Source organism: Trachurus trachurus, assembly GCF_905171665.1.
Source record: "Trachurus trachurus genome assembly, chromosome: 14".
Taxonomy (NCBI): domain Eukaryota; kingdom Metazoa; phylum Chordata; class Actinopteri; order Carangiformes; family Carangidae; genus Trachurus; species Trachurus trachurus.
The window spans coordinates 31,561,238-31,705,032 of NC_139903.1; the positions used below are offsets into that span (position 1 = coordinate 31,561,238).

The 143,795-nt window shown below is 43.7% G+C and overlaps 5 protein-coding genes across 5 annotated transcripts in view; all 5 read left to right on the plus strand.

Annotated features, from left to right (window-relative positions):
- Positions 1 to 607, plus strand: part of LOC310997276 (odorant receptor 131-2-like) — a gene marked incomplete at both ends in the record, with an annotated part of 936 nt that extends 329 nt beyond the window's left edge. The window contains one exon of the mRNA XM_083986952.1: positions 1 to 607. This exon is cut by the window's left edge and continues 329 nt beyond it. Within this exon, the coding sequence (XP_083843078.1) occupies positions 1 to 607 (607 nt within the window).
- Positions 608 to 6,205: 5,598 nt separating this feature from the next.
- LOC310997277 (uncharacterized protein) lies at positions 6,206 to 106,480 on the plus strand (the record flags this gene model as incomplete). Its single annotated transcript, XM_083986953.1, has 3 exons — positions 6,206 to 6,322; positions 102,010 to 102,602; positions 106,466 to 106,480. Exons 1-3 carry the CDS (start codon positions 6,280 to 6,282, stop codon positions 106,478 to 106,480), a joined length of 651 nt encoding a protein of 216 aa, XP_083843079.1. The 5' UTR covers positions 6,206 to 6,279.
- On the plus strand, positions 37,916 to 38,827 carry LOC310997278 (odorant receptor 131-2-like; the record flags this gene model as incomplete). Its single annotated transcript, XM_083986954.1, has 1 exon — positions 37,916 to 38,827. The coding sequence occupies one exon, from the start codon at positions 37,916 to 37,918 to the stop codon at positions 38,825 to 38,827; it is 912 nt and encodes a 303-aa protein (XP_083843080.1).
- LOC310997279 (odorant receptor 131-2-like) lies at positions 42,830 to 48,049 on the plus strand (the record flags this gene model as incomplete). The annotated part of the gene is made up of 3 exons (XM_083986955.1): positions 42,830 to 42,859; positions 45,038 to 45,212; positions 47,148 to 48,049. The coding sequence occupies 3 exons, from the start codon at positions 42,830 to 42,832 to the stop codon at positions 48,047 to 48,049; spliced, it is 1,107 nt and encodes a 368-aa protein (XP_083843081.1).
- Positions 59,629 to 60,540, plus strand: LOC310997280 (odorant receptor 131-2-like; the record flags this gene model as incomplete). The annotated part of the gene is made up of 1 exon (XM_083986956.1): positions 59,629 to 60,540. One exon carries the CDS (start codon positions 59,629 to 59,631, stop codon positions 60,538 to 60,540), a length of 912 nt encoding a protein of 303 aa, XP_083843082.1.
- Positions 106,481 to 143,795: the final 37,315 nt, after the last annotated feature.

Consider the following 143,795-nt stretch of genomic DNA (forward strand, 5'->3'; position numbering starts at 1 on the left):
TGCAACCATTATCACCACCAAAAACACAGGAGTGGCCATCATTGTGGTTTGGACCTTCAGTTCACTTAGTATTTTTATTCGTGTTTTTTTGCTGTTGAATTTTCCATTTGAGGAGCTAGAGACTCTGCAGATGAAGTACTTTTGTGGCAAAGAAAGCATGTTGCTTGATCCAATGTCTGATCTTTACGACAGAGGCTTCACTTACTTTTTATTTATTCTAGGTGTTGTGGCAGTCATTTACTCCTATGTTGGTGTGGTGGTAGCAGCCAGGTCAGCCTCTACAGACAAAGCTTCAGCCAGAAAGGCTCGGAACACACTGCTGCTGCATCTGGTGCAGCTGGGCCTCAGTCTCTCATCAACTATACAAAACCCCTTAATTATAGCTATGTCAAAGGTCCTAGACAAATTAAGTACTCTGCGCATACAAATTGTCCTTTATGTGTGTATTATAATCTTCCCAAAATGTCTGAGTGCTTTAATCTATGGCATCAGAGATAAGACAATCAGACCTGTCCTCATGTATCATCTCTGCTGTCAGTGGAAACCCTCACCTTCTCTGTCAGAAGCCTCAACCAAGGCAAAAATTCGCATACGTATCACTTCATAGATAAATACTGACATCTACAAAAGCTGGATTTGCTGCATGCTACTCATCACCAGGATTCTAAGCACTTAATCAGGATAGGTATGATCAACAGTTATAGAAATGCATTTGCTGAGAAACTTAACTTGACATGACTTAACATGCAGGACATAATGTTAATGTGAGATGAAGGTGTGTATGTCACGTATTTGAAAATGAAAAAGTTGAATATACACTATTATAATTGAGATTGAGAGATTGAGATTGAGTACTTTATTGTCAGAATCACCTCTGAAATTTATTGTGTGTCCGAGACACTTGTTCTTCATGACAAAGAAACATAAATACAGTGTAGCACCCAACAAACATCAAACAACACAGAACACCACATCAAACAATGAGAGAGAAAAAATACAGCAGAATATAACACAAGACAAACATCAGACATGTGACGAGCTATACGTAGCATCAAAGTGGCTGCAGTGCCTCCAAGTCCCTACACTAAGCTATTTAGGCCCTACCAAGCCCAGCTGATTCAACATTTTAACTGATTGAGCAAAAAAAGAGTTCCTCAGTCTATTTAATCTAGCCATAGGGACTCTATATCTCCTGGTGGATGGCAGCAACTGATATTCTACAAATAAAACATGTATCCGGACGGACAAAATAATGTGTGCCAGGGGCAGCATTTGTCTAGTGTATGCAGCTCTAAAAATTGGCTCAAGTGGTTGTCCTACAATTTTTGAGCAGATGCTTAGCAGTCTCCCCAGTCGAGCTTTAAGTTGCACTGAGAGACAACTATACCATGCACTGACTACTGCATAACACTAAGAACAATAGATTGGAAAAACAATAACAGAATAGGCTTACTGGTACCGAAAAGAGTCTCCTAAGAAAATAAATATGTTGCTGTATTTTACTACAAATATAATCAATGTGTGCGCTCCATGATAGAGCAGCTTCCACATAGATGCCTAAATATTTGTAGGAAAAGACTTGTTTGATGTTTGTGTTATTGATAGTAACAGGTGTAGGATATGAGTTCTCTGGAAGACCAAAGATGATAATAACTTGAACAAACTACAATGTCTACAATTTCTGACTAAAACTGCAGGACAAAATGATTTACTACCTAAAGCATGTTTCTAGGTAGTAAAAAGGGTTAGGGTTATCAGTACAGCCTGTTGGTTTTCAGCTATTACAAACTGTACCAATGAAGATGTATGAACATGTATGTATGACTATGATGTACCTAAAAGCTTCTGTGTAACCTTACATAATTCATAATTTTTAATATACGTTTTAATTTAATTTTTTCACCATAGTTGTTTGAAAATTGTTCTATGTAATCATTGTCAGCACTGTTTTAGATACCAAATGTGGTTATTTACATGTAGGTAAAAGACTAACCAAGGGGGCAGAAAGGCTTTCCAAACCATGGTTGATAATGTGAACGTGTCTATTCAATCAAATATATCAAACATCAAATAGACCCTAATGTAATGTGTTGTTACATATGGAGTGCCGTTTGAAATAGATACCAAAGCTGCTCATGCTGAAAATAACAGCAACATTTTGTCACATTTAGCGTCAATCCATGTTTTAAAAAGTGATGTGAATTTCTGAAAGTCACTTTTTAGCACATTTAATACAATATTTGTTAAAGGGATAGTTCATCCAAAATTCAAATTTCACTCATTATCAACTCACCCTCATGTCGACTAAGGGCTGGGAGAATTTTCAGAGTCCTCCGTGCCCTCCTCTTGTATTGAAGCCCCGACATGAGAAATTGTTCCGCCGGTCATTGCAAATCTTGCATGATTTGCACTGACACAGGAAGAGCAGTGAACTGAGACACTGGGAGCTTCCACTACAAACAACCTTAAAATATAGACTAATTTAATTTTTTTGGAACAATTTCTCATGTCGGGGCTTCAATACAAGAGGGACATTACAGACAAGCAATATGGAGGCATTTGGCTGTTTTTTGGTGTGTCTTTTTGGACGAAGAAAAGTGAGCACCATTCACAACCATTATATGGACAAATACTGCTGCGCGTAACTCCGAGAAGGCACGGAGGACTCCCAGCCCTTCGTCGACATGAGGGTGAGTAGATAATGAGTGAAATTTGAATTTTGGGTGAACTATCTCTTTAACTTTGAAATTTATTGAATAGTTAAATCTAAATATTAAATGTTACACCTAAATGTTAAATGTATAAATATAAATACAAAATCTAAATCTAAATATTAAATCTTTAAATCTAAATGTAAATCTAAATCTGAATCTAAATATTAAATCTAAATCTAAATGTCAAATGTTCGGCTAAATATTTAGGAAATATGCAACTCACCTGCCGCTTTGGACACGCCCCTTGAGTAGCCCCAGCTAATAGGGCCCCAACCACACCACTGACCCAGGATCAGTGAACAGCGACAACAACAGGTAAATGCCATGTGAGCCAACTGCGTTTCATGACCCGTTTAGTTCTGCAGTGAGAGCAGGCACCAGAACAACCATGGCCATGCAACAGACGTGTAAGGCACGATAATACATCAGATACTGCGGTGCGCGCCACTGACGCCCAGAGCGTTGAGGCGCAGCCGCAAATGCACACATAGGCAAGCCCACACCTGAGGGACTGTCCCCAAACCCAATGTCATCATCATGACGTGAGCGAAGAGCAGGCAGGGGCACGGCAATGTCGTCAATGCGAGGAGGGAACGGAGCAAGTGGGGGCTCAGCAATAGCCGAGGGGGTGTTGTGTGTATTTAAGTGTCATCAATATTGGAAGGAATCTTAAGCTCCCTGCAGGCACTGACGAAGTTGGTTCCTCGATCAGAACGGATGAGTTTCACTGGGCCCCTGATGGCAAGGAAACGCCTAAGGGCGTTACTGAAGCTTGACGTATCAAGAGACTTGATGAGTTCTTTTTTTTTTGCCTTTATTTGATAGATCAGTAGAGATAGACAGGAAAGGCGGAGGCAGAGAGAGGGGGAATGACATGCAGGAAAGGTCTGCCCGACGCGGGACTCGATGAGTTCTATGTGGACAGCTCTTACGCTCATGCAGGTGAATAACACCGCCCACCGTTAGCTCTGAGCGAGGCCACCGCTGGTCCGGCGTGAGAACACAGTCCATGGGCCAAAAACATCCAGGCCAACATTAGTAAACGGAAGTTCAGTTGAAAGGCGACATCTTTTGTGTCAGAGGTGTGTGATGTGTTCTCGGGAGCAGGTGTGGGTGAGCAGGCATGCAGCGGAGTTCTGAATGTATTGGAGTTTATTGAGGAGTTTGGTTGATGAGCCATATAGGATGCTGTTGCAGTAGTCTAGTCTGGATGTTATGAAAGCATGGATCAGGGTTTTGGCAGCAGAGAAGGTGAGTGAGGGGTGGAGACGGGCGATGTTCTTGAGGTGAAAGAAGGCGGTCCTGGTGATGTGGTTTATGTGGTGATCAAACTTGAGTTGGCTGTCAAAAATAACTCTTAAGGTTCCGAATGTGAGGGGAGAAGGACTGAGTGCAGGTGTTGAAGGTGAGGCTGAAGTTTTGGGTGGTTCTGGTGTGGGATGTGGGACCAATGATGATGATGTCTGATTTGTCACTATTCAGTTGGAGTAGTTTCTTTGCATCCATTTGTTTTAATTTCAGTGAGACAGTTGCTGAGTGTGGAGTGGGTGGTGTTGGTGATGGTGTTGGTTTTGGTGGAGATGTATAGTTGGATGTCGTCGGCATAATAGTGAAACTGGAGTCCGTAATGATGGATGATTTTGCCAAGGGGGAGCATGTAGAGGATGAAGAAGAGGGGACCAAGCACCGATCCCTGGGGGACACCTTGTGACAGACGAGCGGTGGTGGAGGTGCAGTTGTTGACGCTGATGAACTGGTGACGGTTAGTGAGGTAGGAGTGGATCCAGGTGAGTGCTGTGCCAGTGATGTGAGATGAAGATTTCAGTCGGGAGAGCAGGATGGAGTGGTTGATGGTATCAAAGGCTGCTGTGAAGTCAAGGAGGATGAGGATGTTGAGGTGTCCGGAGTCTGAGGAGAGGAGGAGGTTCAAAACAGAGAAGAGATTGCCCCTGCACAACTCAGATAAAACTCCACATTGGTGCAGGTGGTGTCAGGAACAAAAACCACGAAAAAATAAAAGAAGGTTCCACCGCACTCAATGGGGTACATTCAATTAATTTATTGTTAAAACTGCAGCAACGCGTTTCGCCAGTGGCGTCATTTCAGTTTTAGACAAGGTATGGCAAGGACCAACCCGTCACCGGGGGGGGTCCGGGGGGTATAACCCCCTGGCCAAAAATTTGTGCGCATTGTAAATTGAAATGCAGCAATCTGGTGTGATTTGAGAGCAAAATCACGAAGCTTTCTCAATTATCATTATCAATGCTATGGATTGGATGATACTCACAATACCCCACACAAGGGTTCACAATACAACTTATTTATCTTTTGAAAATAAATCATTAGTGGGGTCTGAAAAAGTCAAACAGAGCTCTGGTACCTGATGTAACAGTGTGATAAATAATTTCCCAGGACAACTCAAGCTTTTCCAGGACATTTGACACTTTTTCTCAATTTCCATGTGTTTTCCATGACTGGATAACCATTCCAGGTTTTCCAGGACGTGTGGGAACCCTGACTCACCTTCTACAAAGATTTTTAACAAGTATTTTCTTGTTAAAATCCATTTGTAAATAATCTCTTAAGACAAATGAATAGGCTATTTGAAGTTTATCCACTCGTAAAAGGTGTCTGTATCCTTTGCCATTTCTTTTGTGTCAACAAATTATTGCCAACATGAGTTTATTATTATTATTATTATTATTATTATTATTATTATTATTATTATTATTATTATTATTATTATTATTATTATTATTATAAGTTTAACATAGTTTTTAAGTTTATTCACTGCTAATCTACAGTAGGCCACATGTTTCTACAGTAAGAACAGCAAATTCAGAATAAATTAAAATCTGGAAACAAATTAAAATTTTCACAAGAATTAAGTTGAATGAGTGATTCCTCCTGTTGCTGCTGTGTTTCACTACATTCAGGTAGCCTAATGTTAGACAGGGGCTTGTTTAACTTGTTTGTCTCAATTAGAAGTTTTTGTGATTTGTGACAAGATAAACAGCCTCCACACTCAGACAGCTGTCATTAGCCTGTTCTTAACAAGATGACTGCAGCAGCTTCACAGTGTTTCTCAAATAAGAGCTTTCATTTTACTGTGCTCTAAGTAGCTAGCCAAACAAGCACTGAAATATATGACTCATATTTATGCATGTAGAATAAGTGGTAGGCTAAGTTGTTAGCAGGCACCACTGGGAAGTCATGTTGATGGCTTTATAACTCATGAAGGTTTTAGTCGCTCCACATTCACGTCTGCAGCACATGGAGTTATACAGTGATGCAGCGGCGTGCACTCGTACACGCTCTCTCACAGACACAGCGCACGGCGCGAGGCAGCCCCGCCCCTCAGTGAGAGACAGAGAGAGAGGAGCAGGAGCGACATCGCGGTGTTCAGTGAGAAAGAGGCAACACTATCGCGAATCGGTCAGAGAGAATTACAACAGGACACTGTACTACGCCGTCCCGGTACGCCGTAAAAAGTCCCGGTACGCCAGGGGTTAAAATCTATAGGCTACGTGCCAGTACTCTGAACATTTTCTACCAAAGTCAAGGTATGGCGAGTGCCATACACCGCCATACCCAAATGACGCCACTGCGTTTCGCCCTGTGGGCTTCATCAGGCTTGTGGGTCAGGCACTGACACTGCTCCTTTGTAGGCTCCCCCGGCAATCAGTGGGATAAGCCACAGCTTGCCATGGGCTGGCCTGCCTTCAACTCGTTACATCTCAACTCATCACAAATAAGTACAAATGCTGCTACAAATGCCAATATACAATACACACATGTCTGAATTGTACAAAATAAATCTGAAGAAAGACATACTTCCTAAAAAACCCCTGTGAGGGAAGGGGAAATGCTGCTCTTACTCCTCACTTGGTGGCTCATCTGAAAGCATAACAAACAAATCATGAGCTACCGACACAAATGGACCACATGCAGTAGCATACAAAAAACAACAAATATAAGGACTTATACAAGTCAATAAACAAGTCAATAAACAACTGCATGAATATGTTGAAATACTAATTCCCATCTCAAAACATAACAATGATATTAAATATACATATGAACTGAAATACTCAACTATTTCCAATGAAGGAAAAAAGGGGGGAGAAGCGGTCTCTTGAATATACTACCTGTGTGAAGAGAAGGTAGGCAAAGATTCTAGAGTAAGGGACAACATCCAAAAATACATCAAGAGACATAAAACAAAGTACATTAGTAATTATAGATAGGAGCTTAGTCCTGAAGATTCATTTAAACCATGGGGTTCTAGCGAGTTGAGAGTATGAATCCAGTATGCTTCCCTCTGGAGAAGCTTTCTGACTGGATTACCTCCCCTTGGATTGGGCAACACCCTTTCTATCCCAACAAATCTAAGGGAAGCAGCTGACCCATGATTTCTGTCTCTATAGTGCCTCGCGATAGCATAATCCATATTCCCATGGGCCATTTCTAATGGCAGCTTTGTGCTCTGCTATCCTCAGTTTGAGGTTACGCTTAGTTTGTCCTACATAAATCATACCACATGGACATTTTAACATATATACTACATGTGTTGACAAACAATTTATGAATTCTCTAATTTTGTACTTTTTACCCGTCTGCGGGTGACTGAATACTTTGGTGTCATGCGTATGGGCACAATGTATACATCTTCCACATCTATAATTACCATAAATCTCTTGGGCTAACCAATTGCCAGCAGGCTTAGGTTCCCTATAAAAGGAGGAAACAACAATGTCCCCAACATTCCTTCCTCTTCTGAAATAAAATTTGGGGTTACATTTAGCAAAAGCCCAAAGGCTAGGGTCACTACTTAGCATGCTCCAGTGTTTTTGAATGATGCTTTTTACTGCATGAGAGGCATGGCTATATTCGGATACAAATGTGACAGAGTTTTCTTTTAATTCATGTGGTCTAGGTGTTAACAAACTCTCTCTGTTCTTATCTTTAGCCCTGTTAAGTGCTTTCTCGACAGTTTCTCTTCTGTAGCCCCTCTGAATGAACCTGTCGGTCATCAGTTGGGCCTCAGAGTCAAAAACTGTTTCTTTGTTGCATATCCTCCTCAACCTAAGGAACTGCCCATAAGGAATATTATCTTTAAGTGATTTAGGATGATGGCTTTGGGCATGTAAAACAGTGTTCCTATCGGTTTCCTTACGGAATATAGTAGTATCCAGTGTTCTTTCTTCATTCACAGAGATCAGCAAATCTAAAAAGTGTATCTGGTCTGTGTGGTACTCCATAGTAAACTTCAGGGAAGAGTACGTGTTATTAAGATAGTCCCTGAATTGGATTAATAATTCCTCTGGACCTGTGAATACACACAAAATATCATCAATGTATCTCTTAAAAAATATGACATGATCTTTAAATGGATTATTTAGGTTAAAAATATATTTTTCTTCCCATAGGCCCATGTAGAGGTTTGCATAATTGGGCGCAAAAGGAGAGCCCATGGAAGTGCCATGGGTCTGTAAATTAAAATTTATTGTCGAACATGAAATAATTTGATTCCAATATAAATTTGGTGAGTTTCATAAGCAAATCTACAGGAGCATGTTCGACATCTCTAAGATAATGATGCACAGCTTCTACCCCGCCCTCGTGGGGGATGTTAGTGTATAAACTTTCAACATCAAAGCTGACAAGAAAAGCATTTTTGGGTAAAATAATGTTCTTCAGGTGTCTCAGGACGTCACCGGTGTCTGCAACATAAGAGGGAAGTGTTTTTACAATGTTTCTTATATAAAAATCGACAAACTGGCTTAGAGGTTCTAAAAGAGACTCATTGCTGGAGACAATAGGTCTACCCGGTGGGTCGGTTAAAGACTTGTGAATCTTAGGAAGAAGATACAATACTGGAATAGTGGGGAAATCATTTTTCAAAAAATCTAACTGTTTCTCAGTAATCCATTTGTTGGCAAGAGCATGGTCTAAAATGACATTTCTTTCATTTGCAATTCTTTCAGTGGGATTGCTGGACAACATCTGATAAAAGGTGGTGTTACTCAATTGCCTCATAGCTTCTTTAACATAATCAGTAGTGTTCATTACAACTATGGAACCCCCCTTATCAGCTTGCTTAATAATAATTTTAGGATTAGACTGCAGTTCTTGTAAGGCTTTCCTTTCAAGTATACTGACATTGTATTTCTTTGGACTCTGCTGGGATTTAACCAGTGCTTCTATATCTTTTTCAACAACTCTGCTAAAAGTAGCTAATGTGGGGTTAGGTGCCTCAGTGGGAACAAATTTGGACTTCTTTTTAAATTTATCAATAGCTCCCCCCAAAGCTGTCTGAGTAGTGTTGCGAAAGAAATGTTTCAAGTGTAACTGTCTGAAGAATTTATAACAGTCCACCTTTAAATTAAATGCATTAACCTTAGAGGAAGGAACATAGCTCAGTCCTTTACTCAATACTTTCACTTGATGTTTGGTTAATGTGTGGTTGGATATGTTAATTACCACTTGTTCTGCATGCTGCGTGTGGTGACTGTTCTCTGGAAGTTGGGGGCGCCGTTTCTTCCCCCGCCTCGTCCTCTTCTTCTCTGGCCGCCGCTGCGCGGTGGCAATGGGGGTGGACGTCGTTCTCCTAAAAAACGGTCTTCCACTGAGGATTCGCTGGTATGTCCTAGGTCGCTGATTTCAGTCTCACTGGCTGCGTGGCGGTGTCGCTCCCTCTGCCTAACTGCCAGACCTCAATATGTGCGGCTCCAGAGGAGGAGGTTGTTGGTAATTTTGAGGAGGGCTGTCTCTGTGCTATATTTTGATTGGAAACCGGATTGGAAGCATTCAAAGAGATTATTGGAGGTGAGGTGGGTTCTGAGTTGAGAGGCTACAGCACGTTCCAGGATTTTTGACAGGAATTGGAGATTGGAGATGGGGTGGAAGTGGAAAGGATGGGTTTAATGGCAGCCAGTTTGAGGGTTTGAGGAACAGAACCAGAGCTGAGGGAGGTGTTAATGATGTCAGTGATGAGTGGGGAGATGAAAGGGAGGCAGTCCTTAATGAGTCATCTATCTGCTCCAAAGGGTCTATGCCCATCTCGGCACCTCGGACACAGCTGCAAGGATTATGTTCTTTGACTTTTCAAGTGCTTTCAACATGATTTAACCGGAGCTGCTGGGTGAGACGTTGAATTTCCTGGGTGTTGAACTACCTAACTGCCAGACCTCAATATGTGCGGCTCCAGAACAGCGTTTCTAAAACTATTCTATGCAGTACGGGGGGGGCACAAGGAACTGTTCTGTCATCTTTTTTGTTTACCTTGTATACATCGAAAAAACGAAAACAACTCTGACTCCTGTTTCCTCCAGAAATTTTCAGATGCCGCTGCTGTTGTGGGCTGCATCATGGGCGGCTGTGAGGGGGAGTACAGGAGCACAATCAAGGACTTTGTAAACGGGAGTTACAGACTGTATTTTTTAAGAAGGCTGTGCTCTTTTAATATTTTCAAACCACTGTTGTATTCCTTCCACAGGACTGTTGTTGCATGGTCCCCTGGAAGAAAATAATTTTGAGCATTGTAAATTTAAATGCATCAATCTGGTGCACTGTAGCAACCAGAAACGTAATAACGGCCAATAACGTAATAACAGCCAATAACATAATAATTTTGGCCATTTTAAATGTAATAAAGCCAATAATGTAATAACATGCCAATAATGTAATAAAACTTTTGAGCCAATAACGTAATAACATTTTGCCAATAATGTAATAAGTTATTACATTATTGGCTGGTCATTACGTTATTGGCCTAGTATTAAAAAAAACCTTTGACAATGTAATAACTGGTGTCGATAATGTAATAATACATAAATATGACTGCAGTTCTTGGAAATAAAAGGCAGTTTTGTGCAGTTTGCTAATCAAAAATAGGTATAGTGGAAGACGTCATATTTATTCATCCAAGATGTACTATCTTTCACCTCTCTCTCTCTCACACTTCTACTACATCAAAACGTTGAGCTTAAAGGTCCCATTTGGATAAAGTGACATTTCAATGTTTTTTGTTTTTTCTACAGTGATGATAAAGCAGCTTTAGGTTCTATATTTGTATCCATACAGTATAAAGGTAGTTTTTTTTTTGTTTTTTTTTTTACATTTGTGAATGAAAAAACTACCTTTATACTTTCACAGTATAAATATAGAACCTATGTTGATTTATTATCACTGTAAAAAACAAAAAAAAAACATCAAAATGTCACTTTATCCAACACGGGACCTTTAAAGGAACAGTATGTGAGATTTACTCCCATCTAGTGGCGCAACAATAGAATGCAAACAACCGAGTAGTGCTCTCTGGCACCCCCTCCGCGAAGCACGACATTACAACAACGGAAGCCGCGAAAGGACAAAACGGTGTCAACATGTCGAGTTGGACAAGTTCTAGTGCTACATCGAGTGAAGAGGTTTCGTTATTAATGCCGATCATTTATCATTGTAATACTCCATAATTAACATGTGTTTGTTACCATGCTACTGCTAAAAGCTACGGTAATTATTGCCAACAACGGCAAAAGTAATAGTAGGCTAAGCTGCTATAGCTAGTTGTAAATGAACAATGTAGCCTAACAAAGTAACAATGAAATCGTTTTTCTCGGTCTGCAGACTCAAAGATCATCTGATGATGTGCGAGGAAGAGGGAGAGGGAGAGGGAAAGCAAGAGGAAGAGGCAGAGGTAGAGGTAGAGGTAAAGGTAGAGGCAGGGGTCAGGTGGGCCGGGGCAGTGCGGTCGGTGCCGCAAGAGTCGGATCCCGCGGTGGAGAGGATGAGGAGCGACTGGAGGCACTCCGACGAGAGAGAAGAGAGGCAACGGCGGTTAGTATATTATACTATAACTATAATAGCCGTGTGTGTGTGTGTGATGCGCATGCATGTCAGGCTGTTTTCCCCTCATACACATAATTATATCACAAATTGATTATAAAAAACAGTCTATTCATGTGGTCATACTAATACTGTATTTTACACTTATATTTTGTAAAAAAAAAACCATTACTCTTATACACTCTGATCAGCTGTATTATTTCATCACAATAAAAACTTCCTGTGATACCCTTCCTCAGAGACTTCTTCAGGAGATGAGCCTCGAAGAGCACAGGGACCTTGCCTCAGAGTTGCTGGACAGACAGCCGGGTCTCATTTTTGATGTGCTGGTGACACAGCAGCGGCATCATGGTGTCCCCCCATCTCAAGGTTTGCCAGGAACACCTTGGTGCACCTGTGGCCTCTGCAGGGACATGCCAACGGATGCAGAGCGGAAATGCTGCGGCCAAGTCCCTCTCAACTGCATCAGCCGTCTGCCACACTTCTCCCTGTACTGTCTGGATCCAGGATTCCTCAGACTTCATAGACAGTACAGGGAGGAAATAACAGTACTCGGTGGAACAAGGGAGCCAGGGGATGACAATAGAGAATTCCGCTACGCTGCATATCGGCATTTCATTTTCTGGCAGCATGGGTCCCTGGGTGCTGGAAACAGGAGGGTTATCCCCAGCTGTTGTGTGTGGGCTATTAGAGATGCCTTCCCTGACCCACAGGGTCAATACACCGGTTTCATACCTGGAATCTGAGGGTCTTACTTGTTTTCTAAATAGTTGATGTAAATTTGTATTGTGTATATACACAGTACTGTTTCTAAATGTTGTTTGCTGTATTTTTGCTGTGTATCCAAAAATAAAGGGCTATTTATTTTAACTTACTCCATTAATGCTGTGTTTTTCATTCAATATGTGCATGTTCATACAGAGAGCATAAGAAATGAACATAACCATTTACAGTTTTGAAAATCAGGATAAAGACAAACAAGACTATTATTTGCAATACACCTTTAATAATATTTTCAATAAATCTGGACAAGTTTTCAAAACAAAACCCAAAAGTACACCTTTGAGGTGTCAACATCAAGGGTGACAGCAGTCACTCCAAAGGCAGCAGTCATCAGTCAAATGGTGGTCACTGTCTGTCAAGTCTTCAGCTGTGTGGACACCAAATCCTGGGGATGACATGTAGTGTTATCACACACAGTTATAAATATCCCTAAAAAAAATAGTCAATTCTACAATGAAAGCCTTAGAATTACAAGGATGCAATGGTAATTTCTTAATCTCAAACACAACTAAACAACAGTGGTGGCTATAGCACAACAACAATCTCAGCGTCTCAATAACTGTGTTGTCTTGGTCTCATTATGTCAACATGTGAACATGGTGGAGAGGATACATACCTACAGTACACCTCTGCTGACTTGCGTTTGCACCAGCTCGGATATGGCAGGTGGAGGTATGGGGGGCACAACACCAAGCCTCCTTGGATCATCAAGGCGAAGTGTTCTCCTTGTAGGCATCCCAGCTTGGCTAGTGATCCTCCTGTCCAATATTCTTGCCTGTAGTGCTGTGATGTAGTCGTATGTTTTCCAACATTTGAGTGCATACAGGCTGTATCTTCTGGCATTTTTGTTGTATTTTCTTCTGAAGCTGTAATTACACAAATATCAGTGACAAACTTAATCTTTACAAACACATAATCATTACATATAAAATGTTCACAATAGGAAATAAAAAACTGGTTTTAGAACAGAGAACTTACATTTTATTTCCGTCCACATTTCTCATTGCTGATCTATTGCGATGGAAGTTGTAGTCCAGAGCTGCCAGAATAACTCTTGCCCCGTACACACGGGGAGTGAAGGCATGTCGCTTGCTTGCGTACATTAGTATGTGGTTTTGAAATGATTCTAGTCCTGCTGTTGACCTGGTTGAGTAGATGTCAAAACAAAATTATGTTGTATACAGTATGCAATTGCTTAGAATGTTAATCATGGTTCCAATCTTTACCTGAAGTGAAGATATTTGTGGATGTTTGCCTGCCATCGCTTGTTGAGAATAATGCCCAGCAATGCTTTGTGGGCACTGGAGTCTCTCTGAATCCACTGTCTCCCTTCACCTTCTTGCAGGTGGCCATGTTGGCAACTTCCTGTAGCCCAGCTGTGAATGTTGCAGACATGGTGCATAATGCCCACCCAAAGTCCCTGCACAGAAAAATAGCAAGACAAGGAAACATATGACTGAGGGTCTATCAAATTAACTTGTATCATAGTTACAGTTGTGGCTACAATCTATTTATTATGCTCACAAGAAACTGTTCCGTCGTGTCTGCTGTCTTGCAGCACCACCAGAAATGGTTTACTATGTCTTTCAACCAGCTCAGAAGAATCAAATGTCCTTTGACTTTTGCTGCCTTGAAAAGATAAACACAAGTAGAAATCATACAATTAAATTACAATCCACAAAATCTATTGTAAGATTAAGAATTAATTCTAATACAACAGTCAGTTATTTTTTTTGAAGCAGAAGCCAATGCAAAGTTTTACCGTTGAATTAATATGCAATAGAAATTATTTAGACATTAGAAGTGTGTTATTCATAAATGCACATGTACAATAATGTGAGTAACACTTGAACTTACAGCTGCTATTTTCTTTGACAGATTTTTGGCACCATGCCACATGTCCAGACTATGTTTGATCCCCAGATCCTTGAGTTTTCCCTTTTTTGGGTCTGCAAAATAAAAAAATATTTGATAATACCTCAATAGATTTCACAGCATTCACACTCATACATTATATCAAATGATAACTTACCCAAGAGGGCTCCTATCTGGACATGGGCGTCCGTGCAGATCTCCACTATTTTTATCTCCTGAGAGAGTTTGTTTACAGTCTGCATAAATGCCTCTTTTTCCATGATATTTGAATTCCAAGAGGTTTGTCGCTTGTCTATTGTGGCAACATGAATGATTTGCTTGTTCTCGTGCTCCATTACTGTGTAACTGCAATATTGTGCTGAATGTCCGGGTGAGTCATTCCGGCCATCTCCTGTCAGAAAGTACACACAAGAAGATGTTAATGCTTTCATGTACATTGACAGAATTTTCCCCAACGCAATCGATATGGTCAGATTTTAAACACATACCTAGAAGCACAACCTCTTTTCCTTGAAGGCCAATGATGGCCTCAGAATTCTTCTCTGTCCAGAACTCTTTTATGGAATCGACACAATATGTGTCCTGAATATTATATTGATTGATTGATTGATTTACTTTATTGATCCCGAAGGAAATTCAGGTGTGGTCAACAGCTCACAGAGAATCAGTCACACACACATACGATAAAAACAGGTTATAAATATCTAAAAATAAATAATAATAACAATAGCAATAACAATAGCAATAACTAAAAAGTGGAGGTTAGACTGGCTTGAGGACAAAGACAAAACCACACACAACAGCAGAAACAGAAACAGAAACAAGAAGGACAGAAGTGTTCCAGCACATCTGCCTTGGATTTCCCCCCACACCGCTTCTTCTGCTACTCCTACTACTCCCCCTCCCGCCTCTTCCTCCCACTCAAGGAGTTGTGCAGCCTGATGGCTCGGGGGACAAATGACTTTGCGTGTCTTGTGGTTGAACAGTTCAGTGACCGCAGTCTGTTGCTGATGGTGCTCCTCTGCTGGTTGAAGGCAGAGCTCAGTGGATGGTCGGCATTGATCATAATTGCCCTGAGTCTGGTCAGTGGCCTCTGCTCCGTCACCTCCTCGACAGAGTCCAGCTTCAGGCCCACCACTGAGCCTGCCTTCTTGATGAGCTTGTTCAGCCTCTGGATGTTCCTCTTGCTGCCACTGCCACCCCAGCAGGACACGACATAGAGCAACACACTAGCCACTACAGAGTTATAAAACATCTGTAGGAGCTTAGTGCAGATGTTAAAAGATGCCAGCCTCCGCAAGAAGTAGAGCCTGCTCTGGCCCTTCTTGTAGAGGTGATCAATGTTCTGAGTCCAGTCCAGTTTATTGTCCAGTATGAGTCCAAGGTATTTGTAGCAGGGCACTATCTCAACCTCCTCACCCTCGATGCAGACAGGGAGCGGGGCGGGGGGCTGGCGCCTGAAGTCCAGCACAATCTCCTTTGTTTTGGAGGTGTTCAGGAGCAGCTGGTTCTTCTGGCACCACCCCACAAATTCGCTCACCAGTTCCCTGTATTCCCCCTCCTCATTCTCCCTGATGCAAGCTACAATTGCTGTATCGTCCGAGAACTTCTGCATGTGACAGAGCTCAGAGTTGTGTTGGAAATCAGCAGTGTACAAGGTGAAGAGGATGGGGGACAGCACGGTCCCCTGCGGAGCTCCAGTGCTGCTGGTGATGGTGCTGGAAATACTGCTGCCGATCCTAACAAATTGTGGTCTGTTGGTCAGGTAGTCAGTTATCCAGGAGACGAGGAGGGGGTCCACCTGCATGGTGGATAGTTTTTCCTGCAGTCGTGGGGGCTGAATGGTATTAAATGCGCTTGAGAAATCGAAAAAAAGAATCCTCACAGCGCAGCCTCCCTCCTCGAGATAGGAGTGGGTCCGATGGAGAAGGTACAGGACAGCAGTGTTGGGTATAGTTACTTTTGAAAGTAGTTAATTAAGTTACAACGTTACCATCAATTAAAAGTAATCAGTTAGAGTAGAGATCCGGGCTGGACCGGGGGAGAACTGAGCTGCCGCTCGCCGAGAGGGAGCTGCTGAAAGCAGCAAGCACTGAGAGCCGGCCCGGGCTGCTTGTTGCTGCTGGTGAAGCAGGTCCGTGTAGCTGGTCCATGTAAATGGGCCCTTAAATTGGATGTGGATTTTTTTGCGGTCGATAGAAGCTTATCACCAACGCAGAGTGTGCATTTTACCGTTATGCTCTTGTCCTTTTCGCCGGCGAATTGAAACGCACGCACACACACACACACACATAGGTAACGTAGGTCAGCAGGGCACAGACGCATCACAGCACTGCACCTCAGCTGACACATCCGCAGGTTGCACAGTAGTCTACTGTCTGACAAAAAGCAGGCTGCAGTCGGGATTTTCTTTTCCTTATTCGGCGAAAAGTAACGGATTACTTTTTTAAAAAAATAACTAAGTTACTGATTGCTCAACTCACGAAACTAACGCGTTACGTTACACGTTACACGAAAAAAGTAATTAAAGTACTCTAACGCGTTACTTTGTAACGCGTTACCCACAACACTGCAGGACAGCATCCTCCACTCCTATCCTCTCCCTGTAGGCAAACTGGAGTGGGTCCTGGGTCTGTTGCACCTGTGACCTCAGACGATGTAGTACCAGTTTCTCCAACGACTTCATGACCTGTGAGGTGAGACGATGGGACGGAAGTCGTTGGGGTCCTTGGGGTGTCTTGTCTTGGGGACGGGGACGATGCAGGATGTTTTCCACACTGAGGGGACTTTCCCCAGGTGCAGGCTCAGGTTGAATACGTGCTGGAGAGGGTCTCCGAGCTCCTCAGCACAGGCTCTCAGAAGCCTCGGGCTCACCAGGTCGGGGCCAGCTGCTTTCCTGGGGTTGAGTCTCTTCAACACCCCTCTCACCTGATGAGCAGTGATGAGGGGGGGGTCAGGTGGGGTGGGGTGAGGGGCTGGTGCGGTGAGAGATGGTGGTTGGGGGGGCTGGGGACATGGGCTGATGAATGGAGGGGGGAGACCTGCTGGAGGAGGGGAGAAGTGATCAGGTAGGGAGGGAGGGGCAGGGGGGTAGGGGGCTGCCAGCTGTTGATGGATCGATGCAGTTGTGGTTGGTGTGGGGGTGGGGGTGGCAGGGAAGGTGGGGGTGCCGGAGCTGAACCGATTAAAAAACGTGTTCAGCTCATTTGCTCTCTCCACACTTCCCTCAGCTGTTCCTGCAGCAGTTTTTTTGCACCCAGTGATGGTCTTCATACCATCCCACACCTCCCTGATGTTATTCTGCCTCAGCTTCCCCTCCAGTTTATTTTTATAGGCCTCCTTAGCCTCCCTTAAGCAGGTTTTCAGTTCTTTCTGCACTCTCCTTACCTCCTCTGGGTCTCCATCCCTGAACGCCCTCTTTTTCCTATTAAGGACAACCTTCACCTCACCAGTGATCCACGGCTTGTTGTTGGCGTAGCAGCGCACTTCCCTGGCAGGCACAGCAACATCAGTGCAAAAGTTGATGTAGTCGGTCAAGCACTGTGTAGCCTCCTCGATGTCATCTCCGTGGGGGTCAAGCAGCACGTTCCAGTCAGTACAGCTGAAGCAGTCTCTGAGAGCCTCCTCAGCCTCCGGTGTCCACCTCCTGACGGTGCGCGTGGTGATTGGCTGCCTCCTCACCAGTGGTGTGTACCTGGGCTGCAGATGGACGAGGTTATAGTATGTTCCTCTGTTCACCATACCCATGTTCAGGAACTTAAAAAGGAGTGAAACCTTTTCGTAGTTATTTCCTGACAATAGGATGTTTGATGAAAGAAGGAAATCACCAGCCTGCATTCCAAATTTCAGCCTGGGCTGGGTACTCCAAGTCCACAGGCTGTGTCCATTGGAGCAGATCTGCAAGTCACATAAGAGTAAAGACTGCATTTTGCATGTTTGTCAAATTTACACAGTAATGCACCCATACATTTTGTTTGTGTTGTGAGCATTAAAACCTATCCATTCTGCTGTCATAGCTGTCCCGGAAGTTTTAATGTGCACATTAAATGGTGCATTGCTGTCACACATTTGACCTGTGCTGAGAACACCTGTACGTGTCTCTGCAGGAAGTTTCAAAAAGTTCAATAACTGCAACAGGCTATTCTCATAGATAATGGCTGCTGGCACACCAATGATGTCATCTGCACTTTCCACTTTCAGATGTGTAGGAAAATCTTGTGATGTCAAGGTGGCGGCAGCCTCATCTGTGGGGTCTTCATGGGGGGCCAGGTCATGCACTGTTTCATCAATCCCAATAACTGGCAGGTGATCTATGTTTTGTGCTGTTTTTAATGTTCCTCCAAATCTGGGGAGAAAAGAAGAAAGGGGTATTCAGCAAATAGAGGAAGATAAAAATAAAACAAAACATATTAAAAATATTAATAACAGATGATCACACACCGTAAAGATATTGGTGGCAGATACTCTTCATCAGAGCTGTCCCTCTCTTCATGACCTCCCTGATGTACTGTGGAACCTTCATCTTCCCAGTCAATTCTGAGACAAATTACATGTTCAGAAAACAATAACTACGCAACACACAATATTGATAGATGACTAAAATGAGTGCTACATACACACTGTTCATCAGGTCATTGTATTTGTCCTCGTCCAAGTCCTCCTCAGCCATGCTCATGTCATGTAGGCTTTGAAAATGACAAATACGATTAGGTCTGTTAACAAAACGTACACAACATAATAGCTATAGTACAAAAACATGATGACTGTTCATGGGCTACCTTTGCTCAAGTCCTTCCATAGGTGAGAGTTCAGCAGCCACACCAGATCCCAATCGCTCATCTCTGAAAGTAATAATCAGAGCATTCCACAAAGCATTAGACCCAACATTTATATATTTTTTAATATTCACTGTCAATATCAATGTGTTAGATAAACAAGATCAATATGACTTCTTATTCAGTAACTTGCCTGTCTGTCCCACTGGAAATACTTGACAAGACCAGAGGAGCTGCCATTTTGGATTGCCTGCTCTTCATGGGGGTTGATGTGTTGGCAAGACTTGTAAAGCTGAGCAAATAACAATAGTCAGTTCAATCAAAAAACGTGCATGGAGTGCTTCATGGGTATCAGTTGTATCTTGTCTCTACCTCTGGTGCTCTTCAGTGTGAGGATCCAAGTTGTTGCCTTGTAGCAGGAACTGAGGCACTCAGAGTAGGGAGTGCTACTCTGAGTGCCTCAGTTCCTGCTACAAGGCAACAATAGTCAGTGTCACAACATATCCCCCTAACACCGGCAATGTACATTCATTTTAACAGGCAGGTGTCTGCTTAATCATGAGTAGCTAGTACTACTCAATTGCATGTTGCAATTTCTCTAAAATTACAAGATAACTTTGTTCATATGAGGTGCCTCTTTTCGTTACTGACTCAATGGCCTGGCTTACCCAAACCCCACCTCAGGAGGTTGTTTACATCTTACAGTAGTTTGCCAGAAGACACCCCACGACAGTGACTACAATTTTATACAGCTTTCACTGACAACGATATCATTTTAATATGTTGACATTGACTGTAGATTAGAAAAGACAACAAAATGCGTACAGATTTCATCGTTTTTCATACTAATTTATTTCTGGTGATTAAAAAATGCTTGCAAAGACGATAAACTGCCCTTTGGTCTGACGAGAGAGACCGCTAACCCCCTCCCTCCCGACGCCAACGCCCTTTGCAAATCAGATGAAATATATTATTATAAAAAAATGTGTCACGTACGTACATGTGCAGCGGAACAGCAATTGAAAACTAATGCAACTGAGCTTTTGAAAGCTAGGCTAAATAGCAAACTAGCCCCTTTGCCGTTTTATATTGAAAATAACAGTAAATTAGCCGACTAAAATGGGAGGATAAAGTAGTTCCGTGATCACACTGCACTGGTTCTAACATTATGAGGAGATACATATCAATGTTAGATTTAATTACCTGTCTAGCAGGAAAGTTGCAAACTCCGCGTTCGACTTGAAGTTCTTCTCCTTCATGAGTTGTGTCCACCTGGGGAAAGCTACGCCGAGGTAGACTCTCGTTCTATCCCGTTCATGTTTCCTTTTTCTTTTTTGTTGTGGTTTTCTTTCACTGTCTTGAAGCAAAGCGTATCCATGGTCCTCCATTGCAAGGGAAAGGGAAAGTACATGAACGACAGGGAGATTCTCCGACACAGTCGCTCGCTTCTCCTTCCCGACTCGGCACGCCCCCCGACAACACACGGCGATTTAAGGAAGAACGCGAAATGCTTTTTGTTTGTCCCATTTCGGCTACCGGAATTCAAAGATGGCGATGTAACATGGAAGCTTTGTGTAGGATGAACCCCCCCCTGTATTTATAGGCAACGTTTATTCGGCCGATCAGAAACCTTTCATTTATACGCGATGATGATTTGACGTAGGGAAGTACATATTTATGAAAGCTATATTTGATTTTTGTTAATAAAAAGCCAAAAAAGTCCCATACTGTCCCTTTAAGCTCAACGTGTTGAAAAAAAAATTCAAATAGAAAGAGAATGGTAAAACCAAATCAACTCCATTGCTCCTCCGAGCCATGCTGGGATTATCACATTTCACATGGTTTGTCTGAGGCAGGAAGTTATACATGACTGAAACATAAACTGGCTGGCAGACACCATTCAATACACAAGTTTGGTTATGTTTTGGAGGTTGTTGACAGCCTACAATGCTTAATTCTTCCGTTTGCAAACATATCAGTAGAAGTGAGAGAGAGAGCGAGAGAGAGAGAGAGAGAGAGGTGAAAGATAGTACATATCTTGGATGAATAAATATGACGACTATGTCATCCACTTACCTATTTTTGATTAGCAAACTGCACAAAAACTGCAAAAAACCCTTTTATTTCCAAGAACTGCAGTCATATTTATGTATTATTACATTATCGACACCAGTTATTACCAGCCAGGCAAAAAGTTATTACGTTATTGGCTCAAAAGTTGTATTACATTATTGGCACGTTATTACATTATTGGCTTTATTACATTTAAAATGGCCAAAATTATTACATTATTGGCTGTTATTACGTTATTGGCCCTTATTACGTTTTTGGTTGCTACATGCACTTTGGGGATGCACTTTGGGAAATTACAATAACAATTTATTAGGGGTACTCAGCATGCAACCCAGTCGCCAGAAAGAAACGTTCACTATGGACTATTCTGCAAACTCCAGAAAAGTCCAGGATCAACGTTTCCGAGCGAAAATACGTTATACGCCAACATTACGTTGCCCATTCATTTAACGTGAGCCAATTGCTGCGTTCATTATCAACGTTTTCTACATGTGGCTGTACAACGTTATTTTTTCGCTGGAAAAACAACATTTTAGGATATATTTGACATGGTATTGATGACTTTTTTAGCGAGAAATGTGTGTTTTAGTTTCCAAATGTATGTTGAATTAATGCAAATAAGCTTGTGTTTGTAACATATTCTGCGAATTTGAAAATTGAAAACGTATATATTCAACATTATTCATTAAGCTTTCTGGCGGATAAAATGTGATTATTTGGCACTATTTGAGGACATTTCTAGCGAGAAATGTGTCTTTTACTTTACAAATATGTTGAATGAATGAAAATTAAGTTTTATTTGTAGCCTACTCCAGCGATATTTTATCCGACTGATTGGACTCTCCCACTATGCTGTGGGCACTGAATTATGATTATGAAAACCTGATACTTTTTTCGTTTTGACGAAGATTTTTTCAGCTTGTAGTTGCTGTCGTGGTTGTTTTAAACGCTATTTTATGAATGTAATTTTTTTTTTTCATTATTGTGGTAGGCCAACGTTTGGTGCATTATTTTAATCATAAACGTTATATTTATTCAGTTAATGTGTATTTCGTTTGTTAGTTATTACGAAGATTGCTCAGATTTCCATCGTTGCTATGGTTACAGTGAACGATCAGCTGATTTCATTGTGACTGACGTAGCTTCCGGCAAGTCCGTCATCGTCTCCCCGACAGGCAGCCCCAGCCCCCGTTCAGGTAACGTAAACAAACAACATGGAAAATTGTGATAAAATAATTAACAGTTAAAGCTATTTTACCTCCAAAAACCAGCCAGTGTCGTCAACCACAAACAAAGTTTGACAGATGTGGTTGATCAAAGTTGTTAAACTGGCTGACTTTACTAGCTGCACTGTTGATGTAGATTTTAATGATTAGGCTAACGTTAACATAGCTAGGCTAACATTAATGCTACATGCCAGCCCTCACTGTACTTTTCTCACTGTTTTACAGGTAACAGATAATACAATGGCTACAGCTGAAGCTGAGTTCAATGAGATGCTCAGTAAAACGAAGAGCCTGACACAAAGGTAATTTAAATATCTTATTCCATGCATGGGGATCAGATATTATGATGCATTTGTGCAGGAAGTCTGTGTGGTTAACTGCATTACTTTGATTATATTGTGTTGTTTCTTTTAGGTTAAAAAAGAGGACAAAGGCATCAGACCTGCCACGATGGAGAAAACGTGATGATCATCTCTGTGTCCTTGAGGAGACCGGTGTGGAGATGCTTGATGAACAAGAGCCAGGATTTGGTATGTGATCGTGATAATTTGTGCATCATTATTCTTATTTTGGTAGAAAAACATCATGTTAGGATTTCTATGCGGATGTACCAGTCCAAGAAGCTTTCTGAAGTCTGTAGTAGTTGTAGTCGTAGGCCTGCACACCTCAACATCACCATAATACTTCATTTAGAATGTGATTTTCACAGGGCCTGATTTAAGCCACAGTACCACCTTAAATTAGCTCAGTGCAGCATCACACCGGTGCTCTTACCAATCATATTTCCAACACACGCAACATAACACCACCTGAGAACTCTCTCCTAAACTTCATATGGATGCTGGCAGAAAATGGAGTATGCCAGGGTGGGCTGGCTTATGCAATATTTACAATTACCACCTTTTAATTCTACATATAAGTGTATTTTCAATTATTCTGTCAACAGACTGGCAAAGTGTGTTTGAACACCGTTTTACCAGAGTTTTATGGAGTGGGTGATAAGCTCTTTCAAGGTGGACAAGCTGTGCGCAGAAAGAGGATGACACTTGTTGGAAATTCCCACGGGTCACGTGATTCCCGCGGGATGGGAGTCAAAGTTTTATTAATCCTGTGATTGGGACGGGACGGGAATAAAAATCAACGGGAGCGGGCAGGAGCGGAAACTCCATTAATAGATGATGATTTTCAGCCGTGTTAAACTACCAAAAGGACAGATGCGTCCATTTTTGCCGTCATCTTTCAGTGAGCCAAAACTATTTTGGCTTGCGTTAGTTAGTTAAATGGGGAGTGGGCGCAGGAGACACACAATAACAACAAAATGCAACATTTTTGCAACATGTTTGGGGTTCATTTGTGTATTTTCCACATAGATTCTCATTGAACTTCTTGTACTACTTGAAAGTTTATTTTTAAAATAACATTAGAAACTTTTTGTCTTTGTATGCACCAGGAAAGGGCATCTGTGGTCGGTCTCAGCTGAATGCAGCAAAGGCGAGGACAACGAGGAGGAGTAGCTCCAGCCTTGATGAGCAGGTGTGTATCATATAAGAGTTATGCCATCATGGCATTATTCTTTGTGCTCTAAATATGTATGTATATCCACACATCAGCTGACCCACACTATAGGCCCAGTTCCAATCCGCCCCATAAGACTCAGGCCCTGAACCCTCACTGACTAAAGTGACGTCAGATCTAAGACAGAGTGTGAGAGACTGTGAGGGTCCAGATGCTGTAAACATGACTGGAACAGCACTTACCCACTCTCACGACACGTTACCTTGACAACAAAATGTTGTTGACTCCGGTCATGAAATGATAATTCAATTTGCCTTGATGAGCAGGTGTGTATCATACAAGAGTTATGCCATCATGGCATTATTCTTTGTGCTCTAAATATGTACAGGCAAGTACCGTATAATAACATTCTTATTCTTGTTGATATCCACAAGTTTCCGAACGTCATCTATGGTCAAAACTGGCTTCCGGTTTGCCGGTTTGGTGGAATTTTACGTTTACGTTTCCATGGTTTTCAGGCGTTGTCATAGTTGCGGTAAACGCATGGATCTATTAACGCTGGCTTTTAACACAGATGTCAATTTGTGTGATATCCACTGTTAAAAGCTGCTGCGATGATCCATGCGTTTTACCGATTTTCATTGGGGGGGGAAAAAATTAAAATCCATGCATTTACCGCAGCTACTGAAACCATGGAAACGTAAACATAACATTCCAAAACCGGCAAAACAGGCTACGTTTTTGACGTTCGGAAAAAGGTGGATAGTCCTCAACTATATTCTCCTAAATCTATGCAACCAACATGTTTCACTGTTTAAGCTGACACACTATACTCTTCTCTACAAGTCATTTTGCACTTCATCTATTCACAACCGTACTACACTTGAATAATTGATTAAGGTTTCACTAACTCACTTTCACAGACTAACAAAAACCCAGCAGTTGAATGAATCTATCTATTGGGCTCTTTTGGTTTTGTTTTGTTTGTTTGTTTTTTGAAAGAAGACAATAAGAGTTTAATTGCAATTTTACTTACTACTTTTTGTGTGACTGTTAATATATTTTCACCATCAGTACAACAATTACTGCTATTAATGCTGTATGCAATCCTACAGGGGAGAGATCTTCGCAAATCCCATGTTCTCAAGTCCTCCAGTCTTCTGTATGGACGTAGTTGGCAAGTACTGGTCCTACATAAATGAAGCCTGCCCAGAATACAGCCACCTGACCACCATGACGTCCTTGTTGTCTGTGCTTTATGCCAAGGCATATGGCATCAAGTGAGAGGTAACTGTAACTGTTTCAGCACAGCTGACTGACACTATATTCTTCTCTCCAAGTTATTTAGTACTTTATCTGTTAACAACTGTACTACACTTGAATGAAAATCAGTGTTGATCAAGGGTCAAGATCTTGTATACAGGGATGCACATGTACAGGCAGGTGTATATGCATTCACACACATCCATTATGTAGATAGCATCACTAACATTAAGAATTGCTCAAATTATTTTCTAAGTATTAATATTTGTATTCATGTCATTCATGGATGTCTCTATCAAAACAAGTGTTTTAGTCATTTCAGTAATTTAGCTTTTTGTGCTTTTATGCTAAACTTACAAACTTTCACTCATTTCCAGACTGTGATGTCCACATAAACCTGTAGAGCTTCCCTTATTCCAAGATTGTGGGGCAAAGGATTACCAAAGTAAGTTGTCCTTGTGGTGGTTGTTGTTTCTGTTGTTTTTAGTTGAATACTGTTTACTAGTGTGCAGATATTACAAGGGCTTCTACCAACACTTCTCATCTTTTCAGGGTTTTATGTAGGCTACATGAACCATTTAATATACACATTCACCATGCAGAGGAGAATTGGGCAAGTTGAGCATAGGAGCATCTAAGTTGAGTCCCCCCCCGACCCCCACCAGCTCCCACCTCCCCCTTTACTTCATATTCCACCTGTCCAGGTGGCAGGTGAACACAAACTGCAGGGACCTGCTGCTGAGCCACCAACTCACTGAGCTTTGGGGAGTTTTGTGATTACATTGCATCTTGGGAAGAATCCTTCATCTTTCTCTTTTAAAGTAATACATGGCTCACCATGAACAGCAGCTTGTTTTCAGCAGCGTACTTACTGTAATCATAAACATCCAGAATCCTGATTTAGTAATCGGGACAAGTAAAGACAAAATACATTCATTTAGGAGCGTCAAGTGACCAGATGACAGTCCTCACTGCAGGCGGCCCCGGTTCGAATCCCGCATCGGGCAGTCCTTTCCTGCATGTCATTCCCCCTCTCTCTCTCTCTCTCTCTCTCTCTCTCTCTCTCTCTCTCTCTCTCTCTCTCTCTCTCTCCCCATTTCCTGTCTCTCTCAACTGAACTAAAAAAAGGAAAAATATAAAAATACATTCATGTAGTGTATGGGGCAGGTGGCACAACGTACCCCACAGTTACCATATTGACTTTATTACTTCCCATATGCAAAAAGGTTCAACTGATGCATACAACACATTTATAATCATCTCTTTTGGTCTAAACACAATTCTCATGAAACTTGTGATTGACAAAAATTCACTTTCGAGAGTTAAAATGTTTTTTCGGACATAGATGTCTAACCGTTTAACCCATGTGGTTCTTACGTCACAAATTCCATGAAATGATGCCTTCCTCGGTCCTCCTAAATATTTGGTCACATGCTCTATTTTTCTTAATGGTTCCCTAGCAACAAGGGGTGGCTCAGCTTGCCCTATGCTGCGTACCACAGTCTCCCCTACAGATTTACTGCAAACTTTCTATAATCACCATTTCACCACACACAGTTTAAAGGATCTTATGTTATAATAGCCTGACAAGCCAGACTATATCATTAAAATGTCTAGTCTGGCAACGACCGGTAGACCTCGGCTCAATCCAGGGGGCGGGATGAAGACTGTCTTTCAAACTGCCTCTGCACGTAATGGGGTAGTGCTTGAGCGCTACGACTAATCAGAGCAAAGAGCAGGATGACGTTAGCCTGACAAGCCAATTAAAATGTATGTCGTCATGGCGTTAAGCCGCCCAACGACTCTCTAAACAGATAGAGCGCTGTGATTGGTCAACACAATATTTTTGCTGCCGCTAGGGTGCGTCTAGATTTCTAGGCTAATGTTATAATAGATATTATTATAGATTATTATTTCTGCTTATTTTTTGTATTAATTTTCAGTCATTTTGGTTATTGCTTGTTTTTCAGGGGTTTAAGGGAGGTGAAGGTGAAATGGCTGCCCTGCTCAAAGAGGTACAGTATGTATGTTGTGTCATCATAGATGCATTACCACAAATGCAACATCTCAAATTCTGTGCACAACTTTGCCATGAAGCGTAGCTGTATGAGAGGCTTCTGGGTTACAGGGTGAACATTCATGCTGGAGTAACAGATATAGTTCAGAACACTGTAGTTACCAATCAACATTGAATGCAAGTAACACCATACAGTATTTCTAAAAGAAGTGTGTATGTCATGTTCAACATCATGTTTAATTCATGATTCATTGATACTAAAGCAACTGTTACTAAAAAGAATTTCTCTTTTTTCCATTTCTTCTTTCTCGTAGCAACATGATGGAGAGATTCCTGGGTGCCACACAAACAGCTTAAAACAATGTACAATTATGTGGTTAATGATTATAGTTACATTGTTATGAATGATTGAGTGGTGGATCAGTTGATAGATTGGTTAGTTATGCTTATCCAATTGTACAGTTTTTGTGTGTTTTTGTCCTTTTAATCATTTTTTAAACGGTAGTCCATGAGTTCATCAGTTGTATACTGTATTCATGTTTGAAAATCTCTTCCCACAGATAACAAAATAAAAGTATCTGCATTCATCAACCCAAATGGAAAATATGCATGCCTGTTAATTGAAGAAATGTAGTACATTTACATATACTATGTTCTCCAGAGTACAGTTTACCTTGTAGTATGTGTTAGATAAAGGTTGCCTTAGACTGTCATCTTTCAGATTTCGTTTTTATGAGCATTTGCATATAAGCCCATCTTGACAGGTCCATCAGTGGAAGAAGAGAAGACCAAGAAGGAGGGGCTGATCTCACTCAACCAACACGATTGACTGCTTCATGGCCAGAGGATATTTCAACAGTGATCCAACTTCCCAAACACAGCCACTGCAATACTGACAATAACTATAGACAAAAACAATGGTTTCTGTGTGTGTGTGTGTGTGTGTGTGTGTGTGTGTGTGTGTGTGTGTGTGTGTGTGTGTGTGTGTGTGTGTGTGTGTGTGTGTGTGTGTGTGTGTGTGTGTGTGTTTTGTACAAATGAAACAGCAATCACTAATACCTTTCACTAATGCCTTGGAGAAAAGGAAGGTGAGGAGACCATATGGCTTTCAGCCATTATAGAATAAGGTGTTATAACAGACTTATAACAGAGTTATGTAATATTTTTTTATATACTTGGGGAGGAGGGGTATCCCATCCAACATACAGTGCACTTGTGATTGTAAGACTGTAACATATCCTAAATTTGGGGGAGGGGCTAACACAAATCAAAACTGCAGTATCAATTTGGTGTAGATTTATAAGAGAAATTTAGATTTATAGATAGATTTTTATCAGGGCAAGTGGGAAAATTGTATAGAATGATTGGTTAGGCTATTTAAAGTTTTGTTCTCTGCTGCTGACCTCCTTTCTCAGAGTCAGGGCATCCTAATTAGAGAGAGGACAGCTGGTCTTCCTTGTCTGACCTTTGTGTAGATGTAGATTATGAGGAAAATTAGTCTAAACTGGTCAAAATTTTAAAGTCTAACAGTGTATAAGTCAGACACCAACATCTTGAACAATTTTTGGCCACTCACTACCCCTGAAAACATGTTTGACTGATTTCATCCAGTTAGGCTCATAGATAGGGCTGAAAATTAAACTTTGTCGTAGGACAACAATGAAGACATCGTTGGAAAGGTCTTGACCTAGGGAGTAACATGTGTCAGTATGAAAACTGAGGTCAGCTCTTGCTCCCCACAAGTGACCTTTGAACCTTGATCCTGACACACTTTTAAAGGCTTCTAGAGCAGCAACAAAATGTGCTACAGACAAGTTATACACATTTTTGGAAAGCTCTTGACCTCTACTATCAGGTCCAATGGCAAACCAGCAGGAAGGGGTCAAGAATAGGGTCAAATATGGCACAAAACACATTTTCTCCCTTTTAACAGGAACACACATCAAATCTGACCAAACACATGTGCTCGGCACCCCAGAAAACCTATAAAAAGATTACAATGTTCCTGGTCTTAGACAAACATAATAGGGAAAACACATTAGAACAACAACCAACATGGCGGAGCGCACATACAGTCAACGTGTCACTATGGCAACATGTAGTTCTTGTGTCGTTCTCCTGGGTTGGGGTTGGGGTTGTCACACTAGGGTTCAAAAAGCGTCTATTCGCTCATTCTTTAACAAAAAACGCATAACCATGACATATATGTTTATATCGTGAGAGATTGTATGTTATAAAATATAAAAATAGTAATGTATTAGTGCTAGTTTAGACGTGATTTCTGCCACGCTGTTTCGCGGTCTGAACGGGATGCGTTCAAAGGCAATAGGATTAGGCAACGTTTCAAAACGGAACACCCAAGCATCATTCCTCGACACATTTTTGTTGCTATAAAGTGAGAGTGTTGTTTGAAGACTGTGTTCATAAAATGTGGCTTAAAAAATATGCAACCAGATGGGTTAATAGCCAGTTTAGCTTACATTAGAGCATTGAGCTATTGAACGCAGCCCAAGGTGTCCAAGGCACACAACAGAGAGGTTACAAGAAGTTGTGAGAGAGGAGATTTACTATATCAATTTTATCAATAAAAGATGGCTACATCTATCCAATGCAATATGGTGAAAAACTCAAAAGATTGCAGATTTCAGTGTAGCCTATTGAAATGAAATTATTATATATATTGGAATATGGTGATAGAAAGAAAATTGTGTTTTAAATACTAACGTTTCTGTACATTTGCAGGGTCAAGAAGTGAAGGAATCAAGGTCATTTGATTTGAATTCATTTAATTGTCATTTTATAACACAGGGTGGTAAAAACAAAACTTAAAGAGTCATTTTCATACTACAGATAAAGAATACATACACAGATCATTACAACTAGAATAAAACATGGTTAAGTAAGACCATCTACACATATTTATACACACATACACATTTAGTGGTGGAAAATCTAACCACTTACGGCATTGCAAGTTTATCTGTATAGCCTGTTTTTACAAACACTTTGTCTCCAAGGTCATTACATAGCAACAACATCCTCTGCCCTTAGACCCTCAAATCCACTGAGGAAAAACTTCAGAGAGAAAAAAACAGGAGAAACTTCAGGATGAGCAGCAGAGGGATCCCACACCCAGGACGGCCAGACGGGACATAGATGTTGGACATAGAGTATACAGGACATATAGTATACAGAGAAGAAAACAGTTCACAACAAGCAATAGGAAGTACTAACCTTTACAGTTTTGAGGAAAAACGTTTAATCTACTTTGTCGTTGACTACAACCCACAGTACTGTGGTGATGAAAAATGGTCACGAAATAAACAAAGCCCTATACACCTGGCCTGATCTGTTTCACAAGAATGTATTAATTTATCTCCTCCTTGTGGGTCTCTGGGCTTTGCCTTTGCCTGTGGAGATGCTGGTGTGTCTGGAGAAGCTAAAGACTTTCATGAGCCCCTGTTGGTCACTTTTTGAGTCGGGTTTTAACTGTTTTAGTATCATGTTGTGCTCACTTACTGTAACTAACAACAATGTAGTCGGACTATTCCACTAAAATACCTGAAATACAATAGTCATGTAATGCTAAAATGTAGTGAAATGTAAATCATAACTCTATAACAATGTGTAACAGCCTAAAACAAACCTCCCTTACTCATGAGCTTAGTGATAATGGCAGTCCTGGAGAGGAAAGAGTTGCCCATTTCCTCCACCAACGTAGATCCAGCTCCATCCTGGTTGTCTGCTCCCCACTTTATCTGTAATTAAAGAACAGTGCACATCATTAGTCTGAGTCTGTGGAACATTCATCAGTTTGTTTGAGCGTTGTAATCCAGCACGCTCACTGGATTTGAAACTTTCCAATGACTGTCAGCATTATCATGCTGAGTTTCACCTTTAATAATGATAAACCATGTATTACCTTGTGTCTTATGGGTTGTAGAATTCAATACAAGTATGTAAACATCATCAAATTATAGCTAATAAGAACTGTGCCGTGGCGGCACGGTGGCACAGTGGTTAGCACTGTTGCCTCACAGCAAGAAGGTCCTGGGTTCGAATCCCGGGCCGCCCAGGTCCTTTCTGTGTGGAGTTTGCATGTTCTCCCCGTGTCTGCGTGGGTTTCCTCCGGGTGCTCCGGTTTCCCCCACCACTAAAAACATGCCAGCTAGGTTGATCCTCCAGTCAGTGCCCCTGACCAAGGAACTGGCTCATAATCTGGAGTCGGTCCCCGGGCGCTGCACCGCGGCTGCCCACTGCTCCTCAGGGATGGGTTAAATGCAGAGAAAGAATTTCACTGTACTAGCTGTATATGTGACCAATAAAGTACCTTTAAATATCACTGTAATTGGATATGAAACGAATAATAAATAAAATGATATTGCACTTGATGCCATATGCCTTGGGATAAAGCACAGACAACAAGGACTTCATGGCAGTCAGGTGGCTGCATTCTGGGCAGCCTTCACTTATTATAGTTGCGTACACCCTTATAGCAGTAATTGTTGTTGTACTGATGGCAAACATATTAACAGTCACACAAAAAAGATGAAGCTAATATTGTAGTTTCAAAAAAAGAGCCCAATAGATAAATTCATTCAACTGGGTTTGTGTTAGTCTGTGAAAGTTAGACAGATTTTCATTCAAGTGTAGTACAGTTGTGAATAGATGAAGTGCAAAATAAATTGGAGAGAAGAGTATGGCCCAATTCCAATCCGAGCCCTTACGGACACACTGACTTAGGGTGCACTCACACTAGGCACACTAGACCAAAGTCCTGATTCTATTGCCAGTGTGAGTGCAAGTGTTCCGTACCTGAGCACGGAACACTTCCCTGGCCCGGCACGGTTGGTGAGGTGTGCACGGTACGCTTGGCCAGGAATGCGTACAGTAATGCGTCGCGGGCTCGTTCTCCACCTCGTGTCTGCAACCGCGTGTAAACAACAGTCACGATTGCGTCGCGCCATAAACATAGCTAGTTGACATCGCTTTGATTAAACTTCAAGATGTTACCATGACAACCGGTCAAACAATTAAAAAGCGCTGTTCTTTCTGCAGTCAGAGCGCATCATGGATGTATTGGTATATCAACGCGATGACGTATGTGTCGGAGGCAACCGTGCTTCAGCAGCTTGGGTTCGAGGTAGTGTGAGTGCGGGCCAGCGGGGGACAGGGGAGGGGGGGCATTCGGGCTTCAGCACGGTACGGATCAACTGGCCCTAGCGTGAGTGTGTCCTTAGAGGCGCATTCACAGGAATTCCGTGAGTGTGTGAGGGCTGTTCCGTTGTCAGATCATCAAGTCAGTGAGTCAGTGAATGAGCCCTTACTGCCCCCTTACCGTAAGTTAGCACCGATGCATGGTGATGCCGTTGGAACGCAAGTGTTCAAAAAAAAAGCAAAAAGCAAATAAACAAACGTAGTCAGAGAGAGCTCTGCCGCTCTCTTTATTGTTAATGGACAGGGGCAACAAAAAAATAAAAAAGAAGTTTACCGTCAGTATTAACATGTGCAGTTTGCACACGTTAATACTGACGGTAGTAGTACTGCAGAGTATTGATGATGATTTGATCAGATCTGATCCAGGAACATTTTGTTTTGAGTCCGTCCCCCTCACACACTTTGTGCGTGTTGAAATTACAGTAAATTATCATTTCATGACCGGAGTCAACAACATTTTGTTGTCAAGGTAACGTGTCGTGAGAGTGGGTAAGTGCTGTTCCAGTCATGTTTACAGCATCTGGACCCTCACAGTCTCTCACACTCTGTCTTAGATCTGACGTCACTTTAGTCAGTGAGGGTTCAGGGCCTGAGTCTTATGGGGCGGATTGGAACTGGGCCTATAGTGTGGGTCAGCTGATGTGTGGATATACATACATATTTAGAGCACAAAGAATAATGCCATGATGGCATAACTCTTATATGATACACACCTGCTCATCAAGGCTGGAGCTACTCCTCCTCGTTGTCCTCGCCTTTGCTGCATTCAGCTGAGACCGACCACAGATGCCCTTTCCTGGTGCATACAAAGACAAAAAGTTTCTAATGTTATTTTAAAAATAAACTTTCAAGTAGTACAAGAAGTTCAATGAGAATCTATGTGGAAAATACACAAATGAACCACAAACATGTTGCAAAAATGTTGCATTTTGTTGTTATTGTGTGTCTCCTGCGCCCACTCCCCATTTAACTAACTAACGCAAGCCAAAATAGTTTTGGCTCACTGAAAGATGACGGCAAAAATGGACGCATCTGTCCTTTTGGTAGTTTAACACGGCTGAAAATCATCATCTATTAATGGAGTTTCCGCTCCTGCCCGCTCCCGTTGATTTTTATTCCCGTCCCGTCCCAATCACAGGATTAATAAAACTTTGACTCCCATCCCGCGGGAATCACGTGACCCGTGGGAATTTCCAACAAGTGTCATCCTCTTTCTGCGCACAGCTTGTCCACCTTGAAAGAGCTTATCACCCACTCCATAAAACTCTGGTAAAACGGTGTTCAAACACACTTTGCCAGTCTGTTGACAGAATAATTGAAAATACACTTATATGTAGAATTAAAAGGTGGCAACTGTAAATATTGCATAAGCCAGCCCACCCTGGCATACTCCATTTTCTGCCAGCATCCATATGAAGTTTAGGAGAGAGTTCTCAGGTGGTGTTATGTTGCGTGTGTTGGAAATATGATTGGTAAGAGCACCGGTGTGATGCTGCACTGAGCTAATTTAAGGTGGTACTGTGGCTTAAATCAGGCCCTGTGAAAATCACATTCTAAATGAAGTATTATGGTGATGTTGAGGTGTGCAGGCCTACGACTACAACTACTACAGACTTCAGAAAGCTTCTTGGACTGGTACATCCACATAGAAATCCTAACATGATGTTTTTCTACCAAAATAAGAATAATGATGCACAATCACATACCAAATCCTGGCTCTTGTTCATCAAGCATCTCCACACCGGTCTCCTCAAGGACACAGAGATGATCATCACGTTTTCTCCATCGTGGCAGGTCTGATGCCTTTGTCCTCTTTTTTAACCTAAAAAAAACAACACAATATAATCAAAGTAATGCAGTTAACCACACAGACTTCCTGCACAAATGCATCATAATATCTGATCCCCATGCATGGAATAAGATATTTAAATTACCTTTGTGTCAGGCTCTTCGTTTTACTGAGCATCTCATTGAACTCAGCTTCAGCTGTAGCCATTGTATTATCTGTTACCTGTAAAACAGTGAGAAAAGTACAGTGAGGGCTGGCATGTAGCATTAATGTTAGCCTAGCTATGTTAACGTTAGCCTAATCATTAAAATCTACATCAACAGTGCAGCTAGTAAAGTCAGCCAGTTTAACAACTTTGATCAACCACATCTGTCAAACTTTGTTTGTGGTTGACGACACTGGCTGGTTTTTGGAGGTAAAATAGCTTTAACTGTTAATTATTTTATCACAATTTTCCATGTTGTTTGTTTACGTTACCTGAACGGGGGCTGGGGCTGCCTGTCGGTGAGACGATGACGGACTTGCCGGAAGCTACGTCAGTCACAATGAAATCAGCTGATCGTTCACTGTAACCATAGCAACGATGGAAATCTGAGCAATCTTCGTAATAACTAACAAACGAAATACACATTAACTGAATAAATATAACGTTTATGATTAAAATAATGCACCAAACGTTGGCCTATCACAATAATGAAAAAAAAAAAATTACATTCATAAAATAGCGTTTAAAACAACCACGACAGCAACTACAAGCTGAAAAAATCTTCGTCAAAACGAAAAAAGTATCAGGTTTTCATAATCATAATTCAGTGCCCACAGCATAGTGGGAGAGTCCAATCAGTCGGATAAAATATCGCTGGAGTAGGCTACAAATAAAACTTAATTTTCATTCATTCAACATATTTGTAAAGTAAAAGACACATTTCTCGCTAGAAATGTCCTCAAATAGTGCCAAATAATCACATTTTATCCGCCAGAAAGCTTAATGAATAATGTTGAATATATACGTTTTCAATTTTCAAATTCGCAGAATATGTTACAAACACAAGCTTATTTGCATTAATTCAACATACATTTGGAAACTAAAACACACATTTCTCGCTAAAAAAGTCATCAATACCATGTCAAATATATCCTAAAATGTTGTTTTTCCAGCGAAAAAATAACGTTGTACAGCCACATGTAGAAAACGTTGATAATGAACGCAGCAATTGGCTCACGTTAAATGAATGGGCAACGTAATGTTGGCGTATAACGTATTTTCGCTCGGAAACGTTGATCCTGGACTTTTCTGGAGTTTGCAGAATAGTCCATAGTGAACGTTTCTTTCTGGCGACTGGGTTGCAGCATGTTTGGTGCTGATCACTGAATGATAGGGATGAGAATTGATAGGATTTTATTGTTGTCTATTCTGTTATCATTTCTGCTTATCGATCCAATTCTTTATTGATTCCCTTTTATATACCCGAATGTCATCTATTCCTACCAAGATACATTCTTGTGAATAGGAGCCCACTATACAGCAGTATATTGACATGACGAGCAATATTAGGAGGCCTATCAGCTACTTACAGATGCTTTGTGAAGTTAAAAGTTGTTGACTGATAGAAATCACGTACATGTGAGAGAATCTGGCCCCAAGTAGGCCTATTAGGCCTACTTTAAAAGTAGCAGTAGTTGCACCATCTTGTGACAGTTGAGGTTCCTGTCACTATGCCTCCAATTGATCATGTGCCTTAGCTACTTGGCCAAGGTGATGTCCCTTTGGGTGACTGGTAAGCGCGCATGACTATTACCCGGGAGGTGTGGGTTAAATCCCCACCTGGGCCCTCTTCACCTTGCCACAATCTCATCTCCTCATATAGTATCATTGAGCAATATATCACGACAGGCCGTGGAATATGCTCATTATACCACATTGTGAATTTAGCCATCCGTTGTATCCGATGCATACTGAAGCTGCTGGTGCAGTAGGATTTGAATCCCTAAAGCAGGGCTATTCAGTTGGCGGCCCGCGGGCCACATCCGGCCCGAACCAGTGTCCGAGTGGCCCGGCTCGTGGTTGACCCAAAAAAACAAAACAAAACAAAAACAGAGGGAAACACGTTTTGCGAGAACTCCAAATCCCTACTGTAGTTCCGACAGTGAATGCACCACTCAACGCAGCCTAGCAACCCACACAACCCACCCACCCAGTCAGTGCGTTGTTTTGAAAGTTACCGATAGAACCGAGGCTTGGTCGGTCAGCTGCTCTCCAGAAACGCCGTGGCAAAGCCTCCCGCTCTGTGATGAGCGGCTGTGGCCCGACACGGCGTCCGGACGGCCGAGGCTGCCCTCCGTGGTCCTGTGGTGCTACAGGTCAGCGAGAGACAAGTCTCCCCGTCCGTCCAGGACCGACGGACCTCACACTCCACAGCAGGCCGCTGTGGCACGACACGGTGTTTGTGGAGAGCACGCTGACCGATCCTCAGCCCTCCCATCAGCCAACAATAAACCGTGGTGGCTGGTTAATACTCCACCAGTCTCTCCACTCCTTTCAGCCACACGTGAGCACTGTCCACGCAGTGACAGCACGCCATGCTCCGCTGTCCTTTTTTTTTTCTTTTGAGGGAATGAAGTAACCAATAACTTAATTTCAACGCAACTAGCCTGCTTGCAATGGAGTAATCAGAACTGGGATAGCTACTTTCAAAGGAATGATTTGTAATCAAATACTTTCCCAGAGTAATTGTCCCCAAAACGGCTTTTTGCTCCTTGTTTTTCACCAATTAAAATATGTTAGAGAAGACATCTGTGTTCAGTTTTAGGCCTAATTTTAAGACTATAGGCTACATTTAGTGATTTACATAACCCCTGCTGTAAACCCCAGTGGAAACTCAGAGGACAGTAGGCCCCAGGAAGACAGTAGGCCCCAGGAAACTTTTAGTTCCTAAAAAAACCTCCAACTCAAAGCATTGACAACTACTCTCTCTTTTTCTCTTTACTACTACTATCACTACTACTTTTATTGACGTATTCTCTTTTGTTTAGTAAGTTGTTTAGTAGCTAATGCTGGGTTTTAAAAACGCCCCTCATTTGTAATAACCTCCTCCTTATTGACCGCTGAAAATGTCCGGCCCAGCTTAAAGGTTGAATATGTAGAATATTTATTAAAAGCTATATTTTTTCAAAAATAATACATCCACGGGGCCTTTAGAGGGGTACAGAATGAAAGTATTGCGTTTCCATAAAAAAAATTTTTTTAGTCTGAATTATTATTTTTAATTTTTTTGACGGGCTCGACAATGACTTTCTGTCAACGTTCTGTTTACATTCGTACCTGCCTGTAGCCGACATGTGGCTCAACTCTCTCTGTTTTCCTGCCTCCTCCCGGTCGTATGCGTTTGTTTCCAACCAAGCCTTTTTAATAATCAATCGGTGGATCAATGGATTATCATATACAGGTCTCGGTTTTAAAATCTGGCCCCACTGAATTTGTAATTGAATAGCCCTGCACTAAAGGACTAACTGTAAAGAGACTGCCATGTTGGAATTTGGAATATCAGGATCGAGGAATGGCATCAGTCATTACTAACATGTTACCATGCTTACATGTGATGGTGTCACATGGCGTGGGTGTGAGGACTGAGCTCATAAAATCTGTTTGGGTCACAAGAACACTGTCATTTGATAGCACGAACAAGAAGGGTATCCTTTTGTACTGCTGTTACGTCAACAGGTGATGATACTTATTTAAAATGTACATAAATCAGTCTCACACCAACATCACTGTTGGACTCCAATATCAAGGCTTAATGGGATTAGTGTTGTTTTCTCTTATGTCTGCAGTACCATCCTGTGTGTTTCTCTTCATTAATGGGACTTTGTTATTTACCTTGAGGAGTAAACCAGTGTTTCGTGAGACCTCTCGGTATATTCTTCTCTATAACCTGCTTTTTGCAGACACTGCATTGCTAGTACACAGTCAATTAATGTATCTCATCGCTGCTTTTAGGGTGAGGATGACGTATCCTGTATGTGGTGTTCTTGCCATGATCGCCAATCTCACAAATGATATTTCGCCTCTAACACTAGTGGTGATGTCTCTGGAGAGATATGTAGCTGTGTGTTACCCACTCAGACACACTACTATCATCACCATCAAAAACACAGGGGTGGCCATCATTGTAGTTTGGACAATCAGTTCACTGAGTGTTCTGACTCGAGTTCTTTTGCTCTTAAATTTTCCATTTGAGGAGCTAGAGACTTTGCAGATGAAGGACTTTTGTGGCAAAGAAAGCATGTTGCTTGATCCAATGACTGATCTTTACGACAGAGGCTCCAGTTATTTCTTGTGTGTTCTAGGTGTTGTGACAGTTATTTACTCCTATGTTGGTGTGGTGGTAGCAGCCAGGTCAGCCTCTACAGACAAAGCTTCAGCCAGAAAGGCTCAGAACACACTGCTGCTGCATCTGGTGCAGCTGGGCCTCAGTCTCTCATCAACTATACACAACCCAATGCTCACAGCCATCTCTGAAGTCCTAGACCGATTAATATTTGTGCGCATACACATAGTCCTTTATGTGTGTATCATAATCTTCCCAAGATGTCTGAGTGCTTTAATCTATGGCATCAGAGATCAGACAATCAGACCTGTCCTTATGTTTCATCTCTGCTGTCAGAGGAAACTCTCACCTTCTCTGCCAGAAGCCTCAACCAAGGCAAAAATCAGCATACTCATCACTTCATAGATAAATACTTACTTCCACAAAATCTGGGTTTGCTGCATGCATCTTATTACCGACAGTATGTAAATGTCTACTTGCATGATTGAATAACTAATATTTGTTAAGTAATGGGCCAAACTTTAAAACACATCTCAATGGAAGTCAGTGCGGTCCAAGAACATTGTGAAACTCAAAAAATAATTAGTAGTTAAATGAATGCCTCCCTTCAAGATTCAATCAAGAACATTTTCATATTTTCTAAGTTAGAATTCATTATTGAGCAATAAGTTTGCATTACATTGAATTTTACAGGTGTCACAAAGAAAGTGGTCATTGACAGTTATGTGAATATAACATTTATACAGAACACCCAGATTAAGTCTGGTATCAAATGTAGGCCATAACATTAACATGTGAAAATGCATGTGTGTGTACTGTATGTTACATTTAAAATAAGACAGAACAGAGGTTGATTCCAGGTCCATAGTAAAGTCCCAGTAAACTGTGTGAGACAACTTATAATACATTCATGACCTTTGATGACACAATAAACTTTTCACATTCCTTTCAAAATTGCATATGCACACACACAGATGTATGATTGTTTAAATATATATATATAAAAAAAAACGTAATCAGTTTTTCACATATAACCCGACTCTAAAGCCATCTCAGACATTCTCCCTTTCAGTAAATCTGACGGCACCCAACTGTGTCACCCTGATTTCTGATGAAATTTTCATTTTTCACGTTTCTTTTTTGTGTGTGTGTGAAACAGCATTTTATGACATACATTTTGATTAGCAATAATAATACTGCTATTCTGGTATGTATAATAAAAATGACAAGCATGGATTAGATAGTATGCAGTGAGTACTGATTTCGGAGGAATAATTCATATCTGCCTGTCTAAGGTAGGCCAGTATTACTATACTTCTGGCAGAAGACAGATATGGACATCTCAAAATAAATCTGTATAGGGAATTATAAACAGTATTAAGTGGCAACTGTCAAATGTGTTCTGGTAAACAATTTCAGCACAGTCAATTATATGAGTTGATAAATGTCTTTATTTTTTTAAAGTATATTTTTGGGGTTTTTTCACCTTTAATGGATACTATAGTCAGGAGAGAGACAGCAAATGGGAGGCAGAGAGAGGGGGAACGACATGCAGCAAAGGCAGGGCAGTTGCTAGGAATTCTGGGCCCCCTAAAAGAATATCGGTGTGGGCCCCTCTACCGTATTCATTGCCACCTTCGATTTTCTTGTTTTTCAGTGTTCTTGATGGTGTCTTGTGTAATACACCCAATTTGTTTCCTTTTTTACGATTAACGACTTAACAAGTCACAGTATTATTATGTAAATTATTTATTATAAGTTGTCTATTCTATTACAACTCTGATTGCAAATACATTTTCATTTAACCCCTCAACAAATAGGTAGTGGGTATTTTATTGTATTTAACAATCAAGCACTGATATGCAAAAAAACAAAGCATTTAACTCAAATATATATATATATATATAGATATAGATATATAGATATATATTTAAACCATTTTTAAACCATTCAAAAGTCAGTGTAAACTGTAGCCTATTCTAAATAGGCCTAGTCTTTTTTTTTTTTACTTTGTTGTTGTCAGCTATTATGGTGTATTTTATTTTATATTGCTATGAAAACAAACAACAACAACAAATCTTTGAACATTTAACTTTTAGGCTATTCAAATGTCCCACCATAACACATTTTACAAGACCACATTGAACACATCATGATAACGTAACTGACCTTCGTCAGATACTCATGATTACTGAGTGGAACTTGAATGCGTCATAATACAATTCAATGCAACCTCTGAGTGGGCGCATACTGGAGCACTGTCAGTGCCAGTGACAGTGTGAAACAGTCACACACACACTGTAGTAGCCTCCAAATTAGTAACGTTTAGTTATAGCTACTCTAGGAATAGTGTAACTAGTGTAGCGCGGCCAGGTGACAGCGAGGCTCCAGCCTGCGCCCCGTCAAAGGTAATGTTACAGACATTGAATGAACAAGTAGGCAAATTGATTCAGCCACCCTCGGTAGTTTTACTCTCACCATTCTTAGTAAAAAAGTTTTTGATATCCTGGGCCCCTGCTCTGCTGTCCCTACTCCTGGCCTCCTTCTCAACTCTTTTCTGGTGTCCAGACCTTATTTTTACAGTCTATGGTCCAGACTTATGGTTTTTGGGGGCCATCCTAACCCTTCTGGAGTTCGCTCGCGCTCACTTTTTTCCGAGGAGGAAGAACGAACCGCTGTGTGGACCAAACCATTTTTTAAGAAGGGGTCAGGGGGGTTATTGAAATGATTAAAATTAAAATATTGTATGACTTGTGGCTTTGTTTTAATTCGGATTCATTCGTATGTATATATTAGTTCAGTGTATGCATAATAATTTTGTCATAGAGGATACTGGGGGCTGTATGTGGGCCCTAGCGGGCTGTGGGCCCTTATAATTGTCATCACCTTTCCCCCCTATACGACGGCGCTGAGCAAAGGGCCGCCTGAGTCGGGATTGGATACAGGGCCGACTGCAGGGAGGACTATAGCCTCTGCATATGGGGCGCCTGCTCTACAAACTGAGCTAAACGGATGGTTACACTGTAACCTAGATTCTCTGAGTGGAGAGACTATCTCTCCACCCTACATATCCCATATGTACGGGGACTGACCCCACTGGGGCAGCTGTTGTGGATTACTCTTTAAAACACATCACCTGTGGTGGCCACACTGATTGCCAGATCAGATGCAAGATCACCTAGCCTGCTAGGCTAGCCCAGAAAAAAAGAAAAGATCACACAGAGCCTTAGCTCCTAAGAGCCATGGCACCGGATATCCTGACATGTCCTGCCCAGGACCCACTCAGTGAACAGAGCGTTGGCTGCCACATTCATGCAGTAGAACCTAATAAAGGTGGACGGGGTCGACCAAGAGGCCACCGTACAAATCTCGGACAGGGTAGCACCCCTCCACAAGGCCCAGGAGGTAGCCAGGCCCCGTGTGGAATGTGCATGCACCCTTGGCGGGGCAGGCTGACCTGCCTCTTTATACGCCTGTTGGATCGCCTCTACCACCCAGTGAGACAGCCTAGACTTCGAGACTGGTCTCCCCAGACTGTTAGCCCTATAACAGACAAAGAGCTGGTCTGTAGTCCTGTTGGCCCGAGTCCGCTGAATATACAGCGTTAAGGCCTTAACAGGGCACAATAATGACCCCCCACTTGACCCAGCACCACCATCCTGAGGAGGGTGGAAAGGGCGCAGCTCAAGAAGCTGATTGCTGTGGGGCTCAGAGGCTTAGGGTGGAATGCAGGATTTGGGCGCAGCACCACCCCAGCATCCCCAGGCAAAAAACAGCAGCATTCCTCATGCACTGACAGAGCATGGAGCTCGCCTACCCTTTTTGCCGACACAATAGCCAACAAGCATGCCGTCTTGATGGAAAGCCATTTCAGCTCAACCGTTGCCAGAGGCAAAGAAAGAAAGGACAATTTCTGTAGTTGCCCCTGCTGCAAAGCCAACAGAACCTGTAGTATTTTGAGTGCAAGAATAACACACGGAGACGGGGTACAAGTCTATTGTTTTCTTTACTTAGGAACTTCCTTGTAAGCAGGTGCAGAGCACAACCAGTGGTCAATACACGTACCGTATTTACTCGTACAGCGTGCACACATTACCGTAGTAAATGTAATCACTTCACATTTCGCAGGATGGTAAGGTGGTGTGAGAACATGGCGAACTCCATTCTTCTTGAGAAACTGTTCAAACTCTGTTGATGTAAAAGGAGGGCCATTGTCAGACACGAGCATCTTTGGCAGTCCATATGATGCAAACAGGTTCCTGAGAAGATGTGTAGTCTTCTCTGCTGTTGTGAGCTGTGTAGGCAGGATTTCGAGCCATTTTGAATAAACATCAACTACCACCAGGTAGTGCTGCTTTTTAATTTCAGCAAAGTCCACATGAATCCGTTCCCAGGGTGTTGTGGCCCATGACCAAGGATGGAGAAGCGCTGCCGCAGGTCTGTTCAGTGTGGTCTCACAAACTGCACACTGACTCACATAGTTTTCTATCTCTTCATCTAGGCCAGGCCACCAAAGGAAACTTCTGGCTAAAGCCTTCATCCGTGTTATTCCTGGATGTCCATCATGCATATCTGACAACAGACGGCGCCTGAATTTCGGTGGTATGATGACCCTTGACCCCCAGAGAACACATCCCTGGTCTGTAGAGAGCTGGTCTTTCCTCATGCAAAATGGTTTGAGCTCTGGATTGGGCACAGACTTCGGCCATCCTGACAATGTCAGATCCAGGACTTTAGAGAGGAGTGGGTCATGTCTTGTCTCTTCTGCAATGTCTTTGGCTGAGACAGGAAACTCATCAATGTGTGACATACAGAACACTTCACTGTCATCAGTGCTTTCATCAGTGTCATGCCTGGCATGGAAGACGTGACAATGCATCAGCATTGGCATGGTCACTGGAACGTCTGTACTGAATGTCATAATCATATGACAGTAAGATGCATGTGGAGTGCAGCAAGAGTTGGAACAGCTGATTTAGGGCCAAGTATGGTCAAAAGTGGTAAAGGTACTTGAGCATAATTTCTCTCACTTGATGAAAGAGTCCTGGAGGCAAAAGCGATAGGTTGCTCTTCACCAGAGGGTAGCACATGTGAAATTACTGCACCCACACCGTATGGACTGGCGTCACACGCAAGCCTAAGTGGCTTCTCTGGATCATAGTGTGCAAGACATTTACTGTTCAGAAGATGCTGTTTGCAGGCTTTGAATGCGTCTTCACAGTGCAGGGACCATTTTTCCCAGCACAGGTATGGTGTTTCCTGTGTATGATGACAGGTGAATGGCAGCTGGCTCCAGTGGGCAGTTGCTCTTGATAGAGGGACTCTGGAATCAAAGATACTGAGGCACCCGTATCCACTTGCATGTGCACTAGTTTCCCTGATAACTCCATGTAGACGAAAATGCAATTTTTCTTTCCTTGTGCAGTGTACACTGTAAACAGGTCCAATGCATCATTGCAGGTCCAATGCATCATCATGAGTCATCCATGTCTCTGGTTGCTGTCACCATTTTTGCGTTGTCACTCTGTTTTATTTTCTTGCAGACTCTCTTCAAATGTCCAACTTTTCCACATCTATGCCATGTTTCAGTGCGATAGTAGCATTCAGTTGGCTGATGATTATCTTTGCCACATCTATAGCACTTCTGTCTTTTGTCTGAAGATCTGTGTTTCCCTCTTGAATCATCCTGTCGGTTGTAACGTGAACCTTGTAATGGCACCTGTCACTTGAAGAACTGAACACTTTGTTAACTGCACCTTTTGGCTTCTCAGTATGTTCTCTCAATTCTTTTGTGTCTCTATAGGCCAATTCTAAAGCCAGTGCAATGTCACAGGCCTTTGTCAGGTCTTTCTCCAATAGTAGTCGCTTGTGATACTGCTCCCCGAGAGGCCACACACAAACTGATCTCTGAGGGCATCATTCAGAAATTGTCCAAATTCACAAGTGCTTGCCAATTTTTTTAGTGCAAGGATATATTCAGAGACTGTTTCATCTTGTTGTTGCTGTCTTTTGTAAAACCTGAAGCATTCTGCAATCAGAATAGGCTTTGGCTTGAAATGCAGTGACAGAGCTTTCGTGAGGTCGGCATAGTCCACATCTGTCACTTTTTGCGGTGCAATCAAATTTTTCAGAAGTCCATACTCTGCTGGACCCAGCACACTTATGAATACATCTGCTGTCTTCTCTTGATCAATTTCATTTGCTGCCAGCCATCTTTCGAACCGCTCCAAATATGAATCAAAATCTTCTTTTGTTCTGTCAAATTCTGGAACTTTTCCAATATACGCTATTTTTTTTTTTTTACAGTCGTTTCCTTCAGTTGTTTCCTTAATAACTGCCTTTAGAAGTTATAATTTCACATCCTTTAACCATTTCTTCTGTTGGCTTCCTTTTCCAGTTTATCTCAGTTTGTTTTGTTTTTTTCTTTTTAGGCTACTTTCTTTGCACCGATTTTCTTCTGCCGTTACAGTCACTCACCCAGGAGGGCGCTCTTGATCTTTCAAAAACACTATTCTATGGAGTACGGGGGGCCCACAAGGAATTGTTATGTCACCTTTTTTGTTTACCTTGTATACATCGGACTACCAACACAACTCTGACTCCTGTTTCCTCCAGAAGTTTTCAGACGACTCTGCTGTTGTGGGCTGCATCGAGGGGGGCTGTGAGGGGGAGTACAGGAGCACAATCAAGGACTTTGTAAACTGGAGTAACCTTAACCACCTGAGGCTGAACATGGAATGGTGTCAGTCAGGGTCTAAAATTTACTTTTTGACCTACCTGCCATTGGCAGGTAGGTCAAAAAGTTAATTTTACCGGCCAAAATATGTTTTCACCGGCCACTGAACTGCTCACAACACAAAGTCATTAAAATCAGCAGTGTTTTCCCCATTGCATTATAGTTAGGCAGCTGCCTTAACAACACACACCTGCCTCCTAAACTAAATTGATAATAAATATATACATATAAAAATAGGTTTAGATTAGCTGATGGAATGACAACAGACATTACATAAATAGGCTTTCAGAGGAAGATATAGTGATGTGAGATTTGAAACTTCCATTTAATTCAGACTGAATAAGTGGTGTGAACACAGGTTTTTTATTTTTTTATTGATTGCCTACTGTTCATCCTACAGTAGCCTATAGAAGCATGCAACTTTCCAGATCAAAAATAACAGCACAACATCGTTGTTTTTACAGCACTATATTTTACAGATTAATCAATTAGATTAAAGGGACAACAAGGAGTTTCTATTTGGTTATAAAAAAGTCTCACGTTAATGTGGATGAATCTACACTACCCACACTTGTTAATGGGCCAATTTTTGATAAATATATCGTTTTGTCTCTATCGTTATTTTGTTATTATTAGTGGTGGCGGAAATGCTAGGCGAGCCGACCAGCGTTTCCTTACTTTCAGTTTTGCGGCGAGTTATGAGAATAACGCCGCCAAATCGCTGTTTATGGTCGGAACTACAACGGTATGTGATCGTCTTCCAACCTCAGACTTTAATTCTTGATGAATGAAAACATGAGTCTGTCTTGCGCCGGTCAAAGAATTTCACGGTGCGCGCGGAGGCTCATAAATGTAGTGTGAAAATGCTTCGTTTTTCCAAAACTCCTCGTTGTCCCTTTAACATGCTACCTGTATCCGAGCCTGTCTAGGAACTAGAGAACTATGGACTGTGGAAGTTTGAATAGCCAAAATACAGAAGTTATCATGACGTGAATCATATGTTGCTGTAAAAAAAAAAAAAAAAAAAAAAGGACAGTTGATTTGGTGGAAACCCGGCTTTACGGGCGGGGGCTGCGGGGGTATACTTTACGGCCCAGAGTGTCACTGACACTGTCGAGCCCAGTGTTTGAATTTCTGCCACTCTCGTCTGTGATCAAAAAACACAGAGTTTCACCGGTTCCACCTGATCACGGGCAGAGTCGTGCACCTCTTCACAGGATTGCGAGCGGGGTGGTGCTGCATTCAAGTGAACTCGGAAATACGAGACAAACCCGGTCCCGTATTGATGCAAAACAGGACGGGGTTATTTAATTTGCAAATACGGGATGATTCCATATTGTCGGGGACATGTGGTAACCCTGCCTCTCACCATTGCGATGTGTCGCCACATAAACACGTTACCACAAGCTAACATCTTGACTGCCTCCTCTGAATGACTGGCTGAACGCAAACGTTACAGCAGAAAACTTGATACATTTCTTGAATGTTGGATCACGGAGGACAACAGGACAACTCCAACATTTGAAACACAGTCGGTAGATCTCCTGTAGCTGTAAACTGTGTTCGTTTCACTGTTCAGCATTTATGATGACAATTATATAGTGAAGTTGGCATATTCCAGCTGCCGGCCAATGGCGAGTGACCTAATAATTTTACTCGCCAAAACATATTTTTACCCGCATTTGGCGAGTGGCGGGTGCTAATTTTAAACCCTGGCGTCAGTCATTACTAACATGTTACCATGCTTACATGTGATGGTGTCACATGACGTGGGTGTGAGGACTGAGCTCATAAAATCTGTTTGGGTCACAAGACCTTCACTGTCATTTGATAGCACAGAGAAGAAGAGTATCCTTTTGTACTGCTGTTACATCAACAGGTGATGATACTTCTTTAAAATGTACATAAATCAGTCTCACACCAACATCACTGTTGGACTCCGATATCAAGGCTTAATGGGATTAGTGTTGTTTTCTCTTATGTCTGCAGTACCATCCTGTGTGTTTCTCTTCATTAATGGGACTTTGTTATTTACCTTGAGGAGTAAACCAGTGTTTCGTGAGACCTCTCGGTATATTCTTCTCTATAACCTGCTTTTTGCAGACACTACATTGCTAGTACACAGTCAATTAATGTACCTCATCGCTGCTTTTAGGGTGACAATGACATATCCTGTGTGTGGTGTTCTCGCCATGATTGCCAATCTCACAAATGTGATTTCTCCTCTAACACTAGTGGTGATGTCTCTGGAGAGATATGTAGCTGTGTGTTACCCACTGAGACACGCTACTATCATCACCATCAAAAACACAGGAGTGGCCATTATTGTGGTTTGGACAATCAGTTCACTAGATGTTCTGACTCGAGTTCTTTTGCTCTTAAATTTTCCATTTGAGGAGCTAGAGACTCTGCAGATGAAGGACTTTTGTGGCAAAGAAAGCATGTTGCTTGATCCAATATCTGACCTTTACAACAGAGTCTCCAGTTATTTTTTGTTTGCTCTAGCTGTTTCGATAGTCATTTACTTCTATGTTGGTGTGGTGGTAGCAGCCAGGTCAGCCTCTACAGACAAAGCTTCAGCCAGAAAGGCTCAGAACACACTGCTGCTGCATCTGGTGCAGCTGGGCCTCAGTCTCTCATCAACTATACACAACCCAATGCTCACAGCCATCTCTGAAGTCCTAGACAGATTAATTGTTGTACGCATACAAAATGTCCTTTATGTGTGTATTATAATCTTCCCAAGATGTCTGAGTGCTCTAATCTATGGCATCAGAGATCAGACAATCAGACCTGTCCTTATGTTTCATCTCTGCTGTCAGAGGAAACGCTCACCTTCTCTGTCAGAAGCCTCAACCAAGGTAAAAATCAGTATACTCATCACTTCATAGATAAATACTTATGCTGCATTCACATGGAGTCCGGTAAATGGCAGACGGCATGCCGGACTCCATGTAAGTGGACGACTGCCGCGACGGTAAACTCAACCGAACGTGACGTGTAAAGTACGAGTATGTTGACGTTGCCATAGCAACATGGTGACGCGTCTTGCCATTGTGCCATGCCGTCCGACAGTTTGTTTAATTTTACCGTTCCGTCCAGCGGCATTTGCCGTTTACCGTCTGCCGTTTACCGGACTCCATGTGAACGCAGCATTACTTCCACAAAATCTGGGTTTGCTGCATGCATCTCATTACCGACAGTATGTAAATGTCTACTTGCATGATTGAATAACTAATATTTGTTAAGTAATGGGCCAAACTTTAAAACACATCTCAATGGAAGTCAGTGCGGTCTAAGAACATTGTGAAACTCAAAAAATAATTAGTAGTTAAATGAATGCATCCCTTCAAGATTCAATCAAGAACATTTTCATATTTTCTAAGTTAGAATTCATTATTGAGCAATAAGTTTGCATTACATTGAATTTTACAGGTGTCACAAAGAAAGTTGTCATTGACAGTTATGTGAATATAACATGTATACAGAACACCCAGATTAAGTCTGGTATCAATTGTAGGCCATAACATTAACATGTGAAAATGCATGTGTGTGTACTGTATGTTACATTTAAAAAGAGAGAACAGAGGTTGATTCCAGGTCCATAGTAAAGTCCCAGTAAACTGTGTGAGACAACTTACAATACATTCATGACCTTTGATGACACAAGAAACTTTTCACATTCCTTTCAAAATTGCATATGCACACACACAGATTTATGATTTTTTAAAAATGTATTAAATAAAAAAAACAACGTAATGTTATAGCCACCCCTCATCAGTTTTTCACACACAACCCGACTCTAAAGCCATCTCAGACATTCTCCCTTTCAGTAAATCTGACGGCACCCAACTGTGTCACCCTGATTTCTGATGAAATTTTCATTTTTCACGTTTCTTTTTTGTGCGTGTGTGTGTGAAACAGCATTTTATGACATAAATTTTGATAAGCAATAACAATACTGCTATTCTTGTATGTATAATAAAAATGACAAGCATGGATTAGATAGATGGATTAGTATGCAGTGAGCACTGATTTAGGAGGAATAATTCATATCTGCCTGTCTAAGGTAGGCCAGTCTTACTATACTTCTGGCAGAAGACAGATATGGACATCTCAAAATAAATCTGTATAGGGAATTATAAACAGTATTAAGTGGCCTGAGGCAACTGTCAAATGTGTTCTGGTCAACAATTTCAGCACAGTCAATGATATGAGTTGAGAAATTTCTTTTCTTTTTAAGTATATTTTTGTTTTGTTTTTTTCACCTTTAATGGATGTATAGTCAGGAGAGAGACAGCAAATGGGAGGCAGAGAGCGGGGGAACAACATGCAGCAAAGGCTGAGTTGGGATTGGATACAGGGCCGGCTGCAGCGAGGCCTGTAGCCTCTGCATATGGGACACCTGCTCTACAAACTGAGCTAAACGACACCCTAGTTGAGAAATTTCTAACATGAAAAATTAATGACTTGACAGAACGGTATAGTGAGCTTCGACACCCATGAGTTCACTTCACAATATAGTCTATATGAGGATTGAAAGAGAGTTCCAGGTCAAGTCAATGTCAAAGATATTAAAAAGAGTTGTGAACCATCTTTCAAATTAATTTGCAAGTTGTGAAATATGAGTGATTGTGACATGAATGAATTAACATGCAGTTTACAGGCATGTGGCCACCCCACCTACTCCAGATGCCTGATCAGCTCTTTACAAAACTAAATTGTGATTTAAAAAAAAAATATTTTGCTTTTTTGCCTTTATTTGATAGCACATAGTGAGATAGACAGGAAAGGGGGAGGCAGAGAGAGGGGGAATGACATGCAGGAAAGTCTGCCCGACCCAGGATTCGAATCGGGGACACCTGCGTTGAGGACTGTAGCCTCTACATGGGGCGGCCGCTTTAAACACTGCACCACACACACCGCCCCCTAAATTGTAAATTTTAATTTTAACATTACTGAAATTACTATGAAGCCACATCTTAGAGATTGTGATGATATATGGTTTATATAGATTAACCCAAGCTCTGAGGGAATCGATTTTAGATGTAAGGCTTCTGATATTACGATGAATAACTTTTTAACTGATTCAATTTTGCCAGTGGAAACAATGAAAACAACATGGGAAAAACCACACAAACAATACCAAACATATTATGAGACACACAGACAGGACAAATAACACACAAAACAATTAAATACACACAAAAACAAATAAAGCACTGAAAGCCAAACACTGACCCTGGAACAAATGTATCAGGTACAGATCGGGACACAAATGAGGAACCGAAGGGCTCAGGCTGAATCAGAGTCGTTTATTACAGGCAGGGGTCAAAACCAGGCAGGCAGTACAACAAGCGAAGGTACAGGTAATCGGCTGGCTATACTCTAGGTCACGGAATCAAAAACTGGTCATACACAGGGAGATACTCAAGGAAATTATATGCTGGAACTCTGACTCTAAGGACAAGACGATCTGGCACAGAGGGGAGGGGAGACACGGCTTAGACTATGTTTACACGTACCCGGCTATTTTCATAAACGGACATTTCAACCTCTCCGTTCATAAAAAAAACTGCGTGCACACCAGTCCGTTTTCAGAAAACGTTTTGTTTACACTAACCCGTGTATATATGCCGTCAAGAGCATGCCAAACCTGTAGGTGGCAGTGTAGCGAGAAGCTCAAGCCCACGTCAGCCAATCAGAATCCCGCACATGATCCCGCATAGCAACCTGATAGCAACAGCAACAACAACAACAACAACGTCACTTGCCCTCCTTGTGTGTAAAGTTTTAATATTTATTCATGCGAGAAAGTAACTGTTTAGATACCAAATATACGGCCAGTTAATCCAAATGACGGCTGTTTTGAAGTTTGCTCCGATGTTTCTCGGAGAGGTGAAGCTTCTTTTTTTTTCCGGAGAAGTGAAGCTCCACCTGTGGAGCAACGACCGGGACATCACAGAGACAGTGGCCGCTCTGCAAAGCTGCTCGGTCGGCCAGCCTCTGTCGTCCACCCGGGGTACAAAACGATGGCTAATTAACTTACCCGCAGCTTTTTAGAGGTTTACCACTTGCTGGTTAAATTATTTTTAGGAGATAAATGTTGGTCTCATTGATGAAATCTAACAAGTAGCAGTAGCAATTTATTTGGATGAAAAGTGAAGCTTCATGTGTGTTAACTGTTACTGGACAGAAGAGCAGCCCAGCCTCGGGACTCTGTAGGAGAAATCACCCCATTTAACGTTACATCAATAAATAAATGTTTTACAATGAACACATCAGTCTGCATTAAATTTTATCATTATTATTATTATTTATTTATTTTATTAAGTTATGTAATATGGTTACGGTTAGACGTCAGAGTCTGAGACAGACACTAACGGACCCTGACAGTACCCCCTCCCCCCCAGGGCCGGCGGCCCAGGACCTTGGGAACGGTGAAAGTCCCTAATGAGGTGGGGGTCCACGATATGGCGAGAGGGCACCCAGGATCTTTCCTCCGGGCCGTACCCCTCCCAGTCCACAAGATACTGCAGGCCCCGCCGCCGACCGCCAACAGCTTCTTCACGGTGTACACCAGGCCCCCACCAACGAGCTGGGGGGGGAGGAGGGGGTCTGGTGGCTGGGACAAGCGGGCTCTCCTTGAAAGGCTTAATGCAGCTGACATGGAAAGTGGAGTGGATCTTGGAGGACCTGGGAAGCTGCAGTCTGACAGCAGAACGGTTAATAATCTTAGAGATGGGGAACGGTCCAATAAATCTTGGAGACAACTTACGGCACTTTAAACGCCAGCAGCTCCCGGTCCCCTACAGCATAATTTCTTTCTGCAGGGGACAGTTTTCTAGAGAGGTAAGCACATGGATGAATCTTTCCATCCTTACCCAACCTCTGGGACAGGACAGCACCAACCCCCATATCCGAGGCGTCCACCTCAACAATGAATTGTTCGGCGGGGTCGGGCAAGGTGAGGACCGGGGCTGCTGCGAAGGACTTCTTCAGGCGCTGGAAGGCCTCCTCTGCAGGCGAAGACCACTGAAAGACAGACTTGGAAAAGTTTAGAGCATGGAGGGGGGCGGCTACAGAGCTGAACCCCTTAATGAACTTCTTATAGAAGTTGGCGAACCTCAGGAAGCGTTGCAACTCTTTACGACATGTGGGGGAAGGCCAATTAAGTACATCCTGTACCTTTGGAGGGACCATTTTGACCTGACCGCTGGAGATGATGTAGCCGTAGAAGGTCACCTGGCTCTTGTGAAATTCACATTTCTCAGCCTTCACATAGGCTACGTTCACACCGCAGTTACAATTGACCTGAATCTGATTTTTTCGCTCATATGTGACCCATATCTGATTTGCTTTTGACCGTGTGAACAGCTCAAGTTGCATTGAATCTGACTTTTTCAAATCAGATTCAGGCCACTTCTAAATGTGGTACTGAATTGGATACGTATCTGATATTTTTGAATGCGACCGCAATCTGAACAGCCAGGTCGCATTTAATGCGACTTTGACGTCATTCTGACCCGCGCTGCACTGTTTCGTAAATGAATGACAAATAAAGTTGATTGAAAAACAAAAAATGTGCCACAGACGCTTATTGGGAGAGTCAGGGGATGAGACGCACACTTATCAATGACCGATTTGATACGGGATTACCTCAAATAATAGCCAGTATTCATTTGTTTACAAAAACAAATAAAGGCCGGCCCTAAATACAAGGAGGTAAAAAAAAAAAAAAAAACTCTGTCGCCTGGAAAAAACTGACAACGATATGATCAGAAACTCTTTCAACTTTGTGGACTGTCTGCATGTGAAGACTGACTGGAGTGAAGCTGGCCTCATCCTCTGCTTCAGAGAGGGACAAGTTGCACTGTCGGACCTGGTCTCTGCCCCGTCTCCGGTCCCGAACGGGCTCCGGACAAGGAGCAGAGGGAGGGGGGTGGGGGTGAAGTGCTACAGCGCAACGGTGACAGAGACCCATGCAGGTCCGACAGCGCAGCGAGGACAGTAGGCCTACGGGAGGAAGAGGAAGATGAACTAATGAACGATGAGCTTGGTTGCTAATGTGTAAAAATAAACTGAGGGATTTAGAAATAAAGGCCGTTGGCCGTAGCGTCACACTGAGCTGTCAGATGATGAGCCAGGCAGGCAGACCGCATATCACATCAAAAGTCGGTGAGTTTAAATTCAGACTCTTTTTTTTTTTTTTTTTTTTAAGCGTAATGCTGTGGGTATAGGGAGGCTGATGGAGTGCGGGACGGGGGGCGGGTTTGAATCCGACGTGATTTTTTTTTTTTTAGTATTAAGCCATAAAGTCCTACAATACCGGTTGCCGTTGCCATGGTTGCTTCCGTAAACACCGTTGTGGCGTGATGTCATCAATGATCAACTGCGCATGCGGGTCACTTCAGGAGCTTGAGCTGTTCACACAGCAATCCGTAGAAAGGCCACATTTAAAGACGTAATGTGAACAGCCAAACAAATAATCGGATTTGAGCAATAAATCGGAATTTAACATTAAGACCTGCGGTCTGAACGTAGCCATATAGTCCATTTTCCAAAAGACGAGTAAGAACCTTTCTGACCGTGGCTACATGTTCATTCATGTTTCGAGAATATATCAAATATCATCTATGTACACAAAAACATCTTTGTTAAGGAATTCTCTGAGGACTTCGTTGATCAGGGACTGGAAAACTGCGGGGGCATTGGTGAGACCGAAAGACATGACTAAATATTCATAATGGCCAACGGGGGTGTTGAAGGCCGTTTACCACTCATCCCCCTTTCGAATCCGGACCAGGTGATAGGCATTGCGAAGGTCTAGTTTGGTATAACAGCAGCGGAAAAGCGACCAGACTTGCATAGTTTGTTCATTTCAGAACATTTATTTATTGAAATGTGGTGATATCTGATTACCCACGGCCGCTGGTGACGACTCTCTGACGACTCTCTGACCAATCAGCGGTCCGCAATGTTGACACGTCACATTTTAGTACTGCTTCACCCATTTTGGAACCGCGGCCGAGCAGGTACTAAAAAAATAGGGCTACACCCCGCCTTTCCGAAGCCCCGCCTTTCCGACAATAGACTTCCATTCATCGTAATAGCGGGGTTTTCTATTTTTTCTAAAGACCCCGCTATTCCGAAAAGGCTATTGGGGGAAACGGATCATGTGCATAATTAACTGCAAAACAAGCAAATAGGCCTACTTCATATTAATGACATATAATGTTCATTATGCTTCTAGCCTGTCTAGCCTCTACCTGGTCTTTTTACTAAACTTAACCAACTCCTTTCTTCATTGCCTAAGCCCAACCAAAGCATCTCCCTCAGTCAGCTGTCAGCACGAGCGGCGGCTGCAGCAGCCTCGTGCCCCTGTGAGCTCAAGCCGGCTTCAGCCGCGCTCGAGCGAAGCGGGGGGGGGGGGGGGGGGGGGGGGAGTGTATTTCTATTACTGTGTGGGAGATCTCCAACAACGAAGTCGGGGAGAAAGCAAGTGGGACAGATCTGCCCAGTCCCTGAGCAGCGCATGTTTCACAGACAAGCCGCAACACAGAGTGTAAACAACGTCACGCGGTTCAGCACCTTGGACATTGGACAGCTGCGGGGGGGAGGGTGTCGGAACAGCGGTGTTTCGAAGTGGGGGTATTTCGGAACAGCGGGGTGTCGAAGTGGAGGTGTGTCGGAATGGAGAGCTGTCCCCAAAAAATAGTACCGGGTACCAGATTCAGAAAACACCGCTGTTCCGAAACCCCCCCAGTCCGAAGTTGATTTTCAAGTCCATATTTTTTCCTCAACACCTGAAGATCCCTTCCTGTTCAGCTCCGAGCTGCGGGAGCCCTGCGAGTGAAAGAGGTGCGGCTATTCAGGATTGAAACTGAAATGGGGTCCCCCCATCCAAGGCCTGCCTGCCCAGTCTGGACCCCGCCTACTACCTCCTGGTGTTGCAGTCTGCTCACCGCCATTTGGACCTCTTCCTCGGCCCTCCGCTTCCTTCCAGTCGGAGGAGTCCCTGAGTTCCATTACCAGTCTTGCCTTTTCTTGCCTGTACCCAACAGTGATAGATTTCAGGGGTAGCTGGAGAGAGTTCCATCCGTAAGGCCTGCTGCTGAAAAACATTGTGGGAGCCCCAGAAAGCTGTTGATAGATGGTTTTCCCCATCTCCTTGTCTGAGAGGTTGGCTGTATATTGCCGTCTCAGACTTTGGATAGGCTGATCCACGATGCGGGGGAAGTTTTCTCCGCCAATGGTGAAGATGACCATATCATTCCGCTCCCCCTTCCACAAGGAAAGACTCCTTGACTTCTGTGGCTTGAATTTCATCCTTGCCCAGGTGATCAGCTCGTCCAGTCTCTTCAGCAGCCTGGACGTGCATGGTGCAGTTCACAGCAGGCAGGTGATGTCATCCATATAGCTTCTTAGTGGGGGAAGCCTCCGGCCTGCAGGCAGCTGGACTCCGCCCACTACCTGCCTTGCTCCAATTAGGATGATTTCGGAAGCTGCAACGAAGAGGATGGGGAAGATGGAACATCCCATTGCGATCCCCACTTCCAGCTGCTGCCAGTCAGTGGTGAACTTTTGCAGTGCAAAGCACATGTGCATGCCCTCGAAGTAGCTCATAACCATGGCCTTGATGTTGTCTGGGATGTAAAAGAAGTCCAGTGCAAAGGCGATGAGCTGGTGTGGTACTGAACCATACGCGTTGGCCAGATCCAGCCACACAACATGCAGATCTTTCTTCTCTCTCTTTGCAGTCTGGATCTGTTCCCAAATCACCGAGGCATGCTCCACACATCCAGGGAATCCTGGAATTCCAGCCTTTTGGCAGCTGGTGTCAATGTAGCCCTTCTCCATCAGGTGGTTGTCCTTCTTGCCATTACAGAGAAGAACATTTTACCCTCAATATTCAGTACTCAATAGGGCTATACTCCTGAACTGGCTGAGGGTCTTGGAGTTCTTCTCTTTTGGGATAGAGACGGCTACTGCCCTTTGCCACTCAGATGGGATGTTCTACTTGGTCCAGGCGATTTTCAAAAAGGTCCATAGGAGCTTCAGCACTCTTGGGCAGTTCTTATACAGCTTGTAAGGTATCCCGTTTGGTCCGGGTGTGATGCCGCTCTTGCTTGTCAGACCACCTGCCTGGCCTCGCTGAATTTGGGGGCTGATGCATTGAAGAGGACTCATGGTCCTGCAGGCTTGGGCACATAACCTGGTGGGGTCGCTGTACCGAGCGCGGATGTGTTGTTCTAGCTCCTCTTTGGTTTTCTCCTCCAGTAGTCCTCGTGCGTAACATAATGGGTTTCTGTGGAAGTTTACTCTCTCCTTCTCCTTCCTTTTCCTCTGTCGACGGATGCGCTCTGCCCTCTGCAGGTTTGCAAGCCTTTCTCTGATCTCATCCCAGAGGACTTTCAGGCCCTCTTTCTCTGAGTCCTCTGCTTTTCTCCAGCACTTACAGAGCTGCCTTCTTCTTGCCACCAGATCATCAATTTCCTTCTCCCTCCTCTCCTTTGTTCTGACTACTGCTTTCTTGACAGTCGCCTCGCCGTACCTGCCACTGCATTCTTCATGCAGGATTTCGTCAAACAGGTTTAGCGTGGCTTCCGCTGGGCCTCGTAGGGTTCTCTGCAGCTGTTCACTCAGGTGTTCATCCAGCTTTCTCCACTCCTCAGCCTCGTTGGACTTTGGCCACTTAATCCTGCTTCTCCTTCCTGGGCTCTCCATGGCTTGGATCCGCTCTTGGGTGTTTCTGGGCTTGTACTTTGGGGGTCTTCAGCATCCCTTTCTTCCTCCTCCCTTGTTTCTTCCTGCCCTGCCTCTGCAAAGTTGGGCCCAGTGGCACTGTGGTTTTCGACCCAGCCTTGGATCCCATTTGTCTGACCTGCTCTGTGAGCAGTGCAAGGTTGCTTATGCTGCCACCACCATACTTCATCCTTCCCATGTGGATTTGAAGACCCTTGTGTGTTGTTGTTTTTTCCCATCCACACCTACACCTCCGAAGAATTCTCATCTCATTTGTCACTGTCGTTGCGTTTGTTACCATTTGAGCCATCCTGGTAGACCGTTCGTCCATCCCGCCTCTCGGAGGGTCTTCGGGCTGTTTTCTTGCTTTTGCTTACGTAGTGTGATTTGGGTGTCGTCCCTGAGGGAAACTAGAGAGTATGGTTACTAGCCAGCCTCTCCCAATGCAGTCTATCCTGCTGCCACCAGTCTTCCCTGGACTCCAACTGCTCTATTCACAGTAGTCACTGTCTCCAGAGTTACATTTAGTTCTTCCTGCTCAGCTCTAGGCTTGCTGCACCTCCTCCGGTGCCCACTTTGTTAGCTGCAGGGTCATCAGCTGGGGACCACCGTTCATTGATGTTTCGCCCCTTAGCCCAGCACATCTCCTGGTGGCGGGGCAGTGAACGGGGACGTCTCCCCAACACTCCCTGCAGCTAACTCTCCACAGAAGTCTGCTCCCCACATTTTGCAGTGTCTCCTCAGCCAGATCCAGAAGCTCATCTTCTCAGCCTCTTCTGATATTTGCCTGGTTCCCTTGTGCAGTCTGGCTCCCCGCAGCCCCAGGTCTCTGAGCAGCCGTGTTGTTGACTCTCCAACAAAGCCTCTAGCCCTCACTTCCACTGGGTAGAGCTTCACGTTCCGTCCGAGGGTTAACATGATAAACTAATTTCAATTCAACATGGCCATTTGCTTAGAGGATTCAGGCTGAAGCATAATGAGCGTTATATGTCATTAATATGAAGTATTTGGCGTTTTCATAGTAAAAGCAGATATATAGGAAGATGGCGCCGGTAAGCTGGCAGCCTGTTGCACTCTGACTGTTTGTTTTACGTTTGTTTTGAGAGTGTGACTGTCTTTCTTGTCGTGTTCTTTTATTGTCGCATTTTTAAAGCCTCTTTTTCCCCTGTTGTGGTTTTAAAATGGAGTGGTTTTGGGTACTTTTTTTTTTTTTTTTTAGTATATTTTTGGGGCTTTTTCTCCTTTAGGGGCCGTGTCCACCAGACGCGTTTTCAGCGCTCTGGGCGTATACTTTCCATTCAAACCCTATTGAGTTGGGCGCTCACAGCGCTCAGCGGTAAAACGCCCTGGGCGCTTGCTTCTTTTTGTTGCGGCGCTCAGAGCGCTTCGAGTTGAAATCTGTTCAACTTTTAGAACAGTGCTGCGCTCGTCAATGTCACTTTTCCCCGCACTGACCAATCAGAATCAAGAATGGGCGGGACATACACTACCGACAGCAACACAACCGGAGACGTGGCTCGGTTCATATCATGACCCACACTTGTATTGAAGGTAGGCCGACCTCAGGGTCCATGTCAAAAGCTGCCGCTAACGCTGTTGTGTATTTCTGACACTCGTTGTGTTGTTTACATTAAACAAGGCAGGAACACGGACGTGTCAGAGGACTCGTTTTGTAACCTAGCAACAGCGGCATTCTGACAAGGGAGAGAGAGAGCACTAAGCGCTGGGAAAGCAGCGCTGAGAGCGCTGTCAGCACTAAAAACGCGTCTGGTGGACACGGGGAGGCAATGGGAGGCAGAGGGAGGCTGTTCTACCAACTGAGCTGAATACCGCCCCTGGTTTGGGGTACTTTTAATGTATCTCTCCATCCCGAAAGGTCTAACTGTAAAGAGAGTTATATGCACCATCATAGTTCTGTCAGGACCACTTTGTAAAAATAATATTTATTTACTTGCACAAATTTCATTTGGCGGTATGGTACTGTTCTTCCACGCGCTTGCGTGGAATGCCTGAGGCAGGAAGAGCACACCTTCCTGCCCTTCATGAGCCATCATGAATGGCATAAGCAGGGAGCGCAGCAGCAAAGAAAATCCAGACAGAGCAGAGCAACCAACAAGATACAATGACAAGGTTCATGACAGATGACGGGAGGAGCTGGGGTGGAGGTGGGTTGCAAAAAAACCAGCAGCAGCAGCAAGGGAGGTGACGTCGGGCTAGAGCAGTTTAAATATCGCGCTCTGAATGCAAATCCCCAATAGGAAGTGGCCACAGGGAGTCAGCTGAGCCATCAGCTGATCTGCTCAGGGTTGACAGCTACACTGTGCTGATTTAGAGCTTGACGTCATGGCCTGCCAGAACTAAAGCAACCTTTGATACAGCTTGAGCTTAACAGTTGAACACTTTCCCTCTTCAGTCACAACTTCAAAATCAAACTGCCACGTTGGAATTTAGAATGTCAGGATCGACGAATGGCATCAGTCATTACTAACATGTTACCATGCTTACATGTGATGGTGTCACATGACGTGGGTGTGAGAACTGAGCTCATAAAATCTGTGTGAGTCACAGAGACCTTCACTGTCATTTGATAGCACAGAGAAGAAGGGTATCCTTTTGTACTGCTGTTACATCAACAGGTGATAAAATGCACATGAATCAGTCTCAGACCAACATCACTGTTGGACTACAATATCAAGGCTTAATGGGATTAGTGTTGTTTTCTCTTATGTCTACAGTGCCATCCTGTGTGTTTCTCTTCATTAATGGGACTTTGTTATTTACCTTGAGGAGTAAACCAGTGTTTCGTGAGACCTCTCGGTATATTCTTCTGTATAACCTGCTTTTTGCAGACACTACATTGCTAGTACACAGTCAGTTACTGTATCTCATTGCTGCTTTTAGGGTGACAATGACATATCCTGTGTGTGGTGTTCTCGCCATGATCGCCAATCTCACAAATGATATTTCTCCTCTAACACTAGTGGTGATGTCTCTGGAGAGATATGTAGCTGTGTGTTACCCACTGCGACACACTACTATCATCACCATCAAAAACACAGGAGTGGCCATCATTGTGGTTTGGACAATCAGTTCAATGAGTGTTCTAACTCGAGTCCTTTTGCTCTTAAATTTTCCATTTGAAGAGCTCGAGACTTTGCAGATGAAGGACTTTTGTGGCAAAGAAAGCATGTTGCTTGAGCCAATGACTGATCTTTACGACAGAGGTTTCACTTATTTTCTGTGTGTTCTAGGTGTTGTGACAGTCATTTATTCCTATGTTGGTGTGGTGGTAGCAGCCAGGTCAGCCTCTACAGACAAAGCTTCAGCCAGAAAGGCTCAGAACACACTGCTGCTGCATCTGGGGCAGCTGGGCCTCAGTCTCTCATCAACTATACACAACCCAATGCTCACAGCCATCTCTGAAGTCCTAGACAGATTAATTATTGTGCGCATACAAATTGTCATTTATGTGTGTATTATAATCTTCCCAAGATGTCTGAGTGCTCTAATCTATGGCATCAGAGATCAGACAATCAGACCTGTCCTCATGTATCATCTCTGCTGTCAGAGGAAACTCTCACCTTCTCTGTCAGAGGCCTCAACCAAGGCAAAATTCAGCATACTCATCACTTCATAGATAAATACTTACTTCTACAAAATCTGGGTTTGCTGCATGCATCTTATTACCGACAGTATGTAAATGTCTACTTGCATGATTAAATAACTAATATTTGTTAAGTAATGGGCCAAACTTTAAAACACATCTCAATGGAAGTCAGTGTGGTCCAAGAACATTGTGAAACTCAAGAAATAATTAGTTATGAATACAAATGAATGCCTCCCTTCAAGATTCAATCGAGAACATTTTTATATTTTCTAAGTTAGAATTCATTATTGAGCAATAAGTTTGCATTACATTAAATTTTACAGGTGTTACAAAGAAAGTGGTCATTGACAGTTATGTGAATATAACATTTACCGCACCCAGATTAAGGGTAGACACTACAGGTGAATAGGGTAAAGATTTTAAATAACATTTATCACCATGAAACTTCCCAAGTTAATCACTTACATCAAGACAAATATTTTTTGTATTACAAATGCAGGGTTTCCCGCAGCGCTTTCCTGTTAAGGCGGCCGCCTTAACAACAATGAGCTGCCGCCTAAACTAACGTCTTAAAAAAATTAAAATGTAGCGATATTCGCCGGCGCTCCCCCGTCGGACGAGCGCCTTCATTCATCTCCGCATCCTCTCACACACATACACACCACAGAGAAGCGCATGCATAACAGCAGCGCGCGTGGTGAAACTTAATACGGCACGCCGAACCCCCCCCCCCGGACGATCGATCGATCCGCGCGATTTTTGCACTTTTTTGCACTTGCACCGATCACCCCCCCCCCCCCGCCAACAGGACAGACACCACCTTAACTAACACATTTTCTGGGGGAAACACTGAAATGTTGTCAAATTTTATGTTTGAATATGTAAATGAGGCAATATCTGATGAAATATGTACTAATTTGCATATATTTCCAGAACCGAAAAACTGAAAAATGGACAAAGCCCCTTTCAAAGTTCTTGTTTTATTTTGTTGACATATTAGAGTCAGAAGTTTTTACAGAGGGGATTTTCGATATCTCTTTTTATCACTCTGTAAATGAGAAAATACTGTCACCAGCCCTAAAAATCCAATTTCGCCATGTTTTTAGGAATACAATGTTGTATAAATCAGGCTTTGAATGATATATCAACAAACCCCTCTGTAAAAACCATCAGAATATAGACAGGACTAAAACTGGAAGGTTTGGTGTCTGTAGGTGCATTTTCAGAGCAGAGAGCCCCATACTGCCAGCCGTTTTAGAGCATTTTGAATGATCTTATAAGACCCACAGAATATTGTGTTCTATGACTATGTAAAAACACAAACTACCAAGAGAAAGTATAGACTCTCTTCTTTCATTAAAAAAAAAGTTTCTCTACCTTTTTCCGTTCTTTAGTAAACAGCAGTAGAACATAGGCTGGTTTTGCCAAAAACACCAGTTTTGACCAAAACACTGAGAAAACAAGCTTTTTGTGGAAAGAAACATGTCAAGCAGAACAGTGACTTTGACGTTAATATTTCTTGCTTTAGTGACACCTCACACATCTGGACAGTGTTCTCCTTCTATAAAACAACAAAAACAACACTGAGAAAGGACTTTTGATGGCAAAATAATAATTTATTTACAAATATCAGTAAAAATGCATTTTTTGTACGTTTGTATGCTGCCACATGACCTCTGCCCCATGGTCGACCTCTGCTCTGTAAATTATAGAAATATATATAATTACCATAAAAATACATTTCTTATTGGTGTGATGTGTGATTATTTTCCCCTTTCCGCTGGCGATCAAAGCGATCCGCCCTTCTCTAAGCAGTAAAAGTTAGCTCACGAGCAAGTTAGTTCTTACCATGGATTTATTATATTATTGCCTTCATGTCTTTCTGGAGCGTCTGGGGACGAGTCTCTGCTGCTCCTGGATGATGCGGACGGCAACCGCTCATCTGACAAATCCGGGTCACGTCCGTCCGTTGAGCTGGGCTGGGGAGAACCCCCATTCTGAAGGACCGCCATTCCGAAAATCCCTGAAGGGCTGTCATTCTGAATGTGTTTTATTTTAAAAATTGACTGGATTCTCTCGTGTTTCTGTGTTTGACTTCCTTCCCGACACGATTGCCCGCGGCACATAGACCAGACACCCCCCCTTCGAAATTTCACCCAGGCACGAGCCTGATGCAGCCGTGGCGCTCCTGCTGAAAAAGAAATGTCCTTGCTCTGTGCTTTGGTTGGGTTTAGGCCATGTGGAAAGGAGTTGGTTAAGTTTAGTGAAAAGATCAGGTAGAGGCCAAGAAAGTCTGCTAAAATGCACCTCCTCCGGGAGTCAAACCCTGATCTCCCACACCAGAGACAGATACTCTAACCACTGTACTACTATAACATTTGCTGCACTTGGTGCCTTAATCCTTTCGATGGCGGACATTTTTTCAGGTTCGGAATAGCACTCCTTTTCAAAAAATAGTCAAAGGCTGGCATTCTGAAACATGAAAGTAAACGTTCGGAATGGCACCTTGGACCCAGATGGGCTGTGGTGATGCTGTCATGGCCCTGAGTTTGCCGCCACGCAGTGGCTTGATTTTTAGTTGTTTTTGGTCTTTTGTCTCTTGTGTTCTTTGATTCTGTTTTACTTTGAAGTTCTGTGTTGTCCTGTGTCTTTTGTTTCCTGTTAGGTTCCTGTTTAAGTTTGAAGTCCTTGTCCTGTCTTCCTGTGTGCTCCCTGCCCTTGATTACCTAATGTGTCTCACCTGTGTTGATTGCACCACCTGTGTCTCGTAATTAACCTCAGTGTCTGCCTTTGTCCTCGTCGGTTCATTGTCATTTGTCCCCGTGGCTTCATGTTCCTGTGTTCCCGTACTACGTGTGAGTTCATAATAAATCCCTTCTTGCAATGAACCTGTCTGCATTTGGATCCTCCTGCTCCTCAAGCACACCTGTGTGAGCTAGCTAAATATGATCAAGCACACTTGTATGGCAAGCATATAAATTCCGCGCCGGTGCGCCTGTGCGTAATGGAACAACATGGATCCAGCAATTCTCTGTGTATTGGATGTCCTCACACGTGCCATTGAGAGGGAGCGGGTGTTCCGGGAGCAACACGATCTGCTGGCCTATGATGATGACTGGCTGATCAGCCGATTTAGACTCCCCAGAGCCGTGATCTTGGAGCTATGTGCTGAACTGGGTCCAGCATTGGAAAGGAGCACCCGCCGCACCCACGTAATACCGGTACCAATACACCGGTACCATGGACCACATAGCCTACATAGTAGTTGAATAGTAACGTTGAATAATGAAACCTGTTTACATTTTGAAATTCAGAAGTGACCCACATGATTTGGCACAGGTATTAACCACAACCGGGGACATACCAGCGGGAACTAGCCAACAGGTGTGGATAATAACATTAACATTAACTTATTCACCCTTGTGGCCGAAGCCCCTGCCGGGAATGATCTAATCCTGCAACATCTCTTCGCTATAGATCCGGGATATCACAGCCGTCACTGAGCGCCATAATGTCTGCAGTCTGGGATGGCCTCATCAGGATGAATGATCGATACATTCGGTTCCCTTACACTGTGGAGGAGCAGGCTGATACAAAAAGGCGATTTGCAGCAATGTCCAGTTTTCCCAATGTAATTGGAGCCATTGAATGCACTCACATCATGATTAGGGCACCGTCGGTGAATAAATTTGTTTATGTGAACCGCAAAAATGTGCATACGATCAATACCCAAATCATATGTGACGCCGACATGCTCATAACCAATGTAGGGTCCTGGCTCTACACATGATTCATTCATCCTGACGCACAGCTGTGTGGGGGCAAGACTGGAGGCAGGCGCTGCACGTGACGGCTGGCTTCTTGGTGAGCACACACACTCATTGATTGAAAGCTGCTGCTTATAATCAACAATTCAAGGCTGATACTCCCCCCATCTTTGTGACTTACAGGTGATAGTGGCTACTTCCTGAGGGAGTAGGCTAGGCTGGTAGGCTCCTCTACCACCCAAAATAAGTCTGCAGGATAATCTGGGCCTGTGCCATCCTACACAATGTGGCAGTGAGGCCTGGGGTTGCGCTGCCATCGGGCCTCCCTCCACCCCAGCACCACCCCAGCATGTTGATCCAGACCCACAGCCCCTTCCCCGTCATGAGGGTTTCCAATTGGGACTAAGGGCACGAGATGCTGTGCTGCACCGTCTGTGAGCACCCCCCCCCCCCCCCTTCTAATGTTACGTTAAGAATGTGTGTGAATAAAATGTATAAGCACGACATTGTATTTTTTCCCTTCATGCAACTAAAACAAATCCTGTATTGTGACAAAAGATTCGACAAGAAGATGGTTTGTTTATTTTTTTTTACTGCAGCTGTGAGGGCTGCAATATTATCAGCATTGCGCTGCTGACCTGCAACAATGCACTGCAGTGCTGCAGCGATGAAGGTGTGGCGATGGCTTAGACTAGTCAGCTGCTCCGCCACTGCACCGACTGCAGCCACCGTGTCCCTCTGTGCATGCAGAGTGTCCCTCTGTGCTGCCAGCGCCGCGTCCGTTAGCACCCCCAACCAGTTTCCCCCTGCCTTGCTGGGGCCTGGTGCACTGGGGTCGGGGACTGCGCTGGGGCCCGGTGCACTGGGACCGGGTACTGTGCTGGGGCCGGCGACCGAGGTGGGGCCTGGTGCACTGGGGTCAGAGACTGCGCTGGAGCCGGGTGCAGTGCTTGGAATGACCGTGAATTCGAGGACGACAGACTCCCCCTCCTCGGTGTCATCCACCTCCGAGTCTGAGGAAACATTGCGTGTGTTAAAATCCACCTGTCTGTCTGTGCATATTATTTTCTTATGTCGTCATTGAAATTAATTTTCTTTCACTGGACAGCCATAGTGGCGGATGAATGATTAAAACTGTGATTTACCGGGTTCTTTTGTAGTCTGGGTCTCCCTCGCGGTCATGTCCCCCTCCTGCTGGTCCCCCACCAGTGTCCGCCACACTTTGGCGGTGGGCGGACAGTCTTTTCTTTGCTTCTCTCTGTAACAATGGTAGTGACAGTCTTGACATTATTGCATTACAGATTATGCTGTAGACTATGCCATATTGCAGATAAAAACCCACTTTCAAATTGGTCCACTTCTTGCGGATTTCCATGTCCGTCCTCCTGCACCTGCCGCGTTTACAGCCCTCGTCACCTCCTGCCACTCGGTTGTCTTCCTTTTGTTGGTGAGGCCGGGGCTGTGGCTGATTTGATGAGATTGTTGCCGGACGAGAAATTGTTTGATCCAACATGTGTTCATCTGTTGTGATTCTGTGTGTTCTTAGTTATATCATGTTCTTGTTCCTAAATACACCACAAGACGAAGTGATCACACAGAGTTAGTGCAAATACCTGCCTAAGAGGATTTTTTCCCCCGCCTGCACCTCACCAACAAGGACATGAATTTCACTCTCTGTGAAATTGCGTTTCTTGCCACGTTTTTCTGCCATGGTTCACCCGTCTTCCACTGATGTCACTCCACAAATCCACAGAGCACACATGGCTACTTTATATTGCAGGATGCTGATTTGCATTGACCATATATGGTTGTGCCTGGGCGTTTAGAGGGTGGGGTTGGAGGCGCGGTCACATCCGCAAGTTTCTTGGGTCTGGTGTGATATATCAATGGAAAATTGTGGACACCTGTGTGTACGCCATTTTCGGCTTTTCGTCGTATGCAAAAATTTTGTAGCAGTTTTACACCCTTTTTGATAAATGAGGCCCTGTTTGTTGAAGCCCTCGTTCCAAACTACAAAGCCACATAGACACCACAAATTCATTTGGAAGGTTGACAGAAGGTCAAGTGTCAGTAGGCTGTCTAACATTTTGAATTTGAACTCCATTTTAATATCTTTACACTCGAGACCCACGTTTTAGATAACTTACTACTACAGACCACCCTACCCCTCAATGCAGGAAAATCTGTTTAGAACATGTTAAGAATGCATCATGTTCTTTATTGTTGTCATTTTGTTGTAACAGATACTATAATTTCTTACTTTTTCCTCCTTTTTGTAATAACTGTAATGATGATTAAGTTGTGACTTTTTGTGTGTATGATAAATGAATAATCAAAAGGGAGAATTGTACTGGCAATTTCAATGCTGTTGTCCATGCATTGTCCACCGCTTCATCCGAAGTCGGGTCGCGGGGGCAGCAGTCAGAGCAGGGATCCCCAGACTTCCCTATCCCCGGACACTTCCTCCAGCTCTTCCGGGGGGACCCCGGAACAACATGAGTCTTCCCCGGGGCCTCCTCCCGGTGGGACATGCAACCTCCCGAGGGAGGCGTCCAGGGGCCATCCGGTACAGATGCCCGAGCCACCTCAGCTGGCTCCTCTTGATGTGGAGGAGCAGCAGCTCTACTCCGAGCTCCTCCCGGGTGACAGAGCTCCTCACCCTATCTCTAAGGGAGCGCCCCGCCACCCTGCAGAGGAAACTCATTTTGGCCGCTTGTATCCGGGATCCCGTTCTTTCGGTCATGACCCAGAGTTCATGACCATAGGTGAGGGTGGGAACGTAGATTGACCGGTAAATCGAGAGCTTTGCCTTTCGGCTCAGCTCCCTCTTCACCACGACGGACCGATACAACGACCGTATTACTGCAGCCACTGCAGGCAGGAACTCTCCCCCGACCATGGCCTCTGACTTAGAGGTGCTGATTCTCATCCCAGCTGCTTCACACTCGGCTGCAAACCGCCCCAGTGCATGCTGACGGTCATCTGCAAAAAGCAGAGGTGAAATCAAGTGGCTCCCGAACCGTACCCTGGGCTGCGCCTAGAAATAAAAATAATAAACAGAACCGGTGACAAAGTCCAACACGCACCGGGAACAGGTCTGACTTATTGCCGGCAATGCGAACCAAGCTCCTGCTCCGGTCCTACAGGGACCATACAGCCCTCAGCAGAGGGCCCCCGACCCCATACTCCCTGAGCACCTCCCACAGGATGCCACGTGGTTGAAAGCCTTCTCCAAGTCCACAAAACACATGTGGACTAGTTGGGCAAACTCCCATGCACTCTCGAGCACCCTGCGGAGGGTATAGAGCTGGTCCAGCGTTCCACGGCCAGGACGAAAACCGCATTGTTCCTCTTGAATCCGGGGTTCGACTATCGGCCGAATTCTCCTCTCCAGTACCCTGGCATAGACTTTCCCCGAGAGGCTGATAAGTGTGATCCCCCGATAGTTGAAACACATCCTCTGGTCCCCCTTTTTGAAGAGAGGGACCACCACCCCGGTCTGCCAGTCCAGAGGCACTGTCCCCGACTGCCACGCGATGCTGCGATGTATGAAACAACATCTATTGCGTATGTAACAACATCTATTGCACGTCTGTCCGTCCTGGGTGAGGGATCCCTCCTCTGTTGCTCACCCTGAGGTTTCTCAGATTTTTTCCTGTTAAAAGGGTTTTCCATGGAGTTTTTCCTCAGTCGATGTGAGGGTCTAAGGACAGAGGATGTTGTTACGATACCATGTAAAGCCCTTTGAGACAAACTGTTTGTAAAAACGGGCTATACAAATAAAATTGCCTTGCCTTGCCATTGCCTGCAGAGGCGTGTCAGCCACGACAGCCCTACAACATCCAGAGACTTGAGGTACTCAGGGCGGAACTCATCCACCCCCGGTGCCTTGCCACTGAGGAGCTTTCGGACTACCTCAGTGACTTCAGCCTCTGAGTCCTCGGCCTCTGCTTCCTCTACGGAAGGCGTGTCAGTGGGATTGAGGAGATCATCCTCGAAGTATCCCTTCCACTGCCCGACAATATCCCCAGTCGAGGTCAACAGCACTGCTTCCCCCTCCTGAGGCATCGGATGGTTTGCCAGAATTTCCTCAAGGCCGACCGGTAGTCCTCCTCCATGGCCTCCCCGAACTTTTCCCAGACCGGAGTTTTTGCTTCCGCGACCGCCCGGGCTGCCGTCCGCTTGGCCTGCCGGTACCCATCAGCTGCCTCGGGAGTCCCCCGAGCTAGCCAAGCTCGGTAGGACGGCATCCCTCCCTAGAGTCCAGCCTCTCTCAAGGAGTTGGGTTCCAGAGGCCGTGCATGGAGGTGAGCCCGACTATCTCTAGCCGATACCTCTCAACCTCTCGCACAAGCTCAGGCTCTTTCCCCCCCAGCGAGGTGATATTCCATGTCCCTAAAGCCAGAGTTGTTGTCCGGGAATTGGGTCGCCCATGGCTGCCACCAACAACACACAGCACCGACCCCTTGTGATCCTTTCTGCGGGTGGTGGGCCTACTGGAAGGCGGGCCCACGTTGCTCCTTCGGCCAGAGACCCGGCCACCAGGTGCTCGCCTGCGAGCCCCAACCTCAGGCCTGGCCCCGGTAACGCCGATCCGGGCGACGTGGCCTTCCTTGATGATATTCTGTTCATAAGGTAAGGTGACGGTAAGGTGGCGGTCCATGGCGGTTCAAGGAGGGGTCAATGCTGTTGTGTTTCAACCATTTGAGATGTCCCCACACCCTACATCCCTGTCAAAAGTGTTTTCCTGGAGTTTGTCCTCAGTGGATGTTGTTATGATGCCATGTAAAGCCCTTGAGACAATCTGTTTGTAAAAACGGGCTATAATGCTTTGCCTTGCCTACCGTTTCCACCAAGATATCAGGCCTTCTTGTGTATTAACCATTTGTGAGTTGTGATATAAGTTTCACCCTCTTTATGTTTGAGTCACCCTGTCTTACATGCAACATCCCCACTGTTGTTTTCCCATGGGAACCCACCAGGGGCTCGACACCCCAAATGGAAAAACAATAGAACGAGGGGGATATCAGTTCCTGTAAGGTGTTAAAGCCAGGGCCCCCACTAGACCAAAAGGCCATTTGAAGACCCCTTAAGTATAAATGTAGATGTTACTTGGTGCTTGCAAATAATTTCCACAGCACGCACCGATCAGATACAAGTTAAAACTCACTTAATTCAACTTTCAAAGGAGGTTAAATCGAAAGCAACTGGACTTAGTTATTTGTCTAGGAAGACGTTTCACCTCTCATCCAAGAGGCTTCATCAGTTCATGTACGCAACTGACCAGGCTGGGACTGGTCCAACTATCTGGTGTGGAGACTCACTATTTAACCTCTTGTGTGGGCGTTGACAAGGGTGATGATGTCACTGGTTCCCTTTTGTGCTCCAAGTAGACAAATAACTAAGTCCAGTTGCTTTCGATTTAACCTCCTTTGAAATACTATGACCTGGGCAAATGAGAATATGCACCGGCTTAATTCAACTTTAAAGTTTTCGGGTTGTTTTGTCATTTTGTCAAACGACAACAACAACAAATGGGAGTCAAGCTTCACACCTCTCATGTTAGAGCTAACTGTCTGTAACCACGTTGCCATGGCACCAAGGCCGGGCTTCTTGTTTTCCTATATTTTTTTGGGGCGTTTTTGACTTTATTTGATAGTACACAGTGAGATAGACAGGAAAGGGGGAGGCAGAGAGAGGGGGAATGACATGCAGGAAAGGTCCGCCGGGGGACGCCTGCGTTGAGGGCTGTAGTCTGTACATGGGGCGGCCACCTTAACCACTGCGCCATGCACCGCCCCGGCCGGGCTTCTTGTTTTGACCTGATTTCTGAAACATGTCAATAAAACAGTGAATCTTCCTTCACCTGATCTCGGGAAACAGTTTTCCTTCCAAATAAACATGTGGGAAAAGACTGTTTTGTGCAGGAGAGAATTTTATGAAGCTAAGCTATTGCCAGCCTTTTATTGTGAAAAGTTAGGACAGGAAGTTCTTATGTTGATTCAACAACAAACTAGAGCTGCAACAATTAATCGATTAATCGAACAATAATCGATTATTAAAGCCTCAGTATGTAGTATTGGGGTTAAACAGTGACATCCAGCGGCAAACTGAGTATCTCTTTGGTTTGTGGACAACACAAGACAATTGAGGATGTCATCTTGTGGTTTGGGAAACATTGATTGACATTTTTCAACATTTTATTGACCAAACAACTAATCGATTCATCATTTACATATCAACAGATTAAACAATGATGAAAATAAACGTTAGTTGCTCAGGTGTAGGACCGGAGCATCCCGTCCTCTAGCTGCAGTGGAACTGCTGGTGTTTCTTCAGGTTGTTGGACTGGCTGAAGGCCTTCCCACACTGCCCACACACGTACGGTTTTTCTCCGGTGTGGACACGTTGGTGGACTTTTAAGCCATATGGACAAGCGAGCGCCTTCCCACACTGCCCACACACTTACGTTTTTTCTCCGGTATGGACGCGTTGGTGGGCTTTTAAGCGACTTGGACGAGCGAACCCCTTCCCACACTGCTCACAGCTGTACGGATGCTCTCCGGTGTGAACGTACTGGTGGACCGTTATCTCTGAGGAGGTAGCAAACCCCTTCCCACACTGCTCACAGCTGAACGGCCGCTCTCCGGTGTGGATCCGCTGGTGGACCGTTAACTTTGAGGAGGAAGCAAACGCCTTCCCACACTGCTCACAGCTGTACAGCCTCTCTCCGGTGTGGATTCGCTGGTGAATTTTCAGTCGGGACAAGTCGGTGCACAATGTGCCGCACTGCTCGCACCTGTACGCCGTCTGTCCACATTGGCGTTGCCGGCGGTGAGCGTTCAGAAGACCTGAGGTCCTGAACGTGTTCCCACACCCATTACAGCTGTGTGATTTCTCCTTGGTGTGATCCTGTTTCTATGGCAACAGACAGGAAGAGAGAGAGAATCAATCAATCAATGATGGATGGATGGACATTAACTACCGTCATCATCGTCATCACACAGCTTGTTGATGCTGCTGTTTTGTTTTCCTTTTTAAATTCTTCATTAATACAAATCTTACAAGCAGTATTATTTCCAGTACAAATAATACTTTGAAACTAAGCAAAACATGTCAGGGTTTTACTTGATATAGTAACCAGTGATGGGAATTACGGCGTTTAACGGCTCAAAAAGTTACTGTTTCCCCTGTTATAACTCCGTTACCGTTACTGACAATAAAACGCTCCGTTACTTGACTCAAGAAGTTAAACAGTTACTTTCTCGCATGAAAAAATATTAAAACTTAATAAAGTGACGTAACAGCGCTACAGCAGGAAATAAAGTAGGCAGGTTAGGTTTTAGACTTTAGTGAACCACAAAATATACAATAGGTAACAGCTAGCTGTTAGCTTCATCTCTTGATTCGCTCCCACTAAAAACAGACACAGACCTGTGGACCGGAACCGGGCGGACCGGAGGGCTCGTTGTCCTGGTGGACCGCGTCCTGCTCCTCCCCCGTAGTCCCAGTCTGCCCAAACAAATCCGGATCCTGGTCCTCTGCCTTTATCATGTTGTAGTCCTGGTCCTGGTTCTCCTCCTTCATCGTGATATTGTTGTAGTCCTGGTCCTGGTTCTCCTCTTTAATTGCGGTCATGCTCTTATCCAGGTCGCTAATTTCCCGGTCCAGGTTCTCCTCCTTCATCCTGGTCCTGGTCAGACGGGACCTCCTCTTGGTGCTTTTCCACTAGCTCAGTACGGTACAGCACGGCTCTACTCGGTTTTATTCTCTTTTCCTCCAGCCCCTCCTACCTGCTACTTCTTTGTTAACGCCTCAGCCCTGGTTCCAAGCGAGCCGAAGCGATACTAAACGTGACGTCAGCCGACTGCCTTCTCCTGATTGGCCAGAGCGTCGTCACTGGAAGACGAGTGAGTCTGGAACTGACGAGAGGAGAGAAACAAGAGAGAGACGACGTGATATGACGGCCCCGCCCCCGCTGAGGAGCAACTATGAAGAACTCAGAGCTGGAGAAGCTCCTCAACCGAGCCGTTAGTGGAAAGCCCCATCTGTTTACCTGTATTCTCGAGATCTCTCAGATTCTCATGGTCACATCACTAAGTCTCCTCCCCATAGATACCATTGCTAAAGTGTCTGAGTTGACCGTTGGAAGAATCATGTGACCCTGTAGAATTGTTTGAGGAAGAGTGGGCAACCAGCATTTTTTTTAAAGTTCAAGGTGTCCCAAACAAGTATCCACCGGTTTCCGTCCAAATAATTTATTTAAACACTGAACTCATTTGTGTTTGTTGTCAGAGCTTAAATAATATGTTCAGACACTAACTTCTAACTAACTAAGTATTCCAATGGTGTATGGAGGGAAAGTACATCTTCTGAGAGAGCTGGACCAGAGACAATATTATTGGGACCAATACCTAATATCATGTTCATATCACATTATCCATTTTGGATGATAACGCTCACATCCAGCACACTGTATCAAGGATCTGTCCTTCTGAAATTGTAAAAAAAAAATAATAATAATAATTGTGAAACAAATGAGTAAAATATAAAGTGTTTACACATTCACACATTTCACCAGTCACACAATACTGTCTGACTAACCTATTGTACTCTGTGATTATCATCCTAAAAGGTATGCATGCGGCCCCCAACTTACCACCACACCCTAAACTCCTGAACATTCACGCCTGCTCCAGAACATTACCACCTCTAAGCATCTCCCACCACTGCTTTGACTATGAATTGATTAGAAAATTAGCAGGAATTTCTTCAGAAAGCCCTGTGATGAGAGGAAAACTCTCACAGAATTGAAGGTAGGCCTAGTTAGAAATGTATTATTAAATTAAAATGATAAGCCATGGCAATATATTTTATTCCCACATAAATAATAAATACAATATCGTAAAATACAACAATATTTGTAACAAAACATAAGGACAAGGGCTGGAATGTGTAATTTAATGTATACTCGATTCCAGAGCAAAAAACACAGTTGGTCTCTTTGGGTGATGTTCCCATTTATTGTAACAAAAAAAAGGTTATTAACAAAACAGTAGTTGATGTGGATTGCAAATCAGATCCTTTCATGATCTAGCCCAAGTGTTGTGATAAAAAAAAGACAACAAAGAATTTACTTTAAACATATTTTCAGTTAAAAAATAAAAAAAAGACTCTTGTGATATTTCCTCTGCCAGAGTTAAAGGTGAACATAGTGACTGCCTATAGTTGCGATATCATTGAAATATTGTTGTTTAGGGTATCTGTGAAATGTTGAAGCAACACAAAACAATTAGAAGTCACTTTATTCATAAATTGAGAAGGGGGAGATTGCCTTGCACAGCATAGATAGGAACCTCACATGAGTGCTGGTGGTGTCAGGAATTGAGTCCATAAAAAAGCAAGGAGTTCCACCGCACACAAAGGGGTCGTTTTAACTTATTGTTAAAAAAGTCAAGTAGCAACACGTTTCACCCTGTGGGCTTGTGGCTCAGGCACAACCACTGTTTTTTGTAGGCTCTTACTGCATTCAATAAGCCGCAGCTGGCCATGGGCTGGTCTAGCCTGTCTTCTACTCATCAACTCATCACAAATATATCAAAGGTTCCATAAGTACAAATGCTACTATAAAAAATATACACAGATCTGAATTTAACACCATAAATACGAGAACAAAGAGTAAACATAACAAACTTCCTATGGGGAGGTAGGTGATGGAAGGGGAGGGGCGGGGAAATGCTGCTATTACTTATTAGAAATATATATGAATTTTTCTGATCTGCCTCTTCTGTTTGTCAGATGTCTCCATATTGTAGATGCTGCAGCCTTTGTGGCAGCTTTTACAGGTATCGGGTGTGGAAAGAAGGCGTCTTTGTCTGTTTTCATGCAGCTCGATCCAGGTGTTCAAAATATCAACACAACTGATAATTACAATTAGTGTAACAGGTTTCTTTTTCTATATTCAACATTAAATCATTATGCATTTTTTGCCTCTCTGCAAAAATGGGTTTTAAAGTTCACTTTGGGGGGTCACACAATCAGGTGATGCTTCACACTGGTGTCCTCTATACGGTGTAAGACAGTCAGACCCCCCACCCTGAAATGTTGTCTCTGAAACAATGGAAGTTTTACCTCAGACTGGATGTAACCTCTTTGTGTATTTACACCTTTTGGTTATTAGTCAGTACGTTTACATGACACTTGAAAAAACCGAATTATTGCCTTAATCCAACTATAACTGGACAACTGAAGTGCATGTAAACACCTTAGTCCGACTGAAATCGGAGTTGGAGAACTCCGATTAAGACACCCAGATAATGCGATTGGAATTCGATTTTCTCCGTCATGTATACGCCTTAGTCGGAGTATAACTGGACAATGCATGTGCGCATGCTCCACAACAGTAGAGACGGCACAAAGTGGAGCAGAGAAGCAAAGTAAGTAAAAAAAAAAACCCAACGTCAGCGCCGATTCGATGCATTTTACACAGCGCGACCAGTAAAAGTGTTTTATTAAAAGAAAAAAAGAGAGAGAGAGAGAGAGAGAGAGAGAGGAAAAAAGGAAGCCCGTATCTATTCTCAGCGCGAATCCGGCCCAGACTGGCGCGTCTGGTCGGGAACTGCAGTTGAGAATTTATTATTAAGCTTAGGTTGTTTATTCAGTTATTTACGAGATGACAGAAAAGTCAACAGGACAGGCGGCGTATTAACTCGCTGAAACAACAGGTGACACCGCATGAGGGGCGGACCCCGTCAGTCATTCGATTTTCTCAGTTGCATGTATATTGAGACAAGGACAGAAGTCCGACTTGACGCCAAAATCAAATTTTGAGCATAGCTCGATTAAGCTCTGCATGTAAACGTACTGAGTGATTTAGTCAATTATCTTTGTTAGAGTTTCACCATTTGATGACTGTCTCTAATCACTCAAGTGTCTCAGTGCGAGAAGTACAAAGGTGTAGGTGATTCATTGTCATATGAAAATACCCCCTGAAGGTCTCCAGATGCGAATGGTATCTCCATGCAAAGTCCCGATTGTTATGTGAATTAGAGGTGTTTCTGTTCTGGTTAGATACTTAAAGCAGAAGTAAGTGATATATTTGTGTTAATATAAGTCTTAAATAGTTATATCTTCCGACAGCAATCACTTACATAGAGTGTTTGGACTGAAACACGGGTCTCTCAGTCCCTCTGCTCTGCTCTGAGCCGAGGAGAAAACATTTATCGTATCCTACAGTTTTTATCCAATGAGGAGAGAGAACGGCATGCAGGGCTGTGTGTGCAGCCAAGGAACGCCGTGAATGTGGTGACGTAGCGACGAGGACTGTTATGGTGCGTTCAAGGAAACTCGTATTTTTCCGACCGTGAAGTGGTACCAGTTCGATCTGGTACGAGTTCACCGGTCAGAAGTTACGAGTGGCCGTTATAGTGACTTTCACCGGTAAAACAGGTCGGAAAAACACGAGTGGGTTGCCTGAAACGCTACAAAGTCGTAAGTTGTGACTTGAAGCTGTAATTTACGATTTCAAAAGCCTGCCTGGAACGCAGCATTAGCCAAAACGACCGGACCACTTACTTCTGCTTTAAGGGAAAGAGCAAGAACCTCACTCTGAGTTGATCTGCTTACCAGAGCTCCCACACATCGAGTGTGTTGCATTATCTGTTTCTTAAGTATTGTTACTATTTGCTATAGTTTGTTCATTTTGTACATCACAATAAACTGGAATGTTAACCCTTCATTTCTAATATTGCCTTATTGAGATTTTGTTCTAAATGATTAAGAATCTGTTATTGGATATTTATTTGGTCTTTAGTTATATGGTAAGTTTCATTTGGTAACATTCATACCCTTAACCTCTGAGTTGAATAGAAAAGATTGAGTATTATGTTCTTTAACCATTGAGTTATACTTGATGACCTCTGAATATCTCAACCTAGGTGTCTGGGCTGTTCTTCTATGTTAAGAAGGTAACTGAATAGTTTAAGTCTATATCTGCCATCCCTGAACTAAGTTAGTCTAAAAGATCTTAGTTATATGGCAAGTTTCACTGGGCACTATTCACACCCTTAACCTCTGAGTTGGACAGATAAGATTGAGTATCATGTTATTATACCTCTGAATACTTCAACCCAGGCATCAGGGCTATTCTTCTATGTTAAGAAGGTCACTGAGTGGTTTTAATAATCTATACCATCACTGAACTAAGATTGATTCCAGATTTCTTAACAATAGAATTGATTCTTAAAATGTTTATATTTTAAAGGTCCCATATTATACTCTTTTTAATCAATTTCACTCAGCTGTCAGACGTCCAACTAAACTGTATTCGAAATGTATTGCCCCAAACTGATCCGTGGTCCTGAATGGCAGCTGTCTCAAAGTCGCTCAAATGAGCTCTGCTGAGAACAGGCTGTTTCTGTGCCTGTACCTTTAAATGTTAATGAGCTCCGTCTGTCACAGCCTTGCCTTGCCCCTCTCAGCCAATCAGAGGCCTAGTAAGGCGGGTCTTGGCGTGGCCATAGTAGGAAAGATTCTGCCTCAGGGACAGGATGTGGCTAACGGTAGCATGGGCTAATGTTTATGGGTGGATGTATCACTATGGCCAGAGCGATTGATATAACAGCGTGGCGACAGCTCTTGACGTCGCCGCCAGTGCGGTCTCGTGGTTCATGTAGCTCACAATAGTCCCAAACCAGGCTTGAAACAACGTTCAGAACACACACAGCCAGTATCACAACTAAGCATAAAGTCCGCTTAGCTAAATGCTAACGTATAATGTGAAACCTCATAGACGGGCTAACAGAAATTAGCATCGGCTGTCGCCGTTTCGCGGCAAACTAACAGCCATAGAAGCTGCTAAAACCCTGTTTTAATTCAGGCTTTAGCACTGTTAACACGTCACAGTTTTAATATTTTTTCATGCGAGAAAGTTTAATCCAGAGTCTGTGGTCAGTTTGCTCCGATGTCTGTCCTGGGAGAAGTGCAGAGTCTGTGTGAGCCCCAACCGGGGACCGTGGCAGCGGCTGTCTGCTGCAGCAGCAGCCGCTCTACTGAGCTGATCTGCCGGCACGGACATCTCCTCCTCCCGGAGGAGAAAACGAGCGAAGTAACGTATCCGCATGCTTTTAGAGGTTTACCGCTGGCTGGTTAAATTATTTTTAGGAGATTTAATGCTGGTCTCATTGATGAAATTTTACAACTGTGGCAGTGGCATTAGTTTGTTTGAATGAAAAGTGAGGAGGAGCTGGGCTATGTACTGAAATCACCACATTTACGTAAATAAAGCGGGGGGGCGGTGACAGCGGAAAAGCGACCAGACTTATAGTTGTTCATTTTAAAACATTTATTGATGAAAATGTGGTGATATCTGATGACTTTGGCGCTGTGTGTGCAGCCAACAACAGAGCAACCACTTCTTCCAGGTCGTACATTCGCCATTGTTTAACCACAGCTATGTTAACAAGTGGGGGAAAAAATGGCACGGTTTAGAAAATTTCTTCAGGCGTGGCAAACCTTCACCTGGGGCGGTGCTACCAACCTAGGGGGTGGCGTCGAGTCTGTCGGTGACGTCACCGACAGACAGATCTTCAACTGGCCTGTTTAAGCACACATTTTCTAAAGACAGAGAAAGCAAAAAAGGGAGAGGATGAACTTTTTCCATACCAGGGGGGATTGTAGACAGGCCGAGGATGCATATTATTGATAGAAAACCGCTCTAAAGTGCATTTTGCATAATATGGGACCTTTAAATGATTGATTAACTTTTAATTCCACCAATATTTAAGAGGAAAGTTATTTTTAAATGGAGTCAGATTAAACGAGTATTTACTTTACTTTATTTTGAAAACCTCATCTTAACACCGGAAAGACAAGACACGTATTGGGGAGATATTGTTTAATATTGATGAATATTTCCTCCCCTACAACGGCATCTCCTTCTGCACCGTGTCACCAAGCAGAAGACACCATCCAGCAGCTATCTGGACTCACCTGTGATTTGGGACTTGATGAGATGAAGTTATGAAAATATATGTCCTGTTCAAATGTTATAGCAATGGGTGAATCCTCAAAAAGTCATGAGGACAGCAGCCATAGGATACACAAATGTACAAGGCAAGACACACAAAACAATGGGCCTATATTTTTAAAAAGAGAGAAATACTAGCTCGGATGTTCAATAATTAACTTTACTTTCAAGCATCAAACTTATCAAATTTATCAAAACTGGAATAAATTAACTTCTTTAAATTTAACATAAGCAACAATGTAAGTGAGTAGAACGTCTTAGAATACAATATTCACTCATTAGTGTCAATAAAGCAGATCAGTAAGAGTACTAATGTTAGGGGTCCCCTGTGTCTCTCCCTCCCCCACCCTTCTGTGTCATGTCCTGTCTGTCTCCACACAGCTGCAGCTCATCACCATCAACAGGTGAAAGGCTGGTCTCTGCTCCAGGCTCGCCGCCAGTTCGTTGTGACACCTTCGTGGTAACAGCTCGGCTCTCACTCTTGGTTTACGCTCTTGCAGATGCAACCAGTTTTTCCGTGTTTTTCACCTGTGTTTTTTTCCCCTGCCTGCAGTTGTCCGGACTCGCCGCCTCCTACAGCTCCGACTCGTCCGGCCGGGTCCCGGCCCCCGTCCCCGCCGGCTCCAATCCCCCGTGGGCCTGTCCTGTCCTGTGCTCTGTCTGTATTGTAGCCTCTTTATCCTTTTTTGCCATAAAAGGAAGATCTAAACCTGATTCCTGAGTCCGTGTCTGCATTTTGGGTCCAGTCCCGTGCACTCATCCTAACAACTAACTAGTCAGCGATTATCCCTAGTAAACCGTTATGCAACAAAATCATAATTTTCATTCATCTCTAGGTATTCTGAATTGATTGTCGGCCTGTGTGCGTGTGTGTGTGTGTGTGTGTGTGTGTGTGGAAGGGGCTGGGGCGGTGCATGTGACTTCCACTATTGTTGTTTAAGAGGTGGTGGAATTAACCCTCCGTGAGACACACAGTCTGCGGCAGTGACGGTGATTGAAAGCTCTAGCGTTTTTGACTGACCTTCCCTCCTGGTGAACATGTCATTAATTTTGCAACATTTCGCTGCATCTGTGGCGAGGGCTTTCCGTTTTCTGTCCCTCTCTCTGCTCCACCTTTCCTTTTCTTCTGTCCCTCCACTTCTCTCGACTATGAAGACAGCGGAGCTAATTGATTGTTGTGTGACGCCGACAGGTCGCCGAGCAGCGTCATTCCGTAACTAGATGGATTGATTTGATCGGCCCGGGCCAGGATGACCATCAGGCCACCGGGAAGCGTCCCTGTGCTCCCGATGGCCAGTCCGCCACTGAGTCTATTTTCAGAAGTACTGAGTCAAGGTCCCAGCACAGATATTTTTTATTTTTGCTCTGAATGACTTAATTTACTGGACAAAACCATAAATTTCTAGAAAAAACAAAGCAAAAAAAGTGTGTACTGTATATTCGACAAAATTAATTCCAGCATATGTCATTGATTTAACAAAAAAAAAAAACTACATTTTATCCACCATTTTCTCAAATGCCGAAACTAAACGTTCAGTTTGTTTATTGAAGTCCTCCTGTCTCTTGTCCTCTTTTTCCGACTCCTTTTCCAGAAATTTTAGGACACCCTCACGTCTCCTCCTTTTGGAGACTGGTGGCTGGGGAGAGTCAGGTGAGTGGCTAGGGCCAGGTGTATGACCTGGGCTTGAGGGGCAGATGAGGGAGGGGGAATTAAGAGGGGTCAGGAGGGCTGGTGGGACATGAGGGTCCAGGACTGCTCTCTGCAGGTGATGGAGGGAGAATGGTGGGGTCAGGCAAGCATGATGTCACAAGCACTAGGGGGGCATATTGACGGCCTTGCCCCCAGTGCCCCGTGCATTTGCAGGTAATAAGGCCAGGTGCTTGGAGTGTCCTCTTCCCGGTCAGTTCCTGACCCTGTTGTAGGCGTTCCCATTTCCTGTGGGTAATAATGTACAAAATGTTAGCTCTCAGCAGCGATAACACTAATGATTAACCAGAGATAACATGATTCACCTTATATTTCTTCTTGAGATTTTCCCACTTTTGGAGGCCTGCTAGTGGGATATGGTGTCCTGCAGCCCCATCTCCTTAATCACAAAGCTATTGCACAACACAACATAAAATGGAGAGGAAGATGTCTTTGTTGTCAGAACCAACCTGGGGTCCGTTTCACAAAGCAGGTTTAGTGAAAACTCTGAGTCTGTTAACCCTGAAATGAGGCAAACTCTGGGTTTTCCGTTTCAGAAAGGGAGGTAACTCAAACCAGGGAGGAGTAACTCCAGCCCGTTTCACAAAGAGAGGTAACTGAAGCTCGGAGTCAGTTACTATGGCAACACACTCCGTGAACCTAACCTGGTCGGGAGCAGGTTTTCTCCAACTAACCCTGAGTTTCTGCAGACTGAAAGCAGCAGCTGACAGGACGTGTAAACTCTGTCAGGAGGATTATTAGACCTCGACTGGATGTTTGATTATCCATATGAGGATTAGTTTGATCGTTCCCGTTGTTCTGCACCGTCAGTTTATCTCAACAACCCTCACATGACACCACACGGACACGCACGCAGTTCAGAGACAACTGCACTTCTCTCTTATTTTTTTCGTAGTAGATCGATCCACTTCTGGATTATTTCCAGGTGATTGATTGGTTGATTGACTACACGCGCACATCCCCGTCACGTTATAATGGAGACAAACTTCAACATATCAAACACACATTTGGAGTTGCACCTGCTCAAACACACAATGTTGAATAACTCTCGAGATTTCTTTTTTTAGATTAATAGGCTACTCACGTATTGTCCCGTGGTGTAAAAAAAAAAAAAAAAAAAAAAAAAATCCGAGCTCACGTCCAGGTCATAGTATTTCAAAGGAGGTTAAATCGAAAGCAACTGAGAAAACTCAGTAACAGTAGATCAACTCAGAGTTTAGGATTAGACTCAGAGTTTGTTAAACCTGCTTTGTGAAACGGACCCCTGATCTCACAGAAATGCGTGAAATGACCACGAACGCCTAGTACCAGATTCCGTGCTCCTTTCACGTAATGTGTTAAAATTATGTGAGGCCTACACGGAAACAGTCTCCACTGAAAGCAAATGAGTCCAAATTCCGTGAGATGGCCACGCAAACCGTGTCGTGGTGGATGCACGCATTTTCAGCTTCAAAGACGTCACGCTGTGGGTGGTGTTTCAGATCCCGGAAGTGCAAATGTAGACTAATCGATATTGTTAAGAAAGATCGGATTATTAGCCATAACGCTCTAACCATCCAAGGCAGACTGTGTAACGATGGTATGTGCTTCTGTCGAGTCCAAAAGCCCCGTGTAATATCAACTTTATTTTAAGGAAACACATTTTATTGTCAATGTCATATCACGGAGAAGCACTACATTACCCATAATTCTCATGTTTATCTGTGACCAGCAAATACAAATAAAACAAATTGAGCTTTCATCATATTTTCTTAGTAACTAAAATGTCATTTTTGTTTTCCACATTGAATTATCATTTTTAATTCAATGAGTGAAATTTTCTTTTCTTTTTTTTTAATCTGAAAAACACCGGCGTTGCCTGTCGCCTTGGTAACACCAGCGTATCCCCCAAAGGATAATTTCAGTCCTACACGGAAACACGTCCAAATTCCGTGAGATGACCACGCAAACCGTGTCGTGGTGGATGCACGGACACTGATCCAGGAAGTGTAATTTCTTTTTTTTATTCCCTTTTTTATTTTTCGTCTTTTTTTTCTTCCTGTTTTTTTTTTTTTTTTTTCTTGAGGCTTATCCTGGAAGTGCAGATGTTGTGCATTTGTTTTTTTTTTCATTTTATTCCCTTTGTTTTTCTTTCTTACCTGAAATGTTCGCCGTTACCAGGGCAACGGAGATTTCCGCTTTGTGCCATCCAGCCTTTTCACTCTCCACTGGGCCACAGTAAGTAATATTATCCCGCCAAATAAGGTACCTAAGGGTTGTTTATTTGTTCAAAACACACACAAATGTATTTCTTCAGTTTTAGCAATGTGGTTGTAGCATTTTAACTGTGGAGCTCAGTTTGAGTTTGTTAATATTATTTATAATGCAAATCTTAGAAGTTTACAGTAACTTCGCCGCCATGGATGGGTTTCATTGACGTTACCATTCATAGACTAACGTATCGTTGATAAAACGCTGTGACAGAATTTTTAAAGCATCATTTATTTTACTGAACCGTTTATTATACGGACTAGAAGTAAACAGAATATGATATTCCCGAGTGTCCATGAATGCATCAAGGACCAGTATTCAGAATGTCGCCATCTTCAGGTTGATTCATAAAACTTCACATTTGGCCTCAAAACAACAACAGCCTACCCACTGTCCATTACATTAAAAAAGAGAAAATGGATGGATGTGATATTACACTGCAGCAGAAGCAGAGAAGATGGCAGACTTTCCTCAAACATAATGATGTAGGGTAATTTGCAAAAATGTAGAACTATAACAGGGCAGTTTAGATGGGGTCCATGGCACTGTTCCGACCTCCCATTAGTTCGACCTCCCATTGGTTCAAACTCCCATTGGTCCGACAATCGGAGTAATGAGAGTTCGAACTAATGGGAGGTCCTCATTAGTTCGAACTGGACTAGTTATTAGCATTAGTCCAACTCTCCATTCTTACCGTTCACTATGCATTTATATCATTATTCATATAGGCTCCACCTGTCAATAAGACACACGTGGAAGAAGAGGTGCAGTTTATTGTGTTTCACCAACGAGGAGCTGTCATTACGCACGACTTTTACGCACTGCTGCACACTCTTTAGTGTCTGTTGACATTCATATCAAATCAAACTTACATTACAGACAGGTGGATTGGGATCTCTCTCTCTCCCACTCCGAACAGACAGACGGACGCAATCAGAAAGGAAACGGAGGCTGCGCATTGATCATTTTTTCCTTCCTGGGATCAAACGGATCATGTGCATAATTAACTGCAAAACAAGCACTTCATATTAATGACATCTAACGCTCATTATGCTTCCAGCCTGTCTAGCCTCTACCTGGTGTTTTTACTAAACTTAACCAAAACACCAGGTTAGGTTAGGTTCAGGCATGAACCTAACTGGCTGTATTTCTTTTACTCTGTACTCTGGGAGGGGGGGCTTTGATTATCAGTTTACACATCTTGATCAGCATTTATGATGGTTGTGCGCGATCTGACATGATCTGGCTCCTTTCTGGGCCGCGTGTGTGTGTGTGATGTGCGTTTCTGTGTGTTTCTGAGAGCTCTCTCTCTTTCAGTAATTCTCGTTATTTTGCTCTCTCTCTCAAGCCGCATGCTCCTATCAATGGAAGAGCTTGTCACAAAGTAGCGATGACAGTTTGAACTAACGGGACCACCCATTGGTTCGACCCCCTATTGGTCCGACTTGTAGTTGATTTTGTCGGAGTAACGGGAGGTCGAACCAATGGGTATTTTGTCGGAGTAACGGGAGGTCGAACCAATGGGCAGTTCCCATTTAGATGTAGGTGGCCCTAGATTCTTTCCAGTGGATTTGATTAGTTAGCGGGGACTCACCCAATTTTCCATTCATGACACTGTAGAGAGGTTGCTCAAAGTCACAAATAACAAAGAGAAGCTGACAGTGAGGAAAGAAATAACTACAGTACCAAGCACAGAACTGTCTGTAGGCTGATAGACTAAAGGCCCTTTCACACCGGAGACGTATTTTTCGTGCGAATAATTCGCGCATCAATATTTTTTTTTCGAACCCCGGTTTTGATCACGGATCCTTTCACACCGACCGCGAATGTGTCGCGCCGAAAATGCGACAATTTTTTTTCGGAGCGAGGTCGATTTTTCTGAGCTTTCGCCCGGCAAATAAACGCATCAACCAATCATGTGGCGTGAAAAGGAGGTACGTCACAGCCCCCACGTCAGAACCATAGACTGTAAAAAGAATGGACGTAGCGTCCGTGATGTCACTCCATTGGTTTGGGGGAGTCTGTTTTGTGCTGCTACTACGGGGGTTTGAGCTGCGCCATGTTGGATTCTACTTGCCATATTTGGAGTGGTGCGGCTGTTAGCCGGCCGAGGGCCCGCCCACTGGCCTCGTAACAGCGGTCACTGGACCTGTCACTCAACGGTTCTGCACCCTAATTGGCCAGAACTTTAAACCTAATAATAGTAAAACGGTAGAGTTAAAAAAAATTCACCCCCCTCAGAGTGTGTGCGGGGGTAGAAACTATCGGTTGAGACCAAAAAAATAAAATGTACCAGGCTGTAAATATGTTTTTTTAAGCTGTAAAATCGGCTATTTTAACATGGGGCTCAATTGGAGTTGCTCCCTTCTGGAGCCAGCCCCCAGCGACAGCCGAGGGGATTGCAGTTTTTTGAACGCGGAGGTGAGCTTCACTTCTCAGACCGACAACTGCCCCCTTGGTCAGAACACCAAGACAGCTGTTACAAACGAGACAGTCTCGGCCCGCCACAGTCTCTCACAGGAAAAAGAAGTTGTTGTTTCACCGTCTTTGCTCTCATCTCTGCCAGTCAGCCCCTCCACATGCTGTCTCTCTGGGCACGCACACACACACACACACACACACGGACATGCTGGGCGCATGGACACGTGCTTGGCCGCTAATGTAAACAATAGGCGCGTTTCCATTGCAGGAACTTCAGGGTAACTTTACGGGGCCAGCCCCGTTGGTGCGTGTTTCCACTGCAGGAACCTCCCCCACAGGGCCATTTACAGGAACTTTTACGGGGGCCAACGGAGTACCTACTCCAGGGTAGGTACTCCGTTGGGCCCTGAAAAGCTCCTGGGTGGGGCTCGAGGTTAACCCGGCGCTGATTGGCTAAAGCTAGAGCAGGCTCTGACGCTACCAGAAAGCACCAAAACAACCGGCATTTTTAAAAGGGGGAGCAGAAGGGGATCATTAGCCTAGCAGACACCGCTGTAAACAACAAGAAAACAGCAGGAAGATGTACACAAATGGACCGACGATGAGGTGCAGACATTGATGCAGTCTACAGCACCGAGGAGATTCAGAGGGGGTTTGAGTCATCGCGGCGAAATGAAAATATCACCGCACCTCAACACACTGGGGATCACGTCGCAAAACAATGCCGTGAAAACTTTAAAAAAAAACAAAAAAACTCAAGCAGGATTACAATCAACCGCCATGTGCACAAACACACAAACCAGAAACGCGGCGACCGCCTCAGCTCCTTCCATCCTTCTCCGTTGTTGTTATGATTTTTGTGCATGTGCTTGCCTGGGTGACGTCACGGTCGAAACTGTCGCACAGCGATTAAGTGGCGATCGAAACTCATGACGTCGCCGCGGGGTCCGACTCTGCAGTGGAAACACGACCACTGAGAGGGCCGAGTGAGAGGACGGTTCCTGTAGAAGTTCCTACCCCCTCCCTTTACCAGGAACTCCTGCAGTGGAAACACGGCTAATGTAAATAACCTGTGAGAGGAGAAGAGGAGGAGGAGGAGAGGAGGAGGAGAGAGGAGAGGAGGAGGGGGGAGGGTAAGTGGAAAGAGGAGAAGGAGGAGGAGAAATAGCAATCAAGTGTATACCTATTGTCAGGGCAGTGATCAGATATTGATCAGTGATCAGACAGTGAGCTGCTGTGTTGAGTAAAGTTGGTAACAAGACGACAGTGGCATAGCGACGTGAGGGATAATTAACAGATTAAAGACATGACGTGGAGGCGAAGAACCAGCCGTCGCAAAGCGAAACTTTGGAATCTAATTGTCGCATCTGTCGCATATTCGTGTCGCCGCCGGGGTGAATGGTTTTGATGCGAAATATTTGGCCGCGAATATTTCGCAATTTCGTGTCGTTTATTCGTTACGTCCGCGGTGTGAAAGGGCCTTAAGAATGAACTGCAGCCTACTTGTGTGGGTACTTGCTTTTCTCAGTGTGAATACCGTATGCTGTCTGGTGAATACAGTAATTGTTTTGTTTTTAAAATACATTTGGCCTGGGAAAATGATGAATGATCCCTTATTTGCAAACCTCTCTAATACTGTTTTTTTTTTTCTCTCTCTCTCTCTCTTTTGCAGCTTCATTGCAACATTCCCACATTTCCATTGACAAACTACACACACACACACACACACACACACACAGGTAACCAACGGCACTTTTAAGAGCCTTTCTGTATTGTTTGTATTAACCCCGTCTTGTGTCTGTATTGTATTCATTTTTGTTTGTTTGTTTATAGTTCGTGTTAGTGTTTGTGTTTTTGTCTTGTTGACAATGCCTGGGGGGTCGTTAAAAAAGACCTGCCCTAACTGTGGCCAAAAGATTTATAATGGTTGCAAAGTTTGCAATGTATGCAAAGCCCCGCAACCACAAAAACTAAGGCAGAAAAAAAAGCTGGAGAAGTTCCAGAGCAAGGCCAGTGACTGGTGTGCGTCGATGACGAAAAAGAATCTGAAGTCACACATCATCGATGACGCAGCCATTTTGGTATTTAGTTTACACAACATACTCATTGACCAATAGTGTAAAATCTTTGCTTTATTGCTTTGACATAGGGTAATGAAGGAACTGGTATTCATTGCTTCACATCCAGTCTATTACTGTAACGTTACCATAATGAAAATATGTTTTTTTTTTCAAGCAGACCTATTTGGCCCAAGACTTGGGATTAAAATCTCACATTTATCCACCAAAACATATAAGAATTAAAAGAAAGATATCTGTAAAATACAGTTTGGGTATGGATTGATTAATTGATCTCTTTTCTTCTCAACAAATTGTTTTCCAGCTTGAGAAGTTGCACACCCTGGGCTTAAAGCCTCTGCTGCTGATTGGGAAACACAAGAATACATCAGTAATGATGGCCCAGAAGGTGCAGCTAAGCACAGGAGCGAAGACCTGCCTCCAGAATATGGAGGAAATCTTTGCATTGATGGTTGAAGGTGAGATTGTACATCATGTACTGTATTAAATGACACCATTTACAGTATCTCACAAAAGTGACTACACCCCTCGCATTTTTGCAAGTATTTCATTATATCTTTTCACGGGACAACTCTAAAGATATGACACTTTTATACAATGTAAAGTAGTCAGTGTACAGCTTGTCTAACAGTGTAAATTTGCTGTCCCGTCAAAAAAACTTGACACACAGCCATTAATGTCTAAAACACTGCCAACAAAAGTGAGTACACCCCTGAGTGAAAATGTCCAAATCATGCCCAAAGTGTCTTTTTTTTTGTATGGCTACTATTTTTTTTAATCACTGCCTTAACTGGCTTGGGGATGGAGTCCACTTGAGTTCCACAGATTGTCCCTGGAAACCTCCCCCCCCCCCCCCCCCCCCCCATGACCACATCATGGAGCTGGTGGAGGTTAGACACCTGGTGCTCTTCCACCTTCCATTTGAGGATGTCCCACAGATGATCAGTAGGGTTTAGGTCTGGAGACATGTTGGACAGTCCATCACCTTCACCCTCAGTGTCTTTAGCTAGGCAGTGGTGGTCTTGGAGGTGTATTTGGGGTTGTTACCTTGTTGGACTACTGCCCTGGGCCCAGTTTCTGAGGGGCTTCAGTATGTCACAGTACATCGTTGGCGTTCATGCTTTCCTCAGTGATCTGTAGCTACCCAGTGCCGGCAGAACTCATGCAGCCCCAAACCATGACACTCCAACCACCATGCTTGACCGTAGGCAAGACACACTTGTCCCTGTCCTAACCAAAAAAGTTTGACTTGGTCTCATCAAACCACAGGACATGGTTCCAGTAGTCCATGTCCACAGTCTGCTGGTCTTCAGCATTGTGCATCATCTTTAGAAGAGGCTTCCTTCTGGGACCACAGCCATGCAGACCAATAGGATGCAGTGTATGGCGTATGGTCTGAGCGTTGACAGGCAGACCCCCCCCCCCGTTCAACCTGCAGAGGCTGAAGGGGTGGGGAGGTCTGCCTGTCCCCTAACCCGACTGTGACATAGTGAAGCAGAGCATGATCCCCTCCCCTCAGAGACTGGGCCCAGGGCAGTAGTCCAACAAGGTAACAACCCCAAATACACCTCCACTGCCTTGCTAAAGACACTGAGGGTGAAGGTGATGGACTGTCCAACATGTCTCCAGACCTAAACCCTACTGATCATCTGTGGGACATCCTCAAATGGAAGGTGGAAGAGCACCAGGTGTCTAACCTCCACCAGCTCCGTGATGTGGTCATGGGGGGGTGGAAGAGGTTTCCAGGGGCAACCTGTGGAACTCAAGTGAACTCCATGCCCAAGACAGTTAAGGCAGTGATGAAAAAAAAATAGTAGCCATACAAAAAAAATGACACTTTGGGCATGATTTAGACATTTTCACTCAGGGGTGTACTCACTTTTATTGGCAGTGTGACATTAATGGCTGTGTGTTGAGTTTTTTTGACGGGACAGCAAATTTATACTGTTAGACAAGCTGTTCACTGACTACTTTACATTGTATAAAAGTGTCATGTCTTTAGAGTTGTCCCGTGAAAAGATATAATGAAATACTTGCAGAAATGCGAGGGGTGTATATAGTGACTTTAGTTTACAATTTGTTTGACAATATCTGTATTGAAAGTAAATTTTTCATTTGAAATTCATATTATAAATTTAAGAATATATTAAAGACTTTGCCAGGCAAGAAAAAATGTCTTGAGACCAAATATATAAAGGTATAAAAAAAGAGTAAAAAGATATATATATAAAAGTTTTAAGTGAGTGTGGGAGCAGGCGCTGATTTCTTTCATTTTGTTTGAACATCACAGGTTAAATAGGACTAACCAAATTTGCTGTTTAAGTTTTTTTTGGCATACATGCAAATTCTTACCACAGACTAACTGAAGCTTGTGGTAGGAGCCATTTACATACATTAGACATACATTAGACACACATTGTAAACACATTTACATGCACATGACACTTACATACATTTAACACACTACATACAACACAACATACACTTAACATACAGTTTGTGATCCCGGGATGTAAATATGAGTTTAGCAATTGTTCCTTTAGATGACGTTTAAACAAGGAGATGGATCGTGATGTTTTGAGGCTGTCACTCAGTTCATTCCATATCTGTGGTCCCCGACACACCACTCATACTGGTTCCTACTAGTTACCGTTTTTTTTGCCTACAATGAGGTGTTTATGTCTGGTATTGTGGGTGTGTTGGGGGACGAAGACTGGCATGAGTTGTTTTAGTCTGAGGTTCAAACCTGAGATCACCTGATATATCGCGCAAGCGTTATGGAAGTAATTGAATTCATTGAGTCGAAGGATACCATACTGGGCAAACAGATGACGAGTAGGTGAATTTGCTTTTGTCCAGGAGATGGCACGGATTATCTTTTTTTGTAGAATTTCAAGTTTCTTAAGATGGCCGGGATAGGTGTTGCACCAGATAATGTTACAATAGTTTAGATGTGGTTCGAATAGGGTTTTGTACAGGGTGAGGAGGGCAGAGCGTGGAAGCAGGTGTCTCAGTTTGAAGAACAGGCCTACGTATTTGGATAGTTTTTGGACAAGGTGACCTATGTGGTTCTTAAAATTTAAACGGTCATCTATGAGGACCCCAAGGAACTTGGTTGAGTGGACTCTTTTTATCTCTTCACCGTCTATTTTGATTTGAATGGCAGAATTTTCTATTTTTCTTAGTTTTTTGTTTGAATTAAATGACATAGAATTAGTTTTCCCAATATCAAGGGAAAGTTTGTTTACTTTAAACCAATTATCCACACACAAGAGCTCATTGTTAAGGAGGTCCTGAAGAAAAGTGTGAGGCACAATGTTTCTGGAGGAGTGAACTGTAGTTAATTTAAACTAAAAATTAGGGATGAGCGAGTACAGCATTATCTGTATCTGTATCTGTATCTGTTAACCATATGAATTATCTGTATCTGTATCTGTACTCGGAGTGGGCGGGCCTAAACCGGAAGTGGGCGGGGTTTAACCCAGAAGTGGGTCGGGTTGTCTTGAAATGGGCGAGGCTTTAACCGGTATGTTATTTTAAGCATGCAATTGATATGGATTGATCAGAAATTGTTATATTTATTGCTGATTAGAAAACTATTTACAGGACAGCATCAGCATTGAGCTTCAGATCAATGGTTTTGATCATGATAGCAAACAAAATATTCATTTACACAACAAGTTTTGCAATAATGAATACAACACATGTGGTTGCAATTATGAAGTAAAATGTAATGAACAAGAGTTTTCATACTCAACATAACATTCTTTTTTTTTACTTAAAATTTTTTTTTTAATGATCAGTGTGATTTTTTTTGTTCCCTTTATAATTTTATTTCCACACCGTGTGTGTGTGTGTGTGTGTGTGTGTGTGTGTGTGTGTGTGTGTGTGTGTGTGTAAGAGAAAGACAGAGACAGCTGAATGTCAGCTACTCTCTGTGTATCACTCATTATTCTGTATCACTGATCATGAGAGAGAGAGGGGAGGGGGGAGAGAGAGAGGGAGAGAGAGAGAGTGTGTGTGTAGCTTAATTTGTAATAGGCCTATTATTTATACCACTATTTTTTTTAAAGAAATACAGCAAGAAAGTGTCAGACACTCAGTGCGTGAACTGGTTAGAGCCAGCTGACGGTTTAAAAAAGAAAAAAAAAACTCCGACGAACGGCGAAGAGAGGGAGAGCGTGTGTGTGAAAAAAAAAAAAAATCTCCGACAGGCAGAGACGCAACGCGAGTCGGCACCACGTCTGAACGAACCCACGTTTACCAGAACTCTACTGGTTAATAAGTAAGTAACTGAAGTAATAACAAACCTGAAGCTGAAGAAACCCTAAACGTTAAGGGAAAAGACCTGAGTGATCACTCACACAGAACAGCTGACAGCTGTCTGTCTCTCCCTCAGTCAGAGCGGGACAGCTTGGACGCACTGGACGCGGAACCGAAGCGCAGCGCCCTGGAGCGGAGGGAGTTTCAGTTCGGCGCACATGTTAACAGGTCTGCCTGGCCGCACATCTCGCGCTGTGGAGCGCAGTGCGCGCGCCTGGAGCGCTTCAGTTCGGTTCATTTCTATTTTTCACGCGAGCCGCGCGCGCCGAGAGCGCCGTCTGTCAAGCTGGACAGACGTGGTCGTACCAGACAGGAAGTCGGGCACAGAAAAGGCGAGAGAATCCGGTCAATTTTCAAAATAAAATAATTAAATGATGATTAATTAAGTTGTTGCTTGTCCATCTATACATATTTGACCGTTGCGTCTGCACATGAGACACACAGACACATGTTTAAAATGACGTGTGTGTGGAAAACCGAGTGAATACGAGTATGAACGACTGCTGTCGATGCGCGCCCAGCTTCTCGTTTCAGCCGAGTTTCCAGCTCAACTCTACTAAAAATATTTTCTATGTGTTCAATGAAAGAAGCACAACATTTTTTGTAACTGTAACAACTGCAACCATTATTTCTGTACATTTTGAAGAAAAGTGTGAGACACAATGTTAGAATATTAAAATGTATTAGTTGTAAACGTGTATCAATTGTTAAGTGCTGGAAGTAGAAAACATTTACAGTATAAAGTACATTTCATTTATTTATTTTATAACACATCACTTCAAGTTTTGTATACATTTGCAAGTTTTGTATACATTTGTGTATACAAAAGAATGAACTGATTAAAACTCAATGAATGGTGAAAGTTATTAATGGTCACACATAGAAAGGTACACATCCATGTACACATTGTAGTAGTACAGATCTAATCTGTCTTTCATGGATGCTATGAATTCGTCATCCCGCCAAATCCGTTGTATGGTGAGATCTGTTGCGGTATCGGTCACAAAGTCACACCAATGAAGACCAGTCACTGCAAGCTGGCCCTGAACTTGCCAGTAATGTTTGTGACTTTCTTTAAGTTTGACCTTACCATCTTTCAGTATGAGGTATGTCACATTGGTCACATTTTCTGCTGAGGAGCTTTTTACTTTCACCAGGCCGAATGGGTAGGTCTCTTTTTCATCAAATACTCTACCATCAGGACTGGCTCCTAGATGTGGTGCCTCTGGACATACAACAAAGCCACATGGCAGAACCTTCACGTTAGCTGCTTTTTCATAATTTGTGATTATGCTTGCCTCTAGGTCCAGCCCTCTTTTCATTGCTGCTGTTTGTGTTGTCCCCTTAATTATTCTAGCTGCCAACGCCGCCGCTGATTGTTCCCCTAAAACATGGCAAACTTCCCTGAATCTGCTAGCTGTTACCCTTGGCCTGCGGACATGTGCCCAAGCTGCACACCTTGATTGCTCTCTGGTGCCCTCTTCAATTTGTGAAGCGTTGGATACTTTGAGGGACTCAAGGTGCAGACTTTGATTTAGTTTGGGGACAAAGGCCAAATTAGAATGAAAAGAAAATCCAGGAAGGGGGAGTGTAGGAAAGTCAATGGCAAGGTTATCTGGGGTCGGTGGACAATGATAGGAGAGGGGACTACCACGAGGCACAGGTCCAAATTGAGAAGGGACTAACTCCAAGTTTGAGATTCCTGTCAGAGTGTGGGACAGCAAAGGGCGAGGGTGGATCTGGCTCAACTTCGCTCCCGATGCAAGGAGATGTGGCTCTGGCAGAGGCCCTAAAAGGTGGAGAAATGGGCTTGAGGCAGTTTTCTTTGAACTGATGATAAAATGCTAAGTTCAGTAAGTAAAAAAATCTGTCCAGTATTGAAAGGCTGTTAGGTGTCTTACCAGCATACGCTCTGTATAGAGTAGACTAGACTCCAGTCTTCTCCAGTGATTTGGGTTTTTTCACCACAACATCAGACACAAGCTCTGGATGAAGTCCCTAAGACCAACATACAAAATAGCTCTAGACCATGTTTCACAGGGTAACATTGTTTAAGCAGAGGGCACAATAGGTAAGGAGAACAAACCTGGGATCTAGGTCGATGCCACGTCTGTGCCTGACTGGTGCATGCCAAAGAGGGTGGAACGGCCTGAAGGCCGAGTTGCACATAATGTGCTGTCTGGTACAGGCATGCTGTCAGATGGTTGCAGAAACCTTTGCCTGCAGTGCAGCTACAGCTGTGTGTAAACAGAGCAGGTTCGCCGACAGCTGCCAGGCTCACCTGTGAACACCATAAGAATAGACTTATAGAACTTACATTTTCAAAGAAAATCCAAGAAGTATTGTGTGAGAGAGAACTTGGATGTCAGATCATTTGAAACTGACAAGGAATCTGCAACAGCAGAAGAGCCATTTACAATACAGTGCAGAAGTCTTGGGCTGTCATTACATCTGCTGTTATTTCAGCAATATTGTGACAAACTTAATTTAAAAAAAAAAAGAGATAAAGCCAGAACCCTTACTTATTATTCTCGGGGTGTCTGAAACCTTTAAAAAATTAAGCAAAGCACAACAATGCTGTATTTCATATGGTCTTATAATAATGAAGAAAAATATTCTTCTATTATGGAAGAGTGAAAAAGCACCGACATCTAAGATGTGGTTGGAGGAATTAACTAATACACTCCATCTGGAAAGAATCAGATATGTCCTGAAAGACAGACTCCAACATTTTGACGCAACTTGGCAACCTCTTATACAGTACCTTGCTAATACGAACCCATCTTAATATTCGGTAGCCCTAGCAGGGTTCTCGTGATATTTTCCATGCGGGTCTTCTCCAGTGGGTGGGGGGGTGGGTTTTATTTTATTTTATTTTATTTTTTTGTCAACCTGTCATGTTCTGTTTCTGTTGTCTTTGTTCACATGTTCTGTAATTATTATGTTTGTATGTTTGTATTATAAATGCCCAATAAAAATACATGGGGAAAAAAAAAAAAAGAGTATTTGTATTAAAAATACAAATATAAATAGGCATTGGCATTTATTGGAGGGCCAAGACTTTTGCACATACTGTATTTTGTAAGAAACAATGAAAATAATAGGAATAGGAATGATGAAAACTGCAACCGCAGTGGAATACTTTCAAACAAATATCTTGGCCAACTGGCTCTGTTATTGTACACAAAAACCTCAAGTCTGTGGGGCTCATCATTCTTCTTCTGTGAATGGTAGCATCTACACCTGACTACCACCTTGCCATCAACCACATTTGACACAAAAAAAGTGTTGTTATTACACAGACACAAACATTGGAGGACAAATATTAGTCTCACCACACGTAATGCGCAGCTAACAGCAATCTAGCAGCAATGACAACAACAGTAATATTGGGCTAGCTTCTACAGCTTACAGAGCTTCACAGAGCTTGTCAACACGACACTATATATCATTATATTCAGATAACGACTTTGATTTTAGATCATCTTACCATTCATTATCAAGTCATCGCATGTTAAAACCGAGCCAAAACGTAGGTTTGCTAGCGTAGCTACTTATATTGCACTAAACAGGCAGCTTAACGTTACCTTGATAGTCGTGGATATACTCCTCCACAAAGAACTTGTAACCCTTTTGAAACCTCGACTGTGGTGTAGAAGAGTGAGATTTTACAAATTTTTCCACGTCTTCGAAACGAAGTTTGGGTAAACTGGGAGCGTGCCTATGTTCCCTCAGCCCTATGTTTTCTCAGCCCTATGTTCCCTCTGGACTCTCTCTACCTATCTGGACTCTGTCTACCTGGTCTTTTTACTAAACTTAACCAACTCCTTTCTTCATTGCCTAAACCCAACCAATGGTGGGACCAAAGGGCTGTGGGAATAGAGTGGGAAGTGAGTGTTCCTTTGTTCTGTTGGCACCTGATGAAGACCACACATGGTCGAAAACGTTTGTGCTGAATAAATCACTGTGACCTCCTGTAAGAGTGTGCGGGCAACCCTCTCTTTTTCTACGTTACTTTTTATTGCCCTGCACCTCAATAGCCTACAGCATGATGTGCGTATAAAAACCTCCTTTTTCCAGAAATTTTGTTTTATTTATACAGCACTCACGCGACCCAAAAACAAGGCAATGGATGGCAACACAGTGACTCAGGAACAACGCGGTGACGCATACCTCTGTAAGACTTTTGAATTCACAGAGGACGATTATGAACGGATTATTGTGAGAGACTCTCTGTTTGATAACGGAGCTGGGACAATTGATGGCCTCAACAAGAAACTTCAACATCTCCACAATCGTGAGATACGCACAAATCTCCACGCCATCACGCTCAGTGATTATTTGCGCAATAAGCAGATCCCAAGAGGCCTAAGGATTACCAGGCTTCAACCAACCATTGGACGGGACAACGAGGCTTTTTGCGACAAATGGTGCCAGGTCCTGAATAAGTGCTCATTGGACTTGATCGCACTTATAATCCAAGAATCAACTGATCAGCTGGTCAAAATCCGAGAGGAAATCCACACGGTAAAAACCGAATTGACAGCTGAATCCACTGATGCAGAAAAACTTTTAACCATTGAGAAAAATTTAAACAAGTACAGAGCAGACTTAGAAAAGGAGACTAAGTCTATCAAGATTAAGAAATTCCAGAGGGATGCCGAAGACTACAAGCAGCAAAAGGTTTATCCCTGGCGGAGCGGAAAAGAGGAGATGGAGAACAAAAGGAATCCCCGCAACTACGTCAGAGGAAACCCCCGCACCCTACCCGAGCTCCCCAGCGCGTCATCATGGGACGACGAATCAGATGGCAGCCGCAACTCAAGAGCAAGCTCACCTGCTTTTTTAGACGGGGGCCGAAGGAGAGGGAGAGGAGGAGGAAGAGGTTCAAATTGGCGGAGAACACCACAAAACCAAGAAAGAAGTGCCGACGGGGTAAGAAAAGACCAAAGACATTATCAAACACGCTACTACACCCGAAGCATGATTCCCTAAGTGTTGTTAATCTATCAGATAGGGAAATCTCGCCTGATTGTGAATCAGCTCTGTGTAGAGGTTTGAATTTTGCCCCCACCACGGACAGTGACCCCTTCGAAACCTCTATTGACTTTGAAAAGTTTTTTCGTAGTCTGAGATTAAAGGAGTTTTTTTCTTGTAACAAGACATATAATGATATCCCAATAAATGTGAACAATGAGCATGTCAAATCTGGTGTGGTTAGTAATGCTGAAGAATCCTTGGAAACAGAAGTTAATAATACTCCTAACAGAGTTTCCACCTATTTTCGGCCCAAATCCACATTCTGTCCCCCAAAATACAGAAGCGCCTCAATCGACACCTATTGTAGAATAGTCGAAAGAGATGTGATGGACACTCTTTACAGACAAAAGGAGTACAAAGTGTACAATAATCTATCCAAAAAAGAACGTGAGGCCTTAGTAGAATTAAAGAATGACACCAGCATTGTAATCAAGCCCGCAGACAAGGGGGTGCAATTTGCATATTAAAACGCACCGATTATCAAAAAGAGGTGGAGAGGCAATTGTCAGATACTATTTATTATGAAAAATTGACAAAAGACCCAACAGCCAATAACAAAATTGAAATTGATGAAAAACTTAAAGGTTTTCTAGACTTGGGGGAAATCACAAAAAAAGAATTTGAATTTATGAAGGTCATGCATCCTGTCATGCCGGTCATTTATATTCTTCCAAAAATTCATAAATGTCTCAAGAATCCTCCAGGAAGACCCATAGTGTCTGCGATGGGCTCATTAACAGAGAACATCTCCAGTTTCGTTGACTTCTTTATTAAACCATTTGTCTCGAACCTTCCATCTTATGTGAGAGACTCAATGGATATGCTTAATATCCTAAAAAAGGTTGAAAACCTAAGTAATAATTCAATCTTGGTCACCATGGATATACAAAATTTATTTACCAATGTTGACCACCAGGGGGGCTTAAATGCATTGGAATGTTTCCTCAACCAAAGACCTCAGGGGTCTACACCAAGTACTGTCTGTTTAAAAGAGTTAGCAGATATAGTGCTCAAAAAGAATGTATTCATGTTTGAAAAAAATGTCCTCACTATACAGGCAATGTAAAGGGACAGCCATGGGGAGTAAAATGTCCCCCAACTTCAGCTCCCTTTATGTAGCCTGCTTTGAAAAAGACTATGTTCTGTCTGAAGCCAACCCTTTTTTTAAATGTATAAAACTGTGGAAACGTTATGTTGATGATGTCTTCATGATTTATGAGGGGCCTGAAGACACCCTATTCTTTGAGTATCTTAATGGTTGTCATGAGCACTTGAAATTTACTATGAGCCATGATGAACACAAAATCAACTTTTTGGATATTCTTATTAAACGTGAAGGTGGAACACTGGTAACAGATCTCTATAGGAAGGACACTGATAAATGTTCCTTTTTACATGGCCAGTCATTCCACCCCACCCACCTGAAGAAAGGCCTTCCCATCAGTCAATTCAGCCGTATTCGAAGAATATGTACTAAAGATGCAGATTACAAAGAACAAGCAAATGAACTTGAACAACGGTTTCAAGACAGACACTATAAGGAACATTGGGTCCATGCTGCAAGAGAAAGGTATAATCAAAAAACACAGGAGGAGTGCTTAATAAAGAAAGAAAAACCTAAAAAAGACCATGTTCCAAAATGTTTTCTTAGGTATTCTCCTCTTGGTAAAGACTTTCAAGAAATTATTAGAAAGCACTGGCATATCCTGGGTTCTGACCCACTCCTCAAAAAAGAGTTTAAGGATCCTCCACAGGTAGTATTTAAACGCTCAAAAAATCTTAGAGACATGCTGGTTCAATCGGACCTAAAACCCATCAAAAACACTACATTCTTAGATGTGCCCTTTGGCAATTATAGGTGTGGTTCATGCACACAGTGCAACTTCACCTATAAATGCACAAGTTTTAATCATCCCATTTCAGGAAAAGCAATGAAAATCAAGGGCACTATCACATGTTCTACTAAAAATGTTATTTATTTAATCAAATGTCCTTGCGGCCTGGCCTACGTCGGGAAAACCCAAAGGGCATTAAAAACAAGAATTGCTGAGCACAGGAGTGCAATCAGAACACAGGATTTGCGTAGCCCGGTGGCGGTGCACTTCAGGGAAGCTAATCACCCAATTTCTTCCCTGAGATACATTGGCATCAAGCACGTCAAACCCCCTAGAAGAGGTGGAGACCACAATAGTCTCCTATTGAAAAGAGAGAGCTTCCATATCTTCACCCTCCAAACACTAACCCCCAGAGGCCTAAACCAGGAGTATGATATTAAGCATTTTCTTTAGTCCCCTTAAAAGTCGTTTTTAACACTTGCTCTGTAACTTTAATGATTTATTAATAACTTTGTAACTTTAATGATTTATTAAGACTTGTTTTGTAACTTTGTTGATCCTTTATATATGTAATGTTGGTTGTCTATGCATTGGTATCCATCTTGGATTATATACATGTTGTTTACTTACTTTTTTCTCTCATGATGATGAAATATTTGATTATTGTTTCACTGCTATAGGATGAAAAAACTTTTGGATTACAAATGGGTTCCCACTGATTATATTTGTGTTTTTCTGGGCCCATTTGTTTAATGATAAGTGTATGATGTTTTCTATATTTAAAATATTTTCTATATTTAAAAACTGTATATTTAAAACCATATATTTAAAAAGTGTATTATTCAATATTGTAAGCTTAAGGATGTGCCCCTTGCCTTCAGGCTTGCCCCTCCTCACCTAATTGGACCTCACACCCATACACCTGTGAACCTATATATGGGCGTGAGTGTTCCTTTGTTCTGTTGGCACCTGATGAAGACCACACATGGTCAAAAACGTTTGTGCTGAATAAATCACTGTGACCTCCTGTAAGAGTGTGCGGGCAACCCTCTCTTTTTCTGTGGGAATAGGGCCTAATTTTCAGTGACAAAAAAAGTTAGAAATGAGGGAACATAGGGCTGAGGGAACATAGGGCCTAATTTTCAGTGACGACAAAAGTTAGAAATGAGGGAACATAGGGCTGTGGGAACATAGGGATGACCCCGGGTAAACTTACGAGTGAACTTGTGAAATAGAGCTCCATCATTTGACAGCCGCCGATCGCAGCTGACCGGACCGGATGTTGATTTACCCTGTGTGACATCACTTCCGAATCTCGTGAAATAGGCCTATTAACCAAATCATTTATGTAGACAATGAATGCAGGCATATGCAATGAAGCACAGTAAAAACCGACACTTTCACTTATGTTAAAACCACGGTCTGCCAGAACAATGTCGCCGGGCAACAAATTCTTCAACAGACTACTCTGCTCAGTTAACTGCTTGTCACTAACTCTCCCTCCCCAAGCATGAGATGAATGTGACGTATCTAGGGTTGCCAACTGTCCCTTGAAATACGGAATCGTCCCGTATTTGGAGACTAAAAGACGTGTCCCTTATTGAACTGATACGGGACGCACTTTGACCAATGGGACACCGGTATGTTGCTGGGTCGCTGAAGTGTTGCTCGGATATGCCTGCGAAGGGTATCCGCGGGTCATTCCGACATACCGCCACTCCGACGTTGGCGTCTAGTTGTCGTAATGGCGGCACTTCCATTGATTGAAAACGTCCCACCACTCCGACAATTTTTGTTTCCATTGTCGGAATGGCGGTACTCTCCTTTTTTGGAAACGTTCCGCCATTCCGACATAAGGTCATTAAATGTGTAGGTTAATAATGATCACCGCCTCCGCCCATCTCTCTCCTCTAACAGCACTTTGACTCTTGTCAACGCCCTTGTCAAATCCATCTCGATTATAAAATGCATTATTATTATTATTATTATTATTATTATTATTATTGGCGCTGTGCTACTTAGTTTGCAGCTGTGGTCGAGAGAGCTAGAGAGTTAATGGAGAGAGGGACCGCTACGCCGGTGAATCAGATCAGTGATGTTGTTTTTTATTATATCACAGTGGTTACAGTACGTTCAACAGGATCAGTGGTTCTCATGGGGGTCCTGGACCCCTGCATATTTTTGATCTCTCCTGTAGCCTGGCCGGGTCCGGCTCCAAGTTTAATTATAGACAATTTGATCTGCAGACGCACAGAGGCATGCGTAAAACACATATTTTGACTACTTCGTGCTGTTGCTATTTTTACCTTTTGTTTCCTTTGAATTTTGTGCGTATTATGGAGCCGTCCTGGTCCATGTTTGTAAGCCTTTTTACCAGGAGTAAATTCCCAAAAGTTGCAACAACTTGTAGTGATCCACTGGGTTTTGCCTGGCCAGCTGGGGTAGTTGATTTGCAGGTTTGCTTCCCAGGTTTTTTTCATTGTGTATTAGGCCAGGGAAATGATCAATTATCCTTGTGGTTTGCGCACTGGGACGTGCGGACCTTTAATGAATGAATGAACCGCCACCTTACCGTGGTGGAGGGGTTTGAGCACCCGAATGATCCTGGGAGCTATGTTGTCCGGGGCTTAATGCCCCTGGTAGGGTCTCCCAAGGCAAACAGGTCCTAGGTGACGGGTCAGACTAAGAGCGGTTCCAAAACCCCTCATGAGTGGAACAATATCGAGGACGTTCACGTCGCCCGGATCGGCGTCACCGGGGCCCCACCCTGGAGCCAGGCCTGGGGTTGGGGCTCGCAGGCGAGCGCCTGGTGGCCGGGTCTCCGCCCACGGGACCCGGCCGGGCCCAGCCCGAAGGAGCGACGTGGGCCCGCCTTCCAGTAGGCCCACCACCCGCAGGAAGGACCATGAGGAGCCGGTGCCGTGTGTTTTGGGTGGCAGCCGTGGGCGGGGGCCCCGGCGACCCAATCCCCGGACAACGACTCTGGCTTTAGGGACATGGAATGTCACCTCGCTGGGGGGGAAAGAGCCTGAGCTCGTGCGGGAGGCTGAGAGGTATCGACTAGAGATAGTCGGGCTCACCTCCACGCACAGCCTGGGCTCTGGAACCCAACTCCTTGAGAGAGGCTGGACTCTCTTCCACTCTGGAGTTGCCCATGGTGAGAGGCGGCAAGCTGGTGTGGGCTTGCTCATAGCCCCCCAGCTCAGCCGCCATGTGTTGGAGTTCTCCCCACTGAACGAGAGGGTCGTTTTCCTGCGCCTTCGGGTCGGGGATAGGTCTCTCACTGTTGTCTCGGCCTACGGGCCGAACGGCAGTGCAGAGTACCCGGCCTTCCTGGAGGCCCTGGGAGGGGTGCTGGAAAGCGCTCCAACTGGGGACTCCATCGTTCTGCTGGGGGACTTCAATGCCCACGTGGGCAGCGACAGTGTTACCTGGAGAGGTGTGATTGGGAGGAACGGCCTCCCCGATCTGAACCCGAGCGGTGTTTTGTTATTGGACTTCTGTGCTAGCCACAGTTTGTCCATAACGAACACCATGTTCAGGCATAAGGGTGTCCATCAGTGCACGTGGCACCAGGACACCCTAGGCCGGAGGTCAATGATCGACTTTGTAGTCGTGTCATCTGATCTCCGGCCGTATGTCTTGGACACTCGGGTGAAGAGAGGGGCTGAGCTGTCAACTGATCACCACCTGGTGGTGAGTTGGATCCGCTGGCAGGGGAGGAAGCTGGTCAGACTTGGCAGACCCAAGCGTATCGTGAGGGTCTGCTGGGAACGTCTGGCAGAATCCCCTGTCAGGGAGGTCTTTAACTCCCACCTCCGGGAGAGCTTTGACCGGATTCCGAGGGAAGCCGGAGACATTGAGTCTGAATGGACCATGTTCTCCACTTCCATTGTTGACGCGGCCATCCGGAGCTGTGGCCGTAAGGTCTCCGGTGCTTGTCGCGGCGGTAATCCCCGAACCCGGTGGTGGACATCAGAAGTAAGGGATGCCGTCAAGCTGAAGAAGGAGTCCTACCGAGCCTGGCTAGCTCGGGGGACTCCCGAGGCAGCTGACGGGTACCGGCAGGCCAAGCGGACGGCAGCCTGGGCGGTCACGGAAGCAAAAACTCGGGTCTGGGAAAAGTTCGGGGAGGCCATGGAGGAGGACTACCGGTCGGCCTCGAGGAAATTCTGGCAAACCATCCGACGCCTCAGGAGGGGGAAGCAGTGCTCCGCCAACACTGTTTACAGTGGAGGAGGGGAGCTGTTGACCTCGACTGGGGATATCGTCGGACGGTGGAAGGAATACTTCGAGGATCTCCTCAATCCCACTGACACGCCTTCCGTCGAGGAAGCAGAGGCTGAGGATTCAGAGGTTGATGCATTCATCACCCAAGCTGAAGTCACTGAGGTAGTCCGGAAGCTCCTCAGTGGCAAGGCACCGGGGGTGGATGAGATCCGCCCTGAGTACCTCAAGTCTCTGGATGTTGCGGGGCTGTCGTGGCTGACACGCCTCTGCAGCATCGCGTGGCAGTCGGGGACAGTGCCTCTGGACTGGCAGACCGGGGTGGTGGTCCCTCTCTTCAAAAAGGGGGACCGGAGGGTGTGTCCCAACTACCGGGGGATCACACTCCTCAGCCTCCTGGGGAAAGTCTATTCCAGGGTGCTGGAGAAGAGAATTCGGCCGATAGTCGAACCTCGGATTCAGGAGGAACAATGCGGTTTTCGTCCTGGCCGTGGAACGCTGGACCAGCTCTACACCCTCCGCAGGGTGCTCGAGGGTGCATGGGAGTTTGCCCAACCAGTCCACATGTGTTTTGTGGACTTGGAGAAGGCTTTCGACCGTGTCCCACGTGGCATCCTGTGGGAGGTGCTCCGAGAGTATGGGGTCGGAGGCCCTCTGCTGAGGGCTGTACGGTCCCTGTATGACCGGAGCAGGAGCTTGGTTCGCATTGCCGGCAGTAAGTCAGACCTGTTCCCGGTGCGTGTTGGACTCCGGCAGGGCTGCCCTTTGTCACCGGTTCTGTTCATTATTTATATGGACAGAATTTCTAGGCGCAGCCAAGTGCCGGAGGGGGTACGGTTCGGGAGCCACTTGATTTCATCTCTGCTTTTTGCAGATGATGTGGTCTTGTTGGCTCCCTCGAGCCAGGACCTTCAGCATGCACTGGGGCGGTTTGCAGCCGAGCGTGAAGCAGCTGGGATGAGAATCAGCACCTCTAAGTCCGAGGCCATGGTTCTCGACCGGAAAAAGGTGGCTTGCACCCTCCAGGTCGGGGGAGAGTTCCTGCCTCAGGTGGAGGAGTTTAAGTATCTTGGGGTCCTGTTCACGAGTGAGGGGAGAACGGAGCGCGAGATCGACAGGCGGATCGGTGCGGCGGCCGCAGTAATGCGGTCATTGTATCGGTCCGTCGTGGTGAAGAAGGAGCTGAGCCGAAAGGCAAAGCTCTCGATTTACCGGTCGATCTACGTTCCCACCCTCACCTATGGTCATGAACTCTGGGTCATGACCGAAAGAACGGGATCCCGGATACAAGCGGCTGAAATGAGTTTCCTCCGCAGGGTGGCGGGGCGCTCCCTTAGAGATAGGGTGAGGAGCTCTGTCACCCGGGAGGAGCTCGGAGTAGAGCCGCTGCTCCTCCACATCGAGAGGAGCCAGCTGAGGTGGCTCGGGCACCTGTATAGGATGCCCCCTGGACGCCTCCCTCGTGAGGTGTTCCGGGCATGTCCCACCGGGAGGAGGCCCCGCGGAAGACCCAGGACACGCTGGAGTGACTACGTCACTCGGCTGGCCTGGGAACGCCTTGGGGTCCCCCCGGAAGAGCTGGAGGAAGTGTCCGGGGAGAGGGAAGTCTGGGGATCCCTGCTCCGACTGCTGCCCCCGCGACCCGACTCCGGATCAAGCGGATGAAAATGGATGGATGGATGGATGAATGAATGTTTCTTTTTTTCTTTTTTGCTGTAAGTTGTGTGCGTAATGCGTAAAAGTGCATTAGTGGGACCGAGGGTTTAAATGGAGAAGTGACGTGGTGAGAGGGGAGGAGAGTGATTATTTTTCCTAGTGGATTACCCTGTGGATCATAAAGGCCCGTTTGGACACCGCACGGCCGGGCCCGTTCTCAGCCAAGCGGGACGAGGGAGAGGACTGGTGGTCACCTCGGCGGAGCCGCGGCGTCTCTCCCATGTGGACAGTAGGACAAACACACTCTCTCTCACTCACCCTCACACACGCACACACACTGACTGTGCGCTCGCGCACCCCCGCACACACACATACACGCAGCTGGGACTTGGACTTAATGGACAGTGGGAGGGGGGAGGACTTTCGGGTTCTGTTGATCTGTGTGTAATTGTTTATTATATGCCGCCTGTGATGGGCGCGTTTTGAGTTCAGTGAAATACAGAGACTAAGTAGCTACTTTACGCACCAGTAGCGCGAGCCTAGATCCGCCTGCAGCAGGACTGCGTTGTGCCAGTTCCCCTTATTATTGTAAGGGAAATTGTTACAAACTGACATAGAGTGTGTGATTGTAAACGGCTAGACTTTGTGTTTGTGTTTGTTCATTTATTAAGCTTCCACTGACTGTATCACATCTGTACACATGTCTTAAAACATGAAGAAAAAAAAAAAGCTTTGTCGGAATGGCGGGACGAAACTGTCGGAATGGCAGGACGTTTGCATGTCGGAATGGTGGTATGTCTGAATGGTGACATGTCTGAATAGTAGAATGTCGGAATGGCGGTATGTCGGAGTGGCAGCATGTCGGAATGGCAGCATCTAACCCCTGCGAAGCTGCTTTCATTGATGTGACTGATGCAAGTGCGGTGGCGAAAAAAAACAAAAAACGATCGCGGACGTGTAGAAAAGAACGGGAAAAGAAATACAAATGGCAGGAAAACGTGACAGATCATTCATACAGAGCCAACCGCACATCTCCCAATTAAATAGACCTGCATTAGTCACGGAGGAATCACTGAGGTTAAACAGCCTGGGTCAGGACTCAGACAACCACAGAGGAAGGAGAGGCTTCAGAGGAGTCAGGGAGCTCTTTCAGTTTGTTCTTCACCAGGTATTTCAGGAGGCTGATATAGCATGTATTAATAATTATATTTATTTAATTAGACTCAAATCTGGTTGATAGATAGTCTAGCAGTGACAGAGAAGAAGGTAATCTGAAAGCATAGCTCAGTGTTTTTCAACCTTGGGGTTGCCTGGAATTCAAATGGGGTCGCCTGAAATGTCTAGTAATTGATAAAAAATATTTTTTAAACTAATTATTCTTCTTTTTTAAATTATGATTAAAACACCACACACAATCCTAAACAACTGTATTCTATACTTTAACTTTCTCGAATTGAAATTGAGTTGCAACATATAGAAATATCTGAGCTGGTGCATCTTGATCAACGGGGTCGCCAGAAATTTGTGATGTCAAAAAGGGGTCACGGGCCAGAAAAGGTTGGGAACCACTGGCATAGCTGGATAAGATGAACCACAGCAAAGCTGTCAGGACAGCTCATGGGGAAATGAAAGGCCTGCTGCAAGATGTTTAATCTAGAATAAAATAATAATAATGACAATAATAATTAAAATCATGTTGTATTTATTTACGCCCGAGTCCGACCTCCCCCACCCCCGCCTCCCCGCGCGCGCCCGGTGTCCCGTCCCTTATTTTCACTTCAGAGAGTTGGCAACCCTAGATGTATCCTTGAGGTGCAATGCCGATGAGAAACTTAACAGTGTTGTGGTGTTTGTAATTGGACCAGGTTTGAGCCCTTGCCAGTAAATTAGAAGGCCTTTCTATAAACACCTCGAAACAGTCCACAATTACTGCGACCTTATACCCGAATGCTTGCCTGAATGACATTGGCATGGTAGCTTGCAACATCTCTCACTCTGGCCACCCTATTAGAAACTCTAATCTTGCATGCATTATGTCAATCATTTTGTGCCAAATCCGAGAAGCAGTGGAACACGAAATTTTGAATCTGAAAGCCAGATCTTGCAGTGGGAGATTAAGTCTCAACCGAATATAGGACCAAAATGAGCTGTTCAAATTTGGAAAGTGTGGACAAACTGGCAGAGGTGATGTATGGCTCACACAACCTGAACACCTGCATCACAACTAAGACATTGGGCAATCCTGTGTAAAATGTTGTCTTTTCATTGTTCTGAAAAGCCTCTGGATTAAATTCTGCATCCAGAGCTTTTTTCCTGAGGTCAGTCAGCTCCTCAGTTGAGTGATTGAGAACATCTTGCATCTTCTGAAGGTCACTCATGGTCAGGTCGGTCTGGCATCCTACATCTACATAGAATATAATTGGCAAAAAGGACAAGAGGATGAAAGATAGTTGTAGAATTTACAAATTGTAATTATCAGTGGTGATAATAATTTAGGATAAATTCTGAGGTAAACAAATACATTGGTGGGTAATACATAGTTATCAAAAATACTTAATGTAACATGCTCCATGAAACCTCCATGCATTATATTTCATTCACCTTTTACTCTCCCGTGTTTGCAGTTCACAGTTCAGTAATTGATTGTGGCACACTGCCACGGCAAATAAAATCCCCCGCACCTTCATAATGATGTTTTTTTTTTCTATGTTGAAACAATGTCAAGCAGGGTTTCCACTACCAGTTATCATTACTTAGCACCCCTTTCCACTACACAGTTCTTCATAGTTCTTCCTCAGTGAAATGTAAACTTATCAACCAGCGCATCCAGTGTTCCCCTTAATAAAGTCTGTGGCGGCCGCGACTCTCTCTCTCGCACACGCACTTTTGGTTTCCACACCAAAAGCGTCCGGAGCGTCAGCAGCATGGGCAGCAGACGCTTTCAACGCTCTGTTTAGCTCCAGCAGCCGGCGGCGGAAGGGGCGGGACTTTCAAGCAGCGCGGAAGATGTGTCCACTCAGGCACTCTCAATTTCTCCCGCTGCCGACGCCCCTCGACGCCAGTCTCCATTGAAAATGAATGACTTCTGGCCGCTGAAACGCTCCCGACGCTTTTGGTGTGAACGCACAGTTACACACACACACAGGCACATGGACAGGTTGCGTTGTGACTGTAATAAACATATGCGCTAAATTGCGCTAATGTGTTCAAATTGCTATCCGCCCCACATCTGACCATCCGTCCGTCCGTCCGAATTTCTTTTAATGCGAATTTCCCCGTAATTCAAATCACTTTGGATGGAAACAGCTGCTCGTCTCTGCAGCTGTTTCCATCCAAAGTGATTGTTGCTGTATCTACAGCAACAGAGATGGACCAGGGTACCGTTAAGATTCTGGACTAACGGTACTGTTATCGGTCCTTTTTAAAAAAAAATGTTTTACTTTATGTTGGAGATTTTTATCTGAACGTCTCATGGGAACGTCTACGTCTGCGTCTACCCAGCTGTTGCGTAATTACGCCACTGCCGCCGTCGACAGGTGATGATGACGCAGCGCCTCGTATGTCGCTGAGGGTCAAGCGCTCAAAAGTTTGGGCGTTCTTTGTCAAAGTTAATGATAACGTGGCTCGATGCAATCTCTGTGAGAGAGAGGTAACGGTCCAAGGGGGGCAACACCAGCAATATCACCAAACACTTGGAGCGCGCTCATAACATGAAGCGAAAGGGCCGTTCGTTGGGCCACCGGAGGAAAATGGGGGGGGGGGGGTCATGTCAAAAGGTCAGTGAGGCGGGGTCATTCAGCTTTTTGTCTGGAGGATCTGCCCCCCTTCCCCCTCGATCCCATAATCACAGGTGTAGGCAATGATATCAGCAAGTAGCGAGTTGCTTGACCTTCGACAAGATGGATCACAACGCCACACGAGCTAGTACACGGGCCGGTTCCTGGAGGCATAAAAACCTCTGTGTTTCCTTGCAGACCCTGTCTGCGAGGACTCTTTAAAGAAGATTGAGTTTAAATTAAGTATGGTGCCCTATCATCATGGCAAGCCATGCAGTGTTTTGGCAATGGAGATTGCCTTTGATTTGTTTTTGCAAAAAATGAACCAAAAATGTCAAAGTAGAATGGTTCCGGGACTGCTTGCTGAATCCCGAATATGGGCTTCCAGTGTTAAAGGGATAGTTCACCCAAAGCTCAAATTTCACTCATTATCTACTCACCCTCATGTGGACTAAGGGCTGGGAGAAGTTTCAGAGTCCTCTGTGCCTTCTCTGTAGTGATGGGAATTCCGGCTTTTTGGAGAGCCAGTTCTTTTGGCCTGGTTCACTAAGGCCTAGTCCACACGAACACGGGTATTTTTGAAACCAAACTTTTATGGACCCCGGTTAAAAAATGTTTGCGTCCACACCACTGGTGTGATAAAAAATAACTCTGTCCACACAAGACCGCAAATCCGACTCAAACAATGTCATGTGCATTCCAAAGCAGTAGGTGGCGATAGCACTCCAAACAGGAAGGCCATTTTAGCCAATCGTAAGTCTGGAAAAATTCATACCGGAAAAACAACAATGGCGAACCGAGGCCGGGCAGATTCCTTCGAGTGGACGGACAGCGAAGTTGAGTTACTTCTCACTGTTACTCATGAATTTAAAATCAGCAAAATTCAAGAAAATGTGGATTGGGAGTCGTGCCAGTCCAAGTACGGCGATATACTAGCTCTTTTTATCAAGCAGTACCGTGAGACGTCCTCCGACTTCCCTCATCGAAAAGAAGAAATAACCAGGCCCATCATCACGAACAAATTAAAAGCAATACGGATGAAATATAGGGGAGCAGTGGATAAAGGTTGCATGAGTGGTTTTGGGAGAGTCGTGTTTCTTTATTTTGAGCTGTGTGAGCAGATTTGGGGTGGGTCTCCAACGACGACAACCCTCGCATCCGGGATATAAACATCAGACGTTAACGTTACGGTTCATCCTCTTCGTCCGACGTGTCTGACCGACCACCGGAATCCGAACTCAGCACAAGTCCATCGATGGTGAACCAGAGACGAGAGTTACTCCAGGTATGGTCCATAACTTACAAAAAAAATAAATGGAAATAATCAAAATTAAAGCTGGCTAGTTAGCTAGCCTGCATGCTGCTTGTTGTATACATACATAGTCCAGTGACAATGCCCCCCAAAAATTGAGATACCCCTACCTAGGGCTGGGCGATATGAGAAAAAATCCTATCACGATAATCTTTTTCATATCAGTCGATATCGATATATATTACGATATGACTCAAGTCACTATTTTTGTCAAGCCTAAATGTTCCATTATACACACAAGTGAGATTTGAAGATATCAGAAGGTTATTTTTTATTTAAATATTTATTTTCTGTCAAAAACTGAACATGCAGATGTAATGATGAACATATAATAAAAGCAATGAGTAGTTTCAGATAAATAAAACTGGTATATATATTTATACAACAGTAATTTGATTGGACAGGAGACATTCCATGAGTGCTGATATACAGTATAACAGTCTGGGACTTTTACAGACATTATCACTCCACTGTTCAGGCGTTCTTTAACATCACATCAGACAGGAGTTAGGTCAGAGCCACGCTCTTCATACAGGAGCTGCTCCATCTCTCTGCTGCTGCTACAGTTATAAACGGACGTGCAAATTAAAACCCGGACCTGACGTGGTCCGTCTAATTAGCGATCATTCTCAGCATAAACCCGACTGAAAAAGAAAAAGCAAGAGTAACCGCCGCTGTTAGCGCTTGCTTCGCCAGTGGTCAGTGTTTAGGTCGGCACAGTTGAGGTGCGTCTGTCAGTGAACACAACATCAGCAGCAGAGCGGCCACGCCGTGACTGCGCTCCCTTTGATGTGACGGCGAGCCGCTCCGACTGCCTGCTGTCTCCGTGGTTAAAGTTTAGCGTTGTTTACAGTAGTGTATCTCGGGGTTAATGTAAACATGACGTACCACGCGTCTTTTCACGGTCACTCGTCCAAGTTCTCCTTAATTTTTTCTTTCGAGGCAACACTCATCCTCTCTCTTTTTTTCCCCGCATGTCCCGCTGCTGACGCGCACGGCTGTAGCAGCCCAAACATTACCACATGTTGTTGTGTTGAATGTCCTCCTGTGCTCAACCTAACCTGCTGGCTCAGCCATTGGTCCAGCGCGGCGCAACTCTCGTTTTAATTGGCTGTTTGTGTTTTCTGTCAAAAACATGAATGAATGAAAACTATCGACTTTCTATCGACCACGTTTCATATTGCTATTGAGTAAAGTTATATTGCGATATATATCGTTATCGTTTTATCGCCCAGCCCTATTTCAAAGCCATCATATGTGTTTCTATGACAATCCCTGGCTGAGCAACTACAAAGTAAATGAGAATATTCTGCATAGATATTCTTTTTTTGTATGTCCGCTTATTTAAGGCAAGTGTTTATAGGTCTCTATATGTTACACACATCAAGATATTCACATCCAGTTTTTTCTAATAGGTAAAGGAACTTCCTGGCCACAATTATGTCAAGTTTCAAAGCTGTCAGAGCTTGTGTTATTAATCTACATGAGTTTATGTGTCTTAACTCCCAGACGGCCAGGCTGTATTTTTGTTCTTTTTTAAGTTTGGGGTGTATGACAATATGTATCAATTTAACAATGTTTGCAGTAAAATATTTTAACCTAAGAATCCATTTCATATATGGGAGACCTTGGAGATGAGGAAAAACATTGTTAGGTTTTGTTCTACCTCCGGTAGGGGTATCGGGTAGCCCTTTTTGACAGTTTGTCACTAGCCTAACAGTATCTCACAAAAGTGAGTACACCCCTCAAGTTTTTGTAAATATTTTATTATATATTTTCATGGGACAACACTGAAGATATGACACTTTGAAACAATGTAAAGTAGTTAACCTCTCTCTCTCACTCACTCACTCACTCACTCACACACTCACACTCACACACACACACACACACACAGAGCAAGATTAGGATTATTTTAAATGGGTTAAATGCAGAGATTTTATTTTTTTCATTTGTGTATGTGTATCAAATAAAGAAACTTTACCTTTAGAACTGCAGTCCCTTTTATGGATCAAGGTACTCAGTAAGGACCCTCCTGACCCTCTTCCCTTCTGCTGTGATGCAGTCAGCTCGGAAGTGGCTCTCTGTGGCCGGCTGGTTGTCCTTGTGTTGCTGAACTGCCTCCATGACTCTGTTCTCGTCCATCGTCTCCTTGTTGGCTTGATTTATGTCCATTGCTCCCAAAGCGCCAAACCGCATTTTTAGTCTGCCAAAAGCACATTCAATGACCGTTCGACTTCGACACAAGGACAGTCCAAAATACTGTTCCTGCGCAGTGCTGCCCCCATTTGCATACTCCTTCATTAGGTAGGGAGCCAAAGGGTATGCTGGATCCCCAAGAAGGAACACTGGAATGGGCTCCTCGTGTTCTACAATTTGTTTATTGCAGGAAGGGATTGAGCCATTTTGCAAGTGCATCTTGAGCATCGAATTGGCAAAAATGCGAGCATCGTGTACGCTACCCGGCCATTTCACCACAACATCGATGAAGGAATGCTTGTAGTCACAGGTGGCTTGGACGTTGAATGAAAATCTCCCCTTCCTGTCAAAAGTCAAAGTCAGATTCATTCAAGACAGTCTGGCTGCAGACCTGCACTGACAGGACCCTTCGTTGCAGACCTGCACTGTGCGGACAGAAGTTGAGCCAGCTATTTGAATCGTCACCAATAGGCTTTATGCCTTTATTGGACAAACTGATTAATCCAGGTGTGTCTGACACCTGGATAAATCAGTTTGTCCAATCATATAAAACAAGAAATAAAGGAGCCTGTTTAAGTTCAGGATGTAGTGGGGCTCGGCATTAAGCCTATTGAAGACGACAGCATATATGTATAATTTATTTTATAAGTAATCCTAAAAAAAGATAACGTAGTTTGGATGTGTTGCTTTTTTTTTTTTAATCCATTATCAGCGGACTATATTTTATGTACTATAAATACGGCATGTAAATCGTGGTAGTGACGATAGTGTAAAGGTTATGCACATTGATAAATATTTAGTTTTGCGTCCATGGGTTCGCTGGTTCGTATCCCGGCCCCGTCACCCTTGCTACTCAAAGTCCCCAAGCAAGTTTATTGTTTTATGTTGCTACAACTCAAAACACATCTGTTATATCGTAGTATTAACATACTATTACAACTATTACTACAAATTGCATATTGAAACGAAACATAAAACAATAAACTTGCTTGGGGACTTTGAGCAGCAAGGGTGACGGGGCCGGGATACGAACCGGCGAACCCATGGACACAAAACTAAATATTTATCAATGTGCATAACCTCTACACTATCGTCACTACCACGTATCACAAGCTGTATTTATCAGTCCCTCCAGGATTTTGCGATTTTTCAGATTGTTGTGGCCTAAAATGCCTGATTTTGTGGCAGCATTTTTTAAAAATTGCGGTAAATGTTGCGATGTTTTAAGCACTTTTGTTGCAAATAAATTGCGGGAGACAGTGAAAATTGCAAAAACAAAGTTGTAGTTTTGTTCTGAATAATTAATTAAAAATCAAAGGAATTTTTTTCTAGGGAGAACATAAACTGCATTTTGCTTGCCAAGTAACAGGCTGAGGATTACAAAAGTTCTCACAAAATGTGTTTTATTTTTGGATGGTTGAAAGGTTTAAACAACAAATAACCTTGCAGTAAATTCAACTCCTTCAAATGTTAAAGTGCACAGAACTTTTAAAGGGATAGTTCACCCCAAAATTCAAATTTCACTAATTTTCTTCTCACCCTCATGTGGACTAAGGGCTGGGAGAAGTTTCAGAGTCCTCCGTGCCTTCTCTGAGTTACAGCGGGGCTCCGTGCAGCACTGCATGTCCATATGACGGTAGCGAACTGAGTTAGGAGCTGGTTCTTGGTGTGACAGCTAGCTAGACCTCAATGTCCTCCTCAAAACCCTCCTCTATTTCATCCCTTTCAAAGGCGCCACTGGTGAGGCGTTGGTTGTGATACAAGAGGCTTTGAGGTTGTCGTTGGTAATTGATCTCCTGCTGGACAACACCTGCTGAGTTAATAATGACGTCTTTGTAACGTTTGGCCAAGACGCTCATCACGGGAAGTCTCTCCTGTAGCCCATCCCAGAAGACATCCAAATCCACCACTCCAGATGCTGAAGCTCTGGCCTGACTTTTCTTCGTCCAAAAAGACACACCAAAAAACATCTAAATACCTCCATGCTGCCCGTCTGTAATGTCCGTCTTGTATTGAAGCCCCAACATGAGAAATTGTTCCGAAAAAAATTAAATAGAGACACTGGGAGCTTCCACTACAAACGCTTCCACTACCCCAGACCATGATTTTTCCACCACCATCGCTTGGGTACAAGTTGACCTTAAGTGCCCCTCAAATATGTGCAATCTTTTTTTTTTTTTTTTTTTTTTACAAGAAATGGCTAATTTCAACATTTCACAGCCGCCGCAAATATTGCAGGAGACCTACTGGAGTCCGCATGGATCCGAGATTCACCCAGAAAATAGTTATGTTTGATGGTGGAAAAATCATGGTCTTGGGTTACATCCAGTATGGAGGTGTGCGAGAGATATGCAGGGTGGAAGGCAATATCAATAGCCTAAAATATTAATAAGTATTAGCTACCTCTTACATTCCCAACCATAAAAGGGATCAAATTTTGCAGCAGGATGGTGCTCCATCGCATACTTCGATCTCTACAGCAAAGTTCCTCAAGGCGAAGAAGATCAAGGTGCTCCAGGACTGGCCAGCCCAGTCACCAGACATGAACATCATTGAGCATGTCTGGGGTAGAATGAAAGAGGAAGCATGGAAGACGAAACCAAAGAATCTTGATGAACTCTGGGAGGCATGTAAGACTGCGTTCTTTGCTATTCCTGATGACTTCATCAACAAATTGTATGAATCGTTGCCGAACCGCATGGATGCAGTTCTTCAGGCTCATGGAAGTCATACAAGATATTAAATATGGATCTCACAGCACCACTACTTAATTAGGGCCACAGGCAATCGCACCGGGCACTGGTCCCAACAGCTATGAAATAGCTGCAGTGCCCGGCAATCGCACCGGGCACTGATCCCTACAGCTATGAAATAGGGGACCAGTTATTTTTCCACTTCCGGCCAGATTTCGGTTCACATAAATCATATATCAAAACGTGCGTCCTGATCGGGATCGGTGTGCTATTACTTTTCTCAACAGTGTACGAATTTTTCGCGACATAAGTCGCGAAAAACTGCGCAAAATTTTGCATAGAAGTCAATGGGACGGGCGGGAAAAAAAGAGCGAAAAAGACCAATCATTGGAGTTTAACAAACGTCTACTACTCAGGCATACTTTCACCTAGAGACTCCATTTAAACTTTAAACAGTAGACACAAGTCTTGTGTATTGGTGTATTACTCCACGTTTTGATAGGTCATATAGTTTTTGATCAATCCCTGTTCAATGACCATGATCATTTTTGGAGAAATTATGAGATTATAATGGTTGTGTATTGCACGGAATGTTCGTGTCAGAGCACGTGACATCATCGGTTAGAGTGGGAGAGATGCAAGAAAAACTCCAGATTTTTTCTCTTTCCAAACTCCAAACGGCCACAATTTACACTCCACACACATAATTTTTTCAGAATTTGTAGACAAACTTGTTCTGTCACTCATCATCTGCTCAAAATATCAGAGAGACTTACAGAATTTAAACTCGGAGCCTCTTAGTGCGGCCACGTCTGTCTCTGCTCCTCATTGACTCCAATACAAATATTTTCTGAGAGAAGCAGAACGGCCTGATGTTTTAAAACTGCCATCCTCTCCAAAATATTTACTGTAGAAACACCAAATCGTACCAAAATTTTCAGTAAGTCCTTAGAGCAATGTGATCTGTGTTTTGTTCTGATAGGAGTTACCGTTTTCTCACGCTAAGCCTAAATGTGAGACCGGTGCAGAGGCAGAAAATCGCTCTTTTTCTCCACGTTTCTGTCTGTCTCAGCCTGGGGGGCCCCTATCGCCGTGGTAACCACCTGGAGTTGCCGTGGTAACCAGGCCAGAGCTCGTTAACTTCATAAACAATCCACCTGGCGCTCGTTTAAATGTTTATAAACACAGACACAGCTAAATCAGACTGACACAGGATGCAGCTCATAACATGTGTCAAGTCAGTCACACACAGACTCTAGAGCCAGCTTCATGTGATTACAGTTACAGACACACACACACACACACATCAAAACACACAGGTAACACTCCTCTCCCACACTCTAACACACACAGGTAACTTCACACACACACACACACACACACACACACACACACACACACACACACACACACACACACACACACACACAGGTAACCTAATGTGGTTACAGCTCCTCCATATCAGTGCTTATAGAAAGATGATCATGTGTCTGTCTGATCAGCTCTGTCTTGACCTTAAGATCGTGGGTTTGATTCCCATGTTGACAGAGATGGCACAACCGGCAGTAGCCCCGTGGCCCATTCAAAATTTCCCCAGAGGAAATTTTCTAGTTCACTGATGTTGTGCAACATATTTTTGTATTTGAAGTAAATTATTTGTTCAATTTTTACATTACTCTATGTAGGCGACAAAACTTTTGTCTTGCCAAAATCTGACCTTTCTGTGTTCATTAAATGATCAATCTTTCCTCAGTGAAGGAAATTTATTTTAGTATATTAAACATAATTTGGGAGGGTTTTAGCTTTCATATGAGCCATTTCTAAAACCAATGGATGAATTAAAAGTCAGGTTATAAGCTGTTGTTTCTGCAAGATGGATGAGTGACAAGCCCTTGTCGGGGCACTGTATATATATATATATATATATATATATATATATATATATATATTTTTTTTTTTTGCCCAACAAAAGACGACATGCGGAGCTGCCGTCAGGAGGCCTTGATCAGCTGGAAGAGGAGAGGAGTTAAGCCAATACTGTCAAACAGAGGAAGTGGGCAGTGATGTGTTTCTCAGACTGGTGTCAGGCTAAAGATGTGGTGGTGAGCTTTCAAACTGTGTCCAAAAAGCAACTCAATGATATCTTACGAGAATTTTATGGAACTGTCAGAAACGGCCAGGGTGAACTGTACGGACTGAGAAGCTACATCTCCCTCCGCAATGGACTCAACCATTAGATTAACGACCCCCCACTCAGCCTCTCCTGGTGCCTCCTCAAAGACACGCAGTTCACAACATCCAATCATGTGTTTACCGGCGTTGTGAAGACATTGAGGAGGAAAGGGCTCCACACTGTACACCACGCATCAATTACAGATGCTGGCTTAAAAGCCAACAATCCAGTGGGCCTGGTGCACAAAGTTTGGTTTGATGTACAGCTGCACTTTGGGCGCAGAGGAAATGTGGGAAACCGGCAGCTCAAACCATTGTCGTGTTTAATCAAGACGGATGAAAATGGGATGAAATACGCAACGCTGACCTTCAACGAGCACACAAAAAACCACAACGACCACAAAAAACTGCCGGGCTGAAGAACACCCCTTAGCCGTGGTATACAGTAGTTATTACTTCGATGTGGTCGAGTTCGCCTTTTTAGTGGAGGATTAATTGTGTTTTCATGAGAAGCAGCAGTGTGCCCAAACAACCACCAGGTGCCATCTTTGAGCAGGAGGACGATAACATGCAGCAGCAGGGAGCAGTGACCATGAACGGGGAATGGACAAAGTTGCCTGATTTATGTTTCTGTTCGTTGTAGCTTAAATACAAGAATGTAGCTAATAATACCTCACCAGGGTATCTGCGGGGTCTTGAAAAGTATTAAAAGGTGATAAATCAATTTGGGGAAAATTAAGTAAAAAGTAAATAAAAAGTATTAACTCATTGAGTGCCAACCACGTAATTTCTCGTTTTTCGTTCCCATGCGTTGAGTGCCAACAACGTAATTTTACGTTTTTTGCTTTTTTTTTAAAATTATGAAAATAGACACTTTAATACACATTATATGTAAATTTGGGGACTCTACGACGAGGAGAACTGAAATAGATGACGATCAAAGTCACATGACAGCTCATGATCTGGAAGTTTTTATCATAACTCGGCTTCTGCAAACGAGTTCTGCATGCAGATGCAGCGCAGCTGCTCCGCAGCTGCTCTGCTCTCACCCGCGCTGCTGCAGCAGCTGGGAGCTGAACCAGGAAGCTCTCAGCCGACAGTCCCGCCCGGTCTTCACCTCGAGCAACACCGTGTCCTCCCCAAAGTCCTCCCGCGGTAAAATCTGATGGTCTCTGGACCAAAGCAGACCGGCATCACCGACCCGTACCACAGAAGGACCGCGACCACCGGCGGGACCGGTCTTCCCGAGCCGCGGTGGCCGACAGACCCTCACGCTCCGCGGCGAGAAGCTGTGACACGGCACGGTGCGTCTGTGTTATTGTTGTTTAGTGGCGCCCCCCCCCCGCCCCCGCTGGTGGTTTTGTGAATAGAACAACCATTGTTGTATATATTTATCTTATACGAGCCCTTTGATCCAGAAATGCGAGTGTCAGAAGAGCGACAGGCACAAACAGAGCACCTTTCATAAAAGACGCTCTATCTCCTTTTCTAGAAAAAAAGGAGGGATTTTGGTGAAACCCAGCCATGTTTAGCTTGAGTTCTCTCAGGAACGGAGGCACGTAGAAACAAACGGTTTGTGGCCACTTGAAGCATTAAGGTAAACCTTTCAATTGAGCCACAGTATGTGTTGGTGGCAATAATATAGAATACACTGTGGCTCTACATAAAAAGTCAAAAATGGTCTAAATTGCCGGTACACTTGACTAAAACTTTGGAAAGGAGCGCGGCACTCAATGAGTTAAAAAGTCTTTTCACGACTTTATAAAGTCTTAAATTTTGAAGGTATTTTTTCTGAATTAGCTGTCCAAGAGTTTGAGTCCTAAAAAACATTGTAAAAGTGTGTGAATTTATTCATTTTTAAAAAACAAAGATGATCCGGTACATAAGAAAAGAAAAGCAGATTGTTTTTTGAGAGTGGAGCAATGTTTTTTTTTTTTTTTTGATAAACTTTGCCTTATCCCAGCCTATTTTGAATTCTGTTGCATCATAGTGGTCTATTGTCTTTATCACAAACTAAAACTGTTGAGTTAAAAGTGTCACTGATGTAAATGGTTACAGCTTGAAGTGGCGGTGAGGTATTGAAAAATATTGAGAAGGTCTTGAAAAAGTCTTAAAAAGGTATTGAAATTAACTTTAAGATTCCTGTATATACCCTGCTCACCCACTCCACACCTCATTCCAACTCCTTCCTTCAGGCTGTCGCTACGGGCTCCCTCTAGCAAGGACAAACTTTCGGCAAAAAAACAAATTGGAGTGATCAATTTTTTTTTTTTTGCTGTTAAATACACATGTGTACCGCCAGCGTTGTAATCTTATCAATTAACAAGCGTCGGTTATTGGCCAGAAAAAAATTCAAAATGTGTATCCCTACTTGTGTTTTTTGCCAGTCTTTGGAACTTTGGCTCGAATGGTGTGATGGTGGCGGACACACTGTTGCAAGTGTTCATTTGTGCACTGTAAATAATAATACCTATGTTACAGAATGACATGTGCATGGCAGGATGTACCAGAAAGAGCAGAACTGAGAGTCACCATGACTTTAAGATAGCTACACACAGAATTTCACTACACATAGATCATGTGACCATAGGCCTGCACATCAGCACACGTCAGAGCTCACATAGACCATCACAGTAGTCCACGCCTTGCATGCTGGGAGGGACCAAACCCACAGCGTGTAAGACGGAACAGAAACATACACAGATCAGATCGTTCTCAGCTCTTCCTGGTAACACTGTCTTTGTGTGCTGTATGATCTCCGCTCTCTGCAGACTGCGATTAAACACTTATCTGATTCAACCTTCGCCTCCTCCACTTTGTGTCTTGCCTCCCGACCTGGGTGAGATCCACACGAGCGGATCTCAACAAATGGGGGCTCGTCCGTGTTAAAGGGGGTGCAAGGACAGTGGATGGACCATTCGACCTAAAAGCTTTTCTTCATGGACAGAGGATAAGGACACAAGCCGGCACATAAAAGGTACGCAGAAAACCTGTTATAACGAATTCTGCATATTGACTATCACTAGAACTGTGTCCTGTCCAATGTACATGTAAGTAAAGTAGCAAAAGAATCAGAAAAGTATTTTAAAACTTAAAAACAAAGGTATAAAAAAAAAAAAAAAAAAAAATAGAGACATAAAACAGCAGACGATAAAACCTTGAGAGTGGCGTAACTCCACCTGACGACCCGACGGGGTCCAGGAGCGGTTGATACCGCGGCTGGGTTGGATTCCCGGGGGTGAGGTCCCCTAATTATACTTGTTGATATCATTCTTGGAGAATTATCAACATTTAAAAGTAGGTTGAAGGCCTTAATATCTTGGAGATATTTAAATTATCTATTGGTTAAATTATTGCGGTAAGGGTGAAAGGCCCGGGGAGGAAGAACAGGCTTCCAAACCAAGCACGTCTGTCTGTCTAAAATTAAAGGGTGCGAGGCCCGTAGGAAAAACAAAATAATTTCTTACAAATACTTCTGAAGCATGCACAGTTTGATATACCTTTGTGAAAGCGCTGAAATTTATTTTCTATATATTTATTTATTTCTATTTTCTAACTTGTCTGTGTTGTTGGAGTTATTGTGAGCAATATATGGGTGGGGAAGAATAAGACTCTGAGAAAACTCGTTGTGTGAATATCCATTTCGCTCAGCGTCAGCAGTGTATGGTCTCAGTGGCGGGGTAACCTTGCGGTGTTAACAAACGCCACCAGTTCACTGTTGTTTAGGGCAGCGAGTGCGTAAAAGCCACTCTGCAGCCCAGCTGTGCGCTTTGGAGGCTAAAACACCCAGTTGATAAACGGTGTGGGGTATGAGTGTAAACTTTGCAAAATCCTTGTGATTAGAACACCCAGAGTGAGACCGGGTCACTATAGAGTGATCTAGAAGCTTGTCTCCTGAGGATTTGCAAGGGGCTAACGCAGCTATCACTTCATTCCCTGCAAACGTACCAGCTGTGGAGCTCAGAGTCTAGATAAAATATGGATGGAGAATTTGATACAGAAATGAATGGCAGTGGTTGGGGTCCCTGGCAGACCCTCTTAGTTCAAGTAGACACCACTGCAGACGCCCTAGGCGCCCTCACAAAACAGGGCAGTAGAGAAAAGAAGGTTGAAAAAGCCAAACAAAAGATGCATACATTAATCACTGATATGGGGAAAACATTGCAACATCGAGAGCCTTTACATACTCTCTTAGTAGCTAAAGTAAAAGCAGCAACAGAAAAAAAGAAAGAGGCTGTAGAGCAGGGAAAGACAGCAAATTGGTTTCACAGGAATGGGTGGAAAAAGGAGGAGGACGCGTGGGAGGAGGAGTGTCGAGGTTGGTCTGAGTTGGCTATCTGCTGGCAAGGGATGAAACACAAACACAGGAGTCCAACTCCCTCCAAAATGGTAACTGCACCTGACATCCTCTCATGCTCGCCCACATGCCCACCTCCATATGCACTAAACCCACCTGGCATGTTTCCCACATATAGGATTGGTAAAGGTACCATGCATATTATGCCCGTAGGTGGGCCCACATTAGAAGATGAGTTAGATGACGCCGACCAACAACGCACGGGGACTGCCCAGTTATACCCCACTGCTGAGTTGCATGCACACCAGGCCGTACACACTAACCCTTTCACGTCCGCCCATTCACCGGCTGTGCCATTACACCCACAGTCGGCTCCGCCCTCCGTCTTTACCTCCGCCTTTAACTCATCTCCACCGTCCATCACCGCGTCGGCTGCACCCACCGCCGTCTGCCCAGCATCGATTGCACCCTCCCAGGCGTCATCAGCCGGTTCACAGCCCCCACCGTTTCAAGATAGGGTAGACAGAGCAGGAGTAGAACGAGAGCAGAAAGTGCTATTGGAGGCAGAACAGACAGAACACTATGAAATGCTGATGGAACACGCAGCTAAGCTACAGGCTACGACTCCAGAGCTGTTAGAAAGAGAGAAATTAATGAAGTCCCTGTCCCCCGCCAGAGATAGAATATTGCAATATGTTCCCGATGCCCAGCGCGGCGCTACGCGTTCAGGCACGCTCTATACCCTACCCCCTCCTCCTCATACCATTCTTCCTTTAACCACGGTCCCGGGGAGTCAACAACCAAAATACAAGTCGTTCTCGTTCGGTGACCTTCAGGCTCTGGTCGACAAACTGCCCCCTGTCACAGATGGAGGCAGTTTGTGGCTCAGCAAATTGGACTCCCTGACAGCAGGACAAACATTGGCCTTAGGTGATTTCCGCGCGGTTGCCGGTAGATGCATGACCTTAAGTAACAAACGAGACATAGAAATGGACGCTCAAACCATCAGGCTCCCAGACGACTCCCCACTCACCAACCACATAAATAGCATAGGCACAGCTATGCGCGCGCAATTCCCTCTGCCTAACTCTACAGCTATGCCCAAAATTCGTTGGGATCCTAAACAAAATCCACGTCAATTCCTGAACGCCGCTAAAGATATGTGGACGAACCAAACAGGACATTGTCCTAAGAATTCGGGCTCCCAAACTGAGTGGTACCGACAGGCTGTATTGAACGGCCTCCCTGAGTCTGTGCAAGACACAATGAAAAATAACCCTGACATGTTAGGATGTGACTCTTCCACGTGGGAGAAGCACCTCGTGCACCACCTCACTATCTTTCAAGATAAAACACAGAAAGAGGAGGAAGAACATTCTGACCTCCAAGCTCAGCTACTTAAACTGCAACTAGCTAAGGCCAGGGATGACGTCAATGATAAGAAAAAGAGCAAGTTAAAGTAATGATGCAGTCAGCACAGGGACCGGAATGGGATGATCATCTTGTTTTTCCTGACATGAATCCTACTCCCCCGTGGGAGTCGCAGCCGCACCATAGGGGAGGTAATAACATGCGTAGGGGAAGGGGAGGCTCACGGGGTGGGGGCCTGAGAGGAGCTTACAGGGGGAGGTCACAGAGAAGAAGCCTTGCTTGTTTCCTATGTGGAGATCCGTCCCACTGGGCGAGGGAATGTCCACAAAACAATGACAACCAGCAAAGGGGCGGCCGTCAGCAGAGGGGAGGCTTTCAAAACAGAGGAGGCAGGGGTAGACAAGATCCCCAACCCACCACAGGGGGAGCTACTGGGCAGTTCCCCCAGCTATTCGAAGAGTGACACACCCCACAGAGAAGTCCTGAGCAACACTTAACGGCAGAACCAGTGTTGCCAGTGGCGGTCAACCACGACACGCTGCCATTTTTAGTGGATACAGGTGCTACTATCTCCACTATACAGACTGTACAAAAGAACTTGCTCTCATCTGAAGTCATCACAGTCATGGGTTTCTCTGGGGTTCCTACTACTCTGCCATATACCAAGCCTCTCACCACGCAGCTGGGGAACCAGACTGTGCTGCACCCCTTCGTGGTCTCTCCTGATGTCCCTTCAAACCTACTGGGCCGAGATTTGTTGACCAGACTGGGAGCTAACATTCTATGCTCCCCTGATGGTCTAACTGTCTCGTTCCCTGATGGTACCCAGATGAACTGTAACAGCACCAACACAGCACGCTCTGGACAATACCTCATGTCTCCTGTAGTGGACATGTCGGCAGACATCTACTGGGGCTTACTACATAGTGAAACACGAGAGCATGGCGGGATCCTGTCGGCCTACCTACAATGGAAGCCCTGGATAGCCCAGCTACACCCCTACGTGGCCCCTCCTGATCCTCCGCATGTTACATTGTTTTATGATAGACAAAACACAGAGTGGTATGAAGAACAGTTCAGCAGTCAGATAGAGGGTACTGATTGGAGTATAGCCACAGACAGCATCTATGTTGCTCCCATAGGTGTAGTAGCCAGTGTTAACCTACTACCTGCACAGTTACAATGGTACATGATGGAGGATGAGGCAGCACCACATGTCTCCCTCGCTCTCCATCCTGACCACCAAGCTAAAGAATTAGGTTCTATTGTAAAAACTGCAAAACAACAGACAGATTGGAAACAGCTGACGCCACAAATAATGTATTCCTCTACTGCTAAAACATATAAAATACAGGTTTCTTGCACAGATCAGGCACTCATGGAACATGTTCAGATCTCCCGTCACCACGGCCGTGAAAAGACAGATCACCCAGATTCCGCCGCCATGTTGGACTCTCTCCCAAACTCTCTGTGGGCCACTGGTCCCACTGATGTGGGTTTGGTAGACTGCCCACCTGTCACATTTTCTTTGAACACCACGGATCCAATCTGGCTTCCTCAATATCCGCATAAACTACAGGCCGAACTCGGTATTGCAGACACCATTGAGGGGTTGTACAAAAAGGGGGTGTTGATTGACTCACACTCTCAATGGAACACACCCATCTTACCTACGGAAAAGAAAGGTACTGGCAAATATCGGATGGTTCAAGACCTGCGTTCCATTAATAGTGCATTACGTACCGCTACGACACCGGTCCCAAACCCCTACGTTGCTCTCAGCACTTTCTACCTTGATGTTTCTGGAACACCACACTGTGTTAACGGGGTGTTGTTCCAGAAAAAAGGGGGAGAGAGGAAAGTATTAATGTACATAGTATGATGATGATCTGTCCAGAGAAAGACATTGACACAGACACAAATGAACATGCTGAAATCGAACATATAAAAACTGAGCAAAGAAAAGCCTCACCACAAGAGAAATCTATGTGGAAAAGTAGGGGTTGTACAGAAACAGAAGGTTTGTGGCGAGGTCCTGATGGAAGGATCATTTTACCGCCAGGAATCAGAGAAATAGCACTAAAAGAAGCACATGGGGTGGGGCATGTCGGAGCAGCACAGATGGTGAGAAATTTGGAAAATTGGTGGCACCCTTTTATGAAACAAATGTGTAAATATCATGTAAATACTTGTCCTGAATGTACGATGTACAACGCCAGACCAACGGTCAGACCCCACCCTGGACGTTACCCTCTGGAAACAAAAGCAGGAAGAGAAATTATCATAGACTACACAGATATGGTAAACTCGGTTCAAGGTTGTAGATATATGTTGGTATGTGTTGATGCATATACAGGTTGGCCAGAGGTTCTTCCCACAAGGAGGGAAGACAGTAAGACGGTGATAAAGTTCCTCATTAATCAGTACATTCCAAGACATGGTTTTCCGGAACGAATTAGGTCTGACAATGGCACACACTTTAAAAACCATGATCTGCAGAAGGTGGAGGAGGTACTGGGACTCAAACACAAATTTGGGTCTGTATATCATCCCCAGTCACAGGGAAAGGTTGAAAGGATGAATCAGACCCTTAAAAGTAAAATAGCTAAAATCTGTGCCCAGACCAAGATGAACTGGCTGGATGCACTCCCACTGGCACTTATGTCGGTACGGTTCACCCCATTCGAGTTATCTACTGGAAGAATGTTTCCAGGGCCACAAACAAAGCTCGTGGGGTTAACTTTGAATGATCAGTCTCTAACCCCAAAACAGTACTTTCATGCTCTGCAGACTCTTGTTTCAGAATACGCAAAGCAGGTTGGTGAAAACACTGGAGGAGAAACAACAACAACTCCCGACTCCGAGTGGGTACTGCTGAAAGTGACCAAGAGAAAGTGGACAGAGCCACGCTGGACAGGTCCGTTCCAGGTAAAGGAGCGCACCTCACACGCCGTTCGGCTGAACGGCAAAGGAGACACGTGGTTCCACTGGAGCCAATGTGCAGCAGCTGAAGCCCCCGCCAGAACACTGGGGGAAATCCGAGAAACACTGCGTGAGCAGAACAAAGGAGCAAAGTCCACCGATCAACAAGGGGCAGAATAATCCCCTGGTGGCAAAAGGGTGAGGTAGTCTAACCAATACCCCTAGGGAGGAAGTGAAATAGCGTTCCTCTCCAACAAGTGGTGTGCCAAACCACCAACCAGGATCGTCGAGGCGCCCAGAAGAACATGCCGCTCACCTTCCTCATCATCTGTTGGTTTGTGGTAATGTTGGTTTTTGCCTGGAGTCTCCACCACCTGTACACCACAGGAACAACTACATTATAATACCTATAGCATTACATCTTGATGGGTACATTTTATCTTCTTGTCATATTTTACCTTATGATTTACATCTCGGCAAAACATGATTACATTGGCTTGCAGGTTTTAATTAAATACACAGTCGCGTTAATCTTTTATACTTACCTTTGTCAATTGTGCAGTTGCTAAAAGAGTTGTGTGACTGAGATACATAGAGAGTTTGAATCTGTCTTGGGAGTAACCCTGCCCTGGACTACTTGTTGGAAAATTCTCGTCACTGAAGGTTTTTACTGCTTGCTAAAATGTTACAATATGGGAAATGGAAACCTCTGTTGGGACACAGATAGCATGTGTGGCTCTACCAAGGGGTCTGTGATATATCTGAATGGAATAATAAAGTGAATGAGTGTTGATTTTTTGCTTACAGCTCAGTTTCACAGAGTGCCTTATATGTGGTGTTGGTTTTGAGGTTGTTTGAGATGTTTTTCTTTTCATTTGTGTGATCTCTGTTCAGAGATCAAAAGGGGGATTGTAAATAATAATACCTATGTTACAGAATGACATGTGCATGGCAGGATGTACCAGAAAGAGCAGAACTGAGAGTCACCATGACTTTAAGATAGCTACACACAGAATTTCACTACACATAGATCATGTGACCATAGGCCTGCACATCAGCACACGTCAGAGCTCACATAGACCATCACAGTAGTCCACGCCTTGCATGCTGGGAGGGACCAAACCCACAGCGTGTAAGACGGAACAGAAACATACACAGATCAGATCGTTCTCAGCTCTTCCTGGTAACACTGTCTTTGTGTGCTGTATGATCTCCGCTCTCTGCAGACTGCGATTAAACACTTATCTGATTCAACCTTCGCCTCCTCCACTTTGTGTCTTGCCTCCCGACCTGGGTGAGATCCACACGAGCGGATCTCAACAGCACAATCTAGGCTCCTATGCGAACTATATGCGAACTGCTTCAAAAAACGAAAGTTAAACTTAAAAACTCAGAAAGCAGCATTCTCCATAGACCCCCATGTTAAAATCGCAGACTTTACATCCTCAATAAACGTGATGAAAGCCTGGTGTCAGAGCGTATTTTGATCTCAATCGATAGTTTCTACCCCCGCACACACTCTGAGGGGGGTGAATTATTTTTTAACTCTACCGTTTTACTGTTATTAGAAATTCTGGCCAATTAGGGCGCGGAAACGTTGAGTGACAGGTCCGGAGCGGTCCGGAGACAGGCTGCTTCGAGGCCAGTGGGCGGGTTCTCAGCCAGCCAATCCAACATGGCGCTGTTCAGGCCGCCATATTTGAGTCACAAAAACGACTCCCCAAAACCAATGGGTGACATCACGGATGCTACGTCCATTCTTTTTACAGTCTGGTTAGGACAGAGGGGTAGGGGGAAGTGGTAGTGCTACATACCCCTTCAAACGGAGATTTTTCGGAGGCACACTTCAAACGGAGGGGTATGAAAAGTTTCCCAGAATGCATCTTGCGGCAGCCGGCAGCGGTAGCTGTAAAACGAAAAGCTCTTTTATTTCTTGCTGTAGCGCTGTTATTACGTCACTTTATTAAGTTTCAATATTTTTTCATGCAAGAAAGTAACTATTTAGGTCCCAAATGTGCGGTTAGTTTATCCAAATGATGGCTGGTTAGAAGTTTGCTCCGAGAAGTGAAGCTGCAGGAGGAGCGGCTCCTCACAGAGGCAGCAGCCGGTCTGCAGCGCTGCTCCGCCGGCCAAACTACATCTCATCCCGGGAGAGAAGGCGATCGCTCATTAACTTACCCGCAGGTTTTTAGAGGTTTAAATTATTTTTAGGAGATAAATGTTGGTCTCATTAATGAAATCTAACAATTGTGGCAGTAGCATTGTTTGTTTGAATGAAAAGTGAAGCTTCATGTGTGTATCAGGCTCTGTAGCCTACGTACATTAACCTGTTAGGCCCGCCGAGCGCTACAGTGATTACTGCCTATAAAATGTTAATAACACGCTGTGGTGTTTTTTTTTTTTTATGTTTTCAAAAGACGAGGCATTAACGCTATCAAAACAACAGTCCGAGTGTATTTTTCTCAAACACAGTTTGTTTGGCAATAATTTAAACATTTAATTCAAAAAATAACAGCTGCGTGAATATAACAGGGTTCCCGCGGGGTCTTAAAAAGTCTTAAAAGCATTGAATTTCAAATTTGAAAATAATACCTTAAAAAGTCTTGAAAAAGTCTTGAATTTTTATATTTGGGTCTTAAAAATTGTGCTGTTTGTAACGTAATGTTTAAGTTTTTATTTGTCAATCGCGAATATTTAATAAAAAATAATGTAAATACAGAGAGGCGGAACTAATCATTTCGACCGCACCGCAATCAGGAGGGTATAAATAATCTGAACACAAGCTAGATACGTCACTGCAGATTTCGCGCTACAGGAGACCGACGTGACGAGCTGGAAGAAGCTAATAATGGGGAAGTGTAAGTTTAATGAGGGTTGGTTGGATTCTGTGCATTACCGTAAATGGTTAAAACCCGTAGTTGGTAATATTTGTGAGGCCTACTGCACCATGTGCAAGAAAAAAATTAAACTCGGCACAATGGGGGTAAAGGCGCTCGACTCGCATGCCAAATCTGTTAAGCATGCAAATAACGCGCAAGCAATGGAGAAAACTCTGCCCATCACCGCCAGGTTCCCGCCAGCAAACGGGGCTAAAGAACCCGTGGCCAGCACTAGCCGGCCAACGGCTACTGCTCCCCCTCCTGAAGCTAACTTCAGCCAACCAGCTGCAGATGCTCCACCTGCTCCCCCTCCTGCTACAGCCGCTGCAAGGGTCGATCTACGGACATCCTTCGGGTCCACGCCAACCCTGAAAGCTGAGGTTTTGTGGACCCTGCACACGATCTCCAAGCACCACTCCTACAATGGCAACGAGGGAGTTTCAGCGCTTTTTAAGTGTATGTTCCCCGACTCTGACATTGCGAACTCGTTCAGTTGTGGCGCCGACAAAACGGCTTATATAGCCAAGTTTGGTTTAGCCGTTTACATCAAAGAAGAGCTGGTCTCTAAAGTAAACAAGTCGCCGTTTGTGCTCATGTTTGATGAGAGCCTCAACCAGACCACAAAGAATAAGCAACTGGATGTGCACGTTCGCTTCTGGGATGAAGGGCAGGTGCAATCACGATACCTGGGCTCCGAGTTTATGGGTCACTCCACTGCCAAGGACTTACTGTCCCACCTCAAAGTAAGTACAATTAACCACACACACAATGACAGACAGACACACACATGCACAGACTGTCCTACATATGCTAGAGTGGATTGTTCATCACATTTTTGTTTTGTATCTTTTATCTAATTTTATTCTTAGAGGATGGTACACAAAAACTAATAATGCAGCTAAATCAATGTTGTTACTAATCTTTGACATATCCAAGACTGTAATAACAGGTAAAAAAAAAATCTCTAGGCTCCAATAATTTTTTATATTGAAAATCAGTCATTTTGTGTGTTTGTTTTTTTTTAAATCGGTGACACCACTTATATAATTGGCATTTAAAATATTAAAATTATTAAAAAAATATTTAAATATTTGATAGTTTTGATTAGAACTGAGGTTAATTAACACATATATGCAAAAAAAAAAAAGTTTTTATAGCCGTTTTCTGTTAGTGGCTGAAAACAGCCTTACGCCTAAAATACACTGGATGCGGAACGACTCCGAAACGGCTCCGCTACGGAACGGCTGCGTACTCCGACTCCGTCAACTCACACCGGTTCCGTCCGTGATGTTGATTGTTGCGGCTCCGCCGCACAGCGGGAACACGTGATCTCGCGATAAAGCGGGTTGTAGTTTCCATAAAGTGAACCATAAAATCAAAAATAATTAATTTAATCCAGAGGAGTAGTAGAGAAACAACTTGGTGCTGACCTGACTTGATTTTACAATCACTATCTCCTTGTCCATGGTGTAAACTGGGTGAAATTATGTCTGAAAACCTCCGAGCTGCTGACTTCAGGCCGGTCACTGCCCATTACAATGTTTTCAAGGTGTAAAGCAGGAAATATGCTCCGCTGTAAACATGGTGTATTTTATTTTGAAAATTAACCGGGTGTTTTATTTTGTAATTTGCCCACGATTTCCTGTCATACACGACCTGCTCTGTGCTGCTTGATGCGCCGTGCTCCGGCGTCCGGCAAAAATAGAAGCTCTGCGTATCTTTTGCGAGGGCTGCCGGATGCCGGTGCCGTTCCGGACCCACGACGCAGCGGACCCGGAGTCGGTGGACGCTGCCACGGTGATTATAATTAATACGTAACGGCTCCGCCGCCGTACCGGAGCGGATCTGCAGCCGTTCCGCATCCAGTGTATTTTAGGCGTTAGAGGATGGAAACGCAAACGGAACCCCACCATGTGGGGATAATGGTTCAAAAAATGGGAGAAGACTAGTATTTTGTAGTTGAATTCTTATAAGAATATGTTGCCAAAAAGTTCCAGACAGTTTACTGTTGACTGTTGTTTCCATTCAAAAATTCATTCAAAACTAATTTCTGCACATTTCACCTATGCAGTATATTTAGCAATAGTAATAACAAACCTCTACTTTAGTAAAGAAAACAATTATGACAGCTGTGTTGTAATAAAAATGTCCACTGGTTAGAACTCAGATACAAGTTTTAGGATGCCCTCAGTGTTGAGATTACTTTTGTTGTGAGTGGTGCTATACAAATAAAACTGAATCGAATTGATGAATAACAGGTTGTTTCATCATGCAAAATAGATTTGAAATTTAAAATTCAATTAAGCTGGTTTATTTTAGGGGTTTATTGAAGGGGGGTCATTTTTGATCCTTAGGACAAGGGGAGTATACAGAATGTTAAGATTTCACAAGGATTAATTTTAATTTTAATTTTTTATCAGTTTATTTATTGATTTCTTCAATTTTTGTCCATAAGAAAGGGTTAATTGACCAATTAGCTACTTCCTTTAGCAACCTGTGCTTATTTAGTCCTTTTATCTTGGGTAAATAAAAACACAACCCTTTTGTTCTCAGGGATGTATGGGCAAACTGGACCTCAGGGGCTTGGTGTCCCTCTCTATGGATGGGCCCAGTGTGAACTGGAAATTGTTTGATCTTTTCCAGAGAGATCACATGGAGCAGTACGGAGGTAAATAGTTGTAATTCTAGTAAACATGTTTATGCGATTGACTGTTGTATTAATGTGGTTTCTAATATTTGGTTTTGCAATGAAACCCCCAGGTGTTCAGCTTGTTTGTGTGGGGAGCTGTGGCCTGCACACGCTCCACAATGCATTCAAGTGTGGGTTCACTGCATGGCAAATCGACAAGTTGCTTAGAGCAATGCACACATTGTTCCACAATGTGCCCGCCAGAAGAGAGGACTACATCACAGTCACAAACTCAACTGTCTTCCCCCTGTCCTTCTGTGGCCATCGTTGGGTAGAAAACCTCCCTGTTGTGGAGAGAGCCCTTGCAGTCTGGCCATCACTGCTCCTGTACATGGAGGCTGTGAAAATGAAAAAACTCCCCAACCCTGGAACAGGTATGCCCTTTAAGTGCCATGAATAGGTCTGTGACCTGTGACCTAACCTTGGTAGTAGTGTGGCCTTGTAATGTATAGCTTAGCTAACTTAAAGGGCTCTAATTTCGTGAACTAGGTGCAGGCGGAGCGGATCAGGCCTGCGCCTCGCCTTCGCTTCGCCAACGGGGAGTGGTCAGGAGCAGATTGCGATTTTCCTTCGAAACGCAGCGGAGCGCATCCCGCCTACTTCCCTCCCACCGGCGCAAATGGCATAGAGGGAGGAGAGAAGGCGTGGAGTGGGTTTGACACAGCCGAGTCAGATCTTCACCAATCAAATGAGCTCCTCTCCTCGCCTTTAAATCCGCCGTGCGCGCAAGGCAGACGTTTGATTTCACCGTGGAAGAGAAGATTTGAATCAGCACATACAGATTACAGCAGCACATCTATATCGATTGTCCCGTCACACAAAGGCTGCACAGATGAAAGATGAGGATGGATTACTGCTGTGTTGACACTACACGATTATCTGCTATATTTATGTATTTACTTATTGATTTATTGAGCCGCATCGTCACGCGACCATAACAAATAAAACTGAAAACAAATAAACTATCATCTCTCACAGCAAACCACATCATAGTGAGCAGATATTCACATCTCCCCTCTCAGGTAAATTCTAAAGAAAAAAGAAAAAGAGAGACGCTCCGTGATGCCTCCTTTACGCACAGTTTGTTTATGTTGTGATCTGTGCACACGTGTTTAAATATAGGTTACTAAATATGAGTGTCTTTATGAATGGAAAAGGGGTGTGTGTGTTGTTTTTTTGTTTTTTTTACTGGGCAACAGCTCTCAATCTGTCAGAGCAAGTGAGACGGGAGGAAACTGATGTTCTGGTCCGGTCCAAGCTGGCAGTGTCCGGTCGCGCGAACAGACCGCACGGGCTGATGATGCAAAAGTAGTCTGGGAGGGAGGAGGTTATGATGTTATCCAGGTCTATCTATCTATCTATCTAACCTATATTTAAACACGTGTGCACAGATCACAACATAAACAAACAGCTGTACGCACCTCCTGATTGTGGTTTGCTGTGAGAGATGATAGTTTATTTGTTTTCAGTTTTATTTGTTATGGTCGCGTGACGATGCGGCGCTGGCCCCTAATAAATCAATAAGTAAATAAATAGCTGATCATCTGCAACGGCACAGTGTGTAGTGTCAACACCTGCTCTTGGGACATCCACGGCTGCTTTTTTTGTCCCATGCAGTCCCTCCCTGGTTTCATCTGTGTTAATTAAGTCAGGCTGAGTTTCCATTACGCAAGCCTTTGATCTGCCATCAGTGTGACGGGACAATCTATATAGATATAGGTGTATGTGCTGATTCAGATACAATAAATAGGGGTTATTGTGATGATTATTATTATTATTATTATTATTATTAATTGCATTTAAATGTGCCTGGAACTGTGGAAATCTGCCTGTGAGGTCTTGGTGACGTGGGCGCACTGCGTGCTGGGCAGTCAAATTACCACTGCGCTGGCTGCGCTTCGCCTTGCGCTGAGATTAGACCAGGTTGGAGCTGGCGAGCTTTCGGCGCACTCTCCGCGCGGTGTATCTGCAACAAATTGTCACTGCGCCACGGCGAATCTGTCGACACCTCCCCCTGCTGCGCGACCACTCCCATCTCGGCGCACAGCAGTCTGCCAATTTACCGAATCCGCTGCGCACCTTGTTGCACTGGAGGAAAATGCCACTGCGCCAGCTGCGTCAGGGCTCGCCTCGCTGCGCCACCCTGAATTGCGCCATCAAAATAGGGCCCAAAATCTCTCTCTCTCTGTCTCTCTCTCTGTCTCTCTCTCTCTCTCTCTCTCTCTCTCTCTAGCGTCCTATGACACAATTGCAGCAGGATTGAAGGACCCCCTCATCTTGGCCAAACTGCAGTTTTACGCAGCTGTGGCAAGAACCTTCATTCCATTCTTAAAAAAGTATCAGACCGATGAGCCTGTGCTGCCCTTCATCACTAAGGACCTGACAGAGTTGATGATGGTACTGTATATTATTTTGGTTGCACAACACATTATAATCAACACTCATGTTTAGTTTTGGACAAAATGTAGTTTGTGGTTGTATATGTAAAAGAAAAAGGGATACATTGTGCATTAAAATAGTCTATTGGTTAAATGGTCTGTAAATGGTTGTTGCTTATTAATGTGCTGCTCCTGACAGTTTTGTGTGTTTTGTTTTTCAAAAGACTCTACTCAGACAATTCATCAAGAGAGAATACCTCCAGGATATCACTGCCCTGCAGCTGACCCAACTGGATGTCACTGACAAAACCATGTGGCTCAGCCCTGAAGACATCAGCATTGGTCTTGGTGCAGAGTCCGTCCTGAAGGTAGTGCCGTGTTTTTAAAAGTCATTTTACAAATATTGATAGCCTACATTTGTTATTTTAGACAGATTTTATGTTCATGACTCATTTTCTTGTCTCTCCATAGAACATCAAAGGTGCACAGCTCAGGGTGCTAGAGTTCAGGACAGAATGCAGACAGGGACTGGTTAGCATCGTCAGGAAAGTTCAGGACAAGAGCCCCCTCAAGTACTTGGCTGTTAGGCAGATGGTGTGCCTTGACCCCTCCGAAATGTACAGGGAGCCAGAAAAATGCAGAAAATACATGAAAGGGCTGGTGCAGAGGTTTCTCCAGGAAAAACGACTTGCCAGTACTTTTGCGGGTAGGAATAAGAAAGGCAAATTGCAGGCTACACAATCTTCATCAATTTAATTGCTTGGTAGTGCCCAATAATTATCCTACAGCTCAATGATTTTTCCTTTTTCATTGAATGATTTATGAAGATTTTTCCTTTTTTACTTTTATCTATCTTGTGTTACAGGGGATGTCATACTACAACAATATGACAAAGTCCTGTCCTTGGAGAGTCGAAGCATCAACTTCCTCTCCTTTCCACCAATGCAGAAGAGGCTGGACCTCTTTCTTAGCGGTGTCCTCAAAGAGCCCTATCCTGAACTGTGGGCCTTCTGCCAGAAGCTGCTTCTGCTCTCCCATGGGCAAGCTACAGTTGAGAGAGGCTTCTCCATTAACAAAGAAGTGGAGTGTGACAACATTCAGGAGGACACTGTAGTCACACGAAGGCTGGTGTGTGACTACATAATTCAACATGGAGGTGTTACCCAGGTAAGAATGGCCCCAGGCTGGACTAGAAATACGCCGTTGACAATAGGGATGTTTTGTGATGCCACGAATCACTTTTGTGTCTAAAGCCCTACAGTATCGCTATCCCTGGTCTCGCCCCCTTCCTTCATTATGTTTACAGAGTCACAATTGTATCTTTTAATCTTTCCAATAACGCACAAAGTGTACCCACGGTACAGGCAGAGTGACAGACAGGCTTATTGTAAATTTACTAAAGGACAAGCCTATAGCTTTAACTGTCATCTTGACTCCTGGCACTTAAACCTGAGCTGCTTTTTCGCAATTATTTAAACAATAGTCATGTGTATTTTTTGTAATATACATTGAATTTGTATGTAATCAATGAAAGGTCCTGCTTCACTTTAACTTTGTTCTCCCTGGTGTTTATTTTCTATATATAATGCGATTGGACAAGGAAGCAACATGTTAGATTCTGATGATGTAGCAATTAACCAGCCCCATAGGAGTTGATAAACTCAAGATCAACTATCTTGATCCTCATCTAGCTCTCTTTTTCTGACCCTAATTAGGTTCCACTAACTAAAGATCTGTTGGTGAGTGTAGCAGCAGCCAGGACCAGATACCGTGTCCATCTTGAGGCGGAGAAGAAGAAGAAGGAGGCAGAAGCCAAGGCGCAAAAAAGGAAGGGAGCAGAGGACCAACTTCAGGAGTTGAGAATGAAAAGGAGACGGCTGCAAGAGGTATCTGAGGGTCTGGTCAGGGATGCAGACAGGCTGGCAGAGGAGGCTGAGGGGAAGGCAGGGAGCAAGATGGCTGACCTTATCTCAAGGTCTAACCTCCTGAGAAGAGGACATAAAGAAAAACTGGCAGAACTGGCCAACATTGACAATGAGATCTCTGCAAAGAGTGCAGAACTCAGGCGTTGACTTCATTTATGAAGACCCCCTGTTCATTTGCACGGTTACTGTGAACTGTTTTTCAAATAAACGCACACTGTGAAATTCAAGAATTTCATTTTTCTTCTTTGCCGATATGGCTGTAAAACAGACCGACTAAAGTCTTAATTTCATGTATAAATGGTCTTAAAAAGGTATTAAATAGTCTTAAATTTAACTTTAAGAAACTTGTAGGAACCCTGATATAAGGCACAGTCGAAATTAAATGCAGCAGTACACTATATCCGCTCGCTCGACTCAGTCATGTTAGGTGTCATAATTAAATTAGAGAAGTTAATCTTTCTGTTGATACCAAGCAAAACATAGTCCGACCAAACCAGCTAATGTCAGCCCCGTAGCAATGGCACTGCAAAAGTTTGCATTTTATCGTCAAAAAGTGAAATTCTGTGTTTATGTTTCAATATTCCATCAAATAACAAAGCAAGTGTCACCAAAAGCGACTAATATTGTTTCCTTACCCTTTCGTGGTCATTTTGAGTCTATTTGTACAGTTCTCCGATCAAAACAGACGCCATGACAGCCTATATTGCATACACAGCAGACACACAGCATCCTCACTGCTCTACTTTATACACGGTCCTTTACTTCCACCTACTGGTCGTGTGTTGGTGTTGCAGAGTCAATGACACTGCAGTGATATAGTACGTATCGCGAGCTTTCCAACGAGATCTCATACTCCGATGTGACCTTCGGGTCAACTCGGTTTTTTTCGATGCGCAAGCATACAGACGCCGAAAAAAAAAAAAGCTGACGGACACCTGAGCGAGAGAGAGAATTGTTACGCACGACGCGCGAGCGCGATTCCACTGGTTTTTTCACCCTTTTTATTTTTATCAGACTACTATCAGTAGTAATTAAGTTTTAAAATGTCTGAGAAACAAAGGTACTCGGTACTGGAGGCCTTAGAAGAGATTCAGAGGAGAAGTGATGTGGAGTTCACGGACTCATCTGACAGCAGCGATGAAGAGGATGACACGGATTTTATGGATCCAGTTTATGAGTAAGTTATTGTGTTTCTTTTCACATTTTGAACACATTGGCTGTACATTTTTGGCAATTTTATAGCGACTGTAGCGATTTTTGTTTTTATTTCACCTTTTCAAACAATATCAACAGCTGATCTGTGTAAAGGGAAGAGGCACAAAATGGCGACCATACGTTGACATTTTCTGTCGTTCTGTCGTTTTGTTGGCATGTTTTTCCACAAAATCAGATATTTTACTTACTTATTTTATGTCAGTGATTTTTTTACTATTATCACATAGCCCGAAAACCTTTTCAACCTGCCATTGGTCTCATACGTGCAGGCATTTGATAGCTACAGCTACAACTACAGCTATAGTTACTAGCTGTAGTTAGCTACAGCTGTAGTTACTAGCTGTAAGTTAGCTAGCTACAGCTGTAGTTGGAGGGCAGGCTGCAGGGGCTGGCGGGCTGTAGTGCTGCAGAGCTATGGTGTAGCTGTATTAGCTACATTATTATTAGTAATATATATTATTACTATTAGCTATATTTATTGTATTCATTTGTATTTTTTTTATATAGTTTTATATTTCATTTCACCAACTGGATAGTCACCTGCTTGTATGTTTGACCTGTGGGACTATTTTATATACAGTATGTATGTGTGTGTGTGTGTGTGTGTGTGAGATATATATATATATATATATAAAGAGAGAGAGATACATACATACTGTATTAATTATTTCTGCTGTGTAATTCAAACACTATTTGTACGTGGTTGCTCAAGATTAGTCTCTTTTGGCTCAACACGTTATTATGAATTGGACAGATGTATTGTTCTGTGAAATGATTCTTATCATTTGTCTCCATTTTCAAAGCCAAGAGAATGATGTGGATGAGACCCCAGGACCATCTGGCACCAATGTCAATGCAGCCCCCCAGCCCTGAGGCTATGTCTCCTCTTTCCAGTGAGGATGATGATGATGATGATGAAGATGAGGACTTCGTGCCACCAGCAAGGAAGACGAGGAAGATGCGCTCCAGTTTTGCCTCTTTCAGTGCAAGGTCACGCTCCCCTGCCCCAGCTCCATCACAGTCAAAGAGGGGTCAGCAGAGACGACGTGGGCCTGTCAGTAAACGGCCAAAGCAGGCTACCTCTGGATGTGGGGATGGTGGTGATGACGAAGAGCGGTGGTGTAATCCAGAAGAGCCAGATGTGGACCACTGCTGCCAAAATTTGAGCCAAAGCATCCACCAGGGCCCAGAATTGACAAGACAGTGGCATGGTCACCACTGAGCTTGTTCAAGCTTTTCTTCAGCTACAGCACCATTCACACCATTGTCAATAACACAAATGACAATGCAGCCAGAAGAAAAGCCTCAGGTATGCGTTTCAAATGGTCTCCCCTCTCAGTTGAGAACTTTTTCATATTTTTGGCCATAATACTTTATTCTGGGATGGTCCATGTGCATTCAAGGGCAGACATGTGGAGAAGAGAGTGGCCCTACAACTTCACCTTTCCACGGAGCTGCATGACCAGAGATACATTTGAAGCCATTTTTTGGTCCCTTCATCTGTGTAACATCAAAGATGACGAAGAGAACCAGAAAAAGAAGGGAACACCTGAGTACGACCGGCTTTTCAAGATCAAACCCCTCTACAGCCAGATTGTCACTGCTTGCAACTCACTCTTCCAGCCATGCAGGGAAATAAGTATTGACGAGCGAATGGTGGCAAGTAAAGCTAGAATCGGCTTCAGGCAGTACATGAGAGACAAGCCAACCAAATTTGGATATAAACTGTTTGTGTTGGCTGATTCCTGTTCTGGATACACGTGGAATTTCTTTGTTTACCAAGGAAAAACTGCCGATGTTCAGGGGGAGGGTCTCAGTTTCACATCAGTCATGGACCTAATGAACTTTGCACTGCTGGGAAAAGGTTACCACCTGTATGTTGACAATTTTTATTCCAGTCCAGCACTTTTTCAACATCTTGCCAAGAATTGTACAGCAGCTTGTGGAACCATCCGCCAAACCCGCATTGGCTTTCCCAAAACAAAACGTAATGATTTAACAAAGAAGGCTGAGAGGGGAGACATGAGGTGGCTGCGGAAGGACAACCTGCTCTTTGCGAAGTGGAAGGACACAAAGGAGGTGACAGTGTGCAGCAGTTTCCACAAGGCATACAGTGGAGACTCCACACGCAGGAGAGTAAAGGACGATGGACAGTGGCACAATAAAAACATTCCTGTTCCTGATGCGGTCAAGGATTACAATAAGTACATGGGAGGGGTGGATCTGTCAGATGCCCTGATTCAGTATTACTCCGTTCGAGGGAAGACGATGAGATGGTACAAGACGTTCTTCTACCATTTTGTAGATATTGCTGTCGTCAACTCCTACATCCTCTTCAAGCACTTGGCCATCGGGAAAGGAGAGACTCCCATGAGCCACAAAAGATTCAGGGAGGTCCTCATGAAGGAGATGGTCCATGAGGCCCAAGCTGCAGTTGCTGCTGCTGCCCCCCAGCCCACTCTCAGCAATACCTGTACTGCCCTACAACGCAAGAAAGGGGTAACTCATTTTTTGTCAAAAATTAGATTTTGTCATTTTTAGGACATTAAAGGTCTGCTACATCATGCAGATAAATATCTTGACTCAACGTTATCTTATTTGGGATATATTTGAGGGTGGTTTTCACAGTAACTCCCAAAAACTGCGGTAAAACAACAAGAGAACACAGTAACTAGAGTTACCCCTTTCTCTCTGTGTATAGAACTACCCAAAGCTGTGGTGAAACAACAAGAGAACACAGTAACATGAGTTACCCTTTTCTTCCTGTGTATAGAATGTTCAACAGGCCCTACTGTACAACAGGCTACTACCATTTTAGAACCAATGGGAGTTACCCCTTTCTTGCGTTGTATGGCCAGCTTATATTTTGCCTCAATGCACAAACAGACAGAGGTAACTCTGAAATAAGGGTAAAATGTTAAGTTTGAGTTAAATATTTTTACACAGCTAGACTACTACTTGTAAAAGCAAGGATTTGACCAATTTTCAGAATCCTAAATTCAATACAGTTGACTGGACAACAAAAATACTTTAAACTCATTTTTCTCAGAACTGCACTCTGAGGAGTTACCCCTTTCTTCCGTTGTAGGGCAGTGCAATGTATTTTGGACAAACTGCCACTGACCAGCGGAGGGTCTGTGTTGTGTGCAAGGAGCAGGGGAGAAAGGCGAAGACACCAGTGTACTGCAGCAAGTGCAATGTTGCTCTGTGTTTCACCTCAAGCCGGAACTGCTACAAAGAGTACCATCTGAGGATGTAGCGAACTTTGAAATCACAGCACTCAACTAGTGCATACCTTATTGTTTTTTTTGTTTTTGTTTTTTTGTGTGTGCTTTCTTTCACTTTCCCCTTGATTATGTTTTTATTATACATTACACAGTGAATTAATTTATTATGATTATTGATATTATTTTATATATTCTTATTATTTATTATAAGTGATATTCTTTTATGTATTCTTATTATTTATTATTAGTGAGATTCTTTTATATATTCTTATTCTTTATTTATTATGATTAGTGATATTCTTTTATGTATTCTTATTATTTATTATTAGTGAGATTCTTTTATATATTCTTATTCTTTATTTATTATGATTAGTGATATTCTTTTATGTATTCTTATTATTTATTATTAGTGAGATTCTTTTATATATTCTTATTCTTTATTTATTATGATTAGTGATATTCTTTTATGTATTTGTTTTTGACTAGTGATATTTTATATATTTATATTTGTACATAGTTTACAGGATTCATTAAAGTTTTATAGTCATAGTCGCATAGTCAGTTTCAGTTTACAGCCAAGGTTTCATAGTTTCAAAGTTACAGTTTTATAGTTTTCATATAGTTACAGTCAAGTTTTCATAGTTTCATAGTCAAAATACAGTACTTTTACAAGTTTTACTTATTACATGTTATAATAAAATTATTCCATTTGGTGACAAATTGATACAGTTGAGTTTGTTTGTTTTTATTCATCATCATCGTCATTATCTTTATTTGCCAGACTCAGGGTCCATATACTGTGCACAATGGTAGTAGTTGATGGGCCACAAGGTAAATTTCATATCCAAAAGCTCCAGTAAATGGCAATAGACTCCTGTAATGGACATAAGTTGTATTTTTGAGCCAGTTTCCTTTGGAAGTGGAAAATAACCTATTTGGCACACTCTGGTGCCAAACTGTGCCAAATAGTGCCAAATGAATGTCCGCCTGGTCCTATCCTGACTAAAACCTTTGTGGAGGCTTTGCCCTTTGCTCAAATTCCATCAAATTTGTTACATTTGTAGTCAATAATTTGCTGAAGGTGATCAGTAGCACCTGTGTGCATGGGGTTATTGTTATCATAGTGTTATCATCTTACAAATAGGGGAAAAAAATGCATGTGAACCATATAAGTGTGTAACAATTCTTCATTTACTTTGGGTATGTATTTTTAGGCGTTTTTTCTTAAAATATGGCTAGGGTTTAACAGGTTAATCACCACATTTACAAAAATAAATGTTTTACGTTGAATGTGAATGAATGGAAGAAATAAATAAGAACCAACTGTGAATCAACTGCAGCCCAATTTATTTTTCATCAACATGCATGCCAGTGTGAATACCAGTTTGAGTTAGTGATTTTTGAGACATTTAGTGAATCTGTAAAATTGTTGAAGACAGAAGGATACAGTGATTTTTAGAAAAAATTTACAAAAGGGAACCGTCACCCAGGCAGATGAACACAGACATGAAAACAGGTCATGGGTGAAAAAGGTGAGAAGGATACGACCCCTCTAGGGGGGTCCGCGGGCATGCTCCCCCAGAAGAAAAATTTGAATATTTAATATTTGAAAGCATTAATCTGTGTAATGATAAAGTATGGTCACATTATGCTATATAACGTTATTAGTGTTGTCACGATACCAACATGTTGGTACTGGTATTGGTACCAACATGTTTTTTGATACTTTTCCAAATACAAAGAGAACACAAAAAATGTCATTATTGACTTTACTTTAATAGAAAATCTTAGAACTATTATGCATCAGTAAATAATCAATCACTACTGCTGCAGGATTAAAATTGAAATTTCCATCAATATTAATCTGAACTCTTCCTAAATTAAAACATTAGTGGTCTGTTTAAAAATGAATATCAACTTGTTCTCTTTGCATTATTTGAGGTCTGAAAACACTGCATCTTTTTTTGTTATTTTGACCAGTTGTAATTTTTGGGGGAAATTGTTATCAGTAGTTTATAGAATGAAACACAAACGACCATTTTACTCAAACACACACCTATTGTTTCCCATACGTAGACCAATGTGGTGCAGCGCCACAGAATCAAGACCAAGCCACAAATTGACTCTGCTTTTTTTTTTTTCATCAACGCAATATCGTTCCGTTAATTCATCTCCGCATAGCGCTCCTTCGCTGTGTTCACTCACTCACTCACAGAGAGAGAGAGAGAGACGTGCATGCATGTTAGTGGTGGTAAAAACGAAACTTATCAACCAACTTGCATTAATTAACGAGTCTGTGGTGGCCCGTCTCTCTCTAGCGCGCTGGTGCACAGTCACACACACACAAACGCAGGCACATGGACAGGTCGCGCTGTAACGGCTCAAATTACAATGTGGCGACTTCACGCAGCGGCATCACCGCTGCCGCCGCTCTGGACTGTACAGTACAATTCACAACCACAACCCAATCAGGTGCTCTCGCGCTTGTGGGTGTTTTCCTCTTCTTCTACTTTTTTTCCCTAACCATAACCCTACATCCAAATCCCCATCACTTGTCACTTGACCCCCCCCCCCCCCCCCCCCCCCCCCCCAAAAAAAAAAAAATATTTTCTCATCGGATCTGCACGATTCACGTAGGTCATCTATTTTGGTTTCAAAACGGCGAATTTCGCCGAAAGGTGAGTGATTCTCATGCCTGTGAACAAAGAGGGTGAACCTGTGTGCTCCATCATCCTCTCCCTCTTTAACTTGTACACTTTGAGTTGGAGATGTTGTTGCAACAAAAAATAAATTTCCCCTTGGGGATCAATAAAGTATTCTGATTCTGATTCCCTGCTTGTACATGTCACCCACTCCAAAAACACAAACAGCTAACAGTTAAAGCAGTACTAAAGAACTTTCAGTTTTGGTTGAGTTTGGCGGCGCCTGTGGACCAAAGCGGTAGTGTTTTGCCTGAAGGAAGACTCCATTTCCCATGAGCACTAGCGTGAAGCCCTGTAAATATCCTGCATTAAAATTAACAGAAGACATCAAAACTAAGTTTCTGTTTCCAGTGGATCATTTCAAAGTGAAAACAAAAACATAATCCATTGCTAAAGTGCCGTTTTGCCTGTTCCCTCCTTGTTGTGACTCGCAAAAGTGAAAGTGAAAGTAAAGTGAGAGCAGGGTTCCTACCATGCTCCTCAAAGCTGCTTAGTGCCAGAGAAAGAGATACAGACCCCCTCAGACCACGACAGAGGTGTCATTCAACTTGTTGTAAGTCGATGTATCATCACAAAAGTTATGAAAATATTTTATGAAGGTTGAAAAGTTACTTAGTGTTGGTTTAACTGGTAACAGAAAGACACAGTCATTTAGAAAAAAGTTACAAAAGTTAACTGCCCCCAAGGCAGATGAACAAAGAGGGAGAACTTTCGCATTTCAGCTTGACAAACTGAAAGCAAACCGGTGCGTCTCAGGGCAGGAGACAGACAAGCAACAAGCAAGGAGAGGATGCCGACATTTCGACCAAAAAAAAACCAGCGTGTTCCAGCACATCGGGGAGTGGAGTGGACCTGGACAGGAGGCAGGGAGCGGACCTGGGCATTCTTTCCAGTGTCTTTTTAATAAATTTTTCTGCATGATATTTTGCCCGATGTAATTAACTGTGGCACTATAAAACTTCTCATCACTCCATTTTGCCAACACTTTTCCTCCTGGCCTTAAGACCTCCAGTTGTCTAATGGGGCTGTCATTGATATCCAGTATATCCCATGGTTTGAAATGTTTTGCTGTGTAGCCATCTTCAAAGGTGACAAATGCAAAGTGACCTAAAATAAACCAAAAACCATGTCACAGTTTACATGTCATTTTTCCAAACAATACATTTTAAAAGAACACAAGACATCTCCTGTAATATACTACGTATATGTAAATCCTGCTTTTATATTGAGTTTTCATTTAGATATTTCATAAAAACACAAGGATTTCAGATTTATTTATGGATAGCCCCCTGAGATGAGCAGCCACCTCGTTTCTGAAAATAGACTTGATTAAGACACATCTTCAGCAGCTAAACTTATGAAATTAAATATGCTAATTGATTGTGGAAAGTTCAAAAAGGTGTGGATGAAATTTTATGTTTTAAGACAATTTAACTTTTTGGAGGAAATACCATATTAGACTCAAATTATTTTTCAAGTAAATTAATGTATTGTATATTAGCAAGTAAAATAGAATAGTGCTTTATTAATCTTTTGAAGGAAATTATTATTTCACAGCAGCTCTAATAGAATAGAATAAAAATACAGATATAATTAAGAGAATAAAATCACTCACACAAGTCTGCCGCGGCCGTATGACGGATGTCCGCTGTTCTTTTATCTTTTGATCCCAGTCTCAAATGAAAGCAGAGCTTTGTTTTGGTGATATGAGACACGACCGAAGCAATGACGTGGCGGCACGTAACGCTCAACGTCATCACGTAAATTAGCGGGTTGACCCGGGTCTGGTGCTCCCACTGCAAGCCGATCGGAGTCGATCCGATTGAAGCCGATTTTAACCCGCATCGCTTGCCGAGTCGTTTGACTTGCTCGGTGCGCCTTTCCCACTGCCACCAAAACCGATTGTTAGCGGGTTTAAACGGGTTTTTTGGCCAGTGGGAAAGGGGTACAGACTGAATCACCTATTTGTTTACAACTACTTCGGGTAGAAAACCAGCATTTAATTTGAATGAGAACAGTAGTAACAAACAAGAGTTTAGCTATATATCACATTTTTCACGCCCTATCACCGTTTAGACAAATCTGAAATGATTGAAGAAACATTACTATTTCTGTGTGTGTTTTGTGTTTCTATTATAAGCTTTATTTCAGACACAGGTCCATATCACAAATCATACACACAAATATACCCATCCTT